This window comes from Dasypus novemcinctus, chromosome 20, assembly GCF_030445035.2.
Source record: "Dasypus novemcinctus isolate mDasNov1 chromosome 20, mDasNov1.1.hap2, whole genome shotgun sequence".
Lineage (NCBI taxonomy): Eukaryota > Metazoa > Chordata > Mammalia > Cingulata > Dasypodidae > Dasypus > Dasypus novemcinctus.
Window position 1 is genome coordinate 20,509,480 of NC_080692.1, and position 133,077 is coordinate 20,642,556.

Consider the following 133,077-nt stretch of genomic DNA (forward strand, 5'->3'; position numbering starts at 1 on the left):
CCTTGGTCAAATCACAGCCAATCCTTCCCCAGCTGGGGAAGGCTTCCTGGAGGAGGCAGGCTTTGGATAAGTTCAGGGTTCTTGTGTTCAGAAGGGGGGGGAGGAGGGGATGTGGGAGTGGGGTGGGGCAGGGGGTCTTATTACCTTCAGGACAGTTTGCTGGGGCAGCACCTGCGGCTGGAATAAGGGAAGCCCCTGGGGAGCGGGGCAGAATTGATGCCCAGACGCACCCAGAGCCACTGCCAGCAGCCGAAATACCCGTCAGCGGGCTGGCCACGGCGAGCCCCATCCCCAGCAGCTCCCGGGCACCCTCGCAGCATCCCCCATCCTTCCCCCAGAGCTTTGGGGGCTTCTCAGCTTGTGAGAACAAGGGCCTTGGCACAGGGGACAAGCAGGCGGTCAGAGCCCTGGACTCCTGCCTGCCTCTGGGCTGTTCTGTGCACCTGTGGCTCACTCTTCTTGGACTGGTTAGTGGGGAGAAGGGAGACCTGAGAGAAAGGGATGGAGAGAAACTGCTTCGACCAGATCGCCGTCCTTTGTGAGATAGGGGTGTCCCCCCAGAAAGGGAGGAGGCGGCAGGCGTGCTCTCTGCTGCCCCCCGGTGGCAGATGGCAGGAGCGTCGCATTCCCTGACCCGGGGCCCTCCGACTTCCTGAGCCCACAGACAAGCTGGCGGGAGGCGCCCTCGCCCCTGCCCTTGCCAGCGGGGTGGACAGGCGGAGCTGGGAAGTGTGTGACCTACTCTCCCCCCGCCCGCATTTAAGCGCTTGTCCTCTGGACGTCAGTTTTTCTTTCATCCTTCCCCCACCGCCCTGAGGGCTGGGGTGGGGTGGGGGACTCGAGCAGAGTCTATGCTCCCTGCCGCTTCTCCCTGGCGCGCCGTGCCCTGTAAGCCGTGGGACTCTCAACCCAGCCCATCTGCCCGCGGGTGAGCGCCAGCTCCCTCCAGCTCCCGGGCCCCGCCTCTCACTGCCTCTCATGCTCTCTCCCATCTTCCCACCTCCCACCTAGGTTCACCTGGTCCTCTTAGCTGCCCCAGGCGTCCTGCCTTTAAAGTCCCAGCACGACTACGAGGCTCTGCTGTGGCCCAGGGGACTGTTAGAGGCAGGGGCTCTGCAGCAGTTCCTCCCTCTAATGCTCTCTCCACTCACGGACTCAGAACCTCTGTGGGTGGGAGTCCAGAGGGAGGAGGCTGGGGCAGGTTGGGGCTGGAGGGAACAAGGCATAAGGGAAACGGACTCGAGGCCAAATCCCAGATCCTGGGATCCCACTCCCATTGGGTCCACAATAAAGGCAAGGAGCAACAACGTGCCCAGAGCACAAAACAGGTGTGCGTGCGTGTGTGTGTGTGTTCCCGTGCCCCTGTGCGTAAGGAGCAGGTGGGGGAGGAGTTGATTTGGTCTGTTTTCCTCTCCTCTGCTAGGCTGTTCGAGTTCCACACCGGTGGCCAGGGGCCTAATCTTGGCGGATATGATTTGTTTGGCCAGTAAAGTATTTTTTTTTTTTTTAATTTAAGTGAATGCCTTTAGACATTCGCCAGCTTGCCCCAGGCCCCACTCATAAATGACCTTTTCAAACATTCCTGTTTGAAGGCATTTGACTTCCTATCCTGTGCCCTAGGGGAAGAGGTGAGACTTCTGGGGCAGGGCGGGGAGCCCAGGAACATGAATTTTTGTTTGAGCAGAAGAACAGCCGGCTCAGGAGTCCCAGGGCCTCAGAACCCGGGGTGGTCTTAGGACAGCCGCTAACTCTGGCTGTTCACATGCACTTTCCCTCTTTGTAGGCCCTCTGATGCTATTTATTAATCACGCATCAATTCCCCCTCCCTTTCCTTTCCCAAAGAAGGGTGGTGGCGAAGTTTAATTTCAAAGCTAGAGCTGAAGCATCAGGCCACGGTAGCCCCCAAATGGCAGCATGGACTCTGAAGTCAAGCAGAACGTGGATGGATTTCCTGAGGTTTGGGGTACTCCAGCCTACCCACCCCGCCAGCTCCTCCAGCTTTGCATAGCAATCATACCCCTTCTCCCCTTATTTTAGGCAGAGGCGTGGTTTAAAAAAATTTTTTTGGATGAAGTGTATCATTCATACGTGAACACGCATAAACAATAAGTGCATGATAAAGATTGTGAACTTACAAAATAAACATACATAACATCACACAGGGGTCTCATACATCACCCCTCCACCAACACTTTGCATTGTTGTGAAACATTTGTTACAAACTATGCAAGAGCATCCTCAAAATATTACTACCAACTACAGTCCTTATCTTACATTTGGTGTATTTTTCCCCCAACCCACACTATTTTTTTAAAGTGTATTTTTGTTACAGATGTGAACTTGCAAAACAACCATACAATGTGTAGATTTCCCATACAACACCACACCATGGTGGAACATTTGTTACAGATTATGAGATAATGTCATCAGACTATTACCACCAACCATGGTCCATAGCGTACATTTGGCACACTTTTTCCATACACCTCCATTATCAACACAGTACAACTTTGGCATTGATACAAGAATATTATAGTATTGCTGTTAACCACAGCCTATAGGTCACACCAACTGTAGTTTTCCCCTGCTTCTCCATATTCCCATCACCCTGCAATAGTGATGTACATCTGCTCTAGGTCGCAGAAGGATTCTCTTGCATTTGTACCCTTAACCACAATTCTCAACCACCTCTGGGTTCACTGTGTTATTCAGTCCCTAGATTATTCTTTAGCTTTCTTTCTATTGACATTTACTTCCCCAGACTACCTTTTTCAGCCACAATCCCATTTGTAAACCAGTTGCTACTCACTATAATGTGTTATCATCAACTCTATCCATTTTCACTCTTTTACAGTCAAGTTAGTTAAAACTACTACATACATTAAGCATCATAGTTCTTCTCAATCCTCCTCTTATCTCCTAATAAGCTATATTCTAGGTTTTAATTCCATGTTTTTATTATTTGTATTTAGTTTCATATTAATGAGACCATGCAATATTTGTCCTTTTGTTTCTTGCTCACTTCGCCTAGTATAATGTCTTCAAGACTCATCCATGTTATCACATATGTCCCAATTTCATTTCTTCTTACTGCAGCATAGTATTCCATTGTATGTATATACCACATTTTGTTTATCCAGTCATTGGTGGATGGACACTTGGGTTGTTTCCATCTTTTGGCAATTGTGAATAACGCCACTATGAGCATCGGTGTGCAGATGTCTGTTCATGTCATAGTTTTTCGTTCTTCTGGATATATTTCAAGTAGAGGAATTCCTGGATCATATGCAGTTCCATATTTAGCTTCCTGAGGGACCGCCAGACTGTCTTAAACAGAGGTTGCACCATTTTATGCTCCCACCAACAGTGAAGGAGAGTTCTTATTTCTCCACATCCTGTCCAGCACTTGTTGTTGTTGTTGTTGTTGTTTTAATAATGGCCATTCTATGTGGTGTTAGATGATATCTCGTTGTTGTTTTAATTTGCATTTCCCTAATAGCTAGGGATATGGAACATTTTTTTCATGTGCTTTTTGGCCATTTGTATTTCCTCTTTGGAGAAATGTCTAGTTAAATCTTTTGCCCATTTTTAAATTGGATTGCTTGTTCTTTTATTGTTGAGTTGTATTATCTCTATATAGAATGGAAATCAAACCCTTATTGGATAAATGGTTTCCAAATATTTTCTCGTATTGACTGGGCTGCCTTTTCACCTTCTTGATGAAGTCCTTTGAATCACAGAAATGTTTAAATTTGAGGAGGTCCCATTTATCCATGTTTTCTTTTGTTGCTCATGCTTTTGGCATAAGGTTTAAGAATCCATCACCTACTACCAGGTCTTGAAGATGTCTCCCTACATTTTCTTCTAGGAGCTTTATTATACTTCCTTTTATATTTAGGTCTTTGATCCATTTTGAGTTAATTTTTGTATAAGGTGTGAGATAGTGGTTTTCTTTCTTTCTTTTGGCTATGGATATCTAGTACTCCCAACACCATTTGTTGAATAAACTGTTCTGCTCCAACTGAGTGGGCTTGACAGGCTTGTCAAAAATCACTTGGCCATAGATGTGAGGGTCTCTTTCTGAACCATCAACTTGGATCCATTGGTCTAGGTCTGTCTATATGCCAATACTATGCTGTTTTTACCACTGTAGCTAGGTAATATGATTTAAAGCCTGGAAGAAAGAATCCTCCAACTTCAGTTTTCCTTTTTAAGATGTTTCTGGATATTATGGGCCTCTTATCCTTCCAGATAAATTTGATAATTGTGTTTTCCATTTTCTTAAAAAATGCTGGTGGAATTTTTATTGGGGTTGAATTGGATCTGTATGTCAATTTGGGTAGAATTGATATCTTAATGATATTTAGTCTTCCAATCCATGAGCATGGAATGTTCTTCCAATGATTTAGGTTTTTAAAAATTTCTTTTAACAATGCATTATAGTTTTCTGAATACAAGTGCTTTGCATCCTTGATTAAATTTATTCCTAAATATTTGATTCTTTTAGTTGCTATTGTAAATGGAATTTTTTCTTGACTTCCTTCTCAGACTGCACATTATTAGTGTACAGAAATACCACTGATTTTTGCATATTGATCTTCTATCCTGACACTCTACTGAAATCATTTATTAGCTCTAGCAGCTTTGTTGTAGATTTTTCAGGACTTTCTACATATATAATCATATGAACTGCGAATAGTGAAAGTTTTAATTCTTCCTTTCCAATTTGGATGCCTTTTATTTCTTTTTCTTGCCTGATTGCTCTAGCTAGGAGCTCTAGCATTATATTGAACAACAGCAGTGACAGTTGGCATCCTTGTCTTGTCCCTGATCTCAATGGAAAAGCTTCCAGTCTTTCACCATTGAGTACAATGTTAGCTGTGGGTTTTTCATATATGGCCTTTATCATGTTGAGAAAGTTTCCTTCAGTTCCTACTTTTGTAGCATTTTTATCAAGAAGGGATGTTGTATTTTGTTAAATGCCTTTTCTGCATCAATTGATGAGATCGTGTGAGTTTCCTTCTTTGATTTATTAATGTGGTATATTGTGCTGATTAATTTTCTTGTGTTGAACTAGCCTTGCATGCCTGGTATAAAACCCACTTAGTCACGATGGATAATTCTTTTAATGTGTTATTGGATTTGATTAGCAAGTATTTTATTGAGGATGTTTGCATCTGTATTCATTAGAGAAATGAGTCTGGAATTTTTTTTTTTTTTTTGTAATATCTTTATCTAGCTTTGGTATTAGGGTGATATTGGCTTCATAGAATGAGTTTGGTAGCATTCCTTCTTGTTCAATTTTTTGGAAGAGCTTGAGTAAGATTGGTATTAAATCTTTGAATGCTTGGTATAACTCACCTGTGAAACCATCTAGTCCTGGGTTTTTCATTTTGGGGAGCTGTTTGATGACTGTTTCAATCTCTTTACTTGTGATTGGTTTGTTAAGGTCTTTATTTCTTCTAGCATCAGTGTAGGTTGTTTGTACATTCCTAGGAATTTTTCCATTTCATCTACATTTATCTAGTTTTTTAGCATCAAGTTGTTCATAGTCTCCTCTAATGATCTCTCTTTATTTCTGTGGGGTCAGTAGTAATGTTTCCCTTTTCATTTTTTATTTCATTAATTTGCATCTTCTGTCTTTTTTTCTCAGTCTAGCTAGGGGCTTGTCGATTTTGTTAATCTTCTCAAAGAAGCAACTTTTGGTTTTGTTGATTCTCTCTGTTGTTCTTGTTCTCAATTTTATTTATTTCTCCTCTGATCTTTGTTATTTCATTCTGTCTACTTGCTTTGGGATTAGTTTGCTGTTCTTTCTCTAGTTCCTCCGGCTGTGTAATTAGGTCATTGATTTTAGCTCTTCGTTTTTAATGCAAACCTTGAGGGCTATAAATTTTCCTTGCAACACAGGCAGAGGAGTTTCTATCCGACTGTGGCACCCTTCTCTGTGAGGCCAAGAACCGTCCCTTTCCCTTGGGGGTCCCCTCCATCCCAGGCCAGCTTCCCCTCAGCACTGGCTCTCCAGCTGCTGGTGCCTCTGGAGTTGCTGTTCCCCCACTGCTCGCCTTGGTTCTCCCTGAGCCACCCCGCTGAGAACCCCCCATCCCAGCCCCAGCTCCCAGAACCCTGGCTAAGGCCAGTAGTCCCCTCGTCCTGAGCCCTGGCCTCACCGGGCCCTCGCTGAGCTGCACCTGGACGCCTGGAGTTTGTTCTCCCTCACCTTCTCATCCAGGGTCCGTCCTGGTCTGGTCTCATCACTTCCGGATACAGTAAAGGGGCATTTAAGAAGGTGATGAGGACCTGACCCCCTCCGAGGAGGAGGAGGGGAAGGGGGAGGAGGGGGAAGAGAGGGAGAAGGGGGGGAGAAGGGGGAGGAGGAGGAGGGGAGGAAGGGGAGGAGGAGGGAGAAAAGAAGAGGGAGGAGAGAGTGCGAGAGAGCATGAGCTGCCAGCTACCTGTCAGTAAGCCCTCAGCCGCCAAGGTGAGGAAACAAGGTTATGGGATTGGATCTTGTGTAAGGAGAAAGGAATAGAATTCAATGGGGGGCCAGAGGGATGGAGACTAGATGTCCTGGAGGAGTATGGGGTTTTGGAGGAAGGACTCTGGAAGGGGTTTTATGGGCCATATCCTAACCATAGGGCTAGAACTCAGCTCTCTGGAAAGGAGAGGGCTAAGGGCAGAGGGTAAACCCTAGGATAGGGTTTATTTTATGAAGGTTTTCAAAATTATTGCCATAAAGTTTCTTGTTTATTTAAAGCTTATTGATGGGAAGTGGGTATGTCTCAACCAGTTGGGCACTTGCCTACCACACGGGAAGTCCCGGGTTTAGGTCCCCGGTGCCTCCTAAAGAAGACGAGCTAGATGCTACACTTGCGGCAATGAGCTAGATGCGGCACCTGCCACAAGGAGCAGATGCCTAAATGAGCAGATGGCACAAGCAGCAGACGCCACAGCCTGCAGGGAGTGGATGTAGCTCAAGCCGTTGGGCACCTGCCTCTCATGTGGGAGGTCCTGGATTCGGCTCCCGGTGCCTCCTGGAGAAGGCGAACAAACAATGAGCAGACGGATGAGAGAACCAACTGGGGAAAGGGGGCATAAATTTAAAAAAATAATGAACATAATGATGATATTCTTTCTCTTTTAAAATCTTAGCAGTATTGGTAGTTATGTCCTCCTCGTTCCTCCTCAAATTACTTATTCGTGGTAACTCTTCTTCATGATCAACGTTATCAGAGGTTTGCCGTTTTAGTCATTTCTTAGTTTGCCATTTTAGTCACTTCTTAGAACTAACTTTTGGCTTTCTTACTGTCTCCATCACATATTTATTTTCTCTTTCATTAACTCTGCTCATGTCTTTATTGCCTTCCTCCTTCTGCTTTGGGGTTATTCTGTCATTCTTTCTCCAGGTTCATAAGTTAACTAGTCCCCTTAGCTGTAAAAGGAAGCAGTTGGCCGAAGGAGTCGGTAAGTGCTTCCGGGTCAGACGTTCTGGGATGCTGGGATTCCCCGGTGGGGGTTAGGATAGTTCCTGGCCCAGATGTCTTGGAAGGAAAGATTGGGGTGCTCTTGGTGAGGGGAGCAGAGGGCAGGGCAGGTCTAGGGAACTGAGCACGGGGCCCGGAGCCAGGTCTCCCGGTGGTTTCCGCCCGCCCTGTGGCCGGTTCCCACAGCTTTCCCGAGCCAGCTCTGGGCGTTCAGTCCTGAGTCGTGGGAGCAGGAAGGCTGAGGTGTGGCTAGGGGTTAGGTCGCCTGGTTCCCTAGTGAAAGGGCCACCGAGACCGCAGGGGACGTGAGAGAACGGCTTTCACCCTCCCCGCAGCTGAGCCTGGCTCCCGCCCCCTCCAGCCCCATCCTGAATGGAATTTTCCTGGGGGGACCGGTCTGGTTGACCCTGCCTGCCTGTCTCCTGGCCCAGTCTCCCGGACTTCCAGCTAGGCCTGTCCCCGGCTGCCTTCCCGAGAGGCAGATGAGGGGAGCCCCTAACTCTGGGCCATGGGCCTCTCCTGCAGGGCCGCCTCCCGGTGCCCTCCGAAAGGGCTGCGCGGGGACACGCCTCTCCCCCAAGCAGCAGTGGGGGCTGTGGAGTCACTCTGCGCCCTGGGACAGAGTCCCCTGGGCTACGGCTGGGACCCTCTGCCAGCTTTTACCTCAGTGGCTCGCTCTGAGGGAGGTAGTGGGGGTGACTGGAGGGGGGAAGGGACACAGTGGACAGGGAAGTTGCCAGGTCGCCAGAGGAGTGTGGGGTCCCTGCAAGAAGGCAGCCTGGGGCCATCGGCGGGCAGGGCGTTGGTGAGCTGAGGAAGGAAGTGGGGACCCCAGAGCCAGTTTCCATCTGAGCCTCTGAGGACGTGCATGCTGGGTGAACACCCCCTGCTGTGGGTGCCTCATGGCCTGTCCTCCCCACCCCTGGCGTCCAAGAGTCCACCCCTTCAGCCTGCTGCCGCCTGCTCTGAATCTGTCTCCCATCAGAAACGCCTTCCCTCAGTTGGCTCCGTGAGGAGACCATGGGGCCAGCGGCAAGGTAATTTCTTCCTGGGTATCAGCATGCGTTGATTGATGGTGATTCCTGGAAAGCGATGATCGATTGGCCATGTCTGTCAAGGCCAGGGAGGAGGAGGCGCAGTGCCAAGGCCACAGCAGCGTTTTGCCCACTCTACCGTGGGAGAGATCAATCTTACTGTAGAAATTCACGCTGAGGTGTGAAAGGCTGTCAGCCCCAGGACCAGGTAAACAGGCCCTGGAGTCCATCACATGGTTTTTTAAAACTGGCAGACCCGAGCCAGCTTGGTTCAGGGTGACAGGGGAAGAGGGGGACAGAGAGCAAGCTGTCTGCAGGCTGACCCAGTCTGGGTGGGCTTCCCGCTCCCCCACCCCCGAGCAATTGGAATCACATGAAAACGCCAATGCCCTTGGCAGCAGCTGCCTCAGTGCCAGGCACCTTGGCCTCGCTGCTGCTGGTGTTTCTTTTCTGGGGTCTACCTGGACCACCTGTGTCTTCCTGCTCTGGCTGCCTGCCCACTTTTACCGCCACCCTTGCCTATTCTGCCTTTGGGGTCAGGGCCTTTCTGGAGCCACCTGCCTGCCTACTTTCAACCTACGTCTCTTCCTGATCTGAGATTACACATCTGTGCTGGATTTTTTGGGAGAAGCTCAGTTTTATTATTTTCTCAATGAAGGTTTTAAGAAATGCATTTTAATACTTCAGTAAGATTTCTTATGTAAATAAATTCGTATATCAGAAAATAGTCCTTGTCGAAAAGTTTGGGTAACGGCTGGATTGCGAACATAATTCATACCACTGAACTGTATACTTGGAAGTGGTTAAAATGGGAAATTTTAGGTTGTATAGGTGTGTGTTAGTTTTCTAGGCTGCTATGACAAACACCACACAGTGGGTTGGCATTAAACAACAGAATGTGCGTCACAGCTTGGGAGACTGGAAGCTTTGCTTCCTTCCAGCAGTGTTCTGGCTGCCGGCAATCTTTCGACACGTGGCAGCTTCCTCTCTCTTCTCTTCTGAGTTCCCACTGACTCTGGGCTTCCAGCTGCTTCCAGTGACCTTCTCTTTCTAAGGCTTCTAGTAAACTGATTAAGACCAACCCTGATTCAGTTGGCTGCACTGTAACTGAAAATAACATCTTCCATGGTCCAGTGTACTCAAAGGGACACAAATCCAGTTAAGAACACGTCTAATCTGGGATACACAATTCAACTTACCACAATAAAAAGTAAAAAAAAAAAAAAGAAAGGGAAAAGCGTGGTCACTCCCTGCCACGGCCTCCGTAGATGGTCTTTGAGCTGTTGAGTTAGCTTCAGGTCTGACCAGCCCGGGCCCAGCCCTGCTGAATTTGCCTCCTTGGAGGGGCCTAGCTTGCATCCTCACTCTAGACTTGCCCCTCCCATCAGCTTCACTGCATCACCATCCTCAATGTGGAGACAGCTGGTCCCTTTAGCTGTTTATTTTTGACCCCTCCATCCAATGTCATCCTCTCAAGAGCAGCGGCTGGGCTCGTCCCCTGCCGTACCCCCACACCTGGCCCAGCGCCCGGCTGCGTGCAAGCAGCACCTGTGCTGACCGCTGGCACCGGTACCTTGTTCTGGAAACCCGCAAATCCAAGGGGCCGTGACTGGAGACATTTTAAGTCAGCAACAGGTAAGCCTCCCCCCGTCTGTGAAGGGTCATTACGAAGGGAGATGCAGCTGACCACAGCTCCCATCCCGGTGGTGGATGGACCCGGAGGGGCCCTGTTGGGGCTGGAGGGACAGAAGCTCCTTCTAGCTGACTTCAGGGGCCAGAAGGCTTGGAGACCGGGAGCTGCCAACCCATGTCCCGGCACACACAGCAAGGGGGCCTTGTTGACCCCAGGCTCTCTCCCAGGCCTGGGCTGAGCTGGGTGCCCTTCGGGGGTGCTCTCAGCTTCCTGGGTCAGAGAATTCCCAGGATGGGACAGGTCAGAGCGGGCTGCAGGCTTCTCCTGGAATTTCCCGTTTCCGGGGAAGAGGCTGAGGTCACGCTCCCTTTCGGGCCTGTAGGGGATGGGGGTCCCGGGCTGGGGAGGGCCCTGGAGCTGCCCAGGCTTCTCGGCGGCCACAGCCTGGTTACCGGGAGAACTGGATATCCTCTGCAGGTGTGCCAGGACCCGCCACCCCGGCCAGCCGTGTTCCCCTCGGGGCCTGCCGGGCCTCGGCTTTGCTGCAAGGCCGGCCCCTGTCCCCTGGCAGGAGAACTCGCACCCTCTCCAGTCCCCTCTGCGTGGAGCCGGACCCAGGCTCTCCAGGGAGCTGCAAACACCCGCCTGTGCTCCTCATGTTTGTGGACTCGTGCTCTGTGGCTGCTGGCACTTCCTGTGCCCCTCAGAACCCCCACCTGGCAGGTGCCTCGGCTCCTTTCACCTGAGCCTGCCCGCCCCCTCCATTTCAGGAAGAGGAGATCCTGGGGGCTTGTCAGACCTGACCTTGAGATTCGGAGGTCAGGTTCTGGGAGCTGGCATCTGGTGAAAATCACCTAAGGCTCACGCTCCAACAGGGGCAGTGGGCCCGCCTCCCCCACCCCCAGCATACCCTGGCCCTGCCCTGGGGAGAGGAGCCCCTCACCCCACGGTCCTGCCTGGAGGTGCAGGGGCCGTGGTGGGGCTGCATGCCCCCAGACGCCCTGCTCTCCATCAGGACCTGCTCTCAACTGGCTCCAGGCTCGGGGCACACGCGTGTGTGCGCATGTGCACGTGTGCCGGCGGGCACGACAGGCCTGTGCACATGGGGTCAACTTCCCGGCTTTGCACCCCCAACCCTGCCCACCCCTCCAATGACTGCACCTTCCCTTCCTGGCACCCAGGGCCTCCCGGCCATCATGGGCATGTGAGCGGGCTGCCCTGGGGTCAAGGGCAGGGTGCTGTGCCCCCCTGCCCCGGGGCAGCACCAGGATCTCCTCTGTCCTCGGACTCCTCCCCTGCACACTCTGCTCTAAGGCGGACCCTCCGTCTTGGAGAACAAAAGAAGCTGAGCGGACACGGTTTGTTCAAGTGACATATTTCAATATAATCTCTAAAACTCTATGAATTGAACAGATAAAATACCTCTGGGCTATTTTGTTACAAAATATTTGCCATTTGGATTAGTTGCTGGGTGCAGCCACCTGCTCTCCCTGGAGGGGATTCTCTCCCATGGGTGGAAAGGTGTTGGGGGCGGGGTGCATCAAGAAGGTATGTACATCAGGACTCAGAGAGGGACAGACAGATGACCATCAAGGAACGCTACTGGGTACAAAGAGACATTGTGGCAGGCTCCAGGGAACAGGGGGTGGGAGGTCAAGGGCCTCAGGGGTCAGGGGCCCAGGGCTGGTCAGTGTGTGCATGAGCCAAGAGGTCTTTGCAGACAGACGGGCTTCCAGGACAGACTGCCCGGGAAGGGTCTTGCTTCAGCTGTGGAGGTGGGATTTGCCCAAGATTGGACGGGAGAGAAAGCCTCGCCGCCCCCACTCCTGACTGGGGGTTGGGACTGATGGATAACGTTGGGGGAGGGGCCCAGGTCCCCAAAGCAAGGCAGAGTTGACGGCGTGGGCCACCTTGGGCTAAGTGGGCTTGGGTCTCGGGGGCTGGGCCTGGTGGCTCAGGCGTCCTCCGCCCCCCTCTCCATCTTGGGGGAGCAGGAGGACCCTAGAGCATCTCCAGCCGGGTTCTCGGGGAGGCCCTGAGTTGCTGGCTGCGGTGGGAGGGGCTGGGGGCATTTCCCAGGGCTCAGGGGGCTCAGGCAGGGGCGGGCAGGCAGAGGTGGGGTCTGCCCTTAGCCGCTGGCCGCTCGGGGAGGGCGGCCGCAGGGGCTGGGAACTCTTTCTCTCCGGGAAGAGAGGGCCAAGCAGTGGCCTGTCCCCGGCTGTGAGGGTTAAGTGCCCCTTGCAGCTCAGGACTGGCGCCGGCTGCTGCAGACCTTCCGAGGGCGGGACCCCCAGGGCTGCCCGTGTGGCAAGGCAGGGCCAAGCCTCTACCCTGCAGAAGGGGCACTGGGGTGCCGAGTCCGGCTCCTCAGAGGGGGCGCTCCACATCCGTGTCGCCCTGATCCCCCTCCCAGTCGCCAATCCGGAAAATCGCGACTTGGGCAGAGGGGAGGGGGAGGGGCTAGGCAGCCCAGCAGAGAAGCTGCGCCCATCGACACCAAAGGTGGGCGCTCTGTAAACTGTGGAGTGCTGCGGACAGGAGAGCTCAGCAGGCAGAAGGGGCTGCCCGGGACTGCCCCTTCCTCGGCGGCACCAGGCTCCACAGTCCCTGTCCCCTAACTATGTTTAGCTACGTGCACGGCACATCTTCCTTTATAACTTGCACCCCCGCCTTCCCTTACAATTTTCACTCACCCCATTCCCTCCTTCGAGATTCACCTACTCCCATCCCCAACCCCAGGTCCTCCCGGGTCCCTGACACCTGCTGCCCAGGCCTCCACTCCCGTAGCCAAGAGGGTCAGAGGTGGCTGGATGTGGAGCCCCACCGCCAGCTGCTGCTGAGGGGACCACGGCGTTCCTGTGACCGAGAAGGCAGAGGTGGGTGCAGGCAATGTGGACAGGGCAGAGCAGCTGGGGGCACAATGGGGGGGGGAGGTGGCCAATCAGCGGCAAGTTACAGAAACTGGGCTGGGAATAAACTCGCTGGGTGACATTATCATGACATCTGCGTGACCACACACAAACACACAAAACTAGGTCACCGGGAACCTCAGTGGGCAAGGCTGCCTCCAGCTGGCCCCCTGCAGGCCGGGGCGTGGGGAGGAGCTGATTCCCTTGACTTGGCCGAGCACCACTTGCACTTCTCAGGCCACTTTGACTTTGGGCTCCAAATGGGAGGGGGCTTCTTACAAAGGGGAGCAAGGAGCCGTTGGCCCGACGACTGGTGACTCCCAGCTGGCACGGGGCAGCTACTCCCCAAGGACCAGGACTGGAGCAGGTCCCGGCACTGGCCCTGCAGTTTGATCTCCAGTTCTGCTCGGCCCTAGGGGGACAAAGAGCGTTCAGAAGCTCCTGCTTGGCTCTCCTGGCAAATTTGAAGGTTCAAGGCCTCTTCCAAGCCCCATGCTGGAGGCAGGTCTGGTGCCTTCCAGGAGGGAAGATTTAAAGCCCGAGAGGCTCCTTTGGGAAGGCAGCAGGGGAAAGGCGAGCACCCCTGGAGTGCCTGCTCTTCTCACCCACCTCTGCACCCCAATTCTCCCCTGGGGGCCACAGAAGCAAGGCGCAGCCCTGGCCCAGGTCACATCCTCCCTCTGCGGGCAAATCCCCGCCCCTCCTCCCTGCCTCTGCTTTTGCAGCGGAAGGTGTTAGCCTGCTTCTCACACGTGGGCAGTCTGTGGGCAGGCTGGACAGCTGGTACAAAGGACCTCAGAAACCCTCAGAGGGCCACTTGGCAGCTGTGTGACCCCAGCGTTCTGTGAATTGGCCACGAGGATGCGGAGAGGGCCCCCCCTTCTCTCCTCCCGGGCTCGCAGCTTTCCTGGAGCCCGGGGACGTTGGGTCTGGGCAGGCAGAGCCCCAGCCCCTGAGAAACAGCCCCTTGCGGTGAGGGCGAGGTCCCTGCAGGCGGGGGGGCCTCCTGAGCCTGCCAGTCTTGGGGTGGAGGGCAGCAGAGAGAGCAGTCCCTCCTCTACCTCCAGCCCCCCAGGCCCCTCCAGGGAGCAGGTGCAGACCTTCTCCACCCGATGGCCATGGGGGCCCCCCCTCATCCTGGGGGGTGAGCCCCGCCCAGCCCCTGGCCCCGCCCACCTTGACACAAACAGCCTAAAGGGCCCGAGGTCAGGACCTCAGCTCCTGCTTCCTCTCATCTGCTGTCCGACTGGGGGGCTGGTGGCTGGGCAGGCAAGTTGGGGTGGTGACTGGCTAGGGGGTGGGGGGGTGCCCAAGTGAGGAAGGAAGCACGGCTGGGAGAGGCGAGCCCAGGCGCCAGGAACTGGGGTTCTCGGTCCCAAACGACAGTGCTCAGAGACCAGGAAGGCATTGCGTCAAGGGGCGGGGTGGGGGCAGCGAGAGGGCAGGCCGGGCTGCTGGGTGCAGGCAGGGCCCTCCGGGGACAGGGGGGCCGAGACAGCCTACACCAGGCTCCTGGAGCCGCTGGAGTGGCGGCGCCGGGGCAGCAGGGGCCCCGGCGGGCAGTACTGGTGCGGGTGGTTGTAGGGGGGCGGGGGTGGGGGCAGTGGGGGCTGGTGGATGACCTTGACCGGGGAGCCGGGGCCACCCAGGGGGGTGGAACCACAGGAATCAGAGGAGGACGAGGCGTAGCAGGAGAGCGCCTGGCTCAGCAGGGGCTCCATGCGTGCCAGGCAGGGCTTGTCCAGGACGATGACCTTGACAATCTGCTGGCACTGGACCAGGGTCCCCGGGGGCGTGGGTGGCGGCGGCAGCGGCAGGGGCTGCTCCCGCGGGGGGCTAGACTGCAGCTCTGCCGGCGCTCCCTTCTCGGCCCCCAGCCCGGAGCTGTGCGGGGACGTTTGAAGCCTGTTGTGAATTGACACCTAGTTTAGAAACAGCCAGAGAAGCATGGAATGTTACAAGACTAATGCCCAGCTGCTGGGACTGGCTCCCCTGAATCCCCGCCCGCCCTGACGCCCCTGCTCTCCCGCTCTCCTGCCACCCGTCAGGGGCTCTCGACCCTCGCCCTGACCTTCTCTCCATCTCTATACCTGGAAGAAAACTGGCCAGGACCAATCTCACCTGTCTGGGCCTCAGTTTCCTCATCTGTGAGGTGGACAGTGGGACCAGTAGACAGCGGCTTTCTGCCCTGCACTGGGTCTGACACGCTGACCTACTGGGTGGCTCGGACTTTGGACCAACGTCTCTCCGCCTGCCTGCTCGCCAGCCCCCACGCTGGGCAAGCAGGGCTACCGGCGCTGCCCCTCGCCGCTCCCAGGGGGGCGTGAGGACAAAGCGCACTAGAGACGACAGCAGTCAAGCACCTCGGGCCTGGCCACTCCCTCTCCTCCCCGCATCTGTGTTAGAGCCAAAGCCCCCTGGTCACCGCTGATGTCAGGAAGGCACCCAACCCAGAATGCCAGCGGCCCTGCACGGGGGGTCTGGGACCCCCGAAATCCACAGCCCACATTCGAGAGCTGTCCACATAGCTCAGGGCAGCGTCTCAGGCCTGGGTGCCCTTTGGCTCAAACTGCAGGAGGGGGTTACCCAGAAAAGTCTCCAGTGCACCCCTGGGGTGGGCAGGAGGAGGTGACGCAGAGGGTGCTCGTGATGTCCCTGCTCAGATCACGGGGGTCCCAGTGACCCAGCCTGGCCTCCTGGTAGCGAGGGGCGTGGAAATGGCATGTCACAGCCCCTGCAAATCCCCTGGGGGGCGCCTGAGACCCTTCTCCTCTCTGCTGATGCTTCCTCCCGAGCCCCCAACTGTCCTCGGGGACCACTGCCCAGCACTGGCTGCTCCCCGCACAGGGGGGGAAACTGAGGCTGCAGGGGAGGGGTCCTCATCCCTGGACCTAGGAAGGCCCAGCTGAAAACCAGGGCGAAGCCCTAAGCTGGCAGCTCCTAACCCCGTTTATTGGCAAATGGTGTGATTTCGGGGGCCCTTTCCCGGGTCTGAGCACTCCCAGCAGGCTGCTTCGCTCGCCAAGCCCGGCATTTATGAGCCCCCCACCACCGAGCTGAGCAGGGTCAGGGCGTTGTTCTTTACTCTCACCCGCCCACCTCGGTTTCACCCTCCAGGCCTGAGAACGGAGGGGTTCCCAGAGCCCCTCACAGCCCCGCTGGGGAGGCAGGGAGAAGCAGGGGGCCCACTTTCTCTTGGGGAGCCCTTGGCAGTCCCCATTCGTGCAGGAGGCCTTTGCCACCACCGCTGCCGGAGGGGACAGGCTCCTTCCCTACCTGCCTGCATTCTGGACTATTCCCCAGGAGAGAAGTGGCTGAAGGCAGCCAGGGCGGTCTTGCTCCCCCTGTGCTCCCCCCCTGCACTGACAGTTGCCCCTCCCCATGCCGATGCCGCCCCCAAGTCCAGGCCCACTGAGCCTTCTCCTTATCTTATTCCCCACTGGAGGTCCCACCTCTTCACCGCCCTGCCTGACCCCCACCTCTGCATCTCTCCGCCCCCCATTTGGCCCCTTTTTCTTTAACGGTTAGTAAGCGAAAAGCAGGAGGTGACAATAAAACATCTTCGCATTCTGACCCCTTTCTCACCTCCCCACCGATGAGAGAGAGAGAGAGAGCGAGAGAGGCAGTCAGGGTGGAACATGAGTAGCAGGTCAGAAGAGCTCAGAGGAGATGGAGAAGCGCCTGCCAGAGGGGCTGGGCCAGGCAATGATGGACAGAGGGCAGAGGACAAGAGCTGGGGCCAGCTGAGAGGCCATGGGTGGCGAGGCTGCCCTGCTCAGGGGCGCAGAGGCCGGCTGGACCCTGGGCTAGCCAAGGGGCGGCAGCCTTGCAGAAAGCCACAGCCCAGTGGGCAGGGGAGGGGGGAAGAGCGGGGCATCTGATTGCTTGCCCTCCCCGGGCAGGGCAGGCGGAGGCGCGGGCAGGCCGGCAGGACAAACACCAGGGCTGGTAACTCAGTGTGCTTATCTGCAAGGCTAGAGAATGGGCGGCTGCGGGGAAATGGGGAGGGGCGGGGGCGGGGGATGGAATACCCACCCTGGGGGCTGCTCAGCTGCTGGGGCGGGGAGCTCCTCCAGGTAAAGGTGCCTCCTCCAGACACAGGTGTGGGGGGGAGTGGGGGACCACGGGGTGGAGGGAAGAAACAGCGCTCTGCTGGGGTATCCTGGGCTCCTCCCTCTGACATCTAAGTGGGGGTCCCTGAAGAGCGTCAGAGCAGGGGCCCCTCCAGCTTGGGGTGGGGGTTGGGAATGGAGGTGACTGAGCAGCCAGTGGCCCCTGGAGGCCGAGCAGAGGTGCCCCCCGCCTCCCCGCCAGGTAACACTGCAGGTGCCAGCTGCTGCTGCTACTTCCCCTCTCCTCTCCCACCCATCGGCCCAGGAAGCCGTGGTTTGAGGGTGGGCATCCTGACCCCCCGGAATGGACGGTCTTTGGCTTTATCTCAGCCCTTCACCCAGGAGCAGCTCTGATGACCCCAGCCCTCCTCGGCCTCGTGTTCTCCGGCACACACCCCTACCCCGTGGCCAGCCTGCCAGGGGGGGCCGGCTGTGGCTGTGAGAAGCCCCACCTTCCCAGCGGCCCCCACTCTCAGTTCTCCAGCTCCCTCCAGGGGTCCCCCCACGGGGGGGGGGGCAGTCATCCTCGGGGCACCTGACTTAAGGGGTGATTCCCGGGAGGGAGCCCAGGCCCCCTCCCCTGCAGGGTGAAGGAGGTGGGGCTGGGGATACCGGATTCTCTGACACAGCGCGTATTTGGGGATCTGTGAGCAAGAAGCGGGTCGCTGGGGAAGGGGATCTGAGGGGCGCAGGGGCGGGCTCGCCCCGGGGAGGGCTGCGGGCTGGGTCTCCGGGGGGCTCGGCCTGGGAGGGCGGGCGGCTGGGGCAGGCCGGGCGGGCGCGGGCGGGGAGGGCGGGCGACTCAGCTGGGCACGGGAACAGTGGCATTACCCATGCTAGCAGTAACTTTTAATTGTATCTCTTGAAATTGGTAAAATGGTGAGTCGGGCTGGGGAGGCATTGATTAATACCTGAGAAGAGAAACAAGAGACGGTGAGAAGGACAGGCAGGGGCACGGGGTCACTCACCTCGGACGCCAGGCCTCCACTTACCTCCACCGTGCTCTCCGCCGCCTTCTCCCCCAGCGCCGCCTCCCTTTTGGCTTCGAATGCAAAGAACACGGGGGCTCAATCTCTACCAGCCCCAGTGCCAATGCCCCCTGCACCGCTTTCCCCCGGCACCTCCAACTAGACAGAGCAGGCAGGAAGTAGGGTGGAGTGGGTGCCATTCCCACCCCTGACCGAGAGGCAGCCTGAGGCTCCCGATGGCAAGTTCTCAGTTCTGTCACTTAGTAGCTGGGTGACCTGGGGCAACATGCTACACCTCTCTGGGCCTCTGCAGACTGGAAGAGCTCTCAAGTTCCATCTGACATTGACAGGGTTGAGTCTAACTTACCCACAGTCAAGCCTTCCCAATATGGCCTGCACTGGCTTACGAAGATGGGTGAGGGGGCTTTGCTCCCAGAAACAAGAGGACTCCCCATGGGGGCTCAATGGGACTTGGTCTTCTTTGGCCACAGGCTTTTTTTTTTTTTTAACTCTGTTCTCACTTCCTATTTGGAAATAAGATCTTTTTTTAATTTTTTAATTTGGCCACAGGCTTTTTGAAAGAAGGGTCAGGTCTCCTTGTTCTTACCCCTGCTCCTAAGTGAACCTCAGAAGAGGCCGACGGTGGCTCTGTGAGGACGGCCGGGATGACGTGGCTGGCCGGCACAGGACCAGGGGTCCCGTTCACCCCAGGGCCGGTAGGGATGGCCCTTTCCGCCTCAGTTGCCCCTGGCAGGCATCTCAGGGCCCTGCAGCTGGATCGTGCCTGAAGGCTCAGCCCCCTTCCCTCACCAGGCGCGTTCCTCTGCTCTCTCTAGCACAAGAGGGAGCCGTGCAGCTGTTTGGGAATGAGAAACACCCCCTGCGGAGGCCGAGGCCGCGGGGACATGCACAGGCCTGACGAGGGCCTGCAGCTTCCAGGGGAGCCTGGCAGGGGTGCAGCGTGTGCGTGGGGAGTCAGGGGGGGAAATCACAGCAGAGACATGGCGCTGGGACTTACACAGCTGTGGAAACCAGCAGTGGCCCAGGCCCTACGCCCTTAGAGCAAAGAAGAGGCCCACTGAAAGGCAGGCAGGAGGGGATGCTGATGGCGAGCAGGCGGGTCAAACCCGCCAAGGGAAGAGGATTTCACACTGAGGCCCTTGGGGGAGCAGAAAGAGCCCCACGTCTGGCTTGGAGAAGGCACTGCCTCTCCTAGTGCTGTGGCACATCTCTATGAATGCATCTATCCAAAACGTGTCATCAAGGCCAACCAAGGGTGACACAGCAGCCTGATGTCCACCGGCGCTTTTCAGCTCAAGCTCGTGTCTTGCTCTCCTCTCCAGGGCCCAGCACAGGGCACAGTGCAGGCACGCGAGACACGTTTGTTGACCAGAAGGATAAATGGCGGAGCGGGTTCATTAGCGAAGGGCCCTGGAGGGTGCACTGGGGGTTTACTGGGATGGGACTTAATTCTCGTGCCATGTCTCCTTGTACTGCCTTTTTTTTTTTTTAAGATTTATTTATTTATTTCCCCCCCCCCCCGCCCCGCCACCAGCTGTCTGTTCCCTGCGTCTATTTGCCACGTCTTGTTTCTTTGTCTGCTTCTGTTGTTGTCAGTGGCACCGGGAATCTGTGTCTCTCTTTGTTGCGTCATCTTGCTGTGTCAGCTCTCCGTGTGGGCAGCGCCACTCCTGGGCAGGCCTCATTTTTTTTGCACTGGGTGGCTGTCCATGTGGGGTGCACTCCTTGCGTATGGGCCTCCCCTATGTGGCAGGGCACTACTTGTGCACATCAGCACCACGTGTGGGCCAGCTCACCACATGTGTCAGGAGGCCCTGGGTTTGAACCCTGGACCTCCCATGTGGTAGGTGATGCTCTAACCGTTGAGCCATGTCCGCTTCCCTGTACTGCTTTTTGACGTGGGACTGGCGGAGAGGAGGTGCTCCCTGCAGGTGGGGTGAGGTTAGGGGCGGGGGTGGAGAGGCAGGGGGCAGTGAGGGGAAGCATGCAGGTCTTGAGCCTGGGCCAAAGATGAGGTGAAACCCACCGCTGAGTTGGCTTGTCTGGACTGAATGATGCCATTCGAAGGAACCAGGCGGGAACTCAATTGGGGGCTTGCCTGGATTTTGGGTGGGCTGACTGCACCTGGGATGAGGGAAGGCTTGCGGCATTAATGAAAGGACTTGAAGGGCCAAAGCAAGGGTTCCACACCCTTCTGGCTGTGTTTTCTTCCCTGCTCTGGACTCTGGGCCTCCAGGGCTGTTTGTAAAATGGACACGTTTCTCTCCGTCCTCCTCGCCTCTCCCACTACCGCGGACGTGAAATGCAGTAAGCAGGCCTGCAGCTCCTCGGCAGGAAGTACCGGCCACGGAAACGAGCTCTTCCCCCACCCGAGCACCCAGGTCCCCGCGGCAAGGGCCACAAGTGGCCTGCGCGTGGGCTCAGGGCCAGCCACCCCAGCCCCGGGGTGGGGCTGCGGCTCACCCGTCGGCGATCCCTGCTTCGCCTGAGGGTCCACCTGGCCTCCACTCGTCTTGAAGGACAGGGTCTTTGTCCCCTGCTGCTTCTCCAGCTCCCCTGGGGAACGAAAAGGCCATGAACAGAGGGCAGCCCTGGCCTCGACACGGAGAGCTGAGACGAACGAGGGCAGCGAGCAAGAAGAGGAAGAAGAGAAGGGGTCTCCCCAGTCTGTGCCGCAAGAACCCAGACTTCAGTCTGACCCGGGGGGCTTGGACTCCTGGCCTCGAGCCTCAGAGTGCATCTTCATCAGCACTTGGGGACGAGAACATCTACTCGAAGGTCCCAACAGAGCCAGAGAAGAGGTAAGGAGGGAAGCAGCATGCCTGGCTTTGAATCCCGGATCTGCCACTTCCTAGCTGTGGGGCTTTAGGCAAGTTACTTAACCTCTCACTGCCTCACCTGAGGGGACGGCGGTGCCCACTTCGTGTTGGTAGGAGGGCTGCGTGAGAAATGCCATTTCAAGCATTTTGAACAGGGCCTGGCTCCTGGCACGTGCTCAATCAGTATCAGCTTTTATCACAGCGCATGAGGAGCGCCTGGCATGCAGCCCACCGTGGCGCCGTGAGTGCCATTTGCTCTGCCCACCCAGTGCCCAGCAGGACCGAGCGCTCCCCAGCTGGGGAGTCCCGCAGGGTCTTCTAAGCCCCCGCAAGGAGGAAATCCTACATGCTGGACAGCCCACTCGGCCAGGACCTGTGTCTCCACCCCTTTAATTGGACCGTAAGCCTGTTCGTCTGTCTCGTCCTTCCCTCAGTGGCGCTGAGAACCCGCCGTCTCCCCCTCCCTGGAGACCTGACAGATGATGACAGCGCTCTCCTCCAGCCTCTCTTTTCCAGGAGACATGATTCAAGTTCCTTTTATTAAAGCGACTCTCCTGGGTCCCATTTTCGGTCTCTCTGGTCGTCTGTAATCCAGGGACACTGAACTGCAAACCCCTCAAACCAAAACAATCAGTCCTGACGGCCTGAATCACACAACCCATCAGCACCACGGATTTTTACTGAACTGTGCCTTCTTCCCCAGGGCGTTGGAGACACTAGCAGAGTTGAAGACACCTGGTTACAAAGCTTGTCTTACTGCCGGATGTGTGAGCTTGGGCAGCTTCCTTGAGCTCCGTGAGCCTCAGTTTCCTCATCTGTAAAATGGGGGTGATACTGCTGACCTCACGGAAAGCTGCTGGGAGAATTAAATATAACAGAGACTGCAGTCAGCCCGGTGTCTGGCAGGTAATGCCCAATAAACACCAGCTGTCCCTGTGGTTCATGTGCTTTTTTTCTGACTTCCCTTCCTGTCTCCTTCATGTCCCCTCAGCACTCCCTCTCCTTTCTCTCCATCTGAATAAAAGCCAAATGTAAGACTTGCCCCGTTCCCCGCCCTCACGGCAGCAGGAGGGATATTCACCTGCCCCGCAGATGCTGCCCACAGCGTCTCCTCCGTACGCAGGGCCAGGGTGCTGGCGGGGAAAGGGGCTCTGCCGGCAGCACCCACCATGGCTCCCCAGAGCCATGCGGGGTCCTCTGTGACATTGTGGCAACGAGAGAAGTGAAGCCAAGTCGGGGTGCATCCTTGAGAACATTCCGGAACAACAGCTGAGGTAGCCTCCTGGGCACCCAGTCAGCCTTTGAAAAGAGTCTGTTGGTTGCTGCTGAACCCAAGGATGCCACTAGATTGAGAAGAGGGAATGTCCCCTCTGCCCCCTTCCCAAGCAGTTACCGGAGTTAGACAGTCTGCCTTGGTGGTCTTTGGCTTCGACCTAATTTGGATTATTTTCTTGTTGGAAACAGCAGCTCCTCTCTCACTCTTGGAGGGGAAAGTGCACGAGGCTTCTAGACGGCTCTTCCACCAGCAGCTTGCATGACCTGGGGTCCATTACTGACCTTCACTGAGCCTTGTCTATAAAGTGGGGCAACTCACCCCCTTTGCAGGGTCACCGTGAGCACTCGCAGAACAGAGATGCCCCGCACAGAGCAGGTGCTCAAAAACGGTGATTAAAAAGTGCCACCTGTCACACTGGCCCCTGGGCACCAGCTTCCTCTGCCATCCCTATTGCCTAATAGGTTTATGTTAATTTAGAAACACCTTTCAACTACGTGACCATGTAAGGTAGGCCTGGAGTCCATTTTTATTTTCTGTTTTATCTCTGAATCTACTCTTATTTCCTTCAGGGCTCTCAGAAGCCCACTGCAAAAGCCTGCAGATGGGCACAGGCTGCGGGCCACGTCTGCTTTTTTACTTTCTTAACTCAAAATGCAAACAGCAAACCACCCGGCTGTAGGGGAGAGACCCTTGCCTTTTCTCAAAAGCCTGCACTGGAACTATCCAGGTATTCCTGAGAGGACCAAAAGGACAAACCTAAAACGAGGCTTAGGCTATCACCGTCTTTTCAAAGGGACATCACGGAAATCGCTATGTAGGGGGAACTTGTCTAGGTTTAAAGAGATTAAAGACGTGGAACTTCCAGATGTGACACGTGACCTTGACGGGACCCCGGGGAAAAGGCCAGAGAAGCCATTTGGTGGGAAGCGAAGGGCCCGCGCCCCACGGCGTCCCCGCCTGGTTGAGCGCACCTGGCTACCCTGGTGAACGCAGCAGAGTGCCCTGTGCCAAGGTGCTCCACGCCACCCGGCGCCCCTGGCTAGACACGCAAGTGCCGTAGACCGCGAAGAGCAGGGCACCCACCGGGCCCGCTGGACCCGCAGCCCACGACGGGGCAGCGAGGCCGGGAGGGAGGTGGGTGCTGGGCCGGGCGCCCGGCGGAGCGGGGTCTGCTCCCGAGGGCCAGAGCCGTGCTGCGCACACGCTGACCCCAGCCCTGGCCGCGCAGGTGCCGCCTGCCCCTGCCCACCCTGCGGCTCGGGGAGCCGGGCACTGGCCCTCCTTACACTCGATCCGGATCTGCTCCAGCTCCGTCACCTCCGCGATGGACTCCTTCAGGTCCTCAACAAACTTGTGCATTTCGTCCGAGCCCAGGGCACAGAAATGCAGCAGCTGCTTCTTCTCAGAGCCCGAGAGGGGGGTCGCCAGCGTGATGCCGTGGGAGTAATCTGGAAACCAGAGCCCGGCCCCCAACGGCGCGTGAGCAGCGGCTGGAGGCAGGCACGGGCCCCGGCGACACTGCCCTCTCCTTCCTACCGTCCGGCCCTGGCCCCTCAGTGTCCCTCGGCCTGGCTCAGACTCACACTCGTTCTCGAAGAGGTGGAACTGCATGCCCAGCAGGCCGACCGACTTGCAGAAGGTGTATGTGGAGGAGCTCTTCTTCTTTGGGCAGAGCTTGAGAATCTGTCCGAGAGGCGGAGAAAGGCACGCAGTGAGAGGCGGGCGCTCCTGTCGACGTGCATGTGCACGCAGGGTCACCCAGGGACACCGGGCAAGGTCTCGAGAGCACACGAGTAGACACACACGATACAAGCACACCCATGCACACTTACACACTTGGGATGCATCCATGCACACATGCATTATATCAAAACATGTTTCTCCACTGCATAAAACCTTCAGAGGCAGTTCCCACTGCATGTCGATGCCAATCCACATTTCCTGCCATGGCCCGTAAGCCCTACTCTCTCTGCTCCCTGCCTCGTTCTCTGGCTTTACACTCAAGCCACACTACCCCGTTGCTGTAGCTTGAACAGGTCCAACTCAGTCCTGCCACAGGCCCTTTGCACTTGCTGTTCCCATTTCCACAACTCTCCCGCTCTCTGCATGGCTGGATTGTTCTCATTACTGAGGTCTTAACTCAAGTGTTATCTCCTTAGAGAGACTTTCCCTGACCATGCCGTCAAAACAAAATAAGGACAAACAAAAAATTCCACCCTAACCTCAGTCACTCTCTATCCTACCACCCTGCTTTGTTGTCGTGGCACCTTCCTCCCACTTCCCCCACTGCATCTGATATCATCTCGTTTGTTTTCTCCCTCCCCTTCTGCCAGTTGTTCAATAGGCCAATATGTATTCAGCACTTTCTATGAACTGGGCTCTGGGAATACAGGACACAGGCAGAGAGCCCCTGCCCTCAAGGAAGGGACAAGGACAGTCAAGGTACAAATCACTCAACCAACCCATCAATGGACCGAGCAAGCAAGCACAACAAACAAACAGAAAGCACCAAGTAAAGAAATGGATAAGTAAATTACTTTCAGAAACTTGGAAGTGTTTTCAAGAAAATGAAAGAGGATAAGGACGAGAGGGTGAGGGGCAGGCTACTTTGACAGGTTGTCAGGGAGGGCCTCACGGAGGAAGTGACATTTGAATTGAGACCTGAATGATGAGAGGGAGGCAGCCCTCCAAAGGCCCGGGCCATCTTTTCAAGCAGAAGCAGCAGCAAGAAGGAAGGGCTGAGAGGGGAGCAAGCAGGGGCCCAGGGGAGGCAGCGCGGGGGCAGAAGCAGCTGGCACCGCGTAGCTCCAGGAGCACAGCAGTGGGTGCTGGGGTAAGACAGGGCAAGGGCAGTCCTGGGGGCCCGGGGACCAGGCAGGGTCTGAACCTCCTTCTACTTTTATGGGGGAGGGGGCTCCTGACACACAAGTACACGTCCTCATCTGTGCTCTAGCAAGATCAGGAGGCTGCTGGCCACCAAGGGCCCAGAGCAGGGCAGGGGACACAGGGTGGAGGCTGAGGCTGGAAACCATGTGGGCGTGTGTGTGGGGGGTGCTGCTACAGAGAGCAGAGGCGGAGGGAGCGACAGGCTGTTAGACGTGGGGGATTTTAGAGGGAGTGCCACGGGACCCACTGATGGCGGCCAAGGGGTGCAAGTGAGGGAGACAGGGAAACCTCCTGTTCAGCCGCTTCCCCCAGCCCTTAGCACAATGCCGGGCACACGGCTGACACGAGCTAAGTATTCGTTGAGGGGACACCTGTTTCCCCAACGAAGACCAAGGCCGCAGAGATGTGCACGTGCACGCACACTGATGTGCACGTGCACGCACACTCCCGTGCACGCCCGCGCCGCCCACGCGCACGCGCACGACCTCCGCCCAGGCCTCGGGTCCCGAGCCCGCGCCGCGCCCCTCCCCGGGCTGCTTGGGGGGGGGGGGGGGCGGGTTGGCAGGAGGCCTGGAGCCGGGCGCGGGACCCCGCGGGCGCTCACCACCAGCAGGTCGTTGAAGAGGAACACCTCCCTCTGGTGCGCGGCCTGCTTCTGCAGCTTGTTCACGTCGGTCACCTCGAAGAGCCGGCTGCAGCAGACCAGGCGGCGGTGGGGCACCGACAGCACCTGCAACCGCCGGCGCTCAGCGGGGGCACCCAGCGGGCCCCCTCGGCTGGAGGAGGAGACCCGGGCCCAGAGAGGGGAGGGGGCTCGGGGTCTACCGCGGGGCCTGCGCCGGACCCCGAGCTCCCTGCCTTCTCATCCGGGGCTGTTTCCCACTCACCACACCTCGTGGGGAGCCAGGTTGTAAATGAGTAGAGGAAGGGGTGGGGGAAGGAAATTGCAAAGAGTTTGCAGATGGTTCTGTCTGGTCACTGTCAACCTTTTGCCCAGGCTGGGACCTGCAAGTGTGACACCTCTGCCCCTTTCTCTACCACATATCCAAAGGCAAGTGGGCAAGTCAGGGGTTACAGGGACCCCTCGAATCTACTCCAGTGTAAGACCAGCCGGCCGTTGGCAAACCTGATGGAAGCTAAGACCTCAGTAGCAAAGGCTCTGAAAGGGAAAGGAGCCTCCCGGCGGAGCGAGCCCGGAGCAGGGCTCTGGAGGAGGCACCGGGCTCTCCCAGCCTGCACCCTAAGCCAGCAGCTTAGGGAGGAGAACCCGGAGGGGCAGAGAGCCTGCTGGAGCAGCCCCTGCCGCCGAGTGGTGTCACAGGCTACAGAGAATGCCCGCTTTAAAAGTCACGGCAGGAAAAAATGAAAATTAAAAAAAATAAAAGTCACAGCAGGGCGAGCCAAGGACCAAGGATCGCCACAGTCTTGGGGAGGGGAAAGCATCGCCTTGACGATGCCTTGATTTAGACTTTCTCTTAGCCTCAAATAAATTTCCATTGTTTAACAAGCCCCACCCCCCAAAAAAGTCATTGCAAAAGTGGAACAGATCGCCCGTGACGAAGGTCACAACGTGTGGGCCCCCCCCCCGACGGGCTGAGGCACCAGAGTAGCTCTACCTGAGCCTGGTTTCCTGTCTCCTGTCTCGGTAGGACCATCCAGCAATGTCGAGTATCCAGCCCATGCTAGGAGAAAAATCTCCCCGTCATGGCTGTCCACCCACTTAATCCTAGACCACTGGAAGTCTTTCTTGACATCTCACCTCAGTCCCTTCTGCTCTGGTATCTGGGAGCCAGAGGCAGTGAGGAAATCAGGCAAAGGGAAAAAGGATGCAGTGCGAGGCTCAGAGAAGGCGATCAATAACTGTTTTTTAAAAATATTTTAATAAAGGAGAGGTGAATTTGAAAGAAGATCAGGATGAGACGTCAGGGAGAAAGAAAGGAAACGGGGGGTGGGGATGGCTTGGAAGCCTCGGAAGGAAGCTGGCTCTGCAGGGGACACTTACGGTCTTCATGCCCACGATAGACTTCTCCACCTTGGTGACGTACGTGACGTGGTCCTCATTGGACTTGAGCTCCTTCTGCTGTATCCTTTCATAGATGCCCACCACCAGCTCCCTGGGGATGTCGGCGCCATCGTCCACACCTGCCAACAAGGGTGGGAAGGGGAGGCAGGGGTGGGGTGGGCGTCAGAGTCCAGAGAGAGGAGCCCCTCATCAGAACGATGCTCCGAAAGGGTGGTTTTGCTTTCACCACGTCCCAGTTCCAAAGTTCTCAGTGGCTGACTCCGTGCACGCATCATATTAAGAACAAATTCCTTAGCCCAGCGGCGAAGCCACTATAACATGGCCCCACACACTTCCAGCCTCATCTCCCGCCACTCCATATGCTGCTTCCCAGAACTCTCTCCTGTCTCCAAGCACAGCCTCCATGTACCTGCTAAGTGCCTTGCATCTGCAAGTCTCTCCCCAGAATGTCCTTCCTGTTCCAGAATGCCATAAACCCCTCCTGTCCCCGCTTAAAGTCAGCTGTCCTGTCTTGTTCTCTTTTAGATCTCCCCCTGCTTGAGCCCTCCCCCTCCCCAAGCAGGGAGCACAGCACTCAGTGATTCGTTATTAAATGAGTGACAAGATTCTCCCCTGACCGTGTGTGTGTGTGTGTGTGTGGTGTTAGACATCAGGTGGAGAGGAGCAGGGCAGACCCCTGTGGTGATACAGGTAATGAGACTCCCGTCCCATCTCCTACCTCAAAGTAATGACAAAGCTCTGGCAAGGAAAAAACACTAGCAGAAAATACTCCAACATGATATAAAACATAACAAACTTATTTTAAAAGTAAGAAAAAAGGTAAGAAAAGATAGAAACATTAAAAGAGTTTTTCTTTTGGAAGTAGAAACAGAGGCGATTTAAAACACTTTTCCTTCTACTGCCAAATCTTTTTTTTTTTTTTAATAAGCATATGCTTCTTTCATAAGAGGGAGACAATTATAAATAGAACAACTTGGGCAAATGTCCCCAAATTTTCCCATTCACTGAGATGATATTACACTTTCTATGAGAAACCCCTTTCTTGACCCTACGACTTTCACATCTGATCTTGAGTTTTAAAATTGGGCAAAGGAGCCATGCAGCAGTGCTGGGGGCCTGTAAGAAATCAGGCTGAAGGCAAGAAAAAAGGAACAAATAAAGAACGCTCCCAGTTAAACATGGCAGATTGTGCACCTCTTCCCAGGAAATACTGATAAAAGGGCTGAGACTATTTTAAAGGTCTAAGCACATAAAGACCAAGAGAACAGGGGGAGAGGCAATGGCACCCTGGGACCTGGAAAGTAGATGGGTGAGTGGATGAATTCACAAACCCAAGAAAGCTGAAACCTAAGCTGGCAGAGGGGTTAGAAGCCACCCCCCTACACCTCAGTACCACCAAATGGGTTCCTGAATTGGGAGCAACAAGAACTCCTGAAATTGGAGGGGAAGGTGGTTGGAAACAGGAAAATAGGCTGATAATCAGTTTAAAAAGCAGTGAGACTTCTTCATTCCCCCCTCCACCACTGCAGAAAACTCTGGAAAGGCTAAACCAGGAGCTTTGGGCTGGGGACGCTAAGCCCAGCTAAGGGTAGGAGTCCATGGTGAAAACTGGGGGAGGAAACAGACATCTGTACGCGAAGAGCCCCTTCTACTGCATTTCCCACAAAGATCTCACAACACTGACAGATTCTTTCTTTCAGCAACAGATTGGACATTTCTTCTCTGGGGAAATCAATCAGCATAAGAGAAAATATTTAAAGATACTGCAATAGTGGTCCCCCAGTAAAACAACCCAATAAATCCCTTCTACCAGAAATTCCACACACACAGAATGTTTTTTGGGTTTTTTTTTTTTTTTTTTTTTTTGAGGTACCAGGACTAGGAATTGAACCCAGGACCTTGTATGTGGGAAGCCAGTGCTCAAACCACTGCGCCACATCAGCTCTCCATACACATAGAATTTTTAATCAGCTTTCTAATGGCTCACTCTTCAATATGAATGGACAACTAAATTTCCCTAGCTTTATATGGAAAGATCTATAACATTAAAGAACCCAAAAGAAATAGAGGCAGTGGGGAGAAGGAAACTGAAATAAATAAAACATATCAATAATATCTTCAGAGAGAAACAAGAAATGATTGCATTCATGAAACAAAAAGAGAATGCTATAAAGGAGTAACATTCAGAGAACAAAAAGCTCTTTAAAATGAAAAAATATGACAGCATGAATTAAAAACTTAAAAGACCTGAAAGATAAAGTTGAGTCCATCTTCCACAAAGTCAAACAAGAAGACAAAGATGACATATAGAAAAGCCATGAAAATTAGAAGATCCAGCCAGAAGATCCAATATCGAAATAATAGGAGTTTCAAAAAGAAAGTACAGGGAAAATGGAGGCAAAAAATGACAAAATGCAAGATTTTACACACCAGCGTTTTGGCATTATTCACAAAGATGGAAGCAACCCAAGTGTCCATCAACTGGTGAATGGATAAATATTTGTGATATACAAAATAGAATGGTATTCAGTGATAAAAAAGAAATGAATTTCTGATACATGCAACAACATGGATGAACCTGGAAAACATCATGCTGAGTGAAATAAGCCAGACATAAAAAGAACAAATATTGTATGATCTCATCGATTTTAAATAAATAGAATAAGCCAACTCATAGAGTCACCAGGAGATGGGTGGGAACAGGGAATGGGAAGCGAGGGCTTACAATGTACAGGGTTCCTGTTTGGAATGATGGAAATTTTTTGGTAATGGATGGTGGTGATGGTAGTACAACATTGTGCATGCAGTTCACAGCACTGAAATATGTATCTGAATGTGATTAAAGGGGGAAATGTTAGATTTTATATATGGTAAAAGAATAAAAATTTCAAAAATCATGGTACTACACTATCCAAACAGTGAACCCTAAGTTAAACTATGGCTATAGTTAATGGTGTAATTATAAAAATATGCTGTCATCAATCGTAACAAATGTTCCACACCAATGCCAGATGTTAATAATAGGGTGGGATATGGAAAACCTGTTTTTTATGCATGATTTTTCTGTAAACCACATCTTCTCTAATAAAGAAAAAAAACACAATATATAAGAAAGCTTCCCACAGTTAAAGGATATATATTTCTAGGCTGAAAGGACCAACTCAGTGTCCAGCACAATGAATGAAAAATGACCCATCAGAAGGCACATCATCATGAAATGTCAGAGCACAAAGGACAGAGAACCTACACGTTTTCAGAGAGGGAGAAAATGAAGTAACCTACACAAGGCCAGGAATTGGAAAGGCAGAGCAGCACTTGTCAACTGAAAGACAATGGAGCAATATCTTCAACATTTTGAATGGAAATGTTTCCAATCTGGAATTCTATTCCTAGCCAAACTCCCAAACAAGAGGGAAGTTAAAAATATATATATTGAGATGTGTAAGTTCTCAAAGTTTGTCTCCAATGTACCTTGTTTCTGGAAGTAAATTAAAAACGAGGAAGCTGGGAGACCCAGGAGACCAGGATCCAACACAGGAGCAAAAGAGAGTTGCTCCCTAGGTGCCGTGGAGGAGGTGCTGGGAGGACAGCCGAGCAGCTGGCCCAACCGCCCGTCCAGGCGGAAGCAGCGCTGGAGGAGCCGGGGGAGGCACTCCGAGACAATGGGACCCCAGAATACTTCCTGGACCTACATGTATTGTTGAGAGGCCCAGGAAGTATTCTGGGGGTTCCATCGTCTTGGAATGCCTGGGGAGGAATTAGTAGACGTTTCATAGAGAGCTAAGCAAACGGGAAAAGAAGCAATTAGTAATGCCAAGTGAAACAGAAATAGAAAGGAATTGTCATTGTAACTTCACGACTCAGCTTTGGATTGTGTTTTCCTAAGCTTAATAACAACACCAATCTAACAAAAATGATGCTAAAACTATACTGAGAGCCTAGGAGTGCTGTGTAGGTGTTTTGGTGGTGAGAGGGATGAAAGAGGGCACGGGAGCTAAATCTTTATAGTCTATCATGGCAAATGAACAGATAATGCTGAAAAGCAAAAAAGTCAACAAGTATATATATATAATGCATAATCCCATTCTTGAGGTTTAAGAACCAACAAAAGTAATCAGTGGTGGAAGAAGTCAGAAGAGTTGTCACTCTTGGGCAGGGGTACTGACTAGGAAGGGATATGAGAGAATGTTCTGGCATAATGGAAATGATCCGACTCTAGATCTGGGTGTAACTTCACAGGTGTATATAAATGTAAATATACTTCAAGCTCCAGATTTATATACCTTACAGAATGTATTTTATACCAGTGGAAAAGGCAATTGAAAAAAGAAGCAGCTGTGTAAGCATGTTATTTAGAGATACAGAGGAAATGCAAACTCTAGAGTTTAAAAAGTTGGAAGTGGTTGTCTCTAGGGAAGGAGAATGGTGAGAGGAAGAGGGACTCATTTTTTCTATAGCAAGCCTAGTAAGAATTATTTGACTTTATTAAAATACGTGCATGTCTAACTTTGGTTTTTTAAACGCAAAAACAAAACAAAACTGCGCACACATCACACTCTTTCTCCTGCCAGGTGGTGCACCACATCTATTAGAAAAGGACTTGGCTGGTAGATGCCATAGTTATCTGCAAGGCTGACTTCTGAAAACCCGAAAGCCCTGTTCCTGACTCTGCCCTCTACGTCGTGGAGTGGGAAGGGCTAGTACCACCCAGGCACCCACTAGGGTGCCAGGGGCCTAGAGCTCAACATCCCGCGAGGGTAAAGGCGCATCACCCGAGGGCAGAGCCAGTGGCTCCCGGGGACTCCCCAGATGGCAGGCAAGCGGGGACTTTCCCAGCCTGCTGGGCATGGCCGGGCCCCGCGCGCAGGGTCCGCCGCCCTGGGCCGCTGAGGGGGCTGAGACCCCCGGGCTCTCCTCTGCAATGAACCCCCCCCAGCAGCCAGCGGCCTGAGCCCGGCCCCGCCCCGCGCCCCGCCCCGCGCCCCGCCCTCACCGCGCAGGTTCCGGATGAAGTCCTCCAGCATCATCTTCCGGTCCGGCTTGATGTTGGGGCTGTACATGTCGGTGTTGAGGAGGATGATGGCGAAGGCGAGGATGAAGATGGTGTCGGGGTTGTGGAACTGCTGCACCACCTCGGGGTTGCACATGCAGTAGCGCTGGCTGCGTGCGACAAGGAGGGCGACGCTGAGCCCCTCCCTCACCCTGCCCCGGCTCCCGCTCTGGGGGGGCGGGGCCTGTGGCTTTAGGCCCCGGGGGTCCTGCCATGCCCTGTTGATGACCGTGTGCCCCAACCCCTGTCTGCTTCCCCGCTGAGAGCGCAGGTGCTGTCGCTGCACCCAGGAGCGCCCCAGGGCACCAACCTTGCAGAGAAGACGCTCGCTCATGGGGAGGGGAGAAGGGTGCCAGCCTGGGGACTCCAGTGTAGCGTCCAGCTTAGGGAGCTCAAGGGCTGCTGTCCTTTCCTTTCCTGCCCGCTTTTCTCCCTAGCCCACCCCTCCTGCCGGCACCCTAAGGCGCTCATCCCAGCCCCCTGGTGGACCTCCCAGCATCTCGCAGCCCCCAGGCTCACAGCAGCTCTGCTTCCCACCCCCACCTCCTCCCCCTTGGCCCAGGTGGGTGGGGGAGGGGATTGCAGCTGGGGGGGCGCGGGGACCCTACCTGAAGGCCTCTATGAGCCGCTCCACCTTCTGGGCCTCCCCCTGCACGCGGATGTGCGCCTGGAACTTGCGCAGGGCCTCGTCCAGCTCCATGCTGGCGAAGTCCATCTCGTCCACCACGCAGCTGAGGGCCGGCAGGGGGGAGGCGGTGAGGGAGCCCGGCTGCCGGCACCCTCCGGCACCCAGGAGAGCCACGCGGTAAGGCGCCCCACCCTGGAGGGACCAGCCGGGAGAGGACGGGGCAGGCCGGTGCAATCCTGCCTCCCGGGGGCCCCGCTGCAAGTAACCCAAGAGGGGCCTCCTGTCGCCTAAGGCAGCGGCCAGGCAGGCGCTCCACTTCACCCTAAAACCTGAGGCCCGGAGGGGTCAGCTGACCAAGGCCACACGGCCAGGGAGGGGCCGGGCTGAGTTCAGACTCCAGATTCCAAGTTCTTTCCTCTCACCCTCTGAGGATCTCCGCACCAGACAACGGTTGAAAATTCCAACAAATGCAGTTTACTCCTGCTCTTCCAAAAGACTTGGAAGGAGCCTGCCCTTCTCCCCGATGGCAGCTCAGTTTCCCGTTTGGGCTATCGGTGGCTGAACTTTCCTTCTGCTGCCCCCTCCCACTTCAGGTAAAACGGTGACAAGCCAAGACCAGCCCCATTCTGAGCCAGTAGCTCCCAGGAAGGCTCTGGAAGATCCTAGTCTGTAGAGTAAGTGGCGGGAAGCAGATGTTGGCTCAACCACTGGGGTGCCTGCCTACCACATGGGAGGTCCCGGGTTCGGGCGCCGGTGCCTCCTAAAGAAACGAGCAGACACTGCACCTGCCGCAATGAGAGTGAGACGCCACACCCCCTCACAACCTGCTGCACCCCCTCGCAACCTGTTGCAATGAGAGCTAGATGCCACATCCGGCACAATGAGCAGAAGCCTAAACGAGCAGATGCCACAAGCCAGCAGACGCCGCAGCCCGCGGGGAGCGGATGTGACTCAGGCCATTGGGCACTCGCCTCCCATGTGGGAGGTCCCAGGTTTGGCTCCTGGTGCCTCGTGGAGAAGGCGAGCAAACAATGAGCAGACAGACGAGAGAACCATCTGGGGGAGGGGAACATCAATGTAGAAAATAAAGCAAAAAAGAAATCTTAAAAAAAAAGGAAGTGGCAAGTTCAGCTCGATGTGGGAGGGCTACAGCGACACACAGGGTGAAGGACCTGGAGACCCGGCCTCTGAACCTGGCCCGGCCACTAGCCTTCTCCTGACCTCGGCCCACAGTCTCACCTCTCGGACCCTCAGTTTCCTCTTCTGAGAAGGGAGGAGGTCAGAGTTCCTGCTCCCCGGGGACCCTGCCCCCTGGGAATGCTCTGTTTCCACCCGAGGGGGAACAGGGGCCAAAGTCACCCAACTAACCCTGTCCTGGCCTGCTTCTGGGGCCCCTCCCAGCGCCCCCCCCAGCCTCCCTTGGGGCGCTCTGCCCCCAGGGCTGTGCACAGGGAGGGGGGAATCTGGCCCGGCCTGCAGCAGACCTAGTGTCTTCCATAGAGGCTGGTCCCACGGTCAGGGGAGCCTCGGGGCGCCAGCAGCTCGGGGGAGGGTCCTCCCCTCTCGGCCGCTCCCAGGGCCGCCCTCCTGGTCCTCCAGCAGCGGGTCCTCCCTGCCCACTAAGTGGTGGCCCGGGCTGCCTCTCCGCCGCCCCCCAGCGTGACAGCCTGAGCTGCGCAGGCTTGCGCCCTGCCGCCTCCCCTCCCCAAGGCGGGGCAGGGGCCGGCGGCCTTGGGGGTCCCCACTCTGGTTCTGCCTTCCGCTCTCCGGGGAGGGCAAGGGGCGGCTCCCGCTGGGCTGGGCTTGGAGGGTGGGGTCGGCCTCCCCGATTCCTCCAGGGAGAACAAGGAGCATCACCCAGCCTCAGTTTGCTCAAACCCAGCCTTCGCTCAAACTTGTCTCCAGGGTGGTGAGTGGTGGGAGGGTGGGGCTGGGAGGGGGTGGCGGCAAGAATTTTGCTCAAGGGTGAGAACCGGTGACCTCAGGGTCTGGGCATTTGGAAGGGACAGGTGGGCCCAGAGGCCTCCAGCCCGGGCACAGCGAGAGGTCACTCCGATCTCTCGCCCTGCATCTTGCCCCTACCGCGTCCCCCCAGCTGGAACGGGAGCCCCAAGGTTAGGGCCCCCCCCCGTTGTGCCTCCGCAGGGCTCAGCCCCCGTGACAGGCGTGGATCGAGGGGGACGGAGCCATGCAGGAGGTGGCACGTGGGACGGTGCCCGAGAGGGGGCAGGCCAGGGGGACAGAGGATGAGTACTGGGGAAGGCAGCAGGGACCAAGGGACAGAGAAAGAGAGAAAGGCAGACAGAGAGAAAAAGGGAGAGAGAGACACACAGAGATAGTGAGAGATGCAGGGCATGAAAGAGAGGAGGAAAGAGACGAGAGAGAAAGAGGAGCAAGGAGGAAAAGAGAAAGAAAGATTAGCAAAAGGAGAGAAATGGGAGAGAGAATGAGAGCAAGAGAGAATCGAGACAGGGAGAGAAAAACCAAGAGAGAGCCAAAAAAATACAGGGAGGAAGAGGGAGAGAGGAAAGGCGAGAAAACCAGGGCAGCCTGGGCAGGAGGGGCTGGGCGTGCAGAGGAGACCACGCAGGCAGGGGTCCCAGCCTGGCCACCCTCGACGGAAGCCTGGCTCCCTGGAGGGCCCCTGGAGGGCTCTTGGTCCCTCTGGCCTGGCTCCCCAGGACGAGTCCTGTCGGTCTGTCTGCCCCAGCCCCGGCCCCAGCCCCTGCCCTCCCCTCCCGCCCGTGGAGAGGGGGTGCTGCTGTCAGCCAGGGGCGCTGTGCCGCGAGGCGCAGGAGGCGGCGGGAGCAGTGGAAAGGGGTGGGATCTGCTTGGCCAAGCACGATGGCCTCATTTCCAGAACCTTCACTCAGGTGACTTGCAGTCTGCTCGCTGGGGCTGAAAGCTCGGCAGTGAGCCATGGACCAGGCCGGGAAGAGCAGTCAGGTGGATGCGCCAGCGCGGGGATAGATCCATCAGGATAAACCCTCGGGGTGGGGAGGGCCTAGCGGGAGGGGTCTCCACATCAAACACCTGCCAGTGTCTGTGTCCCAGGGACCCCACGTGAGACACCAGGGTGCTGTGAAAACACAGATCCCTGGGCCCCAACCCAGATCTGCTGAATTAGAATAGTTGGAGGCAGAGCCTGGGAATTGGCATTCTTAACCAGCTCTCCAGGTGCTCCTTAACATTTGAAAAGCAGGGGCTGAGCTGAGTGCAAGGCGGGAGGGCTCCTGGCCCACGCGGGGGGCTTTTCAAATGTGGGTCCAGCAACTCACCGCCACCAGGGCACCGTCCCACAGGGCAGCGCGTCCCTGCCCAGCCACGTGGGGCTGATGCTGGGCGCGGGCGGGAGGCAGGGAGGGAGGGGGCACACACAGATGGGGCCACCTGCCTTCCCCCTCAGGGCCACCACGGGGCTCCGCTGGTAGGTGGGAGGGGTACTCAGCATTTTCTCCTGGCAAAAGCCGGGGGAGGAAAGCAGCCTGCTGGGTGGGAGAGAGGCTCTTCCCGTCTCAGAGGAGGGGCCGGGTGGCCCCCACGCACTCTCCAACAGGTACACAGAGCAGAGAGCCGCGCCCCACGCCGCTGGCTTTCTTCCATCTTCTGGCCACTGGGGCCTTCTCCCCACCCCACCCCTGCCTTCCAGGTGGGCCTGGTCCTCTCAGGGGAGGGGGCCGGGGTCGAGGCCACCCCCTCTACCAACAAGCCTGCTCCAGCGGGCCCCCACCTCGGGGGGCTCCATCCCTCCAGGCTGCCATGCGCCCCTCGCTCTGGGGCCCAAGTTCACCCCGGAGTCACCCACCATCCCTGCCCTCGCTCACCGCAGGGTTCTTTGTCCAGCCTGCACCTGCACTCCGACACCCTTCCTAGCTTCCCTCCCTCCTCTCACCATTTTTCCCACTGCTCTCATTTTGCATCTCCCAGCACCTACAGCCCACGCCCCCATCCTCCCCCGCCTGCCTGGAGTCCGGCAGGGAGCACTTTGTTGCAGGTTTACCAAATGCGTCCTGCTGCCCGGGAAGCCAGCGTCATCCTGCACGGTGCCCATCGCCCCTCTCCCGGCCACATTTAAGGTGAGAGACCTCCCACGTTTCCAGTGCATTTCCTGCTGTGTAATCTCCCCATCTCACAGAGGGCAAAACTGAGGTCAAGGGGCCTGTCCCACCACCCACAGTGAGGAAGAGCCGGCTTTCAGCTTCCTGGTCTTGGGAGGTCTCTTCCCCCAGTGGAGCCTGCGCTCCTGACCTTGACCCTGTGTGTGTGGGGTGCTCCCTCTGAGCTCTCGTTTACTGAGTATCGTTCTCAGGCTTCAGTGGCTGTGCAGTGACCCCATCTTCTCCATCCCGTGTGATGTTAGCCATCAACGCTTGATTTTTACTGCACAGGAGGACACCCAAGCGCCCACCCCGAGCCGGCCCTGCAGGGGACTACACGCATTGCGTTTCCTGCTGGAATCTTGTGGGCCAGGCGCCCTCTCCTGCTAAGGACTCTCTCCCTGGGGGCTGCTCTCTTACTCAGATACCTGGGAGGGGCCGAGGGGAACAAACGACACAACCAGGGCACAGCGACGGTGGTGCGAGAAGCCCCTTCCCTGCCAGCATCCAGCACAGGCCCAGAGCGGCTGGGCACACGGCAGCTTGACAGGGCACCCTATCCCTGGCCTCTTGCCCTTCCCTTTCGCAGGACTTTTCTAACCCCTGGTCGTGGCCGGCTGCCTTTCCTTCTTTCTTTCCACAAACATGCCCTGAGTACTTCCTATGCGCAAGGTCCTGTGGTCTGGACTTGGTGTAAGTGGCAAACAACATAAACATAGTCCTTGTCCTGGCAGGAGAGATAGACATTGAACATGGAGTTGAAAATAATCGTAACTGTGACAATTCCTGCACAGGGGAAGAATAAGTTTACACAAGAGGACAAAGCAGGTGTATTTCATATCAAGGGACTTGACCCTTGAACTAAGTAAAGATGAGTAGAAGTTGATCAAGGGGAAGGTGGAGAGCTTTCAGGCACTAGGAAACGCATGTGCAAAGGCCCCGTGGTAGGAAAGAGTTTCAGAGACCTAGAAGAGGTCAATGAGGATGAGATGCGGAGAGTAAGGGGGAGAATGGAGAATGGTGGGTTGTGGGGTTAGGGGGAGGTGGGCAGGGGCTTGATCAGCAGAGTGGGGGGATCCTGAGAAGGATCTGGGGATTCTGAAGGCAGCCAAGCCATAGAAGGGTGCAATCAGAGGAATGATCTGATTCAATTTGTTTTACGAAGATCCCTCTGTCTGCTGGGGACAATGAATGGGAAGGTAGGACGGGGACAAATGTGCACCGTGGGTCCCATTCGGAACTGACTGCAGAGATCCAAGCGAGAGATGACAGGGCTTGGGCTGAGGAAGAAGCAGTGGAGACAAACCGAGTGGATGCTTTGCCATACATTTTGGAGGAACACCAGGTGGGTCCGGGTAACAGAGGGAGTGCGGGATGTGAGGACAGGAGGAGCCAACTTGGTGTTATTCCTTGAGATGGACATGGCGGGGTGGACGCATGTGCTGGAGGAATGACCGGCATTCTGTTTGGACACGCTAAGTCTGAGATGTTTTTTCATATATTGTCAGTTTTCCCCTCTCTCTACAAAATCATTCTCAGCGCACAAATTCGTGATTTTCTGTTTGACAAAAGCCTGCCTTGGCTCTTCATTGCCCTCTAGCCACTACCCCTTTTCTCCGTTCCTTCCGGGCCACACTCCTAGAAGACTTCCCCACATGTGCTGTCTGCGCTTGCTCGTGCCACCCACCACACCGTTAAACATTCTCTGACCAAGGCCACCAAAGGCCTCCCCGGGACCAAGTTCAATGGGCTGTCATCCATCATCTCACCAGCCTCTCGCAGCGTCAACATGTGATTGACGCGTGGTCAACGCACTCCCTTCTGGAGACACCTCTCTAGCGCTCTGCTCGCACCACCCTCCCCCTGGCTGACTCCTCTCTGGGGGCTCCCCTCCTCCACCTGGCCTCCAACTTAGGGATGGGCCTTGGACCCCTTCTCCCTCTTACCCAGGGGTTCTTAACCTCTTTTGTTCCACGGACCCCTCTGCCTGTCAGGTGAAAACCACAGACCCCTTACTAAGTCCACCCTGCACTGTGTATCATTGAACAAATAGATCACACCCGCACCAACGCGACAACAGTCCCCACAAGAAGGTTTCTTTGAAATTCAGTTAACTCGTTGTTAAGAAACCCTCCTCTTACCACTCGCCCTCCAGGTGCCCGCGCCCGTTCCAGGGGCTCCAAATGCCGTCTGCAGGCCGACAGCGCCTAAGCGTTTACCTCTTGAGGCAGGTTTGCTCTTACTATTTCTGATTCTTACTTTAAGTCCAACCAGCTCCTTTTCTTTGGGGTTGATCCAGGATATTTATAAAGGTTCACGCTAAGCACCAGGACCCCGCCCTTGGCTGGAACTCGACCAGCACGCTTCTGGGCCCCCGCTGGCTGACTTCACCTGCCATGCTCCGGCGTGTCAGCCAGTGGGGACTAGTCACCAGAGCAGAGGGAGTGGCAGCATCTCCTGCGGGGAAGCCAGGCTGCAGGTATCTCCTGTTCCTCCTGGTATGCGACAGTTTAACTTGCCTGGGTAAACATCTGACAAAGTCCAGCTTGCTGAATTCTTCAGATGAAATCTCCCCAAATCCAGCACCAACGTCCTCACCCTTTCCCCCAAATGAAAATGCATGCACATGTATTTTGTGTAAGCTCCTCTAGCAGGCTGGAAGCACAAACATATTCCTATGCAGAGACCGAGTGTTCTGAATTCACAGCAGCCCAGGAGGCTGTTACCGTGACCAGCCAAGGCTGCTCCCCCCACACCAGGCCCCAGGCGCTGGGTGCTGCTGCTTCTCAGTGGCTCTAGGCTCTTCCTGCTTCTCCCCTCCCTGGGGCCAGCACTAAGGCTGAGAGCCTCAGTTCTCCCCAGGACTGCTATTGCACCAGCCTCCGCACCAGCCTCCTCACCAGCCTCCCTGCTTCCAAACCCCTTTCCACCCTGATCCAGCACTCTCCTTTAGGGCACTGCTTACACTTCTTCAAGGGCTTCCCATCATCCCTGGTATGAAACCCAAGTTCCTTAGCAATGCAAGCAAGCCCGTTAGCTCCCCAGCTTCTCCTGTCCCTCCGCCACGAGCCTCCCGCAGTCTCTCTTCCCTGTCTCCATGCTTCTGCACATGCTGCTCTTTCTTCCTGCTGCCCAGCATCAGCTCCAGCCTTGCAGGTCTCTGTCTATCCATCAGCCGGGAGCCAGGCATCCTCCTTGACCTCCACGGATGTACGTTCCATCTACCACTGCTTTACCTCCCCGTGTCCTGACCAGGCTGAAAGCTCCTCTGGGAAAGGGGCTGTTCTTTTAAGCTCTACAGCTCCCAGGGCTGGATGAACTCCATTAACTTCTGTAGGGTGGGAATGGACTTGGCCCAGTGGTTAGAGCGTCTGCCTCCCACATGGGAGGTCCGCGGTTCAAACCCTGGGCCTCCTTGACCCATGTGGAGCTGGCCCATGCGCAGTGCTGATGCGTGCAAGGAGTGCCCTGCCACGCAGGGGTGTCCCCCGCGTAGGGGAGCCCCACGCGCAAGGAGTGTGCCCCGTAAGGAGAGCTGCCCAGTGCGAAAGAAAGTGCAGCCTGCCCAGGAATGGTGCCACACACACGGAGAGCTGACACAAGATGACACAACAAAAAGAAACACAGATTCCCAGTGCCACTAATAAGGATAGAAGCGGTCACGGAAGAACACGCAGCAAATGGACACAGAGAGCAGACAACTGCGGGGAGGGGGGGAAGGGGAGAGAAATAAATTAAAAAACAAAATAAAACAAAAAAACTTCTGTAGGGTGAACGAATGGGTGAGAGACTGGTCGAGGGAGCGGATGGGGCCCTGAACCTGTTGTCAGCAGGGGAAGGAGTCCCAGGGGCATGCACCTTCGGGAGCTCTGCCCAGTGGCCGGGGATTGCTCAGCCTGTTTGCCGAGATCGGCTGGAGCTGACCTTGAGACCTGGACACGGCTGCCAGGGAATTGGCCCCGGGGACCGCAGACCGCGGGCGGCCAGGCGGCCCGACGTGCACACGCTTCCCTCTGCCCTCAGCTGTCTGGGCGAGACGGTGAGTGAAGAGAGCCAGGGTGAGCTGGCGCTCGCTAGGCTGCCCCCAAACACACGTGTCTGGGCCGCTGCCAGGAGGAAAGGCTGATTGGCGAGCAAGTCTGAGCGGGCCAGGCTGGGCTCAGGCCGCCCTCTCCTTCCTGTGGGTTTCTGCTGGGGCTGCAAATACCCCCCAAGAGCCGGGGAAACCAAAGCACAGGTGCTCCCTGCATCTGCGTGAACGCGGATGCTCTTGCATAAAATTGCTTGTTAACACTGTTCCCTGCGTGGAATCAGTTTGCGTGGCTGGTAAATGAAGTGTTGATCAAAATGAATTTCGTTGACTTTCTTTTTAATGACAGCAAGACAGTGTCTGGCAGACAAAGGAACTGGTGGAAAGCTGAAAATAGGTAAGGAGAGCAGCAGGGAGTTTTCAAGGGCTGGAAGAGAGAGCCAAGATCCGGAAGGTGAGGCGGGAGCGGAGGCCGGGAAGGGTGTGAGCTGCAGACATGGGACTTGTGCTCCAGGTTGCAGGACAACGAATCCCCCAGGGCCCCAGGAGGGAGGGCTTTATTCCCACACTCCCGGGCTTACACAGTTCACTTCAAAACATCCCGATCTGCCAGAGAGTTATTTCTGTTAGTCGGTACCCATGCTCCAGAAAGGTCGAGGTTTTTTGGAAAAGTGCGATGTGGCTAAGAAAATGACACAGCAGAAGATGATGCTGGAGAGCCTGTCTGTGATCCCAGTGACGACTGTCACAGCAAAGAACCTGGGCATGACTGGGCCTGGGAACAAAGAGAGGATCTCTGGAGGGGGCCTCAGAAGGGGTGGCTGCCAGTCGCACCTTGCGGACAGAGGAACCAAAGAACTAGGCTTGAGCAACCCAAATTGGAAGCCAGTGAGGCTGGCTGAGTTGATTTTTCTTTTCTTAGACTTGGCAGCATCCCTTTTGCCTGTGCTTCTCCAACTGGAGCGGGTGTTAGAATCACCTGGAGGGTTTGTTAAGACACAGGTTGTGGGGCCCTAACGCCAGAATTGCTGATTCAGCCCACATGGGGGAGCCTGAGAATCTGCATTTCTAACACGTTCCCAGATGATGCTGGGATGCAGTGAGAACCACTGCTCTATGCTGGTAGCAGCGGGCAGGGTGGGAAGAGGGCAGGCCTTTGACACGGGTTTGAATCTACTTTCCACCATTTTAACTGTCTGATCAAGTCACTTGGCCTCTCTGTGCCTCGGTCTCCCCTCAGTAGAAAGGTGCTAACACCCATACCACCCACTCGGCAGGGTTCTTGAGTGTTTTAAAAGAGATGTGGGGAAGCAGATGTGACTCAGCTGATAGAGCGTCCACCTACCATATAGGAGGTCCAGGGTTCAAACCCAGGGCCTCCTGGCCCATGTGGTGAGCTGGCCCATGTGCAGTGCTGCCGTGGGCAAGGAGTGCTGTGCCATGCAGGGGTGTCCCCCGCGTAGGGGAGCCCCATGCACAAGGAGTGCACCCTGCAAGGAGCACCATCCCACGTGAAAAAAGCACAGCCCACCCAGGAGTGGTACCGCACACACGGGAGCTGACACAGCAAGATGACGCAACAAAAAAGAGACACAGATTCCCAGTGCTGCTGAGAATGCAAGCAGACACAGAAGAACACACAGCGACTGGACACAGAGAGCAGACAAGGCAGGGGGAGGGGAAAGGAGAGAAAGAAATAAAAATAAACCTTAAAAAAAGAGAGATGTGTATGAAGTTCCTGGTATATAGCAGGGCTTGATCAATGATCGTTTCTGTTAAGTACCTGGAGACCAAGGCTAAGAACACACCTGAGCAAGTGGACTGCAGACCACTGCAGCTCAGGCATGAGAAAGACCCCTTCCTTCATCACCAATGAACTGTGCCTCAAGCTCCATCATTAGACATTCATCCAAAGTCCCTGTGAAATATAAATATACCAGAGAGGGAAGCTGAAGCTCGCTCAGACTTCTTATATTTTTGAATCGGTTTTTCAGCTCTGCTTTCTTCCCAGACGAGAGGGTCAGAGCATAGCTAATAAAGACGTCAGGGGATGGGATGGTACCTGACTCAGCTAACTCTCTCTGCCACTGGCCAGGGGAGAGTTATTTTTCCTCTCCAGGCCCTGGCTTTTGCCTGTGCAGAATGAGAGGGCTGGGCCAGCTGACCACGGGGTCCTGACAAGGACCCTGAAAGCATTCAAGCCACACTGTCCTTGGGATGAAGCACGAGGCAGGATGGGGTGGGGAGGAGGGCACAGGTTATGGGACCAGGCTGCCAGGGCCAGCCATGGCCAGCTCTGTGACCGTGAACGACCCACTTGCTCTCTCTCTGTTCCTTGGCTCCTTCCTCTGTAAAACAGTACAGATGAGTAGCCGGGACCTCAGAGGGTTGCCGTGGAGATGGAATGAACTTTTGCGTAGAAGGGTCTTAGGTCAGAGCCAGCTGGCTCACGGTAAATGCTCAACAATTGTGCGCTGTCACCATGTCATCTCACGGCTGCTCACGCGCGGCAGCCGCCCAACCAAGTCCAGCAAAGCAGGACTCCCAGGGAGCCCTCTGTAGACACCCCCCCTCGGAGCGGCCAGGTGCAGTCACACCTGAGCATCACACATGGCCTGAGAGAGACCCTTCCAGAGCTGGGGCCTAGGTGAGCAGAAAGAAATTAGGGATAAGACAGGCTCATTTTTAGGTAAAATCCCAATTTATACGCTAATCTGATGGAGCCAAAGTGAGTCTCAACCCTCGGCTTGTCCATCCCACACCTGGGTCCTGAGAGCCCCACATGTCTGAGTGAAGTGGGAGTTAAATCCCGTGCCTGTTAAAGAGAATCTCTTGTTTATCGGTAGCAGTGGGGGTGAGGGCAGTGGGTAAAGGGCAGGGTCAAGGCCATAAACCAAAAAGACGCCACTTTTAGAAGAGATCCTCGGGGGTGAGTGGAAACTATTCAAAGCAGTGGAAATGGCCCCAAAGCTTGTCCGTAGCTGCCCTGGACCCCTCCCGCCCTCCTCCAGACCTCAAGGGTCTGCCTGGGCCTGGGGCCGCTCTCCCCTTCCTCAGGGGAATTCCTCTGGAATAAGGCGACTGTTCTGAGATGACACACGGCATGATGGACAGGACATTCTCGAATAATTTCTTCCTAGCAATGAAAAGGCCAGAGCTTTCCAGTCTGCTGAGTTTGACAGACAATCTGTCTTCATTTCTAAATGTCCCCTAAGAAGAACAAATCTGGCCATCACATTTCCACGGGAATGAAATAATGAAACCTGACCCAAACGTCAAAGTCATACGTCGCGGAATTTGGTGAACGATGGAGGAGATGCAGCGGAGGGGTCGAACACCCAGGAAACTCTCCTAGCAGCCCACCCAGAAGCTGCCCTTCCTGCAGCTTCACGGAAATGCCACTGGTGTCCTCCGTGTGCGTGCTTCACGTGGAAAAAAGCACCGAGGCCAGAAGAGGCACTGCTCCCAGCCATCACGGAATCCCGCCCCAGCCGCTGGCCTGCAAATCTGCTGAAGCGAACATTTCAGAAAGGAAGTAGAGCAGAGCCAAATTTCCCAGCCACGTGAAAACCGAGAGGGACAGGTTTCCAGCCCCAAAGGATCCCAACTCTGGCTGCTGCCTGGCTCCCGGAGGACTTCCTGAGAGAAGGGGCTCCCTCCCCTCTCCGCATCAAGTTCTCCAAGGTCTCACTGTGAAAAATCTAAAGCCAGACCTGAGACGTTTAAGGTGTCCTGGGGGATGGGGGCGGGGATTAAAGCCCTCCTGCTTTCAAGTGGGAGAGACAATAACTAATGGAAATTGCTAGATTATAGAGAACTTCCTGTGTCAGGCACCCAGTTAAGTATTTCATGTGCATTTTTAAAAATTGATTCCTACGGGGTAGGTGTTATTATCACCACCTTACAAGGCTGATTTCTCCTCAAAAACAAACAAAAACTGCTCTCCTTCTTTGATCAAGCTTGGTTCATCCTCTTCTGTGGAAAAGAGGACACAAAAGATGGAGACTTCTAAGAGCAACGAGGGCCGGACTGCCAGCAAACGTGGCGGCATCCCATAATGCTCGGGCACTGTGCGGCAGCCAGGCAGGTGCTGCTCGGAGGCTCCAGGTCCTTCCCCCACGGGCCCGTGAGTGGAGGGACAGGATGGCGCTCCTTCCCCCGTCCAGGCTTTCCTCCTCCACTCTTTCGAGTCCGGCAGCTCCTGGGAGGGTGCTGTGGCTCCAGCTGTCCCTGTCCCCAAGGGGATGGGTGATCTCTGTCATTTTCTTCAGCTCACAGCCTCGTCCTGAATGAACGATGCCACTTGCTGAGTGTTACTGGGTGGGGGCAGGGCAGCCACGTGGAATCCCAGTGACGCCTCCCAGTCCTGAGCAAATGGCACCAGGAGACTTTGTCCGTGTCCTCTGGTGGGAGTCAGGAAGTGGAGGCAGGTTCTGGAAGGTTCCAGGATGATTGACCTAGGGAAAGGCTGAACACCCATGCCAGCCGGCTCCCCTGCTGGCTTCTGCCTGTTCCTGCTTCTCCATCTCCTCCTGCCACTCTGCGGGAGAAGGGACTCTGCACCCAGACACAAACTAGGCAGGTGGCAAGCCGCGAACTTGGGGAAGCAGAGCTTCTGGGGAGCTACGGCAGTGTGCAGAGGCTGTGTGTGCCAGCCCTCAGGGCCCCAGGCCTGCCAGGTTGCAGAATAAAGCTGGAGAGGCCAAGGCATTCACTGGGGCCGAGCCAGGGCTCGGCTCTGCACTCTAGCCTCCTCGACCTGGGAGGCCAGCTAGTGGCTCTTGGCCTCCTCCTCTCTTCCCATGCTCCTCCTCACCACCTCTCTGCCTTGACGCCTGGTCTGAGAACTCCCTGAGGCCCTGAGCCTTGCCTATTCCGCTCCTCCCCGCACACAGGGTGCCCAGTCCAGCCCCATTCCAAACACACGTTAGGCACTTGATGTTTGTTGAATGACTGATGGATGTTCATCGTATTCTTCCACAAACTCTGGTACCCAGCGCTGTCCTGGAGCCTGAGGGCAGTGTCACTCTGTCCCGAAGCATGGCCCCGACACTTAGGACAGCTGACTCTGGAGAACAACGGCACTACTGTGCGCTAAGGAAGTGGAGGCACGTGGCCACCACACAGCCCCAACCTCTCCTTGATGGATGAGGAGACTGAACCCTAGTGCAGTGTTAGGAGCAGAGATGGGGTGAGACTCGGGCCTTTCCCGCCAGGTAAACCTACTTCTCCTGCCTGGCCAAGCTGCTGCCTCTTCCCGGGAGAGCTCGCCACAGGGTGGGGCCGGCCTCGCCCACCCCGAGCCCGGGCGGGCGGAGTGATGGCTGCCTCCCCTCCGCTGCTGGCGCGGCCAGCCCAGCACAGGCCTCCGGGACAGATGTGAGCCTCCAGCCCACACGTCAGCCCCCGGGAGGGTGGTAATTAGTTCCCCTGAGCACGGCCAGGGCTGCGGAAGGACCCAGTGTTGCGGGCACTCACAGACCCATGTGGGCAGCTTAGAATCCCAGGGTCTGGGTCACTCGGGGACCCAGCTAGCAGAAGAGAACAGACGGACGAACAGACAGCCAGGGCCCATGCGCAACACAGGACACCTTGAGGGCAGAGTCATCCGTGCTCAGAGCACTGACACAGAGTTGGGTTTGGGGGGCATCGGGAAGACTGGGGTGAGGAGCACGCGGCCCCCACTCACCCTCGGGAAGCGGGGAGGAAGCCGAGGAGGGGACAGGGGAAGAGCAGAGCCCGTTGGAGGGAAAGCAGGCCTTCCCAGAGCCCTCCACGCAGCCGGGGCAGTGGTGGGGGGGGGGGGGGGGGCGGGAAACACTGTGTATTTCTCAGTTTACTTTCCCTCCTGAGACCCTCGGAGCATCTCAACCAGAGCGCGGAAGCAGGAGCTGGGATCTGCAATGCTGGGCAGCCCGGGGGCTTCAGGGTCCCTCGGGCAGCTCCAGCCCTCGTTCTTCTGACCATACTGAGTCAGACACCCACCCCAAACAGCCAAGCAAGGAACGTGAGAGGCCGAAGTGGTTTCAGAGAACAGCTGGTCTAGCTCTCCTCCGCCAACGCCCTCACTCGAGAGACAGCATCGCAGGCCCAGGGAGCAGTGGCTTAGCCGAACACAGCACCAAGGCTGCCCCAGACACACATGCCAGGTCTCTGAGCACCCACCGCAGGGACCCAGATGACCTTGCCAGTCAGGCGGGTGACTCCCCAAACTTCCCACCCTCTTTCGCAGACCCTTGCTGCTCCAGGGCAAGGTCAAAAGGGACCCTTGGAGAACACATCCCACTTGCTGTACCCACAGAGAAAGAGGAGAGCAAAATGGGGGAGCCCCATTACAAGGTGGTGACGTTCAAGACAGAAATGAACTGGAGGGGGCCTAGTGGAAGAGAGAAAGAACATCGGGGTTGTAGCAGGGACTGGGGAAGGGGGTCTCTGTGGAGCCCAGGGGAGGAGTGGCTCCAAGGCCTCTGGCTCCAGAGCTCAGCCCAGAGAAATGCCACCCCTGCCAGGAGCTCCAGAGAGGGAGAGCAAGAGATCTGTGCCCTGCTGCCAGCACCTGTCCACACCAACACAGCCGAGCACTGGCACCAGCGGTGCCCACACCCCTCCCTCCCGCCCATCTATTTGGTATCAGAAAAATTTTCACTGTGATTTTGGTGCCCGATTGATCTTAATGGACCCATGGTTTCATCTAAAAAGCCTTGGTCCACTCCTTTCTTTATTCTGCCTCATGTTTTGCGTGGCCAGGATGGGAACAAGCCCATGTGGGAGTCAGATTTGCCTGCGGGGGTGTGGGGCTGGCCAGGCGTCAGGCAGAGGGCGGGTTGAGGGGCTGTCCACCAGGCAGAGGCAGGACGGCCACCCACTCAGCCCTTCGCTTTCCCAGGCTCCTTCTCTTCCCTACAGGAAAACACGCAGGGGGTCCTTGCGGTCTCCTTTGATCGCTTCTGTATCCCTGGTGCCTCACCTGGTGCCTGGCACTCAATGACTACTTGAATGACTTTCAAGGAGGGGCACAGGTTGACCGAGATGGGTGATTGGCTAAAGACCACGTGATTCAGGCTCCTGCGGCCAATCAGGAACCCGCTAGGGATGACGCAAGGATTTCTGGGAAACGCTGACGTGTTCAGCGGTCCTGGGCCGCAGCGCTTGAGTTCTTCTTCCCCGGCTGAGGTCCCAGGACTCCTCCCGGACCCTGGGAAGGCGATGGAGGGAGCAGGAGGGGCGCCCTGAGGGCGAGGTACTCACTCCAGCACATCGCGGTTGAACTGCTTCTTGCTGTTGCCCAGGAACTCTCCGATCATCTGCCGGCTGAGGCCCTTGCGCTGCAGGAGGAAGTGGGCCACGCCGATGGGGGTGTCGGGGATGAAGCCGCGCGAGATCAGGAACTGGATGCCCTTGTCCGGGTTTCTAGGAGTGGGGAATCAGTGAGCCGAGGCCATCCTCGATTTCTTTCCGGCCTTTCTCCCAGCCCACGAAAGCCATAAAAGTGCTTGGAGACCCTGGGAAAGAGTTCCCAGGGAGTGCCGGGATTCCTTCCACCGCAGAGGCATCCCGGAAGCATCTCTCATCAGAGCCTCACCCCCCTGACCCTCCCACAGCGGGGAAGGGAGAGGGCAGGCCAAGCCAAGCAGGCCCCAGAGCAGGTGGAGGAGGCACCTCTTCTTTCTCCCTGCCTCACTCCCAGTGGGTCTTACCCTGACGCCCCCCAGGCCTGCCACGGAGGCCCTTCTTCCCTGCCTATATTCTCTTGTCGGTACCCAGGTCACAGGTGCCTACTCTGGAAGCAGCAGACAGGGTGAGGGAAATAGAGGTGAGCGCCCCTCCTACATCCCTTCCCCTGGTGGACACAAGAATCCGGTTCTCCAGCCTTGACTTTCTCAGGCTTGAGTCTGTGTGGGAGGTAGGGGGCGGTGCAGGGACTTTAGGCATATGCATTCTGTGTGCCAGCTGCGGATCCATGCTGACCCCTGAGCGGTTTCTTACTGGTCCAGAAGATCTGTACAGAACTAGAGGGGAAGTGTTCAGAACTTTGTGTAGCACTTGGATATTTTCAGGACTACCAAGCACGTGATTTTTTTCTACCGATTCATTTTGACTGTATTTTGCAAAAGTATCAGTCCACACTGTATGGGGGTGGTAGTGAAGCCAACTGGACCTGCACTTCAGGTAGTTTGGGAATCACTGCCTTGAGGAATCTGAGTGCCCGCTGTGTGAGCATTTGTGTGCACGTGGACATGTGAGGGGAGGGGTCGGTTCCCCAGGATGGCAGCCCCATGGAGAAGAAGGCTGAGAATCTGCAGGCTTTATCTAACTCTGCCGCTCACTAGCTGCTCAACAGCACGCGGCCCACCTTACTTGTGTGAGCCTGTTTCCTCTTCTGTAAAATGGCACAATAATACCTATCTCTGGATATTGTTGGGGAAGACGGCAGATGCTACCTGTAAGGTGAGCTCTAAATGGTAGCTGTTCCCTCTAGAACATAAGCAAGCATCTTGAGACCTGGGGATGTGTCTAACTCCTCTTGGTGGTCCCAGTGCCTGGCACTCAATAAATGTCTGTCAAATGAATAAATGAACATAAAAGTAAGCGGGAGGGATGCTGTGTTTCTTGGCTCAGGGCTCTCCAGGGGTGGGTGGAAGTGGAGATGAGTGCCTCCTGTATTTTATGTTTCTATGGGAGGGGACTATGTGCTTCCCCTGCCTGGCACCGGCTGTATACATTCTGGTCACAGACAGTGGTCTAGTCAGGGTTCTGAGTATTGGGGCATTTCTGAACCCCCCCCCCTTGGGCCATGGTAATATTCATTTATCTCCTTCTATTCCCTAGTCTCTTTCTACTCCCCCTCTGCTTGCCTCACACTCTTATCCTTGTCTCCCCCTGGCTATTTGGCCCTTCCCTGTGGTTCCCCAAGTTCATATCCTACTGGCATGATTTCTGCTAATCCTACTACCTGTACTATTTATTTACTTAATACTGTTGTTTTTAAAATGCTCTCACTTTTCAAACCTCAGATTCATCTGAAGCAGTAATAGCTGTGAAAGCATGGTTTTGATGTCTTATATTTCCCCTAATGCTTCTAAAAATGAAATCATAATAATTAAGAGTAAAAGGCGTCCTTCCTCAACATTGTCTCAGGGACCAGGTGTGGCCACAAGGCCACCCGGGAGGACGCTGGGGTGATGTTACAAACGACCCTGCTTTGGCGTGGGGCCAAGGCCCCCCCCCCCCCGCCGTGGGCCTGGCGCGCGCTCACATGTTGAAGAGGTTGAGGCCGATGCGGTAGAGCCGCTTGCGCAGCGTGTCGGTGGAGAGCGTGGGCGACTTGCAGCCGGCGGGGTTCTCGCAGTGGTAGCGCGGCAGGCTCAGGATCATGGCCTGCAGGGCCTCCTTGGAGGCGGAGGCCGAGACCTCCGAGCCCGACTTGGCCGACTTGGTGGATGTGCTGCTGCTGCTCAGCTGCTCGGAGTTGTCTCCAGCCTCGGCCCCTTTGCCCGCCTCCCCGGCTGCCTCCTCCTCCTCCTCGGCCTCAGGGGTGGCCTCCACCTCCTCCACCATCGCCTCCACGGCCCCCAGCCCGTTGGTGCTCACGGCGCCACCGGACCCCGCCTCTGCGCCCATGTCCTCAGGGAGCTCGTCCGCCTGCCCCGGAGCGGGACCCTCCGGGTCCCCCTGCTCGCGCAGCTCTCCCGCCGTGGCCGGCGCCGCCTGCGCACTCAGGCAATTGGCCACCGACAGAGCCGTGGAGGAGACGGAGATGTTCTGGCTGGCGATCTGCACCGTGACGTCCCGGAAAGCCATCATGAGGGTGCCGCTGGGACCCTGGGGCAGGCCGGCGGCCTCGGCGGCCTCGTCCCCGGGCCCCGGGCCGCCGCCCTGGGGCTCCCGCAGCTCGGCCTCCAGGCCTGGCGGCCCGGCGCCCGCGTGCAGGGCCTGGTGGAGCTGGTAGGCGCCGCCCTCCTGCAGGGAGCACATGGTCTTGAGGCTCCAGGTGCTCAGGGCGTCGTCGATGGACTTGGCCAGGGACTGCACCTGCTCAGTGAAGGAGTCCTCCAGCTCGGTGAGCGTGCCCGCGAAGGTGGGCGGCAGCGAGGGCGCGCGCACCAGCGGTAGCCCCACAAGGCCGTAGCCCTCCACCAGCGCCTTCTCGGCCGCCAGGCTCTCGGCTGTGGGCGCCCGCACCTTGCGCAGGGAAATCCGCCGCGGCAGGCGGCTCTCTAGCAGCGAGTTGCGGATCTTCTCGAAGTTCTTGCTGAGCTGATACTGGCGGAAGGCGGTTTGAATGGTGCAAGCGGCGCGCCGGGACACCAGGTGGCCCCCGTACTTGTGTTCTAGCATTTCAATCTGTAACGAGATGGACAGAGAGGAGGAAAGAGCTCAGTGGACCGAGGGGTGTCGCGACCCTTCTGGAAGGATGCGGCTGGTGAATATCAATCAGTTCAGAGAGTCCCGCCACCAGACTTGGGCAGGACCCAGAATGCACAACTGGGGGGCCCTAACGGGCTCGAGTCTGAAAACTCCTAGCATGTCAAAAAGTCAAGTTCCTGAGACACCAGGAACTTGGCAAGACTCCTAGAGGTGTGGGTTGTAGGACTAGCCATTCCAAGGGTTGGTGATTTCCCAGGGGGCAGGGAAAGAGGTGTTGCTGATGGTAATTAACTCTTTATTAAAAAATAGAGATGCACACTGAAGGATTTATGGGTGAAAAACACCATATCTTGAATGTGTATTAAAGTGCTCCATCAAAAAAAGTGGAAGGTTTAGATGAAACAGGGTTATTAATATGAATAAAAATATCAATAATATTAAAAATATTAATAAAATTGCTGGAGCTGGGAGATGGCTCGATGTGCTTATTATGCTATTCTTTTGACTTTTGTGTACACTTGAAAATAATAAAAAATTAAAAATTAAACAGAATGCTAGAAAAAAAATTGCAACTCTCCCAGCTCACCTGCTTTCCCTCTCAGCCTTCGTGTCCCTGCAGTGGGGTTGTTTTCTGTCCCTGGGAGCACCGTGAGGGTTGGAATTGGGCTTTGATCATTGCATATTTCCAGGACCCAGTGCAGGAGCTGACACACTGGAGATGCTCAATAAAGCGAATTGAATAGAAAAATCCATCTCAAGAATCGATTTCCCTCCAGGCCACAATTCAAGAAGCTCCTGTCCAATCAGGGAAGGGCTCGGGGAGGCTGACTGGTGGGGGGATCTACTTCCCCTAGCAGATCTCCCCCCAGGAAACCTCTCACAGGGGCCAGTTTATGTTGAGGGCTCTTCCTCACCTCCTCTCAGCCCCACCCCCCATGGGCTTTTGTCCTCCTGGGTTTGGCTAGGTTCTCACTTTTCCTCCCATCTCAAAACTGCTGCTGCTACTGCCACAACTAGTACTACTATTACTACTGCTACTATACTACTGCTACAACTAGTACAACTGCTGCTGCTACAGCTGTTACTATTGCTACAACTAATTCTATCACAACTACTACAGCAGCAACAATTACTACAACTACTGCTGCTGCTATTACTAAAACTATTATAGCTATTGCTACTACTACAACTAGTACTATTGCAACTATTACTGATAGTACTACTGCTACAACTAGTACTACTGCTACAACTAGTACTATTGCAGCTACTTCTGCTGCTATAGCTAGTACTACTATAGCTAGTACTACTGCTGCGGCTGCTACAGCTTCTCCTCCTCCTGCCATGTCTGAAGGTGGTGGTTCCAGTGCCACCTTGCCGTGGCCCTCATCTGCTCATTTGGGAGGGCAGCGCCATTATGCCATGCTGTCCTTGAGCCTCACGGCAGGAAAGTGACTTGTTCCAGGTAGTACCGCTGGTAAGCATCGCCACCAACGCTCAACAACCCAAGTTCTGTTGCTTCAGAGGTCACTTATTCATTCATTCACATGTTCTTGGAGCACCTGACCAGGATGGCTGGACGCGAAAGGCCAGGTTCTCAAGGGCTTGGCGAGGATGTGGAAAAACTGGAGCCCCCGTAACTGCTGGCGGGGATGGAGAATGGAGCTGCCACTTTGGAAAACAGCTTAGCAGTTTCTTAAAAAGTTAAACACAAATTTGCCATGGGGCCCAACCATTCTACTCTTCTTAGTGTCTCCCCTAAAGAAATGCAAACGTACGTCCACCCACAAGGCTCGCACACTGACATTCGGGGCAGGGTGTTCAGAACAATCCCAGAGTGGAAACACCCTTAGCTGTAGCCACACCGTGGAACGCTGCTGAGCAGTGCAAGGAACGAAACAGCCACGCCTGCGGCCACGCGCACAGACCCGGAGACCGCCACGCCGAGCGAGCGAAGCCAGATGTGAGCGACCGCGCGTTGTGTGGGTCCATTATGTGAACTGCCAGAAAAGGCAAATCTGTAGATGGGTGTAGATCAGGGTTGCCTGGGGCTGGGCATGGAAACGGGGCTTAGCTGGAAATGAGGTCGTGGGATCTTATTGGGGTGATGAAGAGGACCTAAAACTGGTTATGGTGATGGCTTCTCAACTCAGCAAATGTTAGTAAAAATCACTAAGCTGTCATCTTAACATGGAAAGGAAACGATTTAAAATTTTTAAAAAGCACTTAGGAAAGGACCCAAAAGACCTTCACCCTGAGGCAGGAGTGACTGAGGTCACACTTAAGCGTGCCCCTTCCCGGAGGGTCTGCTCAGGCCTCTGTGACGGGAACGGGCTTAGCGGTGGCACTGGGGGCTCCGATGGGTCCCTGGAGAAGTTTGGGAAGCGGGAAAGCATTCCTGGGCCCGGAACACACACCCCGTGCGCAGGCATCCTGTCTGCATACACACGGCGCCATTGCTGAGCTAAGAACCGGGGAGGATGGGCTGAGGTGAACAACTCCAGGCGAAGGCGGCAGCGTTGCTCCCACGTTCCCGGGGACAGCGGGTGGGAGGGCTTCGGCTCCAAGGCCAAGCTGTAACTCTTCACCTCCCTTCCTGCTGCCCTCTGCCCGCCACGGCCTGCTGCTGGGCTGACCCTGGGCCCTCCAACCCAGCAATCCCAGTTACCTCCCTGCAAAGCAGGATGGGTGCCCCACAGCCGGACGGGGGCAACTGTTTAGCCCAGGCGATCCCAAGGGTCCAACCCAAGGTCCAGGGGACAATCCCAGGTAAAAGGGGACATGCTCAACACGCTTCTTCAGCACATCCAGCCTCGGTGCCCATCCCCAAACCTGGCGAGCCCATGCCATCTCCCCTGACTCTGTGGAGACAGCCGGGAAACTCACTTATAGGAATGTTTAAATAACCCGTTAGGTTTTCTATATGATTGTTTCAGAAATATTTGCACTTGGCAAGGGACAAGGTCTTCAGCAGAGGCAGGAAACCACTGATGTTGCCATGGTCCTCGGATTGTAGGGGCCTTCAAGACATCCTCACAAATCACACCAAGTGTTCTTGGTGGAATTCAGTGTCTTACGCTTCCCGGACTGAGCCCAGCTGTCCCCTGCCACGTGGCCCTCTCCACAACTTGGTCGTTTGCTCCTCCAAGGCCAACGGGAGAGCATCTCACTGAGGCTTCCCCTTCTTTTAAAGTGCTCGCCTGATTAGGTCAGCCCCGCCCAAGGTGATTTCTCCCCTCCCCCCTCTCTTGAAGAACTCAAAGTTGCCTGATTGGTCACCTAGTCATAGGAGTGATGTGGCACCTATTTGCTGGTCATATGGGCTAGTCTCACCCACACTCAAAGGGAGAAGATGACACGGGACATGCACACCAGAGCTGGGGATCTTGGGGGCCATCATAGACTTCTGCCTCCCGTTCCAAGGGCACAGCTGCCTCCTTGCTCTTTACCTAGATCTGACCACAAGCGTCTGTGAGTTCCAGAAAACATGGGTGTCTTGAAACATGTTCCAAAATGCTCAGAGGCCTTTTGCAGAAACCAGGCCAGAAGGGAGAGAACATTGTAGCTCAGCCTGTGCTCCCCCTTGCACCCTGACGGGTCTCCTGAGGTCTAGAGTGGAGGCGTGGCCTTGGCACTGCAGGAAGCATAGAGAGAGGGTGGGACTGGTTCCTCAGCTGCCATCTTGTCCCTTCAATTTCCCTTTTCCCCCTCCCAAGCCCCATGAGAACCCAACACCCACATCACCATTCTTTCCCACTGGGCCTGTTTGTACTTCTAGGGAAACACCAGGCCAAGAACATTCTTTTCAGGTCATGAGATGCTACTGGCAACCAAAGGAAGGCATGAAATCCTGTTGCCTGAGTTGTTTCCAAAATGGTAAAGGGGTCCATCCCCTTGACATGCTTTTGTCTTGCTCGGAGGGTGAGCAAACGCCATGGGGCTCCTCTCCTGACTACTGTCCACACTTTAAGCACGTGGAGGAAAAAAGCAGATTCTAAATTCTTGAATTCACCCCACCAAGCCCTCCACTAGACCATAAGCCCCATGAAGGCAGAGACTGTGCCAGCCATGCTCACTGCAGTATCCCCAGCTCTTAAACAGTGCCCAGCACTTAGTAGGTCTTCAATGAAAAAGTTAATGATTCATTAATTTTAATTAACAATTAATAAAGCATTCTTTCCAAGTTCACCTTTGTGACTCTCAAAACCCTTGCCTTTGACCTTGTTTCCTCCTTTACCCCTACCTCTGCATTCATCAGCAGCCAAGGGCTGCACTGGGCTCCCCTCTCCCTAACACCTTTTGCAATCGTCCTGACCTTTCTACCAGACTGTCCCCACATGGGTTTCTCTAGGTCTCCCCACTTGGGCCACTTTGGTAGCCTCCTGTGCCCTGCTTCCTTCTCACCCAACCATCCCTGTTAGACTATATCACTTGAATTAATTCTCTCCAAGTTCAGATGTAAACTCAGTCTTCTCTTGCCATCCCTGTTAGACTATATCACTTGAATTAATTCTCTCCAAGTTCAGATGTAAACTCAGTCTTCTCTTGCTTGGGAACCATTGCCCAAAATAATCACAAATGCCTCCTCCCGGCACCCCTGCCCTGAACAATCTGGTCATGGCTGTGTCCTCCACGTCTCCTACTACACTAAGTCCAGGTGACAAACCAGCTCTGCTGCCTGCCATTTCCCCAGCCCGCACTCGGCTTTCCTGCTCTGAGAAATTGCTCAGCCTTTTCCCTCCACCAGCAATGCTCTCCCCGTCCTCAACTCCCACTCTCATCCCCTTTCCTCCAGGGACAAATTCTCCTCACTCTTCAAGACCTATCTCAAAGGCTGCCTCCTCCAGGAAGCCTCCTCAGTCCCCCAACCAGACAGGGGTGAAGCTTCTGCAAACACCCCCAGAGAACGTCGTTGCAGACTTCTCTTTGGACCTGGTTTTCTCCACTCCTTTTGTGGTGTTTTATAACCCATCCTCCCTCCGCCGTCCCCCAGAGCCTAGACAAGCACAAGTTACCGGAGGCATCACATACGGCTTTAGCCACCCTTGGTCCACGTACAGCACCCAGCCCAGTGTCTGGCATGGAGCAACTGCTCCCTGAACGGTGTTTGAATTCAGTGATTGACTCTTCACCATTTGTTCCAGGCAGTTTAGCACGACCAGCTCCCACTTCCTCCATGCCCCGGCCTGCAGTGCCCCCCGCTACTTCCTTCCCATCGGTCGCAGCCCACCCTCAGTGCCCCAGCCATCTCCCTGCTCCCAGCTCTCTCGGCAGGCACAGACCCAGCCTCACAGGCACGGTGTTCTCATCTGCGGCGGCAGCCCTTCTGCTCAGCTCCGTGCCAGATCCACGTTTGGGAGTTAATAAACGTTCGTGGACATGAACTGAACTGAGCGCACTCCCATGTCCCAGGCTCCCTGCAGATTCTAGGCTCCAAGCCAATGTTTCCTCTTCTCCCCACCCCTAGAGTCTCAAGGCACTTGGGGGCACGGGAGAACCCCGGGTCAGCTCCCTCTACCCTAGGCAGACCCTCTCCTTCTCCCTGGCCCTGGTGAAGGACCGAGAGCTGAGAGACTTGGCTGTGGGAGGCAAGGACAGCCCCAGGGAAGGGCTCCCTGGACCCCGCAGTCAAGGAGCAGCTCTGCTCACGTCTCTCTAAGCCCCAAGACTCACGGGTAATCGTGGCCTCGCCTCCTCCCTGGAGAACAATCTGTCAGCTTCTGCCAGGAGAAGCGGCGGAGGGGGCTCGGGGGGGCCCTGCCTCCCTAATGAGCCTCTCAGTGTTAATTAGAACATGCTCCCTCTTTCCAGGTGGCTGCAGCGGAGGAGCCTGATGAAGGCTGATGAGACCTGGCAGCCAGGTCAGGGCGTGGGGCGGAGGAGCTGGTACGGGGACGGCAGCCAGGGCGGGGGGCAGGGGGCCTGGGGAGCTAGGCCTGGGGCGGGGAAGGGGCTTTCAGATGTGAGCGAGGATTGCCTCTGATCCAAGATTTCCCAGTTGAGAACATTAAAGCGTGGCCCTTTCAGAGCCTCCAGAACTTGGCAAAGCGAGCCCCGATGTGGGGTGAGGAGGCTGAGGAGGGGAGTGTGGGGAGGGGAAGGGAGGCCTGTGGGCAGGACCCTGGGAGGCTGGGGGTGGCTGTCCTCGGGGCACCCACCTCCCAGCCCATTGTCTGAAATACAGTCAGCGCCCAGTGCGGCAGGGCGCTGAGGACCGCCTGGGGGCGGGGAACCTCTCCTGGCTGGGTGGAGGCGGGGAGTCCTGGGGCTCACCACCTGCAGGTCACAGGTAGACCCTCAGGTAGAGCTGCTCCTGGAAGCCTGCTGCGCTCCCCCACCCCAGGTTGGGCCCCTTGCCCTGGTCACGAGCCCTAGCAGCCTGTGCACCACTTCCGTGGAACGGCTCCCCTGCCCGGCGATGGCAGGAGGTAAGAGAAGTTACCTCATAATTGTACCTGCCTCCCAGGCCAACCCAGAGTGCTCAGTCAGTACTAGCTAGTCCTGGTTATCTGTCAGCATCCACCACTGGCCTGGGAGCAACTTGAGAATTGAGACGGTGTCTTGGGGACCACGGTGTCCCCAGGCCCAGCACGGGGCCCAGGACAGAGCTGCTTTGTGATTACATTCACTGAAACGAAGGAAGTGGGACCGAGGACAGCCCCTGGCGCGCCTTGCCTTCATCACCGTCCTCTGCAGGCTGCCCGCAGCGGGGATCTCACCATGGGAGACAGAAGGCGCCTTACAGACACTCTGGGACAACCCCTCTTTTCACAAATGAGGAAACTGAGGCCCCGAGAGAGAGAGTGACTTGGAAATGTAGCCAGTGCCTCTCCCCGGGGCGGCGTGCGTGGTGAGGCTGGACCCGGGGCTGGGCTGCGGGAGCTCTAGCTGCTGGCGGAGGGGGCAGCTCTCCAGGGGAACGTGGCTTCCGGCCAGGACCCTGCCTTGGGGCGCTGCTGACCCAGGAGCCCTCTGCTCCCTGGCTGTGGACAGCATGGAGAGCTACGCCATTTGGGCAGCCCAATGTGCCCCAGCTGTCAGCTCATCAACAGCGGCAGAGGCAGGAGGCAAACGCCCTAGAGAGCTCGGGTGAACCTGAAATTGCACCTGGGCCCTCTATGTCCTTGCCTCAAGGGCCCCTCAAAGGGGGGAGATGCTCCCTCCTCACCCTCCTTGGTTTTGCCCCAGGGGTCACTGCAAGAGCGGAGGGCTGAGGGGTTCTGGGGAGGGGGCCAGTCAGGTGGCGAGGTCCAGAGACGCTCAGGGCCTTGCCATTCATTGGTTTTTGTTCATTCATTCACGTATTCATTCAATATCGAGCATTTCCTGGGCACCAGGCATGGAGCTGGGTGCAGAAAGCACCGTGGGCAAGAGCAGGGCAGCGCCTAGAGCATGTCGGGGGGTGGCTTGCTCTTCACAGGCTATGAAACGAACGGCAGCCCTGGAAGGGTTCAGCGGACAATCGGGCTCGGCGGTCTGTGAGAGTCCCAGGACAGCTACCGGGCGGCACAGCGTGAGCTGGGGAAGCACTTGTAAAAGCACAAAACCCAGACGGAGGACGCCGGAGCTGATATCTGCAGTGCAAGTGGGAACCATCCGGGGCAGCGTGACAGGCGGGAGGTCTCCCCAGCAAAAGAAATAAAATACGTGAAGGCTCTGAAGCAAGGGCTGGCTTGGAGATTCAGGGAACCGCATATAGGACAGAAGGCTGGGCCCCCGAGTGGCCCCGAGTGGGGCTGAGGGGCTGCTGCCGGGTCTGGTAGCAGGTGGGGGGCTGCAGAGGCCTTTGTCCTTTGGACAATGGGGAGCCATTGGAGGTTTTCGCTCAGGGAAACAATATGATCAGATCTGCACTTTATAAAGATGACTCAGCTGCACTGCAGGAATTAGGTTTGCGGGAAGAGGTCTCCCCGGGGATGCAGGCAAGAGAGGAGGGTGGCTTGGCCTAGCCTGGGGCAGAGGGAGTGGAATTTGAAAAACAGTGCACAGTAGCATCCATGGGCCAGCGATGGAGTGGACGTGGGGGTCAGGGAGGAGCCAAGGGGCACACGCCTGAGTTTCTGGACTGGAAGGCAGCTTGGGGAGACGATTGTCCGTGCTCCTTCCAGGCTGTAGGAGTCTAGGCAATGAACAGGGACCACAGGATCTTAGAACCATAAATCCTGAAGCTAAAAGACCCCTAAAGGTAGAGGCAGGTCCTGGCCCCAGGCTTAATGTCCATCTCCACCCCCTCCCCACTGTGGCTGGCCCTGGAGGTATAATGACGAGTAAGTCACAGACCTGCTTTCAAGCTAGAGTCAGCTCAATAGGTCCTGGTGCTACAGGGCTGAAGAGCTGTGATGGGGAATGCCCAGGTGCTGCGGCATCATTGAGAAAGGGCACCCTACGCAGCCTTGAGAGTGCAAGGAAAGCTTCCAGAAGAGGAAGAGGAGTAATCGAGGTGCAAGTGGAGGAGCGGTGAGGGACGTAGGACGTTAGAAGGAGAGGCAAAAGGAACAACATGTACAAAGCCCCAAAGAGTTATTTGAGGCTTCTGAGGCCCAGAGAAGTTAAGCAACTTGTCCATGGTCACACAGATCACTGGCAGAAGAGAGAGTGGAGCTCGGTCTCTAGTATATTGTGCCCTGTTTTCAATAACCTTGCTCTAGCACCCTCTTCTTCCCACCCACAGCCTAGGTGTGGCCTGAAGAGATCCAGGAGCCAGGGGAGCTAAACTACTTCCCAAGGATGGGTTCACTCAGCAAGAGTTCCTAGTGGCCCGGAGTGCAAAACCACCTGTTAAAATTATGCCCACTATATAAGAAAAACAAAAACAAAAAGAAAACCAGTCCACAGCATCAACCAGAATCCTGCTCACTCTGCATATCCCACCCAACCATTCAGAATTAAACTCAGCCTCAAGCCACAGCAAGAGTTTTCTTTGATGTTCTTGGCTGGATACTCAATTGAACTGTAATCTCTTTGGGGCATGTTTTCCTTCTTGGTACCTTACTCCCTTGTTGCTCTGCACAGCATAGCTACTCAAAACAGATTCACTCAGTGAGCCCTTACTATGTCCAAGACACTCTGCTAGATGCTAGGGAAGGGTACCAAGATGAATAAGAGATGGTCTCTGTTCTCAAGGAGCAGAGAGCTGTGTGGAATGGAGAGGATATCTCATCTGGGCCAACTTGGACCCCCTTGTCGCATCCTGACCAAATGTCATCCAGCCCCTGCCTTGGGGTTCCAGTAACAGACACCTTACAATCTCACAAGCAGGACATTCTATATTTTTAACTGCTCTGATTATTAAAGCTTTCATCTGGTTTCACCTGGAATGATAGAATATACATTTAGTCCTTTTTTTACATGCCAGCCCCTCCCTCATATTTTAAAACTTGCTTTCATTCTACACGACTCCAACCCATGAAGTTCCTCTTCTTCAGGAACCTCAGGATTCTCATTTTTCATCTCACATGCACCCCCAGAACTTAGCCCAGGGTCCAGACGGGCTTTGACCATCCACTGGTGTGGGGCCAATGGGCGGCTGTTCCCTAGTTAGGGCTTTTCACCCTTCTGTGAAGGTCGCTGAAGGCTGAACTCACTGTTCTCCCAGCTGCTTCACCCACTGAAGCGCTGAGCCCTTTCTCCCAGGACCAAACCTGCCCCTTCTTATACCAGCGCCCTGGACTTTTCAAAGCTAAGGGCAAAACATTAGTTACCTCTCCCCACCCCCATTTTATTAGTGTGGCTTTTTTTTTTTTTTCTCATTAAACTGTCTTTCTGGCCTGATGAGATTTTTTTTAAAAATCTTGGACTCTCTATCATCAAGGTATTAACTGTCACTTTTTAGCTTTGTGTCATCAGAAAGTTTGGTAAATTCAACACTGCCTTGTCAGAAGGGCTGAACTGGACAGGACCAAGGACAGCGCCCGCCCAACTCCCCTGGAATTGGCATGGATAGAAAATTAAACACATTTTGAGAACTCTGAGAACATCCACCTGACTATCCTGTCTCCCAATTCATATATTCCCATCTTGTCCACCCAGATACCATGGAAGAGCTTGTCAGATACTTTCTGTTGAAAACCAGATGCACCATCTACAGCTGGGCACTGACCAAGGATGATAGCTTGGCATCCATACCAAAAGAAAGAAAGAAGGGTGGTTTGGCTTGCCTAAGTCTTAGCGGCCTTCCTGTTTGCTTCCCTTCCCAAAGTTCGCCTTGTCTATTGGGTTAAAGAATGAGTGTTCCTCCCCACTCACTTCCCCCCCAATGGAAAGTTTTGTGTTTTTTTAAAGAGAAGTTGTGGGTTTACAGAACAATATGCATAAAATACAGTATTCCCATATAGCACTCTATTATTAACTCCTTGCAGTGGCGTGGTACATTTGTTACAATCGATGAAAGCACATTTTTATAACTGTACTATTAACTGTAGTCCATGATTTAACTTAGGGGTCACTGTGTTGTGCAGTTACATGAATTTTAAAAAATTATTCTAGTCACATGTAAACAACCTAAAATTTCCCCCTTTTAACTACGTTCAGATATCTTATTCAGTGTTGTTAATTACATCCACAATGTTGTGCTACCATCACCACCATCCATTACCAAAAATGTCCCATTGTCTCAAGTAGAAACTGTACATTTTAAGCCCTAACTCCCTATTCCCTACCCTCACCCCATCCCCTGGGTAAACTGTATTCTAGATTCTGACTCTACGAGTTTTATTATTCTAATTATTTCGTGTCAGTGAAATCATACAATATTTGTCTTTTTGTGTCTGGCTTATTTCACTCAACACGATGTCTTCAAGGTTCATCCATGTTGTTGCATGTATCGGGACTTCATTCTTTTTATGGCTGAGTAATATTCCATGGTACGTCTATTCCACAATTTGTTTACTTATTCATTGGTTGATGGACCAGTTGGTTACTTCCAACTTTCGGCAATTGTGAATAATGCTGCCAAAACATCAGTGTGAAAATATCTGTTTGAGTTCCTGCTTTCAGTTTGTCTGGTATAAACCTACAAGTGGGATTGCCAGTTCATATGGCAGTTCTATACTTAGCTTTCTGAGGAACTGTCTTCCACAACCACTGCACCATTTTACACTCCCACCAGGAATAAATGAGCATTCCTGCTTCTCCACGTCCTCTCCAACACTTGTAATCTCCCATTCTCTGAATAGTAGCCATTGTGGTGGGCGTGAAATGATATCTTATTAGGTTTTGATCTGTGTTTTCCTAATGGTTAATGTTGAGCATCTTTTCCTGTACTTTTTGGCCATTGGTATATCCTGTTTGTAGAAATATCTATTCGAGTCTTTTGCCCATTTTTAAATTGGGTTGTCTTTTTGCTATCGAGTTGAAAGGTTTTAAAGAAATATATTCTGGATAGTTAACCCCTTATCTGATATGTGTTAAGAATGGTTCTTTACAATATACACATTTTAGAGCCAGATGGGACCTCGGAGGCAATTTAAGATCTAATTCTCAATTTTTCTGATTAGGAAACCAATGCCCAGAGTGCTTAACTGGTATTCCCAAAGTCACAGAGTTAATTAAAGGAAGAAAAGGATTGGACCCCGTGCCTATGTCGCTAAGTTCAAAGCTCTTTCTCAACAGTGTCTCATCTTTCTCTGCATGCATATGTACACAAACACACTCACACACACAGGCATTCTTTTCAGTTTCTTAAGTATGCACCAAGCCAAACCCTGGTGCTGTCTTTTCTTTTGGGTTCAGTGGGGACCCCGTGACTGACCACTTTCCCTTCCTGCTTCACAGAATGGAAGATGGGGGCCTAAGGTCCCTCGGTGAATTTGGTCCCCAAGAGAAGAGCCTTAGATTTCCCCAATCAGGATTAATTTTGGGAATTCTAAGTCTGCTGAGAGAAACCACTGTCCTTGCCGCTCAGTGGAGCCCCCTTGACATGGGGCCCCCACCTGGAATGGGCATATGACCTGGGCTGTCCCTTCTTAGCTGCAATTAGAGCTGGGACTTCCCCAGAGACAAATGGGCCACTGGCCTAGCCGCTGTGGACCAGTTTAGGCTTCCTGCACGTTCCGAGAAAAGCAGAGCTGCGGGAAGCACTACCCAGGGGCCTGGCATCGCAAGAGCTGCGGGAAAGGCTCCGAATGGGAATTAGGGAGTGGCCTGTCCTTGTGGGAGGGACTGGGCTACAAGGGGTCCAGCTGGGAGAACTAGTGGCAAAAGAGGTGTGGCCGCAGTGGGGCGGGCCCGGATGGGGCGATCCCTGGTACCTCGGAGGGCTCCCAAAGGCAGGGCCCCTTCGCCACCCTCCCCGCCCCCCTCGGAGGCCCTGGGTACCTGTTTATTCTTTAGGTCAAGGGAGAGCTCGTAATCGGCGGCGGCAGGGGCGTGGGAGCAGAGCGCCGTCGCCAGGGCAGGCTGCTGCGGGCCCGGGGAGGCCGCGCGGCGGGGGCCGGCCCTGGGGGAGGCAGCCCCCGCCCCCGGCCGCTCCTCCTCCTGCTGCAGCTCCGGGGCTTGAGCCTTCGGGGCATGGGCACTGGGTCTGCCGGCTGCCGCCGCCGCTGCCACCGCGGAGTCCTCCATGCCCCCACCGGCCTGGGCGCAGGAGCCGTCACTGTGAACAAAAGGCAACGGTGCTCGGTTGGGGGAGAGGGGGATGGGGTGCATGTGGGTGCGGGGGTTGGGGGGGAGGTGGGGACACTCTGGCTCGGCTTTCGGGCGATGGGCCCCTCTGGTGGGGTGGCTCCTGCTGTCGCCTCCAGAGAGGAGCTATCGGGGCAGAGGAGAGACCCAGGCAAGGGCGTGGGGCACGAAGGAGACTCTGAGCTGGGAGTGGGGTATCCCAGGCGAGGGTAGGAGCAGCTGTGGCCAGAACTCATGGACCTCTGGGCTCTGAGCAGTAGAGCCGAGTGGTTAAGGGAAGCCAGCCTGGGACCAAGTCCAGACTCTGCCTCTCGTTAGCTGTGGGGCTCTGAACAGGCCACTTCATCTCACGGCACCTCAAGTTTCCCATCTGTAAAATGGGCATAATCGTAGTACCTACCTCAGAGGATATCGGGAGGCTTAAAGTAGTTAAAATTCTCGAAACAGTGCCTGGCTCATGGTCGTGGCTGTTGGTGGGTTAACTCCTGATTATCAGCCGGCTGGCTCCCGGGCCCTTGGCTTAGGTAGCTGGTCCACCTTCAGGCTGGCCAAATGGGTCTCGGGGAGGCAGCGACGCTAATGCCCCCCCAGGGTGGGTGGGCACCCGCTTCTTGGGGCTGGGTCTGCAGAGAGGAGGGTTCCCGCTAGGCTGGGTCAGGGAAGCAGCTCTTCCTCCCCGGCTCTGCGGAGCCCTGCCTACTCCAAGAGGAAAGCTTGCTGGCTGGAGCTGCCACTCTCCAGGCTGCCTCGGTCACTCAGGGTGCACTCTCCCCAGCCAGCCTCTAAGCCACCTCCTCCACGAAGCCTTCCTGAACCACTCCAGCTTTCCCTGCTCTATCTCCTAGAGCACTGAGTGCTGTCCTTAGAGAGCAGCCTTCTGTCTCACCAGTTTCTTCTCCAGGCTGTCCTTGGCACTGATGCCCAGGGCCTCCTTACCCAAATGATTGTCAACACTCTGTAGTGAACCCATGGCTACTTAGACAAACAAGACTCCTTGAGTAATAGCCCTTTGCTTTCTTTGATCCTAGAGTGAGCTTGGAAAGAGTGCTGGGGAGTTGACACCCCTCCATAGCAGCACTCAGCCAATGATGACAGGGGCTAGTGGGTAAATACTCCAAGTTCCCCATCGCTAGAGTGAGGCCAATCCGAGGCGCTTCTTTCTAAACCATCTCCCAAAAGTCCCCAGTGGGACTGAGTCCCAGTTTCGCAGAGCAGCGACCTTTTCATCAATGGGCCCCATATTACCTTTCTTCTCGGCTATGTTTCACTGCCCCACTTCCCTATAGGCTCTTCTTGGGATATCTTGTCCCAAATAAACGACTTGCATTAAACCAAAACAAATAAAATAAAGCCTTATCTTGTGGACCACCACTCTGGAGGAAGACAGAGGCTCCAAGTCTTTCTCACCTGAACTCATTTAACAGGAGCCAGGAATTAGGAGACATCCCCACCACTTTCCCCAACACACACACACACACACACACACACACACAATGTTTCTAACCTCTGTGGCTTTGGGCAATTCACATCCTTCGGCTCGGCCCCAGTTTCCTCACCTGTGCATCCTGGGAGTTTGGATTCCTGTGCAGGGAGGCCAGTCCACCAAGGCCCAGTAGCCCCAAGGTCCCAAGCTCTCTGGCTCATGGAACCAACTTCCTGTGTCCACCTATGTGTCCAGGGACCTGAGACGGTGGAAGGAGGACCCTGTTCTTGCCTTCTTTCCCTAGACTTCCCTACAGATGTGCGTGGCAGAAGGTTGCCGTGGAAACTCAGGACTGTTCTCACCAATTGTAAAGTTTAAGGCCTTACAGTGGAAGGCAGAGAGCATGGGCTTTGGTGTCAGGGGGACCCGGATTAGAATCCTGGCTCGGCCACTTACTGTGTGACCTTGGAAAAGCCACCCATCTGCTTTGTGGCTGTTTTTCTTCCTCTCACCTTTAAATGGACATCCTGAAAGCTACTTTGCAAGGTTGCTGTGAAGAATAAATAAATCTGCAAAGCCCCTCACATGAGACCTTGCACAAAGTAGCCCTTGATAAATGGCGATGGTGGCGGTGGTTGCTTTCTGAGCTGGAGACCTGCAGCAGAAAGTTGTAAAGGGAATTCCCAGAAAAATGACATGGAGAATTCCAAAGTGGAATTCAACATCTAGCCTTCTGGTCAGCCTTCACAAACCAGAAACAATGGGGCCTTTCCCAGTCTGTCAGACTGACTCTCCAGATGTCTAGGGAGAGGAATGAAGATGGACTTGCTACCTCAGTGCTTCCACCCCTGCTCTCCATCCAACAAGGCAGTGTACTCTTGGTGGTCACCAAGTCATGGGATCCATAATCTCGGATGAACCTGCACTTACAGGCAGGCCCCATGGTTTTTCCCAGCACAGTGTGGGGCCTTCTCTGCATGTGCATGTGTCCAGTGCCTGTGGTATGGATTTATGCTTTGGGCATCTTGCCAGGGAGCAGTGGAATCCTGAGTGCTCAGAACCTCTGCTCGGTGGCTGAGTCCCAACAGAATGTTCGGCCTCCATTGCCCTCTCTGCACTCCATCTATTAAAATGGTCCAAGGAAAGAGGCTAGAATCTTCATCACAGGATATCACAGCCAGAAGGACCATCTACTTCACTGTAGAGACCACTGACGTCAATTCATTTTCTCTTATGGAGCTGGAAGCCCAAGAACATCGTGCCTCCTAGGACACAGGCTGTGTCCATTCAGCTTCCAGAGTTTGCTGGGTTGACCCCACATTATGAAGCTGCCATCCTTAGTGGGACAGATGTCTGGCAGCCTGACATTTGGACAGGAATGATGTAGGTGGGATTCACTTGCTAGTAGGAGCCTCCCCTGAGCTCCTGGAGGGGGATCTTGGTGATCTTAGCTTTCTTGGGCTCCATATCCAACTGCAGGAACAGTTTCCTTGGCTGGCAGCCAAATGGCCTGGAGAAACCTAGCGTCACTGCTGGTATATAGGAGATGCTGGCCACAAGGCTTGGTTGGCGCACCCAGTTAAGAAGGCAAAAAATAGAGCATAGGTGACACAAAAAGGAGGGGGTTCTTAGGAGGTTTTGATTGTGTGCACTTGACATTAGGCTGATACACATACATTAGTGTGATACACAGGGGCCCAGGTCATCAGTGGAGGTTATTAATGAATGGGAATACAAGATTTGAATATGCTAGAAAAGACTTTGAGAAATTGGGGGAATGAGCAGTTGCTCAGAGGAACACCAATACCAAAATGACCCACATGATGGAAATGAACATCACATCCGAGGAGGACCACCCACGTGGGAAGCTGGCTTGTGCTCAGCGGGATGCATGCCTGGAGGGTACCTGGTCCTGGCACATATGTGACTCCTCTGAGGTTCCAGTGACCACTCCAGACTGTCTATTATCTCCTCCCTCAGAGCCGACTTCCTTAAAATGCTCAAAGACCATCAGTGACTCCCCAGTACAGGTGGGATAAAGCCCGACCCATGTGGCATTGCAGACCATGCACAATCTTACCCCAACCTTCCTTTCCAGCCTCATCCCCACCCAGTGACCTTTCACTCTGTCCACACTAAAACTCTCCCCAAATCTGCCACATGCCCTCAGCCACCATGCCTCTGCACCATGCCTTCTGCCTGAAACGCCTTCTCTCCACGGCTCCTACCCTTCCACCTACTCTTCACTCTGTCTTGTCACTCACTGTCCCCAGGAAGAGTCAAGCCCGCCCTCCTATGTGCTTGGATGATTCTTGGCACTTGCCTCTATTTTGGCAGTGACCACTTTGTTCTCTAATTGTTGATCCATCTGTCCCTCACCAGATTGTGTCATGTACACCTTTTGATCACAGGTGCTTATCACAGTGGCTTGGCTCATGGGACATGTTTAATAAATGTTAGAAGGGCAGATGAATGGGTAGCATTTAATCACCACTACTTTCCCAAGGGCAGAGATCTGACTCACCGCCCAGGTCCTCCTTCAAGGAAGGACTTCTTGTCCAGCCGCTGGGAGTGATTTTGGACACTGCCCTCAGCTCTCAGCCCCATCAGCCCCATCAAGGATTATCTCCACTGCAAAGAGCTATGTGGGCAAGGGCACACTCTTCCCAGAGTTGCCCACATCCATTGACTGAGTTGGAAATATAAAACTCTAGCCACTTCCACACAACATGGGGCAATTTGGATTGGTCATTCTCGCTCCAGAGCTCACTGAGGGACTGGCGAGACTGCTCATCACAGTTCCACATCTCTCTGGGTCCCATGTGGCTTCCCTGGCCTCACTTCCACAAATATTAATCCCAAGGACACTCCCTAGAAAACACCGGCACACTGAACTTAACGTTTGCTTCCTGGAGAACCCAGAGTGCAATGGATCCCAACCTTCTTTTTCTTTCCTATTTCTTGATAGTGAGGGTTACCATGGTCTCCCTGTCCCCAGACCTAAGGACCTTTTCTGGGGTTCCAGACACCTTTGATAAGAGCTCTGGGCTCTTTCTAGGAAAATGTGCATTATTTTATACATGCCAAATATTACCCTTACATTTGGGGGTTTTACAGGCTCCCTGGGTGCCAGGCCAAGAACACCCTGATAGATAGCCATTGAGTATCTTCATTGACAAAGAATTTGCTAAGGGCTGTGGACAGCTCTGGGCACACAAAGAAAATGGTTGGGTACCATACAGCACAGAACTTTCCAGAGACTGGTCACCACTATCCTTAACACTCATGGAATCCTTTTCAAATGTAAGAGAGCTGGAGTGGAGTGAGGACCCTGGTTCTGCACCTTCCCAGGTGGGCAATCTTGAGCAAGTCTCCCAGCTTTTCTGCACCTCAGCTTTCTCATCTGCAAAACGGGGATTCAAATATCTCCTGTACAGGAGAGCGATGAAGCTGAAAGCACCTCACAGATTGGCGTGGCCGTGGCAATGGGAAAGACGGCCTTTCTACTGGCAGGATGGCTGCCAGGGAGCTGGCTCAGGACAGACCCTGGCAGGTGATGCTGCCCACTGCCGGGAGCTTGAAGGGACGGGACCAACTGAGGAGAGCCTGGCAAGAGCCTGGGGTGGCGCTTGGTGAGAGGAGGACCCCAGAAAGGGGAGGTGCTGCTCTCCTACCAGAGACTGGCTTGGGTGGCAGCCGTTGGCCCGAAAGTGGGAGAAAGGAACGAGGATGACTTAGAGGCACGGCCCCGAGGTGACAGCAGCTGCGGACGGTGGCGGAGGTCTTATGCAATGGAAACCTTGTGCCCTAGAAACCTTGCTGGGAGTCCTTGCAAGGTCAAAGGTTCAGGCTGGAAGGTTCCTCCAGAGAGCCTGTGCAGGTGCCCGAGCTAGACCCTCCCAGAGCCCCCGGACTTCTCAGCCGTTCTTCTTCTTTAAAGCCCATCTCCCTTCCTCTTCTATACTCACTCCCCATCCACCGTTTGTTCTGGGTCAGTCATGCTTAAAGCGGCCCTGGACTAGGCGTTTTCCCGACGAGAACCTCAACGCTGTGCCTCACATCCCCTCAAGATTTCTCAGCGTTTATTACAACACTTCTTTCTCCCCCTTCACTGAATCAAGCCAGCCATCTCAGTCGTCATAACGTGTCACTGAGCAAGGAAACCAGGCTTCTTCCCGGGGTCCCCAGAGAGCTCCGGGGAAGGGTCGAGGAGAAAGGGAGGCCAGGATTAGCGCAAGAGACAGATTCCCGCCACACTGCTTCAGAGAACAGGCTAGGAAAACCCGGCCCGGGGGTGGAGAGGGCCCCGGACAAGACCGGGCAGGACTGCTCTCTGGACCTTGTTTCCTCCTCATGAAATAGGAAGTTTGGATGCGAGGCTTTGGCCTTGGGGAGGCAGGCGAGGCCCGGCCTCCTGTCTCCCCTCGGCCTTGAGTGGCCCCCAGGCCCACATGGCACCATCCTGGCTCATGCCCCCAGGCCAGCGGCCCCCGGCCCCCAACACCTGACAGCACAGCAGCAGCCCCTCCCTGCCTTTCTTATGTCATTTAATCCAAACAAGCCTCTCCCCCACCCCTGTCCACCGCTCCTTGACCTCCATCACCCAAGCCGGAAGCCGGTCTCAGAATAGAAGCCCCTGGAGGAGGGCAGATGTGGCTGCCAGGCGCGGCCACTTCCCCACGCCGCCCAGACTTCACAGGCTGTGACAGGCGCTCTCCCTCCCTCTCCCACTGGCCCTGAGCAGGTAAGTTATTTTCTCTCCTTGTCGGCTCCTCGGAGACTCCAGGCTTTGGCCTCACAGCTCATCTGAAAGGTGCCGGTCTGTGGGGTTGGCCTCTAGGGGCCTCCTGTCAAAGGAGCCACCGCCACTTCTCCGGGCCGGGCCCTGCCCACCCCCGCAGGACCTGGGGGCCCCGGTGCCAGGCGGGTCACGGAAGCAAGACATTCAGACTCTCTCCTGACCTCGAAGGTGGACGCCCACACCCCCGGCCGGCACCTGACGACCCCCAGGAGGCCGCGCCTGGCCCTGTGCGTTAGCCTCCTCAGGACGCTGCCCCCACAGGCCCACGCGCGGGGCCACCCTCGCTAATGCCATCCCGGTGCCTAATGTTTTTTGTGTGTGAGGATTTTATTTTCTCATAAATAGGCGCGGAGCCGGTACCACCATCACCTCCTGAGAGCGTCCTCCCTGGCTGGCCCCCGACTCACAGCACGCAATTCCACAAATACAAGGAGCTCGCCGTGCACCTGGCACAGCTTGGCTTCCTCCCCACAGGTCTGCCCGCCCTGTCACCCCTGCCAGACGGTCCTTCCTCCACCCCCCTCGCACCCAGCTCCTCCACCCCGAGCACACGACCTGGAGTCTTCTCAGCTGTACTGGCAGCACTTCCCACGCACAGGCTAGTGAGTCCTGGCTTCCACTTAATGCTTTTCTTTTACTAGAACTATTTTATATGTGTAAAAATATATATTACATATATGTGAGGTTCAAAGAAAAATATCCACGTATATCCAGCTCGAGCAACGGCTCGTCAGAAACCTGGCAGAGCCACGTGCTCTCTCCCTCCTCCTCCGCGTCCCCGTCCTGAATTCGTGTTGATTGCTCCCTCGCTGTCCACGACGGAGGAGTTTCTTCCTTGTCTCTACACAGCCAATCGAGGCCGCCTCTCAAGAGCACCATTTGCATAACACGCCTCACGGGGGAGGCTCAGAAACATTCGGGGGTCTTGGAAGGAGTCAGGGAACCGTCTCCCGGGCCGGATGGTCCTTGTAACTCTGTGCTGCCAGGACTGGGGGACAGCAAGGACCTGGCCATGGCCGGGCTGTGCCTCAGCGGCTGGGACCCCCTGGTACAGCAAGGAAGAAAGCTAGAGAAGAACACGGGGTTCGCCCTCAAGGCTGTGCTGGATGGAATTGCGGCCCCCGTCTGGACACGATTTTGGTCCTGGTTCTGGTGGGCATGGACCTGGTGGAGAAGAGCTCTTGGAGACGTGACTTCGGTTAAGTGTGGCCCCGCTGCATCAGGCGGGGCTTTAACCCGGGCTGGGGGAGCCCTGCATAGGCAGAGGGAAGGCTGGTGGCTGGGAGAGGCCACCGTGGCGCGGCCATGGCCCAGAAAAGCCAAGCACCAAGGCTCGCCGGCAGCCGGCCCCAGAATGCCACCGACTTCTGGGAGAAAGATCGCCTTGCTGATGCCTCGATGTCGGACTTCTCCCAGCCTCAAGACTGTGAGCCGATGAATTCCGATTGTTTAAGCCAACCCACTGCAGGGTATTTGTTTTAGCAGCGGGGAAGTTAAAGCAGAGCTCCCACCCCAACCCCCGGGCCGCTTGTAGCCTAATGTGTGACCGCTTCCGAGGGCGACATCATGACCGTCAGGAGGAACAACGAGGAGGCATCTGGTGGGGCCGGGAGGTGCTCACGAAGTGCCAGATGGTGCTGAGCTGGGGGCACCCCAAGTGTCAGCTGTGAACCAGCTGGGCGCCGGCCCGGAATATGAGTGCCTTTGGGGAGCCCGAGAAGAGGAAGAAAATGAGGTGCAGGCAGCATCAGCCAATGAGCAATGAGAGGCAGGATTAGAGCAGGTACAGCCTCAGCTCCTAACGGCACACACCTGAATACCAGCTCTGCCACTTACTCGCTGGGGTCCCTGGGCAACTCGCTTCAGCCCCTTGTGCCTCACTTTCCTCTCTACAAAATGAGTTGCTATGAGAATTAAGGGTGTAATATTTGTAAAATGCCCAGTAAGTCCTACATAAGAAGTGTGTGTATATATATGTATGTATGCATGCATGTATGTATTTAGGATTTCTAGTATTTTATTTTGTTGAATATGAAAATAAAAAACAAAACAACCATTAACTTTTCCTATAGTTAATTAAAAGAATATGGAAAAATAGGAAGGCATTTCAGAATAAAAAGCAATTCTTTCACTTAAACTGTGATTTTTTAATGTTCTTGGTGTTTTGTGCTAGTGTTTTTTAAATGGAGAAGTCCTGGACTTCTCAGGATGGTGAGGCTCCGGGTTAGAGATGCCAAGAGAAGCTTAAGGACTGGGAGGGAGCAGAGTGTAACAAGTGTGAGGTTTAGAACTAGACTGACCGACCGTGATTAAAATCCCACCGCTCACTAGCTGTGCAGCCTTGGGCTAGTTCCTTAATTTCTCTGAGCCTGATTCCTCATGTGTAAAGTAGGAATACCTACTACATGACTGCGCTGGGGAGTTAATGAGATAATGTATTAATACATTAATACAGATAATGTAGTAATCTATGAATTAATACATAGGTAATACCTAAAGCCTCTGGCATCTGCTTGCTGCTTCCGTCCCTTGACCTGGACCTCTCAGGCTTCCCAGCTCCTCACTCACAGCTGATTGCTCCCTGGAGCACAGGGCCCTGGCCTTGTCCTGCTTGGGTGTCCCTGCAGAGCCCTCTCACGGTGCCTGCACAAACCGGCCCAGCCTGGAGGCAGGGCGTGCGCCCCCGCAGCACATGAGCCCACGCTCTTGGCTGTAAAGTCATTTCATCTTCCTCCTGTGTCAGCCCAGGTCAGCCCTCCCCCCACCCCGGCAGAGCAGACCTTTCTTCAGTCCTCAGCCATTTCCCGGGAGGAACAACGTCCCAGCCCTGCACAGGCTCAGTTTCACCACGTGCCAAAGGGGAAAGGACTCTGAAGGCGACAGATGCCTGCGGGGGCCAGGTGCGTGCTCGCGGAGCACAGGAGTCCTGTGACCCAAGAGGTGGCCTGGGAGGACACCTGTAGGGTGGCTCTGGACATCTCTCCTGTTACTATGGAGCCAGCTTCTCTAGAGTCACCTTTCTCATCTCCAGCTTTCCTCCTGGAAGTCCTGAGAAGGACGCTGAGTGAGCGTCTAGCTTCACTCTTCCCTGCCCGGCTGCCGAAGAAGCCACTCCGAAGCTTGCTGTGCCAGCATGGCCATGCGGCCCCCCACATGCCTTGGGAGAGGCACGGGGCATCTCTGAAAGCATCAAGGGAGATGCTGCAGTGATCATGACGAGGGAACATCTGCTCAGACCTGGGCGAGGGTGGGCCTGGGCTCCACAGACCCATCGCCCGTGGGAAGCAGCTTTCGAGGTGCCGACTCGGGGAGCTCCCACCCAGGCGGGAGCTCTCCCCGCTGGAGTTCAGCCGTCTCCTCCTCTCAGGAGAGCAGGTAGAACCACTGTCCGCTGGCAAGAAGATTTTCCCAATAAAATGCCTCTGCTCTTAATCCCCTTCCAGCTCGTGCAGTGACAACCTGGTGCCGGATGAAATCATTTCCTCTTCTAGAAAATCCCTGGCGCCTGCTGGGCTTGCCTGACTGATATTCAGTGGGGCCTTGGGCTTCTCTGAGCGCTTCCCCAAATTGGTCCCTCGGTTCTCAGGACCTCTGTCTGTTTGGCATATTGGGTTCTTTCCCGACAACACTCGGGATGTCACAGGCTGAGCTTGAGCGGAAACCTCTGAAGTGCTTCCTCCTCCTCCACGCCCTTCACCGGCCGCCCAAAGGAGGGGCTGGGCCCCCTCTCCATTGACCAGGGGTTCAATGACTCGACAACAGGCAAGGCGGTGTGTCCCCTCCCGCTGGCCATGCCAGGGTCCTCCCACCGGGACCCCAACTCCTGAAGCAGTCCGCCCATCCTCCGTAGACATTTCCCACTGAACCTGAGTTTCTAGACCTCTCCTGATTGCTCCCACGCCGCTCCTGAAAATGCTGCTTTAAAAATACCTAACTCTTCTCGAGGGCTTGCTCCATACCAGACCCCTTTCCATGCATCAGCTCATGGGATCCTCCCAGCCGCCCGAAGAGGTAGGTGCTCCTGCTGTTCCCATTTTACAGCTGAGTAAACTGAGGATTAGAAAGCTTAAGTAATACAACCAGGGCCACAGAGTTTGTAAGCAGCCAACCCAGGCATGAACCTGGATCTGAATTTTCTTGTCTATGCCGGTAACTGCTCTACATTTTAGCGCTTCCTTGAAGCTTCCCTGAATTCATCTTCTAGCCCAGCACACTCCTTTGCCACCTCTTCACCACTGTCTCTCTTTCCAACCTAGAAGTCTACAAAAATTATTGGGTTCTTGTCCCTCCACTCCTGAAAAAAGGGACTCTCATATTTTAAGTTCTTTAGTGATCAGCAAACACAAGTATCCTTTTACCAGCGCTGCTTCCCATTGTGAATTAGCAAAGTGGTGTCTGCTGTAATACATCAGGCTCTTCTGGATTTGTTTCTGGTGAGTCAGTTCCCCTGCACTCTGAGGACGTCAGGTTAGGTAGCCTAATAAATGGCTCTCCAGGCCTGCAAAGCTGCAGCCTAGACTAAGTGCATGATGATCATGCTAAGACCCTGCCAGCCTGTGGGGGATGGTCTCTGGGCATGACCAAAGCTGCATCTTCCAACAGCAGCACAGGGGACGCAGCAGCCCTGCTCAGTTGCTCCTCCTCTCTCCGAATGGGCTCTAGTCCTACCTCCGCCAGTTTCTACCTTTACGGACTTGACCCACCTTCTCTGAGGCTATTTCCTTAGCTGTAAAATGGGCACAATAACGCTTGCCTTTCAGACTCCAGCAGAGGCAGGTGAGGATTAAATGAGTGGAAGAATGGAAGGGAGTTGTGTAAGCTTCTCCCCGTAACCCTTCTCATTCCCCATCCCTTCCGGCCTTGGGGTGAAGAAAACTGCATCCAAGGAGAGGTCAGATCCTGAGACCTGCCAGCATGGAGGAAGGACGGTGGGCGCCCTGCCCTTCCCGCGGCTTCCCAGGAGCCCCATCCCAGCATCCAGGAAACAGGGAAAACAAAAGCCATCAGTCAGCGCCTGGCTGAGGGCTTATGGGTAAGGTGGGGCTTTCTTCCCTTTCAAAATTTCCTTTCATGCCCTAAAAGTACTGTTTTACCAACAAGTGGCGTGTAGAAAGGAAAAAGCCACTGCATTGTCCCATCCAGCGCGTCCCTTTCCTTCCACGGGCTCAGTCTCATTTGGAACGCTGCACTTTCCATCAGCTTCCCGGGTCCCCAGTGGACCTCATACACTTGCCCTTGTTTTGCTCTGTGGGTGCTTCTGCCCTTGTGCAGGTCCCGTCCCTGTCCTTCTTGTCGAATCACTGCTACGAGGAACCTTGGGGACGAAGCAGACAGCCAGAGGAGGGCAGAGCCGGGCGAGGTCTGGCTGGCGGGGAAGCAGCAGCTTGGTTGGGAGCCTGCTTCTACCTGCTTCTGCGTGTAAGCGGCCGGGAGAGCTGGGGCCCCGCCTCCTCTCTGGTCCTCGGTCTCCTACCTGGAGAACAAAGGGCAAGCTCACCCCTTGGCCTGGCGCCCTGTGGGTCTGAGTCCACCGACCCTTCCTCTGCACTGCCCACAACACTGGGGGAAGTGGAGTCAGTGAGCAGCCGGGAAGGTGTGCGGGCGGGGCCGCCTGACCAGCCTGGCCTCTAAAGAGCCCCTTCCCGGCAGGGGCGCTGGCTCTCCCATCCGGGTCCCTGGTCCATGCCGTTCCTAGGCCTCTGCCATCCCCCTCTGCACCCTCCTCTGGCCCCACCGCTCCGGGGCTTTCAGACGCTGCCCCCTCCCCCAGCCACAGCTTCCAGATCTGAACCACAGTGTCCCAGCTTCCAGCTCCACCAGGAGACCCACAGCCCCGCGCACGAAGGCTCCCCCAGCGGAGCTCATCTTCCTCCATCGCCCCCCTCTCCACCCCACGTCCCTCGCTCCTCCTCCAAGTTGCCATCTCTCGGAGGCCCCTCCGTGACCCTGTCACCCCCACTGGAAACCTCCCTGCCCCCTTCAATTCTGCTTTCTCTCCAGAATGCACGGGGAAGGCGGCAGCCCCCTTACCCCACCCCTCTCCTGTCACCGATCACAACCCTGCTCAGGCCCTCGGGCCCCCCAAGCTGTGCCCACCGCCACAACCCACCCCAGGCCTGGGAGCCCCGATGACGATGACGCGTGCCGTGCCCCCCTTACACCCCCATCTCCTCCGCCTGGCTCTCCCTCTCTTCACACCTCTGTGCCACTTCCTCACTTCCTCCCACTCCCTCCTGTGCCCCTCTGCTCCCCGGCCCTCTCTGCTCTCTCGCCCGCCCTCCTCTCTCACTCACTCTGTCTCCCTCCTTCCCTCCTCCTCCCTGGCCAGTCGGTCCTCACCCGGTGGTTCTCCTGGGAAAGCACATGCAGCAGAGCCCACGGGCGCAGGCCCGCGAGTGGCCCCGACGCTGTCGCCCTCTTGTACTTTGTGCTCAAAGCACGTGGCCCCCCATGGTCCCACCCCCGCCATGCTCGTTCCCAACACTGTCGCCCTCTTAGGCATCACGCCCGAGGCACGTGGCCCCCCGTGGTCCCACCCCCGCCATGCTCGTTCCCTCCTCTGGGGCTGGCACTGGGCATCCCCTCTGCCTGGGGACCCGGGACCTGGCTGACCCTCTCGCAGTGCCTCGGGCATCTCCCCACCGCTGCAGCCCCCTCGGCGGGTTAGAGATGCTCGTGTCTCTTCCCCACGGCACAGCACGGCGTGGCGCGCACCTCCGAGGCAGGGGCTGTCGTTGCAGGCCCCGTGCCGGGCACAGGCCGGGCTGGCACATGCTTGTGAATGAATGAGTGGGCCCAGGGCTCCCTGGCTGCCCCGGCTCCCCACTTTAGCCTTCAGGGTCCCTTCCCGGGGGCTTCGGCCTGGGGGGTGCAGGCCCGGCGCAGGCCGGCTGGCGAAGGCGCAGCATAAGGGCAATGAGGATGGGGGGAGGGTGCTCGGGCCCCTGGACCTGAGAACCGAGGACCGCCATCCTTCTCTGTCTTCCGTCCCACGTCCGTGTGTCTTTCCCACGGTGGCGGATCTGACACTTACGGCCACGCGGGACTTTCCACGGCACCTCGTGGGCCTAAGCGCAGGGTGGGAGGCTGCGCCATGAAGCCTCAGCCCCTTGGGGGTCTTGAGTGCTGGGGCTTGGGGAAGGGACCCAGGCTGGAGAGTGAGGAAAGGGAGGGCAGGGCCCCAGGGCGACCCCCCACCGGCTGCCCCCTGCGCCCTCCCTCCGCAGTCCTGCCTCCCTTTCTCGGACCAACTCATTTAACTCCCGCCAGCGCTCGGATGGCACAGAGGGAGGGGCCGCTTCTCCCCGCCAAGGGGCCCCGCAGGCGCAGACGACAGGGCGGAACTGTGGGAGCAAGACCTCTAAGCAACGAGCCCCTCCCTGCTGCAGGCAGCAGGCCCCGCTTGTTTTTTAAATCATCACAAAAGAAAGCCATTTGAAGACCTTTCAAAAGCAGTAAAGTCTTTAAGACTCTTAATCTTGATTATGATTATTTCCATTTTTCTTTTTTAATTCGATTTTGATGAAACGGATTAAAAACCCTCTTGGTCATATGTCAGATACCCTCATTGAATCGATCCATTGTTATCATGCTCGTGCTAGTGGTCAACAGATAAATGAATGGGCCAAGCTGACCTCTCAGAGGAGAAAAAAATAAAAGCACGGGAAATAGTAGGTTTCGAAAAATCTCTGGGCCTGCAAAGAGAGCTCACTCTTGCTGGGAAGGGGAAAAGAAGAATATCCAAAAGATTCAAACGAGCAGTTTTTGGTAAATGAAACAAGTGCTTGCTTCCCAGAAAACTGGGCAAAACTCTGCATTAAAGAACAACAACTGAACAGAAAAAACTAGAGATTCCTTGTGGGATCTTTCGTTTTGTTGTCCTGGAAGTACTGTTTTTAGTTACATTTATTTCTAATAAAGCCTAGTGTTGGTTCCCTCCTCTCCTCCTCACCCCCCAAATAATCTCCTCGGCAAACAGGCCCCCTGAGCAGGGCGAGAGGCAAAGGCAGGCGCAGCCTTCTCAGCCCCTGACCACACGCCAGGCTCTCTGGGGAGAGATAGCCCTAAGCAGCCCGCCTCCTGCGGCTGGGGAGGTGGGACCCGGCTCTTCCCCCGCGCCCACCTTCACTTTATGTACTTGGAAACACCTCCCTTCTTTTGCCATCTGACTCCTGAGGTTAAAGGCTGCAGCAGACTGACCCATTCCAGTCCCAGCTCTGCTCTTTTCCAGCCACGTGGCTCTTCACCAAGGGATTCATGGGCCCTGATCCTCAGTTTTCTCATCCATAAAATGGGAATAATAATAGTACATGAGCCTGTAGTGAAGACTGAATCAGATGATCCTGGCCGACCACGTCACAAACGCTCCGCACGTGAGAGCTAGTTTTCTCTTTCCGGGCTCCGGGGTGGGGGCACTCAGGTATATGGATGTAACGCAGAACACGGGAGGGGGAACTCTCCTCGTGTCAGCTCCAAGCGCGCTGCTGGCAGGCAGTCTGTCTTACCTAGCAGCCCCTTGCAGGTAGCCCCGTGGTGGCCTCACTCACCCTGCCACGGACAGGTGAGTTTCCTACGTAACCTCCAGGGACAATCAGAGTCACACACACAGTCTGAGAGGATGATTTAACCAGCCCTGGAGCTGGGCCTGGGCAGATTCTCCACTCCAAACATGAGTTTCACGTCCCCGCCCCGGGCACAGCAAGGGGACTACGTGGCACAAGTCACAGCAAAACCAGACTCTCTCCGGAAATGTGGAGTGCTCCCCAGCCCGGAACGTGTCAAAGGACATCGCTCCTTGTGCCTCCTGGATCCCAGGCAAGCTGGAGTCTGTTGTGAATCCACGGAGACCCCGCTGAGCCGACCTGCCGAGCAGCCCCTGCCCTCCCTGGCTGCCCTTTCTGTCCTTGCAGGGCTAGCCCCGCCCCACGCCAGACAGGGGCTCCCACCCCCAGGAATCCCACCCAACAAGACGCTCCCCTCTGCAGCTGAGCATCGCGGGACTTTCCCTGGCCTCCGGGGCGAGGTCCCACCACCCCCCACCCCTGCAGAGGGTAATAATCTTTGCAGACTCAGTTACTGGCTGGTCCTCCCAGTTTTATTCCCCAGAGCTCCCAAAGACGCGGGATCCCAAAGGAGACAAGAAAACTTCCCCTGGGCCTCGCCATTTCACCTGCCTCCATGGCTCCAGCAAGGCCAGCCGCGAGGACTGTCCGTGGGGCCGTGGTGTCCTTCTCAGTGCCTTGGCGTCCCACCCAGTCGCCCTGTGCCCCCGGTGGGCAGGCCAGCTCCCCCGGGTTCTGAGCCCCAGGGGCGACCACGCACGGGCCGCCGGTGCTCCCCAGCCCAGCTGTTTGAAGACTAAACTGTATCGATTGAGAATTTAATTGCTCTGTAATCGCTGGGTAAACACGGGCTGGTCTATTGATCAAGGCTCCGGATCACAGCCAGCTGGAGAGAGGCGAGGAGAGGCCCCGCAGATGCTCTGGCGATCTTGATGCAGGGCTGTCCCCGCCAGCCGGTCTTGGGGGGAGTCCCCGCCTCAAGCTATCAAGGGTGGCAGCTTCCAGCAGACCTCCAGCCCTCCTGCTGCCCACCTGCTGCCCACCTGCTGCAGGTGAGGGATGGGAGATGGGGAGTCACCGGGGCGGGGGCAGGGGACAGGTGAGGGCAGGTGGCTCTCTAAATAGGTGCAGTACACGAAGCGGGAACTACAGGTGGCATAATCCTTTTTTAAAAAACGGGGAGGGGAGAAATGTAAAGCCCAGTGCACAGAATAAAACCCTAGAAGGTTGCACAGCAAAATATGAACAGTAGTTCATTCCATAGGGCCAGGTCAGATTTTAATTTTCTTCTTTGGATTTTTGTACTTTCCACATTTCCAACCATGAGTGAGTACCACTTATCATGAGGGGGAAAAAAGAGGCTATTTAAGATCAAACGAAATGGCTGGTGGGATTCTCTGGAGCTGTTTTTTTAAAAAATTCCCAGCAGTGGCTCAGTGGACAAAGGTTGAGTTCTGGGTTTAGACCTGGGCTCACCTTCTAGCTTCAGGGCTGATTAGCCGTGGTCCCTCTTGCAAGGCACCTGAACTCTTCCCAACCCAGGTCCCTTATCTGTGAATGGGAATAACATCTATGGGGCAGAATTAAGGGAAATAAAATATCGGGAGTTAAATGCAAATCAAAGTTAAAAAAAAATATCAGGAGTGCTTAACGCAGTGCCCTGGCGCATTCAGTAAATAGTACGTTCAATACTTAAGAGTGTCTCTTCCCCCCTCGAGTGGGGGGGTGGGGGGGCGAGGAGGGAGGACCACGTAGGGGAGGGAGTCAGGTCAGTGTGCGGAGCCAAGAGCCCTTCCCCCACCCCCAGAGCCCCTGGCCCTCCTCCTCCCCTGGGGTTGGGGTCCTCTGCTCCCTCCCAGTTCGAGCCTCCCCCCCACGCCTCCGCTCATCACTCTCATAGAAGCCGATCTGCCTCGTCCTGGCCCCGCTGCCACCCACGGAGACAAACAGACTGCCATTCTGCTCGAGGCTGGGAGGCGGCTGGCCAGCTCCCGGGTCATTGTTCCGAATGTCACCGAGAGCCTGGGAGGGTGGGAGCCGAGAGGGATGGAAAGTAGGGCTGCAATTACCAGCCTATTCAGCTGCCCAGAATAAAGCCCTGTCATTAGCAGGCAGCGGGGAGCAGGTGGGGAGGGGGTCCACCCGCAGCTCTGGGTGGGGGGGATGGCCTGGAGAGTAGGGATGGCCCAGCCTGGCTGTGGGGGCCCGCCCCCCCCCAGCTCCCACTCAGGGCCTCTGAGAGCCTAATTACCCTAATGCACTTAAGGGGTATGGGGGGGACCAAGGCACAATGGTGAGGACTCTACCTGGCCGTGCAGCCCCATAACTGCTCCTCCGTGCCCCAGCTCCTGGCCCCCCTGCCTCCTCACAGCCACCCAGCTTCCAGATGCTCTCAGTGTGTCCCCCCCACCCCCCTCCATGTTACTGTCCCTCCCTGGCAGGCATCAGGGCCCCAGGTAAAGTTTCCCCGACCACCCGCTCCCCGGGCCGGGCAGTGAGGTCCCAGCCCCCAGTGGGGCTGAGGCTTTCCTGCTTCTGGGGGGGTTACCCCAACCCCCCCCCCCATGGCGGCCTTCCTCAGCAGAGCAGGGGCTTGTCTGGGGCTGGGGACTTGTCCCAGGCTGAAGCAGCCCCCTCCACCTGTGGGTAATCGGCTTATCTAATAAACTGCCCCCGCAGCCCCCAGGGGACGAGCCCGGAGCTCAAGGAAAGGGATTTTGCTCAGCCTCACAGCTCTGGGGCAGGGACCCGCACACCTGGCGCTGGGCCACCTGGCCTCGGCTGGGGTCCAGAGGAAGGCGAGGGGACTCTGGTGGCTGGCTCAGCGGCCACAAAGCCTGAGCCCTGGAACCCCTCAGAGGAGGCCAGGACTTGGGGGACCCCTGCAGAGCTGGTGGGAGGCCAGGCTGGCCAGGGGGGCAGCATCCCACCTCCCAGGTGGGAGCCCCTGGGGGCCCGCAGCGGGGCTTTGGGACCCACCCACCCGGTGCCAGCCATCAGCCCAGCCCCCAACCTTGGCACTGTCTGCTGGAGACACTCGGAGGGAGTTGGGGCCCCTCCTCTCTGGAGGGGGGCCCTGGTTTGGGGAAGGGCTGAGGGGCTGGGAAGGTCTTCAGTGAGGGGAGGGGAGTGATGATGGGAGCTCGATGGGAGAAGGATGGGCGTCCCCCAAGGAGCCAAGAGCAGACAGACAGACTGACACACACGCTGCTGGGCTGTCCAGACAATGTCCAGAGAGCCTCCTCCCAGAGAAGCTGAGAAACTGACATCAGACAGACAGACAGACGGAAACACGATCTGGGAAACGACGAGTCAGACAGACAGGACAGTTGGAATAACTGGGGTTCAGGGAATAACTGGGGTTGGAATAACTGGGGTTCAGAGTCCCTCTCCCCCGCTAGGGGGCTTGCGCCTTCGCACTGCAGGCCCCGCCCCCGCCCCGCACCTGCCCGCCAAGGGGAACGCAAACAGCCAACCCTGTGGAAACTAAGACCACGGATTGCCTCCCGGCCCACCCCGAATCTTGGAAAAGAACACACTTTCCTTGGAACCGAGGCCCCCACGAGGGGCAGCCGCCCCAGACACACACGTACTCACGTTCTCAGACGCTGTCCTCGCGGCTCTCGCTCCCCCCTTCCCTCCAAGAGCAGGGGCTGCCCCCGGGGGGCTGGGCAGGCAGCCAGAGGGGTGCTGGCCCGAAAAAGCAGGAGGGGGCCGTGAGAGTGGAAGGAGCAGGGAAAGGCCCGGGGTGTGGGCGCCGTCCCCTCCACCCTCACCTGTGCTTGGTGACACCACCACGGTTCTCACCAAATCTAGCGGGACCCGCAGGGAGCGAGGCGGCTAGATGGTTTGTCTCTGGCCTCCTCACCTACCAGGGAAGGAACCGCTTAGGAAGGAGGTTCTGGAGAATGTCTGGATGGTAAGCCTCTCCAGCGCTCCTCCCAGAGCACCCCCACCCTGCGCCGCTGTCCCTTTCTCTCTTACTGTCTCCTCTTTTCCAGGGGAGCCACTTTCAGTGTGGGGGCATGGAAAGGATGTGGATGGGGAGCAGCTCCAGGCTCCGAGGGGCCTTTTGACAGGGCCTGAGTGCAAAGCCTGGCACCCGGAGACCCCTCGGCGCTTGTCCTGCCCTGGTGCCTCCCACCCTCCAGCGGGGCCCGTGCCGTGGGTTGAACCGTGCTCCCCACAAAGACATGCCGCACCTGACCCCCAGCCCTGCCAATGTGGCCTTACGTGCAAGTAGGGCCATTGAAGATGCAATTAAAATTAATCCTGGGATAGGGGGCCCTTCGTCCAATCTGGCTAGTGTCCTTATAAGAAGACGAGAGGACGGGGACCCCACATAGGGTGACGGCCATGTGACAACGGGGGCAGAGCCTGGCGTGCCGCGGTCGCGCGCCAGGGGATGCCCAGGGTGGGCCGCAGCACCCAGAAGCTCCACGAGGTGAGGCAGGTTCTCTCCCATCTCTCCCGCAGGCCTCAGCGGGAGCCGGGCCCTCCCAGCACCTCGACCTTGGACTTCTGGCCTCCAGAACTGAGACAATAAACTTCTCTTGTGGTAAGCCCCCCAGCGTGCGGGGCTCAGCGTTGGAAGCCCTAGAAAACTATCAGGGGTCACCCGGTTCTGCCCCCGCACTGATGGAAGGCTCCTGAAGGCGTGCCCCCTCTCTGGGGCCCCACACCCAAGTCCCCTCCGCGGAGCCCTGCCTGCTCCCCAGCTTCCCGTCTCAGAGTCTGACCTCCGCTGACTCCCCTTAAGGGAAAACAAATAGCCTCTTTGAGGAGGTGGCCTCTGCACCCCAAGGCCAGCAGCCACCCTCCCTGGTACTGCCTCGTCATGTCTAAGGGAGTCCCGGGGGAAAAGATGGTGGAGTCATCGAATCCTACCTGGAAATGTGGGTGCTAGGAGTCAGAAGTCAAGGCTTTAGTACCCACTGTGGGGGGCTGCGCACAAGTCCCCCAAGTGCCCTGACCCTTCCTTTCCGCTCACATGAGCACGGATAATAACAGCTGCCTGGCACGAGGGGCCCCTTTGGCTGTCACGCAAATGTCTCTTTCTAGAGGGACCAACGCCTCCATTACACAGACAAGCAAACCGAGGCCCGGAGAGTCACCTAACTTCCAGAGGAGACTGAAGTGGGGCAACTGTCACCCCAGAACCCAAGAAACCTGACACCCAGCGAATAAAGTACGAGTCAAGAAAAGAGAAACGGGCAGAACTCAGACAGAAAAATGGGCAGAAAAAGAGTCGAGAACAAATTGTAATAAAAGTCAGAGGCCGGTAATGCACACAGGTCAAGGAAAGAGAGAGGAAACTGAGGCTGGAGAGGAAGAGGAGGGATGGACAAACGGAAGGGCAGGGAGACAGAGATGGGTGTGGAGAGAGGACCGTGAAAACGCAGTGGAGAGAGGCTAGAGCAAGGAGGCAGGGAGCGCGCGAGCGTGAGTCACGCAGAAGAGAAGTGAAGACAGCCTGGGACGGCGGCGCCACGCCTGCGCTTTGCCAGGCCCCTTCCTGCCCTGGCTGTGAGAACTCAGCCAGTGTTGAGAAAGCCTCAAGATTAAAGCCAGCCGCCTTGGATCCTCTCTGGAAGGAGAGGGATTAGAAAGGAAAAATAGAACTCTCGGCTATAGGAGGAAGGACGGGCACCGCCACTGGCTGAGAGCCCACTAAGCGCCAGGCATGTGCTTTGCACATACGATCAAACGAAATTTTCCTTGAATTTTAAACCATGTCTATTTTAGGTAGTCTGTGTAAGAAAGGAGCACAGGTTTGGGATTTGAACAACAGGGAACAAAGGACCTCAAAAGTTGGAAACGGCTTGTCTGGGGTCCAGGAGAAGGAAAGAGAAATGGAAGTACGAGGAAGGAGGCAGAACATAGACATAAACGGGAGCAGGACTCGGGAGCAGGGGGCCGCAGAGCAGGGAGGTGCGTGTTTTGCTCCGAGGGGGGGATGCGGGGGCCGGGGAGGGCGGCGCGGGCGCGGGCCCACCTGTGGGCGGCCAGGTCGGAGCAGGCGGGCCTCTGCTCGGCGTCGGCGGCTGGGCAGCAGAACTGGTGCAGCACGGTCTCATTCCTGCGGACGGAACAGAGGGGAGGTCAGCGCGCGCCCTGGAGCCTGGCTGCCCCCTTCCCCGCCTTCTGAGCCCCGAAACTGGCCGCTGTGCAGCCCTGAGGGCGCCCGGAGAAGGAGGCGCAGCGCCGATTCGCTCTTCATCAAAGTCTTTTCCACCACCCTTCAGGCCCAGTTCAAATACCGCCCCTGCATGAAGCCTCGCTGACCTCCGGGGCCAGCTAGCTCTGGCCCCACCTGCACCCCCGTCCCCACGGCAGGCTCCTCGGCGTGCGCTCATCCTTACTCCACTCTACCTCTTATCATAGTTAGCTCTTTCTTCAAAAGCAGTTTTATTGAGATATAGGCATACTCCCTACAATCCATCCAAATTGCACAGTCAGTTGGTCTCAGGCTGATCAGAGTTGTGCATTCCTCACCACCATCAATTTTAAAACATATTCATTACTCCTAGGAAGTGGATGTGACTCAAGAGATTGAGCTTCTGCCTCCCACATGAGAGGTCCCAGGTTTGGTTCCTGGTGGCTCTTAAAGAAGGTGAACAAGATAGCAAGCTGATGCGACGGGCTGTTGCAGCAAGCTGATGCAACAAGATGATGCAAGAAGAGACAAAAGGAGGAAAACATAATGAAAGACCCAACAAAGCAGGGAGCAGAAGGTGACTCAAGAGATTAAGCACCTCCCTCCCACATGGGAGGCCCCTGGTTCAGTTCCCGGGGCCTCCTAAGAAAGGAAAACAAGCACACAATAAGCAGACACAGCAAATGCAAACAATGAAGGGGTGGGAAGAAATAAATAAAAATAAATCTTGAAAAAAAATTACATATATATAAAAAACAAACATATTCATTACTCTAAAAAAAAAACCCTGTACACCATAAACACCCGTAATGTTGACCCTTAAAGTTGGTGGGTTCCTTTGCTACAACTGATGAAGGAATATTGAAACATTTCTGTTAACTCTAGTCCAAAGTTTCCATTGGGTGTGTTCTCCCATCAACACCCCATAATAGTGACACACATTTGCTATGGTTCACGAACATACTTAGTTCTTTATGACCCTGTTTCCCACTAAAGTCCAACAAGGCAGTACGAGGTCTATTCGTCCACGATGCACAGAATTACCATGCAGTAAACACACACAAAGGTACAAAGTATTCACACAGACATGAGTGTTGCAAACTGAAAGCCCAAAGTATGATGCTGCCCGCCTGAGATGGGGGATTTGGTTGACTCAGACAAGGCGCCAGCGTATGAGGGAGGAGAGCTGGGTTCTAGACTCAGCTCTGCCGCTAGCCAACTGTGTGCTATGCAGCTCACCCTTTCTGGCTCTCAGTTTATCTACTAAAGAAATCAGAGGGGTGAGTTAGAGCAATGGTTTTCAACCCTGGCTATATTTTAGAATCGCCAGGGACATTTTTAAAAATACTGATGCCTGGACCCCACCGTCAGAAAAGCTGACGTGCATGGTCCGGCATGGGCGCAGGGCACCAGTGCTTTTTACAAGCTCTGGAGTGATTCTGAAGGCAGCCAGGATTGAGAGCCTCTAGACAAGATGATTTCCAGGTCCCTTCCAGCTCTAATAGGCTGCTATTCTAATATCCACTTTGAGCCAATTTGGATTTGATATTGAAATTACTCTTGGATAAAGTTATGCTGACCGTTGCCTTCTTTCCCTTAACAAGTAATTGCTGTACTGGGCATTATGGAGTCAGGCAATGTCAGAATTTCAGGGGCAGCAGAGATCCCTGGAAGGGATGCAGACTAGCGCCAGGGTTGATTCCTGACCTCCTAGCTCCAATTTTAGTGCCCACCCCCCTCCCCCCTGGCCCCTCTTGGAAGCCTCTAGGCTCCAAAGCATAAACTGGAAACTGCTGAGTTTGGCTGTTCTCATGGAAGAAAATAACATTTGAGCCTACCTTAATTTGGCAACAATTAATTTCGGAGAGATTACACATTTAAATGAAAACTAAATAAACGAGAAAAATTTAGAAGGAAACTTATGAATATAGCCTTTTGTGTCGGGGAGACTTTTAAAACAAAACAGGAAACTGAAAAGCCCTTAAGTGCAGGATAAACATCTGATTACATATAAATGAAAACATCTTGTATCAAAAAAAGATACCCTAATAAGTCAAAAGACAAGTGATAGACTCAGAAAATATATTTGCATCACAGATGGCAGAAGGCAAATTCATAATGCAAAGACAAACCCAGTAGAAAAAAATGAGCAAAAGATATAAGCAGGCAGTTGATAGACGAGGAATTTCAATAAACATATGGAAAAATGCTCCATCTTACTAGGAAAAAGGAAGATGTAAATGAAAGTAACATTGAGATGCCATTTCCCATCCTTTAGACTGACAAACATTAAAAAGACTGGCAACCCGGGTATGGTTCTTCTGAGGGCTACAGAGACCCACAGGTTCTATGGTCATGGCAGATGGCGTTCAGTGCCATGTCAGTTGGCCCTACTTTGGAGTTTGTGTTTCTGTGTGATGGAGCTGGACTCAGATGTGATCTTTGTTCACAAGCCTCTCCTGTTACTTTTACCGGAACTGTAGTTGGTGCTGGGGTTTAATATATAGCCAGGGGACCTGAATCTCTGGACTGACCATATGATAGCCAGGCCCTGAGCCTCAACAGACTTCAGCTCCTACACTCTGGTTTATTGGACTTACCCCACCCAGCTAACATGGAGGTGAAGAAGGTCAACCACCACACCATGGAGCCTAGAGTGCCTGCAACTGAAAGCAGGAGGATCGCATCCAGCATCCATGTGGAATCTAAGCCCCCTCTTGATATAGATGTGGAGTGGACACAACCATTCCAAGGTCCACAGGATGAAGGAATAGAGTATGGATTAGAGTGGACTTACTGATATTCTATTCATGAACTATTGTGATTAGTAATCGAAGAAAATGTGGCATTGGTGTGGAGAAAGTGGCCATGGTGGCTGCTGGGGGTGGGGAGTGGGAGGAAGAGATGTGATGTGGGGGTGTTTTTGGGACTTGGAGTTGTCCTGGGTGGTGCTGCAGGGACAGTTACTGGACATTGTGTGTCCTCCCATGGCCCACTGGGTGGACTGTGGGAGAGTGTGGGCTATGATGTGGACCACTGACCATGAGGCGCAGCGGTGCTCAGAGATGTATTCACCAAGTGCAATGAATGTCTCATGATGATGAAGGAGATTGTTGTTATGGGGGGAGGAGTGGGGTGAGGGGGGTGGGGGGTATATGGGGACCTCATATTTTTTTAATGTAATATTAAAAAAATAAATAAAGACAAAAGAAAAAAAGACTGGTAACTATATAGACTGGTGAGAATGTGGGGAGAGAGTGTCCTTATCCATTACCTGTTCCGGTGTGCATTGCTACAGCTTCTTAGGAAATTATCAAGAGTACACGTCTTTGACCCAGCAATCCCACCTCTGGGGTTTTCTATCATAGAAACGCAAGTACCCATTCATAAAGGTATTTGCACAAAATGTTTATGGCAGCAGTGCTTCAGTGGGGAAGGAGGCTGGAAATAACCTGATTCCCCATCATTCAGGGAATAGCTGAATAATTTGTGAAAGCCTCAACCATATCATGGAATAATGAAAAATTTTTAAAAAGCATCAGCTAGTACTCTCTTGGCCTGGATGAATTTCTTCAATATAGTGCTAAATGACAAAAGCAAGTTGCAGAGAAATGTATATAACACGATCCCAGTTTTGTGAAATAAACAATGACCCTCTCCCCTTAAATGCAAATTCTCTATACATGTACTATATTTATATGTGAATAAGTACAACTAAGGTGCTAATACTGGCTACTCGATCAAGAAGAGAGTGGGAAAAAAAGAGGGCAGAGGAAAGAAGAATAAAAAAAAGGACACGCTTGGTATAATGTTACCTGAAAATATGAATTCCTATTTTTGATGATAAATAAAATCTGGCTGGCCCAACAGAGTCGCCCATGCTAAGCTCCACATCAGCAAAACCTAAGCTAATGTTTATATCCTGTAAATGCCCTGCTTGCCCAGAAAACTAAATTTAAATATAGCCGATCAGTTATCACCAGCTAACTCCCTCATTCCTAAGCAATGGCCTTCTCCCCACTTTGTAGGACCCCCTAAGTAAATGGAAACAATGTCAGCCAATCAGAACATCTCCTCACCTGTCCCCGCATTTGTCCTGTCTGAGTCCCCCGATTTCACCCTCTCAGGGGAGCTTCCACCTGTGCTCTGAAAGGTGCACTGCTCTTTAAAGCTGTGAGATCCTGAATTGCATGAAACGTTTTTCTTTTATCGATGATATTGATGTAAATACAGTAAAATTGAATGCACCTGGACAACGACTAGCACGTGTCAGAAACTGATACAAATATTGATGTCTTTTCAGATCGGCTCATGGGCAATTTTTAATTTGGATTTGTATTAATTTAGTAAAATGTCTATAATAAAGATTTTTTGAGGGAAATAAAATAATTGCATGTGACTCCTCATTTTACAGATGAGAAAATGGATGCTCGGTGGAGGGAAGTGCCTTGCCTAGAGCTGTGCCCTGGCCAAATTCCCAGGCCAGTCTTCCGGCTGCCCCCAAGCTCCTGTGGCAATCAGAGCCTCTGGAGAATTGTCTGGGTCACAAAGGACCCATGACAGCACCCAGGGCCTGCCTGACTCTAGGAGAAGAGAGGAAGGAGGAAGACACTTCTTACGTATGACAACTCTTCATGGTACACGTTGGAGTGCCCTTGTTAGCTACGAGAAAACGGAGGCTCCAGGGAGGTGGTGTGCAGGACGGAGCAGAGCCTACACCCCTGGCAGGCTGTTCTCAAGGCTTGTGCCCATCCCTCTACTTCATAGGGTTTGTGGCCAGCGGGCATTGGTGTCTTCATTCACCAAGTCCTGGGCTGGGAGTCCCCAACACCTCAGTGCCTGCCACACAGTTGGTGCTCAATGCATGCATCTGCTAAGAAGCATTCTGTGCAATCCCAGCCCTCAGAGAGCCCACCAGCTAGGAGACCATCCTCAGGAGCAGATGGTGGAGCTCCTGTGTAGCCGAAGCCGTAGAGGAAGCCGTGATGAGAATGTGGGCAAAGCGTTCAACGTCTCATTTGTCCTTTACTGCCCAAGTCTGAGGCCCCTCCTGCCCCTGCCCTTGATCCTAGCCTTTGGGCCATAGCCCTGCCTCTCTCTCTGACCCCTGTCCTTCTGACTTTTCTGGGAGCACATGGACTACTGGGTTCCAGAGGCTGGGAAGGAGTGCTGGGGACAGGAGAGAAGAGACAGGGCCCTTGGGGTGGCACCAAGCCAAGGCTGATGCCAGAGTGTCCCAACACAGCGTGTGCCCATGGGAGGCAAGGGCGGAGGGTACGCCCGAGGTCTTTCCACGCACCCCACCCTATCCAAGGTTTTTGGTCTATGCCAGGGGCACTGGTTCTACACAAGTGGCTCACAACTCCTGTGTACGTTCATTCAGGCCCCTTCATCTCAAAGCTTCTGTTTTCTTATGAGTGAAGCTATACTAATTACGGCAACTTGCAGGGATTTTAGGGGATTGGATACAAGAAATGAATGCAAAAGCACAATGTCAAGGTCAAAGGCTTTTTATTTCATTCATTCACTCTCCCAACCCAACCCATTTTCATTTCATCAATTCAACTGGCAGAAAGGAAGAATTCTACCTTTCACCAGTGACTCTTCCTGCATCTGAAGTCAACCAGTGCTGCCGTTGTGAGTAACATGAGAAAGAAAATGCCCCCCCAAAACACCCAAAACAGCAAGAACCAGCTGCTCTCAGCAGCTGCTTCCTGGAGGTCTCTGCCCCAGGGTAGAGGGTGGCATGCAACATCTTTGCACCCCCATTTCACTGTGGTGGAAACTGAGGCCGGTTCGGAGGAAGACAGGGTCCCAGCGGGTCGAGCAAATCTCGAAGGGGCTGGGCGTTTAGGCAGAGTACCTACGACCCGGCTTCAGCTGCTTTCACTGCTGCTGGAGAAGCAAAGAAAGTCGAGGGGTCCCGTCGACCGGTGTGTGCAATCCCACACTTGCCAGGCGCATCAGGGACACAGCCACGCCTTGGAATCATTAAGCCCCCCAGGCCGAAGGGCTTTCCCAGCATCACTCCACAGCTGTGGTTGCCAGCCCGAGGCTGGGGCTCTAGCTCAGGAGCCAGCTGGGGTGGGGGACCCTAAGAAAACTGGCAAGGGAAGGGACCCCTCTGAAAAAGGAACATAGTCCATTCTCAGTCCTTGGCTCTGGAAACTCCGAATGAGGGAAGCGTGTGGTTTCCGGGACAGAGGCGTATTCTTGGGTTGTTCATCCCTGGGCACTCTCTCGGCACAAGTCCATCCTCTCTGCCTTTAGCAACCCCAAGGCCCCCAAATTGAAGAGTATTGACGGGGCAGCTGGGTTGAGGATGGATGTGGTAAAACCTCAAGGTGGGGCAGTCCATGGACACTGAGCAAGGATTTTAACCTGCTGTTTACCCCATCAGACAGCAAGGCTGGGTCTAGAGGGAGCCTGGGGTTCTCAGGGACAGAGAGGAGCGCAGCAGGAGGCTGTGCGCCTCGGCCAGAGAGGAGCGGCTGGCTTGGGCCATTCCAGGTCATAACCCAAGGAAAACAGAGGCTAAGGGTCTGCAAGGAAGACCGTGTGGGTCAGAAGGAAGAGGGGAAGCTGGGCTCAGTTAGAAAAGGACCTTGTCTCTTGAAGAACTGGGGAGCTAGAGAGAGCTGTGGAGCTAGCAGAGAGCTGTGGAGCTAGCAGAAGGAAAGAACAGAGACCGAGGGCCCAGCTGGCAGGCTGCAAGGGGCTCATTAAGGCTTTAGCAGGGCCAGGCTCTTGAAATGATGGAAGACTTGCATCTATAACTTTCCATATATATATACTTAGTTTAAGGCTCAGAATTCCACTGCCTGGCCATAAAGACAGGTGGTTTAGACAGAATGGTTTAGAAGAACTGGTGACGTGTACAGGCCCAAAACAGGCAAAAGGGACAGTGGCTGGAAAGGGGGGCCTCCCCAGCAGGAGAATGAAGGAGGAAAAGCCAGGAATCCTAGAGGGCGACCTGGAAGAAGGAACCACCCCCAGCCCTTCACCAAGCTGAAAACAGATATGCACGTGCGCACACGCGCGTGCACACACACACACACACACACACACCAGTCTTTGGAAGGAAACAACCAGGGAACCTTCCTAAAGGAGTTGCCTCAAGCATCAGAAGGGTGAACTCATGAAATCACTTCCAGTCATCTCCCCCACCCCTCCCATCCTAGTACCCCCATCACTAGCTCTGGTAGAGGATGAAGACTGGGTGCCTTCTTTTTCTGCTTTCTTTTAATTCTCTCCAGTCCCCCAGGAATTCTTTTCTACCTAACCATGATGAATAGGAGAAAATGCACTCTCATTCTACCAAGTCACTCGTATTCCTGGCAGGGGAGAGGGGCCAAGAAGAATGAAAACAACTCTGGAAAACAAGGTCAAGTTGTAAGACTTAAACCATGTGCTTTTGAGACTTAACATAAAGCTACTGTCACTAAGAGTGTGCTGTTGGCAGAAGGATAGACATGCAGATTGATGGAACCAAAGAGAGAGGCTAGAAATAGACATGCATATATCATCAATTGATCTTTGGTAAAAGTATCAAGACAATTCAATGGGGAAATGATAATCTTTTCAACAGATGGTGTTGGAACAATTGGATATTCATATGCAGAAAAAAAACCCTTCAATCCATATTTTGCACCATATAAAAAAATTAACACCAAATAGAATATGAACCAAAAATAACAGATAAAACAATAAAACTCCTCAAAGGAAACGTAAGAGAAAATCTCGTGACCTTAGAGTAGAAAAAAATTTCTTAGAGAGGACATAAAAAACACAAAGCATAAAAGAGAAAATTGATCAATTAAACTTCATCAAAATAAAAACATTTTCTCTTCAAAAGACACTGTTAAGAAAAATGAATTCTTACAGCTCAATAATAAAAGACAAACTGATAGAAAAATGGACAAAATTTAAGTAGACACTTCACCAAAGAAGATATACTAATGACAAAGAAGCACAAGAAGATGTTCAATATCATTAGTCATCAGAGAAATGCAAATTGAGGCCAGTAGAAAGAATAACATTTTAAAATCTGACGACACCAGGCGCTGGTGAAAGTGTAGAGCAACTGGAATTCTCATGCACCATTGATGGGAATGGACAATGGTGCAAGCCCTTCGGAAGACCATCTGGAAGTTTCTCGTAAAGTTAAACATATACTTACCATATGAGCCAACAGTTGCACTCCTGGGTAACTACCTAAGATAGATGACAACACAGGTAACACAAAGAACTGTGCGTGAATGTGCGTAGCAGCGACAACCCAAATGCCGGTTAACTGGTAAATGAACAAAGTGTCATATATCCATATAATGGAATATTATTTAGCAATAAAAAGGAAAAAATTGCTGGCATGTGCGCCAGGAAGGATGAATTTCAAAAGCATTACACTAAATGAAAGAAGCCAGACACACTGTAGGATTCCATTTAGCGACATCCTAGAAAAGGCAAATAGATAGTGACAGAGAGCAGATCAGTTCCAGGGATGTGGGAGGGAAGGCACTGACAGCAAAAGGCAACTAGGGAACATTTGGGGGAATGAAAATGTTCTATATCTTGATAGAGATGGCGGTTACGTGACTGTTAAAACTCATGACACTCTGTATGTGAAATGGGTTATATGGAATTTTATTACACGTGAAGTGTACCTTAATAAAGCTGATTTTTAAACAAAACCAACGCCAATGTCTTTCTCTACCTTCTCATTTCGCTACTTCACCAAGAGGCGTTAGAAGCACATCTAATCCTTCTCCATTTCCCCCAGATCATCTGGTTACTCCCCTTCCAAGAAGCAGAAAAAGGCACTGCATTTTTCCTTCCTTTCAACCGCAAGTTGGCTTTTCAGAGACCAGATGGCTGCACACTGAGCCAGAGCAGTCCAGGGGGCCAAAAACCGGGACAATGAGAAAATGGGGGGGAGGGGTTGAATAGGGGACACTCAGGATGTGGACCTGGAGGGCTAGGAGCCCCTGGGAAGCACTTGGTGCTGACTGGGGAGGGAGACCCCGCCGCCCTCCACTGTGAGCTGCCGTGGGCAGGTCCTACTAAACGGAGCTCCGGTAAATGCCCTGCTGATTGGATGAGGCTTTGAATGTGAAACTGCCTTGGGAGAACCATAATAAATCCTGCACAGAGGCAAAATCTTAGAGTGGCTATTATTGATATTATTAGTCTCTGACACCGAGGAATTATGTAAGCAGAAACCTACCAGGAAGTCCTCTTCCTGTTCCCTGGTCCCCCGCCCCCATATCAGCCTGGGGGGGCTGCGCTGGGAGGGGTAGATTGCCTGCGCTTGTTGGTGCAATCTGCCACTGCACAGTCTTCCACCGGAAATGTGGAAAGCGCTTAATAAGGCAGGTGGTTACAGCCTGTCCCAGCAGCCTGGGGCCACAAGACCGTAGAGAATACTGCCCTAGGGGTATCCAGGTTAGGGTCTGCCCCAAGTCTGACAAAGGCGCCCCAGATCCCCAACATGCATCTCCCGCTCACCAGGGACTCTTCGGCTCACTTTCCTCTGGGAAAGCTCTAGAGGTCTCCCAGCTTCCAAGGACAAGAAGGATGACAGAGTCCCAAGGGAAAAGTTGCCTGCTCCCCTTTCAGGGGGACCTCCCTCTCACAGTGACACGGCGGTTTCCTCCTGTAGGGCCACTTTGGGGTCACGAGGACAGTGGAAGGGGGAGCGCACAGGACCTTTGTCTCTAACCATGCGTCTGTGATTTGATATGTATTGGGAATTCCCATTAGTTTCTATTTGGGAACAAATAAAAGCCCCTTGTTTTAAAAAATAGTTGAGAGGAGTGGAGTGAGGAGGGTGGGGGTATATGGGACCTCATATTTTTTTAATATAACATTTTAAAAAAAAATAAAGAGAGAGAGAAAAAAAGTTGGGAAACATTCCTGTAACCTGAAGCCCTCTGGGAGTTGTAGGGGGGAGTGGGTCGCCGCAGTCCTGGCCCTTCTTAGACCTCCTTCCCTCACCGCCTGGAGGGAACTTCCTAAGCAATCCTCCCCAGCTCCCCCCTCCAAGCATCGCCTCGTTTCCTCCTCTGTAAAATGGCGCTAATACTGGAACCTCCTCCAAGCGTTGCTGCGGGATGAAATGAGGGAAAACACTAAACCCCTGACAACAGAACTTGGCCCCAGGTGAGTGTGTAGGAACTGCAGGCTGTCAGGGCCTGCCCTGCCCTCCTCGCCACCGCCTGCAGTCTCAGGGCAGCCATGTTCCCTCCTTTCCAGGCTCTGTCCAGTCTCTGTAACTCTTCACCCCCTCTTCTCCCCTGCTGGGGTTCAAGTGGTTATTTTCATAGGCCCTTCCTCCTCAGCACATGAACAAGCTCCAATCTCATTCTAGAAGCATCCTCCCCCCCCCCCCCCCCCCCCGGCTTCGGCCTTCACTGCCCTTCCTCGCAAGGCCAGCCTTCCCGAAGCGGCGTCTGCTTGCCCGGGCTTCCTTTCGCAGCAGTCTGGGTTCCTCCCCCACAGCCTGATCACCAGTGACCTCCTGCTCAGTTCCCAATCAACATGACTTTTCTGCGGTATTTGTTGGCAAATCCTTTTTTCTTTTCCCCAGGTATGGAGATCGAACCCAGGACCTCATACATGGGAAGCAGATGCTCAACCACTGACAGCTCTGCCCTCCTTCCTGAAATGCCCTTGAATTCCAGGAAAGCAGTCTGTCCTGGTTTTCCACCTCCGTTTTAGTCTGCTAAAAGCTGCTTGGAAGCAATATTTCAGAAATGGCTTTTATAATGGGAATTTATTAGGTTAAAAGTTTACAGGACCGAGGCCACGAAAGTGTCCAAATGAAGGCACCATCAAGGAAGGCTGTCTCACCCATGTGGGCGGTCAGGCACATGGCAGCGTCATCTGAGGATGCTGTCTCTGAGCTCAGCCGGGAGATCAGGCCCGTGGCAGGGCACGATGCCAGCCTCCTGTTCTCTCCCCTCTCCTCTGGGCCTCATTGCTTCGAGCTTTTCTGTGTGCAGCTTTTGTCTCTCTCGGGTTCCTTTATGACCTCCTAGGTTCCTGCTCTCTGTCTCCGAGGCTCTCTGTGCATGTCCACTTATAAAGGACTCCAGTAGGAGGAATAAGACCCACCCTGGGGAATGGACTTTGGCCCAGTGGTTAGGGCGTCCGTCTACCACATGGGAGGTCCGCGGTTCAAGCCCCGGGCCTCCTTGACCCGTGTGGAGCTGGCCCATGCGCAGTGCTGATGCGCGCAAGGAGTGCCGTGCCACACAGGGGTGTCCCCAGCGTAGGGGAGCCGCACGCGCAAGGAGTGCGCCCATAAGGAGAGCCGCCCAGCGCGAAGGAGGGAGCAGCCTGCCGAGGAATGGCGCCGCCCACACTTCCCGTGCCGCTGACGACAACAGAAGCGGACAGAGAAACAAGACGCAGCAAAAAGACACAGAAAACAGACAACCGGGGGAGGGGAGGGGAATTAAATAAATAAAAATAAATCTTTAAAAAAAAAAAAAAAGACCCACCCTGGGTCACGGCCCACTGAAGGGATCCAATCAAAGGTCCCATCTACAATAGGTTTACGTGTGTGGGGATGAGTTCGCTCTAAGGACATGACCTTCTGGCATCCACCCAGCTTCAAACTGCCACAACCTCCTACCAAAGCTGGTAAGTAAGATAGGGAATCAATAGACCAATCTGGAATCTGGCAAGAAGTCCACATGGATGTCGATACCCCCAAGATGGCTGCTGGAAAACCCTCCCCAAGATTCTGCCATTCGAAACAAGATTTCCTCCGGAAGCCAGGAGAAGCCCCGGATATTCCCAAGGACTTTATCATTGGGCCTTCCTAGGGGACTGATGGGAGGGGTAATCAATCAAAGCAGTAAACAGCCGGGACTCCTCCTAGGCCACTAGCAAAGGGGTGTGATAATTAGCAGCTCAAAAAGCAGGTTTACGGAAGCAGACTTGGCCCAGTGGTTAGGGCGTCCGTCTACCACATGGGAGGTCCACGGTTCAAACCCCGGGCCTCCTTGACCCGTGTGGAGCTGGCCTATGCGCAGTGCTGATGTGCACAAGGAGTGCCGTGCCACACAGGGGTGTCCCCCGCATAGGGGAGCCCCATGCGCAAGGAGTGCGCCCCGTAAGGAGAGCCGCCCAGTGTGAAAGAAAGTGCAGCCTGCCCAGGAATGGCGCCGCCCACACGGAGAGCTGACACAAGATGATGCAACAAAATGAGACACAGATTCCCCGGCCACTGACAACAGCAGAAGCAGACAAAGAACATGCAGCAAACAGACACAGAGAACAGTCAACTGGGGCGGGCGGGCGGGGCAGGGGGGAGAAGAAGGGGAGAGAAATAAAGAAAGAAAGAAATCTTAAAAAAAAAAAAGCAGGTTCAAGGCCTGACGTACTCTCTCACCTTTGGACCCTTGTTCCTGCCTTCTGCACCTGCTCTCACCATTTTTTGCCCTGCCATAGTCACCATGCAAGTAAAACCTGGGCATGTATAATCTATAGTGGGGAATTGCAGTCTTTAAATCAGCCCGCTTTGTCAATTTTCAGCCCCTTCCTCTCCATCTGGAACCCATGATCTGTCACTTTCTCCCATTTCTCTTCCCTCCCTAGCTGAATAAATTACCCCACGGTCTAACTCACCCAATGTGCTCTTGAAATTCATTTCTGCAGCATAGTCAAGAACCTAGACAGAATCCGGCAACACTATCTTTTTTCATGTTCCACTTGGACCCCAGCCACCTTGCTGGGAGGAAGCCCGTGGCAGTCCATGGAGAGGCCCATGTGGCATGGAACCAGCAGCCAACACCCAACCTGCCAGCCATTCCACGGCTCTCCTGAAAGCGAAGCTTTCAGTCTAATGGAAACTCTCCAGCTGATGCCACGTGGAGTAGAGAAGAGCTGCCCTTATCAAGCCCTGCCCCAAACGCAGATTTGGGAGCAGAATAAATGCATAGTGTTGTTTTAAGTTTCGCGAGGCTGGTTACACACTGTCATTGTGTATTGTGGTTGTTTTCCTGTGTCTCCTCACTAGACTGTAAACTGCTTCTAGTGTCAACTGGCTTAATCCAGCACTCCCACATCTATAAACCCTGCGAGGTGAGTATCATTGCCTCTATTTACATTTTACAGAGAGAAGTGAAGTGACTACACGTGCAGTTTTCAATTCAATTTTACATGTGTGAGTTTTCAATTCAATTCAAACTATATCCCATGGACGGCCCTCCCCTATTTACATTTCACAGAGAAGGAAATTGAGACTGAGAGAAGGGAAGGGACTACACATACAGATTTCAGTTCAATTTTGCATGTGTTAGTTTTCAATTCAATTCATATTACATCCAATGGACCCCATCCCCCTTTTTACATTTCCCAAATAAGGCATCAGGGTTTAGCAGAAATAATCAAGTCTCCTCTTTCCCTGGTTTCTCCCCAACAGAGCTCAGCAGACAATGAATCCCCCATAACTGCTCCCTTGCCCTTTATTTAGTGAGCACTTACTGCCTGCGAGAATATACAATCCCTACACTGCAATCGAGTGGAGAAATGGAAATTATCCCCATTTCACAGGAAAGGAAACTGAGGAGTAGAAAAATTAGGTAACGTGGTCAAAGTGACACAGCTAGGGAGAGGCTGAGGTAGGGCTCGAGCCCACATCTGCCTGGTCTCAGCACACGTGTTCTTTTACGTCCCTGGAAGAGGCTGGGGTGTACAGTGGAAAGAGCACGGACCAAAGCAGGAGGCCTGGGTTCAAATTCCAGGCACAGGCAAGCTGTGTGTTTTGGGGCAAGTCACTTGAGCTCTGAGCCCGCTCTCTAATCTTTGAAATCTCACCCATGTCATAAGAGGTACTGTTCCAGAAAACTCTTAGGAGATGACACAGAATGGAGTTGTTCCTGCAATGGCCTCTGATTGCACCTGCTGCCCCCAGCCTCCCCCACCTCCCAGCCCTGCTCCCACACCACCACCACACCCTTCTGAAACCGGGGTTTCATTTTGCAGAGATGGCAGGCACTAGAGAAAGAGCTAGGCTTGCAATCAGGCAGATAGGAATGGACACAGCAACTTTGCCATTTCCCAGCTGTGTGACTTTGGGAAAGTCTCATGACCACTCCGAGCTCCTCCTCTTATCTCTAAAATGGAGATAATAATAGTACTAGCTCATTGGATGGTGGGGAGAATTAAATGAGAAAATACGCCTTAGGAGTTTAGCCCGGAGCACACAGTAGGTGTATAATAAATGGGTTAGTTGCTGTATTTCCCAGACAGCAAATTCCACATCCTCTGTGTCTCCATATCCCCACATACCCAGGCTTACCGGGTCTTGTACCTCCCTGATCACATTTGCCACAGTGCTGGGCATGCCACGCCTCTGTCCCTTCCTTTAATTACAGCGTTTCACAGTTTAGACAGGTTTACCCCAGGTCTCACTGCTGGTAAGGGGTGGTCCTGGGAGGGCACCCACGTGGAGCCACCACAAGCCGCAAATCCTGCAGGGAAGGAATTTCACTGTGCCCCCCTCTACAGGAGGTAGCCTGGTTCAGGGGCGAGCCAGCTGGCCTTGGACTTGGGAACAACCGCTTTCCATCCTTGCCTCCCTGCCAGGATGGTTGTGGAGCTGCCGGCAGATCATCCAGCCTTCTTCAGGCTCAGTGTCCTCCATTGTAAAGATGAAGTCATAGAAGAAACAACCCCACAGGGTTGGCGTGAGAGCCAAATAAGAGAGCCCACGTCGTGCTCAGCACAGAGGGTCACAGATGCAGGAGCTGAGTCCCAGGGCACCAGCCCAGGCACGGGGACCCAGAGTTCAAAGCCCGGCTCGGCCACTTTCTGTTAACCTCGGGCTCCGTGAGCCTCAGTTCCCTTACATGTAAGAGAGGCTCCTGGCAGCATCTGTGTCAAAGGGTTATTGTGAGGGTTAAATGAGCACATATCTAAAGTGCTCAGGACTCGCTGGGCCAGCTGGGACGCCCCTGCTGCTCCTAGACCTGAATCTTCCATCCCTTGGCCCTGGAGCTGCACACTCAAGAGCCTGGCCACGACACGGTGGGGCGGCTCGATCGGTGTCCCTATCCAGCCCCACCCCCAGCGATTAAGAAACAGGCTAAAGCTCAGGGACCCGGGGCTGTTCCCTTCTCCGCGTGGCCTGGGTCCACCAGCTCCTCAGGGCCCAGCGCCAACAGCATTTCTCCTGTGAAGCCTTCCCTGGCCCGTTCTTGGGCGCCCTCCTCCTGCATCACCCCATCCCCCTGCTGCTCCTTGCTTCTGCCCCTCCCCAAGCAGGAAGTGGTCACTAGCCCCTTGAACTTCCCCCGCAGCCGCCCCGTGACCTTACAGGGCTGCAGCCTGAGTTCTCTCCAGTGATAACTCGGGTCTCTATGCCCATCCTACCTCCCTATACTAGAGTGACGCCCCCCAGGACCCACCACGTCTGTGCCCAGCTCATAGCCCGGCACGCGGCATGCGGGAGAGAGCATTCGTTAGCTGAATGCGCGGATGAGGGTGCTGGGGAGAAACGGGGAATTAAACACGCATCACACGTGCGAGAGTGTGCAAGCCCTTTCCATCCATCACCTCATTTCAATCCTCATCTTACAGATGAGAAGGCTCAGCGAGACGGAGATGCCTGCTCAATATCACACAGCCTTGGCGTATCAAGCTGGCAGTCTTGGGGAAGCGTAACTAAGTCCAGGGAACTCAGCCTGTAACTTGAGGGCACCAGGAGGCTCCAGCCTCCTCCTCCCCCTTCCACGTGGATCACCCAGCCAGCCAGGGGCTCCTCTGCACTTCATGCTGCCCGTTCTCCAGCCTGCCCAGCTGCGCGGCACGGCCAGTGACCCCAGAGCCATTGGGCTGCCCATCCAAGGCCCAGGTGTCTCAGCTCCAGCTGCCTTTGCAGAAGCCAAGATGGGCTCCCAGAGCCTGTGTAGGAGGCTCAGCAGGAGCTTCAGAGCCGGGTGTCTGGCTGTATCGTGCCAACTTCCTTCCCAAGGGATCTCTCCATTACTTGGAAGGTGGATGCCTGGCTGCTGCGTGAAGCTGGCTTGAGAGGACGATCAAGGCCATGGGGCTCTGCCAGACTGAGGCTGCTTCACACAGAGTCCTGCTCCCAGAGCCAGAGGAGCAGGGGCCCGCGGTACCGACCCCTCACCTGTCAAGGGTAGGCATGCGCTATTTCTCCAGGAAAGGTGAAGGCAAGCCCTGATCAGTAAGAACAACTGCATTTGTGCAGTAGTTCTGGTTTACAAAATACTTCTGAATGCCCTAAGAATCATCCTGCGGATAATAACACCATCACAGTAGTTATCATTATTACTGCCATCTGACAGATGAAGAACCCAAGGTTCAGAGAGGTTTGATGACCTCCCCTAGAACACAGCTAAGACCCCAGCCCACGCCCCTTTCTCTGCTGCACACTGCCTGTAGCATCCGCTTTAACTTGATCTTGACCTCCATGGCATTGTCAGACTCTTGAAGTTGGAAATAGATATAAAACCCCATCCAGCTAATGCCATAGCTTCAATGGGCCTCCTACTCAGTCAGGCCTGCTCAAATATACCCATCCAACTGCGCACAGCTCACTCCATGCACACATTCAGAGTCTTCCATAAAACGCACGTAGGTCCTAAATATACCCCCCAGTCTCATGCTTAATTGGAAGCCCCCACCCCCAACCTATTCATGCACGATGTACCTGCATGCACACACACTCAGGGGTGCAAATGCATCTATGCACATAGACACATTGTCACACACAACCCTGCTTGTACACACACAACAAATGGGGAGAGTTCACAGGGTCATAGAGTTGTAACCAAGGATGTTTCCCTACGTGAATCCTGCTAACCATACGGGCCATGGAGGGATGCGATGTCCCACACAGACCAGCAGACCCTCCACTGTGGCTGCACACAGCTGGCATTCTGCCAGTACTCTCACCCAGTCTTGCTTGGATGCCAAAGATAAGTGGGCCAAGGGCCAGTTGCGGCCACATGAACGGCTGCCACATGGGCACAGTGCCACCAGCCTTTTGCCCCTGAACCTGGGTCCACGTCCTAGATCAGGCCCTGTCCAGAGGAAGAGCTTGCCACACCACAGGGGACACCCCTTACAGTGGGAACAGCTCAGGCAGAGTGTAAAGGCTGGCACTTGCATGTGAATCCTGAAGACACCACTGCAGCTATGTGAGCCAGGGGGGCTCACCTTGACCTCTGTGAAAGAGGGGTAATAACTTCCCAACAGGACTGTGTGGATAAAATGAGACAACAGAGATACGGAAATGCCTAGCATACAGCAGAAATTAACTACATGGCTGTTGAAAGAAAGGCTGAATAAATGAATAAATACCCAATGATTGTGAATTGCACTCCAGGAATGGCGAAGGCAAGTCCTGATCAACAGAATAATCTTTGTCAAGCCGCTCTCCTTCTCCTGCCCTGTGACCCCACTTGAGTCTGCTTTGCAGGAGTCAGATCTCATCACTCAACCTGCAAACTCCTTCCCATGGCCCATTCCTCCTGCTCTCTTTCTCCTGCTCCCCTCGGGCCACCCTGCCCTTTTTCTGTTCTTTGAAGACACCCCATTTCTCCCAGCCTCAGGACCTTTGCCTGGTTTTCCGTCCCCTCTTCTCGTGGCTCCATCCCTCTTTTTTTAAATTTAGTCTCTGCTCAAATGTCACCTCCTATGTGAAGTCTTGGCTGTCAGACCTATGCCCCTGCCAGTCACCCCCTTGTTTTTCTTCACAGCCCTTATGAGTTTGTATTACGAATTTATACTGCACATGTGTTAATTTCCTTATTTATCTGAATTCCCTCTTGAATGTGAGCTCCATGAGGGCAGGGTCTTTGGCTTGTTCATTGTGATTCTCCCGCAACTACAGCAGCACCTGCCATGCCAAAGCTGCTTGATAAATACTTGTTTAAGGAACATGTCATGCTGACTGATGGCCTTGAGAAACCTAAATAAAAATGTCCTTCCCTAAGTAATAAAAAACACTCATGCCCTCCCTCTCTGTTCCTTTCACCTCACCTTCAGCACAGCACACCATCTTATAATTTTCCCCCAACCCCAGCTAGCTTCATTATTCACAACACTCGAGTATTTGTGTGTAAGTGTTGAAAAATGAGTGTGTTCCGGCTGATCTAGTCTAAGGGTGCTCAAGCAGGGAGCTGTATGGCAATCCTAAGAGCTTTATCTGAAGGATATTTGGCTGTCCCTTTCCCCTGACAGCAGTCTCTGTGGCTGAGGCCTGGGCAAGTGCATTCTGGAAAGGCTTCCCTTGAAAATCTAGATGTGCCTTCCTGCAGCCGTCTGCAGGGAGGCAGTGGGGTAGAGGTTAAGAGCATGGAGTGCCATGGGAAGCAGACTTGGCCCAGTGGTTAGGGCGTCCGCCTACCACATGGGAGGTCCAAGGTTCGAACCCCGGGCCTCCTTGACCCATGTGCAGCTGGCCAACATGCAGTGCTGATGCGCGCAAGGAGTGCCCTGCCACGCAGGGGTGTCCCCCACATAGGGGAGCCCCACACGCAAGAAGTGTGCCCCATTAGGAGAGCCGCCCAGCGCGAAAGAAAGTGCAGCCTGCCCAGGAATGGCGCCGCACACAAGGAGAGCTGACACAACAAGATGACGCAACAAAAAGAAACCCAGATTCCTGTGCTGCTGACAACAACAGAAGTGGACAAAGAAGAACACACATCAAATAGACACAGAGAACAGACAACTGGGGCGGGGGGAAAGGGTAGAGAAATAAATAAAATAAATAAATCTTAAAAAAAAAAAAAAAGAGCATGGAGTGCCGGAATCATACATCCTGAGTTGGAATCTGGACATGACTTTGGGTTGATTGTTTGCCTCCACTGTGGGATGGAGTGGAGTTCATGGAGCTGTTACCAGCACATATTGAGATAATGCTTGTAAGGCACTTTAAGCTAGTGCCTGGCCCATAGGAAGTACACGATAAATGTTAGCGTTCATTAAATTATTACTTTCCTCCAGTTAGGGACCTAGTCTGTCTCAATTTTCCTGCGGTACTTGACCTAGGGCCCTTCCTGCAGTGGGTGATCAGTATGGGTTGTCAGCTGACCTTCTGACCGAAACAAGCATTCTATTATTTCTGGCATCTTAAAGAACAATCTTCTGGCTTGCACCCACCTTCCCCTTCAGCCACCACCCCATTTCTTTACTCATCTCTTTATAACAAAACTCCTCAAAGAGTTTTCTATACTCACTTTAGGTCCTCTGTTACACTTTTTGTTAGGGGATTTTTTTTTTTTCATCATCACGGCACATTTCATCGCATTTGGTGAATACACTTTGGAGCACTGCTGCACCACATGGATAATGGTTTACATTGTAGTTTACACTCTCCCCCAGTCCATTCAGTGGGTTACGGCAGGACACACAATGTTTAGCATCTGTCCCTGCAGTACCACCCAGGACAACTCCAAGTCCTGAAAATGTCCCCACATCGTATCTCTTCTTCCCTCTCCCTACCCTCAGCAGCTACCATGGATACTTTCTCCACATCAATGCTACAATTTCTTCCATTACTAATTAAAATAGTTCCATAGTAGAATATCAAAAAATCCACTCTAATCCATACTCTATTCCTCCAACCTATGGACCCTGGGATGGTGATGTCCACTCCACCTCTATATCGAGAGGGGGCTTAGATTCCACATTTTAAACATACACAAAAGCAGAGAACAATTTAGTGAATCCCCACGTACCCACCATCCAAACACCAATGTTTTCTGTCACTCTTCTACCCCACCCCCAACCTTCTTGCTTTAAAACAAACCTCAAAAAAAAACAAAAACAAAAACAAAAAAACAAACCTCAGAAATCATATTATTTCTTCTAGAATTTTTCTCCAACAGATAAGAAATTTTAAAAGATATATAGTAACAGTATAATGATCACACCTAGCAAAATTAACAGTAATTCCTTAATATCAGCTAATCCCTCATCTCTGTGCAAAGTTCCCTGATTGCCTCAAAAATGTCTTTTTCCAGTTTGAAGCAGGATTTAATCAAGGGCCTCACACACATTTTGTTGATTTGTCTCTTTCCTCTTTTCTTCATCTCTCTTAAACCCTCTTTAATCAAGCTTCCACCCCCAATGCTCTACCAAAACCATGGTTTTCAAGATCACCAATAACCTCAGTGCCGCTAAAGCCAGTGGCCAAGTCTCATTCCTGATCCTACCTCTTGTCAGCAGCGTCTGACTCTTCCGCGCATGCCCTCCTTGGGGAAGTGTCTCTCCCCTTCGTGGTTCCCCTGATTTTTCTCCTCGGCTCCCATCCCCACCTCTTAATACAGGGGTGCTCCAGGACGCCCTCCTCCCTCCTCTTTAGTCTTCTTTTCTTATTTCTTGGTGATGCATCCGTTCTCACGGATTTAAAAGCCATGCCAAGTTTATATCTCCTGTCCATTCCAAAAGCCTACTCAACATCTCCACCTGAATAGCTAATAGACATGTCAAACGCAACACGTCTAAAACGCAAGCCTTCACCTTGTGCACACAGACTTCCCCATCTCAGCTAATGGCAGCTCCATTCTTCCAGTAACTTCGGCCCCAAACCTTGGACTCAGTCTCAGCAACTTTCTCTCAATGGCCACCCACATTTATCCCTCAAGTACCGTTTGCCTGACTACTTCTCACCACCCTCACTCTTACTACCTCTGCTCCGTGCCACCACCATCTCTTATCTGGACTTTGCAACCATCTCCTGCCTGATCTCCCTGCTTCTCTCTTCCTTCCCCTTCAGTCTATTCTCAATCCAAACTCAACCCAGCAGCCAACGTTCTTTTTAAGCATCTTATATTCAAAACCATCCAATGGATCCCAGTTTTCTTGACGTAGAAGCCATCTTCACATGGACTCCAAGGTCCAACTGGTGCTTCTCAACAGGGGAGCTGTTGGCATTTTGGGCTGGAAAATTCTTCATTGTATGGGACTGCCCTGGGCATTACAGGATGTCTGATATGATCTTTGATCACTAAATGCCAGTAGAGCATCCCCATAACTCCACCAGTCGGTGAGTCAGTGGGTCCTTGTAACAACTAAAAGGTCCCTTTAGGCCCCTTAGTGTTTCTAAATGCCACCTGGTGGTTGCTACTATCTAGCTGAGAAGCTCTTACAAGATCTGTTGCTCCCTTGCACCCTCCCCAGCTCCCCACACCCCAGCAGCCCCTCAGATTTCATCTCATACTGCTCTCCCTGTGCTTCCTCTCCTGTAATTTACTTGAACTACCAGCCAAGCTCCCCACTCCAGCCTTCAGGAGCTCTCAGTTTTTCTGCCAGGAATGCTCAACGCCCAGATAACCCCAGGGCTCCTGTTTTCTCCCCTCTGCCACTGTCGGAGATTTGCTGAGATGTTTTCTTCTCCTCCCAGGGCCCCTTGTTTGAAATTGCAAATCCTTTCCTCTTGGGCCTCCTCTGCTTTACTTGTCTTCAGAGCACTTACCTCATCAGAGGTACTATATGTTTTAATTATTTATCTTTGTTTTTTGTCTGTAAGCTTCATGAAGGAATTCGTTCTTTTTTATTCACTGTTTACTCTAGTGAATGGAACAATGCCTGGCACAGAGTAGACACTCAATAAATATTTGCTAAATCAATGAATATAGATTCCATGAGCATATACTTATGTAAAGAATAAATCAAACTCTCCAAGCCACAGGAATAAGGAATTCATTGCATTCTAAGCAAGGATTGTGCTGTGCCCAGCCTGGCCTGGAACATAGGGGGATAGGCTATGAAAAATTCAGCTCATTTCTCAGATCAGTCCAGGAAGACTTCCTGAAAGAAGTAGAAATTTAGGGCCCATCTTCAGTTCCTGACAGCTCCTCCACTCTTGAGACAACAGAGGGAGCCCCAGAGAACAAAAATGAGACAAACCAGAGAGTCTTGAGGCCCGTTAGCACACTTCCAGGATCTTACTTCTACTGCAATTTACCAACATCTGTAGGTGGCTAGAGCAGCAAGCCAGGCCCTGGAAGGACAATTCAAATGGAGCCCCTCCACTACTGTCTGCTACCCACACTCTGGGCTTCAGTAAAGCCCACCCCAAATGATTACCTGGCGGGGGGGGGGGGCAGGCTACCCAGAGCTTGCCTTCCAGAACGCTCAGCCCACAGGAAGAAAGGACCTAGATTCACAGCAGTACAATGGAATACTTTGCAGCTATTAAAAAGAATGAGGCAGCTCTTTTTATACTGAATATGGAAAGATCTCCGAGATACATTGTTAGGGGAATAAAAGATAGGTGCAGCGCGGGGTATAATATACTATCATCTGTGAGGAAAGGAAGGAAGGAAGAAGGGGGGGGGGGCAGACAGGGAAGGATCTAAGGGAGCACATCGACCTATATGTATTTGCTTGAACACACATTGACTATCCGTGGAAGAACACACGAGAAACTGCTTTCAGGAGTTGCAGGAGGGTGGGGAGTAAAGGGGCAGGCAACAGGGAAGGGGAGACACTTCTCGATGTAAATTCTTCCATCTTTTAGAATTTGTTCTCCATCAATGTATTACCTATTCAAAAAGCATGAAAAAAAAATTTTTTTTTAAAAACACAACCAGATTGACAAAATGAAAACAACAACAACAACAGGGCCATGTGAAAAGTCCAGAATTTTGGTTTTAAAGGAAAACCCACCTGCATAAATACAGGTGACTGGAAGCTTGAGGACAGAGTCCTTTACATACATATTAAGGGAAAGAGCCCTGGGGCTTTAGCTGACCTCCTGCCACAGGGGCAAGTGAATCTGTGACCCGGGCTAAGAGCCTGGGATCCTGGGGATAGTTCAAGGCCAGGTAGGGCCCAGGACCTGCAGCTGGGGCGAAGGAGGAAGCAGGGAACTTGGTGCCCTAGCTGCTCTGGCCACACCTGCCCGGGCTGCAGAGCTCATTCTAGGCCACTGCCTTCCAGGGGGACCAGCCACTGAGGTGAGGCAGAGGGACACAAAGCCACCTGCCGCAGGAAGTGGTAGGATTAGGTGTGTGGGCAGGAAAGCAGGGCCAGGGAGAGATGGCTGTCCTCAAATATTGAGGGGCTGTTAAACGGAGGAAGGAAGGAGGAGCCCTGTTCTGGGCTCTGGAAGATACGGGGAGGAGGGGAAGAGCTGTTCACCTTCAAAAAGCACCTTCTGGCCCACTTTTTGCCACTGGAAGGGTCCCCTAAAAATAGCAACGACCAAACGTAGAGCTCCGTCACTGCGTGCCAGGTACTTGGCTTGCTCAGCACTTCGTGCGCTTTGCCTCTTGATTTCCACTGCAATCCCATGAGGTTAGTGCTCTTCCTACCCCATTTTGCGGATGAGAAAACCGAGGCTGTCGCCGCTCAAGGTCACACAGCTGGTAAATCATCGAGTGGGGATTCAAACCCAGCGGCCTGCTCTTAACTATGAGGATCCAACTTCGGCTGAGCGAAAGATCTACAGACCTTGCAGTTCCAAGACTTTGATATTATACAAAATACAAACACGGGAAGGCTAGGACACGGTGGGGTTCTTTTGCAAGGTGTCTTGGGTACGAGGAAGCTGTGGCAAGGTGGACGCTGAGACGTTGGCCCTGGGTGAGGTCATCCTGATCCCTGACTCGAGCCGCCTTAATTTCCCCTTCTTCTCCCAAGGGAAGCCCCTGGGTAAGGGCCCCCGGAGGCGGGGAGTTGGGGGGGGGGGGCGCACATCCAGCATCGCTGCAGGCCCTGGGAGCGGCGCGGGCGGGGGTGGCAGGTCGTGGTCTGCAGCAGGGGTGCCCCGCGGTGCCCGGGGCTGGGACGCGGCAGCAGGGCCGGCAGTAGCCGGGTCGTGACGCAGCGCGGGAGCCCCTCCCCCTCCCCCTCGGGTCGCGGGAAAGCGCGGGACCAGGCGGCGGCGCCGGGGAGGGGGGAGCGGAAGTGGGGGGAGGGAGGCCTCCCAGACGTCGTGGGCAGGCGGCCGGGGGCCCGCTGGGTCGAGGCGGGGAGGGCCGCGGGGGCGGGCAGGGCGCCAGGCGGGAGGCAGGCGCGGGGCAGGCGCGCGGCGCGGGGCAGGCCGCTGCGGGGAGGGCGCGCCGAGCGCGAGACGCGCCGGGGGGCCTCGGCGGTCGGGGCGGGGGGCGTGGCGCGTCCCTCCCAGCCCCCGTCGGCCGCCGCGGGAGCCTGAGCGCCCAGGTGCGGGGCGCGGGCGCGCGCCGGAGGCCGAGCGGCCCGAGCCGGTGACTCAGCACCGGCCTCGCCGCGTGGGCGCGCGTGGGCGCGGGCGCGGCGGTTTCCCCGCCCTGGGGGGCCCCCGCCGCCGCCGCCGCAGGGAAGCGCCGCGCGCCGGGCGCGGGGGCCGGGAGACTCCGTCCCGCTCGCCAGCAGCCCGCCCACGCCGCCCGCAGCCCCACGCCGCCTTCCCTCCCCGCCGAGAAGCCCCCGGGGGGCGTCGGAGCGGGAAGGGCTTCCCCCGGGCTCTCCGAGCGAGTCTGGGGCGGAGGACGGGCGGGGGGCGTGAGCGCCCCATCTTCACCCACCTGGGTCCAGGGCGAGCCCCGTGGACATCCCTGCGGCGCCTAGAGCTGGAAGGCCCTGCAGGGCGCCCCTCGTTCCCCGGCTTCTGCAGCTTCTGCAGGTCAGGGCCCCCTACCTGGGCCCGCACAGGTCTGCCACCTGTGTTTTCCTTGGGGCAAATTCAAGTCCCTCAGCCCTCAGCCCCTCCCCCCCTCCCACCCCCACCCCCACCGGTCCGGGGCTTCCTTCCCACGGCTTTTGTCGTGTGGAAGCGTTTTCCATCTAAGCTGGGTCCTTCCTGCTGCAGCAGCCTCCTCGCAGCTCTGCTTTGCCCCAGACTTGAGCTGGAGGTGAGGAGGGACTGAGGGCAAAGCATGTCCCCGTTCAGCAGAAGGGGAAACCGAGGCCCAGAGGAGGGAAGGCGTTTGGTGGAGTCTGAGGGAGGTCGCCACCCTCAGGACTCGGGCCCTGTCTTCTGGCTCACAGGCCTGCTGCGTGAAGATACTGCGCGGTAGCGCTGCGCCAACGCGGCCCCTTCATCTGTCTCCGAAAGTCCCTCTCCGCCCCCCCCCCCCCATGGGCTCTGAGTGTGAATCCAATAGCTCCGAGATTCCAAGACGCCCGGCGAGCCAGTTTGGAAGAGTCCAGGGCATCCGTTTGTAAAGACAGGCAATGCGCAGGAAACATGGAAAGAAGCGCAAGCGAGAAATTCCCAACTGCTTTGCACAGTTGTTTTTAAATAATCATTGTGTCGAATTGATGCATCGAATGAAAATTGTGGTGGATTGGAATCATTTGTCAAGGAAGAAATTGTGGAATTCCCTTGCCTTTCTGCCTGGGCTGTGCGTTCCTGTTTGGAGACAGGGGCGTCACTGGTTTGACCCTGCATGGCTGAAGCCCTGGGAGGTCGTGTGGCTCTGGGACCGGTCCCCAGGGAGGCTGCAGGGAGCACCCGGCTGTAGCTTTCTGTGCACCTCGCTGTCTGTGCCTGAGCTTCCAGGCACCTTCCCTCAAGAAAGGGTCCCAGACGCACCGCCCCTGCACCACCCACCTGCCAGCTTGCCTGCTTCCCAGGAGCTCCCCTTCTCAGGGGACCTGGTTTCTGTCACACTCGAGACACAGTGAGGGATAGAAGGAGAGTGTGGAGGATGCACACGCCCCGTTTTACAGAGGGCTGAAACCAGAGCTGCAGAGGAGGAGGGGCCGGGCAGGCCAGCACGACGCGCACGCTCTTGGGAGACCCTAAGAAGGCGCATGCCGTGAGGCCTGCCTGCTTTCTGTGATCCTTCTCCCCCAGCCCACGTCCATAACGTCCCACAAACACACGCCCACCCTTGGGCACACCCCCACACCCGCCAGCGGTGTCCTCGCGCTTCCCTGAAGAGAGCTGATGCAGCCAGGTCTCGGAGGGAGAGCCCTGGTTCCTGTCCCTGTTGCTTCTCCCAGGCCGGGTGGGGACCCCGGGAACCCAGCTCTTGCGCTCTCTACCCAGAGGGGACGTTCAGACCTCCGTCCCCTCCCTCCTCACAGACCCGTGGCCCATTTCCAGCTGGACCTGCTGACCAGGCCTGGGGTGGGAGAGGACTCTGAGGAGAGACACTCCCTCGAAGCCTCTCCTCCTGCCTTGTTCTTCGTGTAGCTTGCCAGGCTGAGGGCCGGACGGTCAGAGGCTAAGGCAGAGGGTGGGGGGGCAGTCCCCATGTTCCCCTCCCTCCCCAACTGGCCTGAAGAGCTGAGTCTCTGAATCCAGCTTTCCACACATTCTCAGAGCAGGAATGGGGACCTGGGCTGGGCCCTGGGGCCCAGCAACCTTCCACCCCCCACTCTGCTCTCCCTCCACTCAGCGGCCCCTGGGCGGGTGGGGCCCTGTGCACTCAGAGCTTACACCCTCAGCCTATGTGTCGAGCACCCCCTCGGTGGTGAGTTCAGCTCTCACCTCTCACCCTCTTCAGGCTCAGGCAACACCCACCTCTGCGGCCTACCAGCTCTTTCTGCCCACGTCTTCCCACCCCAGAGCAAACCCCAATAGTGTGGCATGAGCATTCACCTCCGCCCAAACTGTTTTAAGATCCTAGAAAGGAGCAGAAGAGCTTGTCAAGCACCCTGCTGCTCTGTAAAACCCTTGCCTTTTTACTGCTACACACGCAAGTGTCACTTCTATGGTTCAAAGCCAAGTCAGTGTGGAAGTGCCCTGTGCCCTTCCCCTTTCCTTACCGGGGCCAGCAAAGGCCTTTCCAATTCCCTGCGGATTTACAGTGGGGAATAAAGAAACATGGAGGGGCAGAAGTAGCTCAAGTGGTTGAGCGCCTGCTTCCCACATCCGAGGTCCTGGGTACAATCCCGGTACCTCCTAAAAAGAAAAAAAGAAAGAAACATGGAGGCACCAAATGCCTCCTTATAAGCCCTTCACTTCCTTATGAGCCACCTGCCCTGGCCCTTAGGCAGGCAGCTCGGTCATGGAAGGCCCCTAAATCGTGAAACCCCGCTCTCCCCAAATTGCTCATTTAGCTCTTAATATAGCCACATGTATTGCTTTTCTCCTATCCTTGGAGAATTTGCATTTTAACAAGGAGGAAGCCCTTGAAGCTCCCAAAGGAATCTCTTTATGGGATCGTTGGCACTGGTGAGATATTCTGGAAGGCAGAGGTATCTCCCTGGGTCTCCTAAACCCCAGGAAATAGCTGTGAACTCGCACACCGCGGAGCAGTCCTGACCTGTCCTCTCGGCCCCTCTGACATTCATTGAACGCTCCGGAGGGGCAGGGAGCCAAGGTCCGGCTCCTAAAGCCCCGTGGCCTCGGCAAGTAGAGGGAATGGCCTGACGCCAGCATGGAGCGGGGGCCCCTTCTCTGGGCGGGGACTTGGACGGCAGGTCTACGCACCTCTGCCGCCCACCAGGGAGCAAGGGTACCACTCGGCACACACACCAGCCTTGCGGAGTTACATAACCTCCCGATGGCCCAAACAGAGAGTGCCAGCAAAACAGCCCCTACGCCAACCCTGCCCAGGGCCCGACACACACACACACACACACACACACACACACACACACTCTGTAGTCATCCACTATGGTGGCCTCACCGCCACAACCTGGAAGAGAAGTTGAGGAGCCCACCATCTTTTCCTTTTCATTTGTTTTGTTTCTCCTAGAAGCTGTCTTATAAGAAAAGTCTTAAGGGAAGGAACTCTTTAACCCTCAGGACCCGAGAAGGCAGAGTCCTTCCCCACTCCATCCCCTTTCCCCCAGGAAAACAGCACTTGCGGCCTCTTGCTCTCTCCCTCCCTCCCTGCCGGCCTCCAGCTTTCTGCCCGAAGAGCCCTACACAGTGTAGGTCTACCCTTCCAGCCCCAGGATTGGGAGGAATGGATTCGACTTTCATTCCAAGGAGATGGGGGGCAGACTTCTGGGTTGGCTGGGTTCAGATTCCATTCTCCCCACCCCCCACCTTTGTCCTTGACAAGCCAGTGTACCTTTTCCAAGACTGAGATTGCAGTTTGCTCATTTAGAAAATGGGGGAGGTGATTCTTACCATGAGATGACTTTGGGGGATAACTCGGGTCCCTTTGGGTCCTTAAGAGAAACGCAAATAATCTTAAAATGCAACCGAAGAGATTTAAATTGGGTTTAAGGCAGCATTTCCCAGCTATTAAGCTGTGAGACCTCATCACCGATCACTAAGGGATGGAGGAATTGTCCTGCTTGGCTGCCTTTCAAGGTAAGCTCCACAGTCAGGGTCTGGAATGGCTTTGGGTGCAAATTGTCTGGGGGTAGAGGAGTGGGTGAGGAAAAGGCACGACTGGAAAGGTGGTCTGGCTGAGCAGACAAGACCCTGAACCTGGCTTCTGGTGTTCCTCTGTCGTCTGACTTTGAGTGAGCCTCTTACCATTCTGGGCCCTGCTTCTTCACCTGTGGAAATACTATCCTATATTAAGCACACTTGCTATGTGCCAGGAACAGTAAGCAAATGCAACTACAGTCTTATTTTTAAACTTTGCAACAACCCTTTAAAGAAGAGATCGCTCCTCATTTTATAGATGGAAGTGGAGGTGCTGGGAAGGTTCAGGATTAATGTAAGGTCTCACAGCTGGTGGAAGGTAGAGTGGAGATTCATACCCAGGTCTGTCTGCCTCCAAACTCATTGTCCTCACCCACGTGAACTTAAGTTTCCTTAAGTTCCTTTCAGCCTGAAAAAAAAACACACCTAACTTCTCCCGCAGCCTCCTTCTGATCCCCTCTCTGTTTATCATGGTCCTCAGTGCCTGATGCGGAGACCACTGCCCTCTCCCCTGGAAGCAAGAAACCCTTTGTAGCTTGTGAGGGAACCTGCACTTTGTGCTTTTCCCAGAAGCAGAGGAGGAAGGAGCTGCAGTGGCCCGAGCTTCAGAAACCCAGCCAGATGGCCTTGCATGTTGGGGATCTGCCAGATGCAATGAGAGTGTCCCCAGAACCTCTTAGTAAGAAACCCCTTGCTAATCTGCTGCCCGCTGCTTAGGGCACTGAGAGTATGTTTGGGCCCCAGTGGAAAAAATGTCCAAGCTTCCCCATCAGGACTGGCAGTGGAAATCTTTATCTGGGATTTAAATTCACGACCTACATCTTGTTCCAGATCGCGGGCCCAGCTATTTGTCCCAGCTCTCTCCTTTTTCATATCACCCTCTCTACCTGGCCCTGACCCCACTGGCCTTTTATCATAAGTGACCTTTGACTCTGAGGCTGATATTTACTGAATCAGCAGGAGCAAGCGCTGCTCCTCTTGTTTGGTTGTGGGCCAATGGGAAAATGTGCCTGGATTCCTTTGTGAGGCCCAATGGCATTAACCGTGAGGGTTTAGGAAGGACTTGGGAGTTAGAAGAAGAGCTGGGGTGGGGCAGAGTGGAGGGGGCTGGTGAGGAATTTCTCCATAACCAGCACGTGACTTGTTTCTCTTGAATTTTGTTTTGTTTTGGGGTGTTTTCTTTGGCGGGGGGTGGGAAATGAAGGGGTCCTTGGAAAGGCAGGCAACAGCAAATCTTTGCAAGTGTCCAGTCCGTGCCACCTTCCAGGGGTGAGCAAACAGACCACACTCCCTCCTCTCAGGGAGGCTTTATCTGGTTTCATCTTCCAGCGTTCTGGCCAGTAGACATCTCTGGGCCAGGGCAGGAGAAGAGGAGGAGGACAGGCAGGTGTGTGAGCCCTGGGCACGATGATGCTCCCTCAGGAGCAAGGCCTTCTGGGCATGAGGTGGGCAGGGACCCTGAGCACCGAGGTTCACCCCACCCTGTGGCCCGGGCTTAGCCTGGTGCAGAGGGGCAGGGGAACGGAGCCATCAGAGGACAGCACGGGATGCACGTGTGTTCTGGACATCTCCATGCTTGGGACCTTCAGGGCTCTGCCTCCTCTCCAGCCCTCCTTGGCTGTTGCTAATCCCTGGCATAAACCTTTGACTCCAACCAGAAAAACCCTCTCTCTGGGCTCTGAGCGTGACTCGTAGGCTTACCCTTTTCATACTGCTCCAGGTAAGCTGCAATGTGCTGGCGTTTGCTTAGCTGTTTCTAGATAAATGTCCCATGTACGTCGAGCAGAGATTGTTTGCTTCTTTTCTGTCTCTCCGCAGCACAGAGTACAGGGTTTTAAATAGGTTGGGCACTTGCTACATAGGATTGACTTAACGAAAGAACGTCACACGATCTTAAGAGCTCCCAGGGTGGGCCTGTCCTGAGCTACCACCTCCTAGCATGTAGCCCTCATTGCACAAGGGCAGAGAAACTTGGTCCAATCATCTTAAGCAATTTGGGCTGAAAAGCACCTCTGACCATTCACTAGCCTCCAGTCAGTATGAGATCCTGGAGCTCAAGAGATGACTCAAGATCAATTTCATTCTTAGAGGATGGGGGTAGAAAGGAAGGAGATGTCCCTATGCAGCTTAAGTGGAGGCAGAGGATAGAAAGAAAAGAAAAGAGAAAGTGAAGGAGAGGAAAGAAGGGGGAAGGGAGAGTAAGGAAAAGGAGAAGAGAGTAGAGCAGAATGGTGAGGAAGAGTGTAAGAGGAAGGCAAGGGAGGAAGGATGACGGGAGAGGAGCTACTGAGCCATTCAGATTTCGTAGCCACTTGGAGGCAGGGAGCTTGGGGTAGGAACTGAATTCGAGTTACACTGCAAGAATCCTACCTAGCGTCCAGTGATCCCCTAGCATGGGTTTGGAGACCTGGGCAATCCCTGGGATACACAGGTTCTAAATCCATGGTAGGGTAGATGGCCATGCATGTGCTCAAACAGAGAAGCTGCGGGCACTCTGGAGCCAGTAGCTTCAGGTAGAGACGTGTGCTTCTGTGGCAAGGAGGGGGCTTTGCCAGGTCACGCTGGGGCTCTGGCTCCAAACAGGAAAGGGATAATAAACTCTGTAGATGCTGTGAGCCCTGGTTGAAAAAATTAAGAGGAGGAAGCTACGTTTGCTGCTTTCATTAAGAGGCAAAAGCAGTGGGGGCTGAAGCTTAGTAAGAGCCAGAAAGCATGCAGAGAAAGAATCTTAACCCCTTGGGTGTCTTTCTTCCACAATATCTCTGCTCTGGCCAAAACCCCTGCCTCATTGCTTCCTTGACCTGACCTCCTGGGCCACCACCTTTGTGTGTCCCTCAGCTAAGGAGGCAGAGAGGCCGGGCTGCATCTTCATGCAGACCAGTTGGCAACGAAATGAGCCATTGTTTCCCAGTCTCAGGCTCCCCAGGGCCCCTGCCTCTCCTGGAATTAAGCAAGGGGAGTTCTGGGGATGAGACAAACTGGTGAGATAATGCATCGAACACAGTGTCTGACCATTTCACCCACCCCTTGGCAACCTCACTGGGGCTGCATCCCCAAGATTGTGAGGCCAGGGAGGGGAAAGTAAGGAATGAGAACAGATTTACAGTAAAATGATCAGAAGACTCCCTTCTTCCACCTCTTTCTCCTACTTCAGCATACCCAGCAGAGAACTGATTCAGCAGGGAGCTCCCTGGGGGAAACGCAGAGAGAGGGCTGATGACTTTGGCCTTCTCTTCCTCACCTCATCCTATTCATGGAGATTACCCAGCCTGCTGGCTCCATTTAGTCCTGCACCATGGAGAGGTATGGGCAGAGGAAGACAAGCAGACAAAATGGGGGTGATGGGCAGAGAGAGAGGTGGGGCCAAACTCGGGTTGAAGTTACAGAAAACAGTGGGGAAAGATATGGGTGGTCCAAAAGGTATTCAATCAGCCAAGATGCCCATGATTTCACCTTCAAGGAGAAAGGGAGGTAAGCCATGCATGTCCATGCCTGTGAAGTCTCTGAGTGTCTGGGGGGAAAGCTGGAGGATCTGGAGGAAGGAAGGAACTACTGATGCTTTTAACCCCTTAGTACCTGGCACAGCTTCCTGAGCAAAACATTTCTAACAATTTCCATGCTCTTCCACCTGCTAAATATCTCTTGTTTTTGTTCTGCTCCCTTGAGAAGCAAAAGCTGGAAGGAAGGGACCTGAGAGAAGGGATGTGGACCTCACAGCTCCTCTTTGGTATTGACATGTGAGGCTGGAGAGGAATCCAGGTGATTCCTAAGTCTCTGGATTTCCAGCAGGAAGGGTTTGGGCCACAACCAAGTCCTTGCCCAAGAGCAATTATCTTTGCTCCACGTTGCCTGACCACAGGGTTCCCTGAAGCAACACAGAGAGGATGAGGATATGGTGGGAAAGAGGGGAGGCACCAGACGGCATGAGGATCGTAATTACCAGGAGGCTGTGGCTGCCTCCAGAGAAATGAAATTGTTCTTTCCCCCCTATTTTGGAAACAGGCCACAGAGTGACTTGGAAGAATGTTGCCTTTTGCTGCGCCATGGACTCTGAGGAAAACTGACTTTCTGCACTTTATGCTAAATGAAGAAACTAAACTGTGGAGCTGAGAGATGAGCAAATGGTTCACTGAAGGTACTGGTGAAGGAAATTGAATCTTCTTGGTGCTTGAGATCTGCTAAGCCAGACCATTCTAGCTCTTTGCCCCTAAGATCCCAAGGTTACCCGCAAATCTACCCTGTGGGGCCACATCCTCTGACCTAACTTCTCTACCTCTATTGAAGTGAAGAAGAAATGAGTATTTAAGAACATGCCAGATCTTTACAAGTACCCCCAGACCTGAAACACATGAGATTCTTGGCTCCCTTCCCACTCCACCTCCCACTCCTCCAGCATCACCACTGCCAAGGCCGGGTGCTGACCAGGTGCTGATTTCCCCCTGAGCTGTCCTTCCTTGCCTGTAGCATATCAGAGAAGAAGATGACGTGGTCACGGCCTTCCTGTTACGGAGGAGAGAATATTTATTCCATCTCCCTTCCATCTCTTCTTCCATGTTCCTGTTCATAGCTCTTATGAGTGAAAAAGAACTTGAGGTCCTAGAGTCCCTCACTGGGAGTTAATGAGCATGTTTTTCTCATGACTCTACATGAAATGCCAGTTGTCGCTGGATAACCAAAGGGAAGCAAGGTTCATAGTTACCAGTCATAACAGATTCAAACAGGCATTATATCCAAGTACCAGTTCGCTTGCCAACCATCTCCCTCATCATTGTTCCCTTTCCACAACTGCCAACCATCCTGCACAGATATGCCCCTTGAGTCAGAGGAATAAGATGTAACCAGACCCAAGTCTTCCATTACTTGATGGATTGTTCCCTTGCACCCTTTGGTTTTTGGAATATCTTTTTTCTTTTTTTTTTTGAGGTATGAGGACTGGGAATTGAACCCTGGATCTCATATGTGGGAAGCCAATACTCAACCACCGAGCTACCCTGGCTCCCACCCTTTTGGTTTTGTGGGGTTCAGAAACAAGGTGCCCATTCAGGTCAGAGAGGAGGAAGTGTCCCCAAATGAGCCCCTCCTGGCCTGGACTTCCAGGGCATTGATTAAAGAGCCAGCTTGTTCCTCTGAGAAGTGATTTATCTCACCCTTCATCTTCCTGTCTCCAGCTTCCCTTCCTTCGCACATCACTCCAGCTTTTTGGCTTTATCCTCTAGCTTGCGAATTCCCCTCATGCCCCAATCCTACTTTCCCTGGACCCCAACCCTTTTAAAGTTCTTAACTTGCTTCTTTGCCAAGCCTCCTCTCTTTTCCAGATCTCACTCTCCTTTCAAATAATTTTACTACCCGAACTCCCTTCCAAATTTTTTCTAACTTAAAAATTCCTTCAACTGTTCCCGTTTCTTCAGTTTAATCTCCACCCCAATCTTGTTCCCTTTAAACCTGCCAGTTCGCAATATCCCAAATCACTTCAAACCCATTTATTTTCTCTTTCACCCTGCTGATGCTCTGGATATCCCCTTTTGCTCCAATACCCCTGAACCTTCTCAAACGCTCTTTTCTTCCCAATTCCCTTGACACGCTTCTACCCCCAAACATCTTTTCACTCCTTCACTTCACGTTTATCCTAGTCCTTCAGACTGTTAGGGACAGCTAAATTCCACCTTGTGTCCCCCTCACACCCACTTACTTCCCTCTCTCCCACCTCAGCAATCCCCATCCTTTCCTCCCCACTCACTCGGGTCTCCGGCTCAGGACGCCCTTGCCGAGGGCGGCGGGGGATTTGTGCTGAAGGAGGGCTCCGGCGGCAGCGCAACAACTCGGGGGACGCTCCTTCTCCCGGTCTGCGGCAGCCCCGGGTGCCACCGGGTGCTGGTGGGGCGACTGGGGCGCGTGAGCCCTGCTGCTGGGACTCGGCTGGGGCTGCGCTAGGAGCTGTCCGTGGTGCTGAAGCGGCGGCTGCTCCGGGGCGGGCTGTGGCGCGGCGGGGGAGAGCTGTCCGTGGTTCTGGAGCGGCTCCTGGGCCGCGGCGGCCGCGGCGGCGGCCGGGGGAGCCGGCAGCGGGGCCAGCGACGGGGGGACGAGCCCGGGCGGAGGCTGCGCTTGCAGCAGCTGCTGGTGCTCCCACAGGCTGCGGTTCTCGGCGCTGAGCTCGTCCAGCCGCCGCTCCAGCTCGTCGATGCGCTGGCGCTGGGTGTGGATGAGGCTCTGCTGGTTCTGCACGATGGCCGTGAGCTCCTTGAGGTAGAGCACGGCGCGCACCGGGTTCTCCAGCAGGCTCTCCATGCCGCCCGCCGCCGCCTGCGCCCTGCCTGCGCCTCGGCGGGCGGCGGGGAGCGCGAGGGCGCGCAGGAGCCGAGCAGCCCCAGCAATCGGCTTGCCTCCCTCGCCGCCGCCGGCGCCGCGTCACCGCCACACGGACTTTCACACACGCACCGAGGGGCGGGACCGCGGCACGGGGGCCCACCCCCACCCACCCTCCCACCTCTCGGCTTCGTGAGGAGGCTCGGCTTCCTGCAGGGCAGAGAGAAGAGGAGGGAGGCGAGGGAGAGCGTGTGGGGCCGGGGGGCGTGGGTGGGAGAGCAGTGTGAACGACGGGGACCCGAGATGGACGAGAGAAAGCTGAGTGGCGAGGAAGAGAAAGCGGGCGAAAACGGAATCAGCGGTTTTGGGACAGTGCGGTGGCACCCGTAGGAGAAGAGAAGCCTGTACGGAAAGAGGAAAAGAAGGGGAGAGGCTAGGAGAACGAAGAAGCAGAAAAAGAGAGAGGAGGGAAGGTAAAGGGAGAGAGAGAGATGTATAAGGGAGAGGAAGCCATGGATTCTGAAGGGTGACGAATTATTTTCCTGTATCTGGCCATTCCTGAGGCCGGCGGTCCATCTTAAAGACCTTCTGAGAAGGCGACGCCACACTTAGCTCTTCTTACTGTTATCTATTCCGCTGGGGAATTCCTAGAACACAAGGATTGTGGAAATATAAAAGACCCCAGGGAAAACCTGTGCCTGCTCCCTCGTTCACCCATGAGGAAACAGGGTGGGAAAGCTGTTGCAGCTGGATTTTCTCTGGGATTGAGACTCAGCACAGTTTTGGCTACTCTAATAGGAACACAAACTAAATAAATCAAGCCCTCTGTGACTTCGGCTAGTGATTCCAGAAACTTCTAAAGGGATCTTTCTGTTTAACAAACATTTATGAAATGCTTACTATTAGCAATCACTGGGTGGGAAGATAAGAATGACTAGGATGAAATCCTTGGCTTCTTGAAACTTATGGTTAGGTGAGTGAAACAGGTACAAAACAATTAATTTTTATCTATTATGGTAAGTGATAAGATTGAGGTATAACTGTCTTAAGATAGAGTCCAACGGCTTGGGGATTCTGGGAAGGTACCTTGCAGGAAGTAACTTGAGGTGAGGGTTTTCCAGGAAGGGGGAACAGCATGAGCAGAAGCCCCATGACATGAATCAGCAGGGACCTAATCATTCATTCATTTCTATTATAAATGTATGTAAAACACCCACTGAGTGAAAAGCAATGTACGAGGATGCAGACTATACCTAACATAGATAAGCTATAGTTTCTATATTCAAGGAGATCACAATGTAGTAGAGTAGATATGGCATACACATAAATAACTGAAATACAGATCAAGATTTCTGTAAGAGCTCTTCAAGCCAAGTGCCACAGGAATTCAGGGGTGAAAGCAGGTGCATTTGACTATTGTGCTCGGGGAAGTTCTCTTTGTTATTCAAGCAAAGCCCTGAGAAATGGGAAAGATTTCAACAGGTGGACAAAACCGGGGGGAGGGGGGAGAGTAGAATAAGGGGAAGCTGTGTCAGGTGGCAGGAAAAGACTAAGGAGTGAAAATAGAGCATTGTGGTCTAATTTGATTTGTCAAGGAAATAACCCTTTCCTCTACCAGAGAAGTGGGTGGGAAGGAGGCTGGGCTCTGGGTGCTAGCATTCCCATGTCTGTTATTGTGCTGTTCCATTCTCCACATAGGGTGGGCATATTTGTGGATACCATGTGTCCAGTGAACTGAGCCATCCAAGCCCTTCTGGTACCAGACTTGAATGACTTCATGGAAAAGAATTTGTGCTCTGCAAATACATTGGTTTCTCTGCATTTGTTATGTGTTTTTATTTTGCTTTTACTCCATTTCTCTTCCTTGCACATTTGTTTTTGTAAAAGATAAAGGCAGGAAGTTTATCCACTGCCGAGCCAACATTTGGGATAACAGAGCACCTAAAAAGATGCCCTTGGAAGTGACCAGTGTTCCAGCAAGAATGGAGGTTGGAGGATAGAACAAGGGCACACAGAAACTCAAATCTTTTCTTTTCTTTTCTTTTTTGGAACTGTTTTTGTCTAGTAGATTGTTTTCCCAATAGTTGGGTGTTCATAGAGGCCAATGTTATTTCTATAAGAGAATCTGCAGTATAATTATCCTTAGGTTTGTTTAAAATGCATATTACTGGAGTCTATATTAATTTACCATATTGGAAACTCTAGGAATGGGCCCAAAGATTTTAATTTTTAAATGCTTTTTTTCTTTTATTTTAAAAATGCACCCATTTTAAAGCACATCATTCAATGATTTTTTAAAAATTTATTTTAAAAATTTATTTCTCCCCATCCCTTTACTGATTTGCACTTGCTGTGTCTGTCTTCCTTGTTTCTTTGTTGTTTTTTAAAGGTTTATTTTATCTATTTATATTCCCCTCTCCCCTTGCTGCTTGTGCTTGATGTCTGTCTGCTCTCTATGTCCATTCACTGTGCATTCTTCTGTGTCTGCTTGTCATAAGAAACCAATCCTGGGACCTTCCAGTGTGGGAGAGAGGCACTCAATCACTTGAGCCACCTCAGCTCCCTGGTTTGTTGTCTCTCTCATTGTCTTTCCTCTCTTCCTCTTTTTCTGTTGCATCATCTTGTGTCACCAGTTCTCCCCACGGACCAGCTCGCCTTCACCAGGAGGCCCTAGGAATCAAACCTGAGACCTCCCATATGGTAGATGGAAGCCCAATTGCTTGAACCACATCCTCTTCCCTTCCTTGTTTCTTTAGGAGGCACAGAGAACCAAACCTAGGACCTCCCTTGTGGGAGGGAGGTGCCTAATCACTTGAACCATCTTCATTCCCTGTTTGTTGAGTCTCTCATTATGTTTTTCTTCTTGTGTCTCTTGTTCCATCAGCTTGCTGTGCCTGCCCATTGCACCAGCTCGCTGTCCTCTTTAGGAAGTACCAGAAACTGCCAGGAGCCTCCCATATGTTAGGTAGGAGCTCAGTCGCTTGAGCCACATCTGCTTCCCGCGACGGTTTTTCACAAATATGTACACCCATGTAATTATCACTGCAATGAAGATTTCCATAACTGTTAAAGTAACCTTTTGTAGTCAATTCCTTTCATCCTTAGCCCCAGTCAATCACCAATCCTCCTTCTGTCCATATAGATTAATTTAACCTATTACAGAATTTCATATAAATAAAAAATATACAGTATATACTATTTTGTCTTTATTTTTGCTCAGCGTAGTGTTTTTTGAGGTTCATCTGTTCTATTATAGGTATTGCTAGTTTGATGCCTTTTTTTTTGAGGTACCAGGGAAGCCAGCACTCACCCACTGAGCCACATTGGCTCCCTCAAGTTGGTGCTTTCATTAGCTTGCTTGTGGTTTCTTGCCTTTTTTTTTTTTTTAGGAGACACGGGGGACCAAACCTGGTACCTCCCATGTGAGAAGCAGGCACTTAATTGCTTGAACAATATCTGCTCCCCTGTTCCTTTCTATTGCTTAGTAAAAGCCCATTGTCTGAATATACCATAATTTGTTTATCTCTCCCCCTATTGAGGGACATTTTGGTTGTTTCCAGATTTTGGTTCTTTTTAATAAAGTTGTTATGTTCATTAATTTGCAAGTCTTTGTGTGGACATATATTTACATCTAAAGGAGTAAAATCTAGAATTGGAATTGCTGGGTCCTATATATATTTATTTAACTTAAGAAGAAAACTGCCAAACTGTTTTGCACAGTGGTTGTGCTATTCTACAGTCTCTCCAACACCTCATGAGAGATTCAGGTGCTTCACATTCTTGCTAACATCTGGTATTTTCAGCCTTTAAAAATTTTTAGCCTTTTGAGTGGGTGAGTAGTAGTATATTGATGTGGTTTTAATACAGGGTTCTTAAACCTTTTTTGTTCAATGGACCCCTTTGCCATTCAGGTCAAAACCATAGACCCCTTCTCAGAAGGTACTGGCAGATAGTTTTATGACACTCAACATTGGTGGTCAGAGAAAATAAAGATAAGTTTTTTTTTTTTTTTCAATTGAAGCTCATGGACCCCCTGAAATCTTTCCATGGACCCTTATTTTAATATGTACTTCCTTGATGACTAATGATGTTGCACATCTTCTCATCTGCTTATTGGCCATCTATAAATCTTCTTTGCCACTTCTGTTGTATTTTTCTTATTATTGAATTGTAATCGTTCTTTACTCTGAAAGAAGTTTCTATCAGATATATGTATTGCATTTATTTTCTCCCATTCAATGGCTGACTTTCATTTTCTTAACATTGTCCTTTGAAGAGCAAACGTTTTTATTTTGATGGGAGAAACATCAATTTTTCTTTTATGATTCATGCTTTTTGTGTCCTGCCTAAATATTGTTGCCTACTTCAAGGTAAAAAACATGTCCTCCTATGTTTCCTTTCTAGAAGTTTTATAATGTTTGCTTTAAGTTTAGGTCTATGATCATTTCAGCTTAGTTTTTGTCTTTAGTTTGAAGAGACAAGGTTCATTTCTTCCTTTAATGTTTGACAAAACTCACTACTGCAGCCATCTCAGCCTGAATGCTTCTTTGTGGGAAGGTTTTAAAGTACAGATTCAATTACTTTAATATAGAGGTTCAGGTGTTCTCTTTCTTTGTGCGTCAGTTTTGGCCGTTTGTGTCTGAGGTAGGCAGAATGACTTCCTAAAGATGCCTGCGTCCTAATACCCCAAAGCTGCGAACATGTTACCTTGCATAGAAAAAGGGACTTCAAATATGCAATTAGGTTAAGGATCTTGAGATGGGAAGATTATCCTGCATTATCCAAGTGGGCCCAATATAATCACAATGGTCCTTATAAGAGGATAGCAGGAAGGACAGAGAGAAGGAAGCGTGATGTTAGAAGCAGAGGTCAGAGTGACACGATTGCTGCCTGAGAGCCAAAACCAAGGATGCAGGCAGCCTGGAAAAGCTGGAAAAAGCAAGGAAACAGATTCTCTCCTAGTGCCTCAAGAAGGAATGCAATCCTGCCGATTCCTTGATTTTAACCCAGTGAGACTCATTTTGTTCTTCTGACCCCTGGAACTGTATGATAATAAATTTGGATTGTTTCAAGCCACAAAGTTGATAGCAGTTTGTTATAGCAGTAATAGGAAATTAATACAGAGTCTCTCAAGAAATGTATCCATTTCATTTGAATTGTCAAATTTGTTGATAAGAAGTTGTTCGTAATACTCCCTTATTAGCCTTTTAATGTCTGTAGGCTATACAATGATGTCTCCTCTTCATTTATGAGATTGGTAATTTGTGTATTTTTTAAAAAATCAGTGTGACTAGAGATCTGTCCATTTGAATGATATTTTCAAGATCCAGGTTTTGGTGTCATTGGTTTTTCTGTATTTGTCCATTTTCTGTTTGTTTCATTGATTTTCACTCTTACCTTTTGTTGTTTCCTTTTTTCTACCTACTTTGGTTTCCATTTGTTTTTCTTTTGTTCACTTTTAAAAGTAGATCTTAGATCATGATTTTAGACCTTTCTTCTTTTCTAATTTAAGCAATTAAAGCTCTAAAGTGTTTCTTTCAGTTCAAACTATTTTGTAATTCGCCCTTGTTATTTAAATTTGTGTTGTTTACTTCCAAATCTTTCTATTATTGATCTCTAATTTATTTCCCTTGTTATCAGAGAATGTATTTTGTATGATTTTAATCCTTTTAATCCTTTTAAATTTATTAAAACTTTTAAGTAGTCCACCTTATGATCTACCTTGATAATGTGTGGCAGGCAGACACAAAACTTCTGGCTTTTTCGGCCGTCAAAAACTTCCACTTCTAATCCCTGGAATCTGTGAATATATTACTTTATTCAACAAAAGGGACTTTGCAAATGTGATTACCCTTAATGACTTTGAGCTTATCCAGACAGGCCCAGTCTGATCACATGATTCCTTAGGGACAGAGAACCTTTCCTGGCTGTGGTTAAAGGGAGACATGACTATGGAAGAACTGTCAGAATGATGCTAAGTATGAAACACTAGACCTTGCATTGCTGGCTTTAAATATAGAGGAAGGAGCCATGAGGAATGTGGGTGCCTTCTAGAAGATGGGAAAGGCAAGGAAATTGATTTTCCTCTAGAGCTTCTGGAAAAGAGCATACTGACATCTTGATTTCAGCCCAGTGAACTCACGTTGGATTTCTAACCTACCAAACTCTAAGCTAATAAGGTTGTGTTGGTTAAGCCATTAAGTTTGTGTTAATTTGTTATGGGAGCCTTTGAAAATGAATATAGAATGTCACATCTTTTTTTTCACCCATTTACCTTTAACCTGTGTCTTTAAATTTAAAGTGGTTCTCTTGTAGATAGCATATAGTTGGGTCTGGCTTTCACATTCAGCCCAATAATCTCAGTCTTTTAATTAAGAGTGTTTAGATCATTTACATTTAATTATCAGTATTGTTGGGTTTAAATCTACTATCTTGCTATTTTTTAAATGGTTTCACTTGTTCTTTCTTCTTTCTTATATTTTCTTGCTTTCTTTTAGTTTATTTTTTATATTCCCTCTCATCTCCACTATTGGCTTATTGTCACTACTTTTTAAAATTTAGTGGTTATTCTAGGATTTACAATTTCTGTCATTGTCATTACCTTGTCATTGTCTACTTTCAAATATTATATATACTTCATGTATAATTTAAAAATCCTGGGAAGCAGATGTGGTCCTGGGGCCTCCTGGTAAAAAAGAAAAAGAGAAAGTGTGCCTGTGTGGTGAGTCAGTGCCACATGGTGAGCACTGAGTGCCTGTGCAAGTGCCTGTGTGGCGAGCCAAGTGCCTGTGCAAGTGCCCATGCAGCAAGCCACGTGCCCGCACGGTGTGCCAGTGCCCACGCAAGTGAATCACGCAGCAAGATGATGATGCAACAAAAGAGAGATGAAGGGGAGAGTCAATATGAAGCACAGCAGAAACCAGGAACTAAAGTGTCACAGGTGACAGGGAACCTCTCTCCATATCAGAGGTCCCCAGGATCGAATCCTGGTGAATCCTAAAGAAGAAAAAGTGAGAAGAGAAGACAAAAAGAGGAATAGATACAGAAGATCACACAGCAAATCAACAGACAGCAAAAACAGCAGTGTGCGGGAAAGGGAGGGTGAGGGGATAAAAAAAATCCTACCACAGTTTATAACCACTCTCCCCACCTGCTGTGCTATTTTGTCATAGATTTTATTAACACATAAATTATGAGTCTTATAATACATTACCATTTTTTCCTTAGAGAGTCAGTTCTATTTTTAAGAAATTTAAATTTTGAAAAAGGTCTTTTATATTTACTCACATATATGCCATTTCCATCATTCTTTTTTATTAAAAGATTTATTTATTTATTAATTTCTCTCCCCTTCACCCCCCCACCCCAGTTGTCTATTCTCTGTGTCTATTTGCTGCATCTTCTTTGTCCACTTCTGTTATTGTCAGCGGCACAGGAATCTGTGTTTCTTTTTGTTGCATCATCTTGTTGTGTCAGTTCCCGTGTGTGCGGCACCATTCCTGGGCAGGCTGCACTTTCTTTTGCGCTGGGCAGCTCTCTTTACGGGGTGCACTCCTTGTGTGTGGGGCTCCCCTATGCGTGGGGCACCCCTGCGTGGCACAGCACTCCTTGTGCGCATCAGCACTGCGCATGGGCCAGCTCCACACGGGTCAAGGAGGCCCGGGGTTTGAACCGCAGACCTCCCATGTGGTAGACGGACACTCTAACCACTGGGCCAAGTCCACCGCCTCCATCATTCTTTATTTCATTTTCGATCCAAGTTTCTATCTGGTATCATTTTCCTTCCACCTGAAAAACTTCCTTTAACATGTATTATTATCATTTCTGTTGATGTCAAATTCTGTCAGTTTCTCTTTGCCTGAAAAATGTATTTATTTCTCCTTCATTGATGACTTTTTTTTCTCTTGGATATAGACTTCTAGGTTGATAAGTGGTTTTCTTTTAGCACTTTAAAGATATTGTTCTAGTCTTCTTGCTTGAATTTTCTTGCAAGAAGTCTGTGATCATTCTTATCATTTTTATGGCCAAAAATGAGGAGAAATATAATCAATAGAAACAAAATATTAGATGACAGAGGTGGAATTAACAGTCAAAAATTTTAAAGCAGATATTATAAATATGTTTGAAGATTTAAAGAAAAACACTAACACAATGAAGAAAGACATGGAAAATGTAAAAAAGAACTGAACAGAACTTTTTTTTTTTAAGATTTATTTTTATTTATTTAATTCCCCTCCCCTCCCCTCCCCTCCCCTCCCCTCCCCTCCCCAGGTTGTCTGTTTTCTGTGTCTTTTTGCTGCGTCTTGTTTCTTTGTCCGCTTCTGTTGTCGTCAGCGGCACGGAAGTGTGGGCGGCACCATTCCTGGGCAGGCTGCACTTTCTTTTGCGCTGGGTGGCTCTTCTTACGGGGCGCACTCCTTGCGCGTGGAGCTCCCCTACGCGGGGGACACCCCTGCGTGGCAGGGCACTCCTTGCACGCATCAGCACTGTGCATGGGCCAGCTCCACACGGGTCAAGGAGGCCCGGGATTTGAACCGCAGACCTCCCATGTGGTAGACGGACGCCCTAACCACTGGGCCAAAGTCCGTTTCCCCTGAACAGAACTTTTAAAGGTAAAAATACAATATCTGAAATGAAATTTTTACTGCATGGGTTTAAAAGCAAATCAAACACTGCAGAAAAAAATGGTAAACTTAAAGATATAGCAAAAAAATTATCTTAAGTGCGTAACATTATCGCCCATCAGTCACTGAATCTCAATTATATCTTCCATATTTCTCCTCATATTTTCTCCTTAATTTTGGTCCCATTTTCCTGCTTCTTTGCATGTCTAGTAATTTTTTAATTCTATGATAGATATTTTGAGTGTGACTTTTTTGAGTACCGAATTTTGTTATTCTCCCTTAAAGATGTTGGGCTGTACTTTAGCAGGTAAAGTTAACTGTGGATCAGCTAGATCCTTGTAGGATTTGTTTTTAAAGCTTCGCTGGAACAAGTCTAGAGTAGTCACTACTCGAGGGCTAATTTATCTCTACTGCTAAGGTGTGAGCATTCTGTCCTCTGAATGCCCATCAAAGTCTCTTGCTCATCAAGGTCTCTTCACTCTGGCTGTTCAGAATTTTAATGTCTTGTGTGAACTCTGGGAATCGTTCAGCTCATGATTCTCCAGCTCAGCTTGTGCAGGTTCCCTCCTGCATATTTGTGGCTTGGTGGTCAGCAACAAACTCAAATATGGGCTCTCTGCAGATTTCTGGAGCTCTTTCTTTATGTAACTCCCTCTTCTGGTATTCTGCCCTGTAATTCCAGCCACTGCAGACCCCCGAAACTCCAATATCTGTGCCCTTTACTCAGACCGTCATACTCTGCTTTAGTTTTCCCCTCTCTGGAGTGTGGTCTTAGAAGCTCCAACAGGCAGAAGGCAAGGAGATTGTAACATTCACCTAGATTTTCTTCCTTTCCTCAAGAATTATAGTCCTGTGCTGCTTGCTGTTCAGTGACCGCAAACTGATTTAAAAATCTTTTTGTGTATATTGGAATATAGCAGGAAGGCAAACGCTCCCAATTTTTGGCTTCTGGTCATTTTTTCTTAAGGCCGGAAACCAAAACTCTACATGTTAACACACTCCCTCAGATGATTCTAATGCACCCTAAATTTTCAGGACTCGAACTAGATACCAATGACAGTAGTGCCTTCCATTTATTTACGAGGCACCTTCCAGTTTATGAGATACATTCATTATCATTTAATCCTCATTTCCACCCTCTGGGGAATGCAGGAAAGGGGTTATTAGCTCTCTTTTAGGACACAAAAATTGAGACCTGAAGAAGTCATGATTTGCCCAGCACAGGGCAGTTGACAGACGGATTGCTGGAGCTGGAACTCCAGTTTTCAGACCCAATTACTCAGACTCATCCCAGAAATACAGTGAGAAATGGGGGGCCATGGGAGAAGCAAAGCCTAAGACTAAGCTTGGCCTTTCCCTTCTCTCGGCCTTACCAAGAATGCTTGCTCCCCGGGTCTCAGGCTGCTTCTCCCCTTCTCTGCCACCGCATTCCAGCCCCTCTTCCAACATTATGTCCCCCGTTCTCCACGTGCACAGTGGGGGCCACCCAAACTGGAGCATTTCCTCCTGCTCGCATCCAGCTACACTTTTCTGGGTTTTCCCCCCAGTATTTCCACTCTTTCCGAGGTGTTCTTCCTCCACTCTGCCTCCCTGCATGTCCAAACCCTGTGCTGCCCCATCAAGGCTCAGCACAGAGGCGGCTTATGCCTTGAGAACCTCCCGTTTTCTCTTCTCTGTTTAGATTCTCATAGCACCTTACCCACACACCTCTCTGAAGCTCACTGCTCTCTTCTTTATGGTACTGTTATCTAGGTACTTGTCTTCTCCTCTGTATTAGTCAGCCAAAAGGGTGCTGATGCAAAATACCAGAAATCTGTTGGTTTGGATAAAGAGTATTTATTTGGGGTAAAAACTTACAGTTACCAGGCTGTAAAGTGTAAGTCACTTCCCTTACCAACTTTTCTTGCCCCGTGTTGGAGCAAGATGGCTGCCGACGTCTGCCAGGGTTCAGCCTTCCTCTTCCTTCTAAGGCTCCGTGGTCCCAGCTTCTTCCAGTATCAGCTGTAGGCTGGGATAAGTCTCATCTCTCTCCCAGGGCTCAGTCCTCTCTGGGCTCAGCTGCTCTGGTCTCTTTACAAGGCCAGCTGTGAACTATCCGGCAAATGGCTCATCTCTCTTCCCCGGGGCCTCTGCTGAGTCTAATGGAGCCTTCTCTCTTTCCTCACCTTCCTGCTTCTCTGTGTATTTACTTCTCAGGGTTCCAGCATTAACAACTCTAACCTTCTCCTCTGCTCTGTTGTCCTACTGATGTGGCCCAATCAAAGCCTTAATCATTATTTAATCAAGTAAAAGTGAAACCTATGAATCTAATATACCCAGAGAAACAGACCAGTTTCCAAACGTAATTCAATATCTATTTTTGGAATTCATAAACAATATTAAATTGTCACATCCTCTTAAGTGGTAAATACTAGTGGACAAAAATCAGTGCCTTATAAATGCCTGTGTCTTCTCCCCACCCAAACCCACAATGAGCTTTGTGTCTCGGGCGCAAACAGTGCCAAATAATGTGCATTGAATGAAGGAGGCGGCCAGGGGGCTGGGAGGGGGAAGACAGAGGACAATGAGCAGTAACGCTTAGTTGTAGGGAGGATTTCAGCCACAGAGCAATGGTACTTTCCCCTTTGGGTTTTAGGTGTCTTACTCAAAATGACATGGTAGGACATCTGGTTAAATTGTGTGTATGTGTAATGTACTTTTTCTGCATGTATATATAATTGACAATAAAATGTTTGAAAATTGAGATAGCAGGACAAGGCCCTTTCTAGGTTTCCTCTTCGCTGTGGAATAGACATTTGTAAAATCATAACTCTAGGGCAATTTGATGAGGGTTTCGGTGCCCAAAGACCCCCTGCAGGAACAGCAAGGCATTTGCTCTCTGTTCTGGGGTCTTCATTCAACACCTCCCTGCTCCCTCCAAGAACAGCAGGTGCTGCCTCACCTGCCCACCAGCTGCCTCGGCCTGGGGGAAAATCATCTCACAGTCAGTGCAGGAGGTCCCCGAGTTTCACACCCAGCTCTGGGGTTGGCCAGCTCTCCAGATGGGCAGGTGGTGCCGGGGAAGAGACAGTGGGAGTGTCTGCTCTTGCCCCAAAGATATGACGGCTCCAAGACAACTACAGTGGGCACCGGGGGTCTTCTCGTCCATACTTCCGCCTCTGGGGAGGCTCAGAGAGGGTGGGTGACTTCCTTGAAGTTACACAGCCAATGAAGGCAGAGCCTGGACAGGCACCCCGTTCTCCTGCTCTAAAATTCTCATCCCTCTGGCCCTGCACCACACATCAGGTTGCTTGATGTGGAGAGTACTTGCGGGGTGGGGTGGGGAGTCAGCAGGGACCCTCAGCTCGTCTGTGTGATTAGTGACCTGCAGCATGCAAAGCTCTTACAAGGTCTGGCACACAGCACATGCCCAATAACTGTTCGCTTTACAGTTTTATTGCTGAGTGGTTAATGCCGCGCTATTTATACTATTTACAAAGTGCTTTCACAGATACGCAATCTCCTTCCGTCCTCACTTTTAAAAAGCCTGTGGAGTATTTTTATTAACTCCATTTTACAGATGAAGGAACAGAGACGCAATGAAATTAAACGACGGACTCGGGGATAGTAAATAACAGAGCCGGAAATCCCACCCAGACCAGGCTTCCCTTAAATGCAGACCAGCGGGCGGCTTTTCCCGAATGTCACAGGGTCAAGGCCAGTTGGGGGCATGCAGTTTGTAGCATGGGTCTCTGAGGTCATCCTGTAGTGGCGTTTGGGGCTAGGGAAGCCCCGTTACCCCTAATATTCTACTCGATGCAGGATTCTGAGCTATTCTGAAATACCCCCTGCCCCCCACCCCTGCTTCCTGGCTTGAGCGGAACCTTCATGCCCCATTTCCCAGAATACCATTGCCCTGGCGCTTCTTTGGATTTAGGAGCGGGATGGAGTCATGAAAAAGAGCGTGGGCTCTGGAAAAGGGAGGCGCGGGTTTGAATCCCCACTCTGCCCCTTCCCAGCTATGTGGCCATGGGAAGCTACTTAGCTTTTCTAAGCCCCAGTTTCCACACCTGTCACCTGTGGGGCTGCTTGTGGTAGTGCAGGACCTGCGATATAGGAAGAGCTCAGTCATGGTCAGCACTTAGTAGGCATGGAGAAGACGCACCCAGATTCAGAGGCTGGGCCGACCCTTCTAGTCCTGCTTCCTGGGGCTGTCACCTGCTCTATCTGAGCTGCCCTGCCCTCACCTGTGAAATGGGTCAGAACTGGGATCCTCTGGGTTCACATCTGTGGCTGTTCTATGTGAACAAGAAAGTAGTAAATGAACTGTTTGTGGAATAATCCGGATGCAAACAGATAAACATGGGAACTCGCCTCCCTCCTTGCTCTCTCCACCTCCAGCCCCAATAACTGGCCTGCCTTGAACTTGGAAAAGGTCAGAAGCCTCCATGCCTATCCAGCACGCTCTCTAGCCAGAATGGCTGGCTTTGATGGGACGCTGCGGGGGCACAGCCTCCTGGAGCTACAGCCCCAGGCGGGAGAGACCTGGCTCTGATTCTAACCTATGTCCTTGGACTCTGAAGCTGCCTGAGCTGGGACCAGGGTCCTTCTCTGGACCCCAGGAGCCCCTAAGTGGGGCTTGGGATCGCCGGGTCGAAGAGGAGGGACTGGGAGCCAGGACGCCGTGGTACCCGATGCGGGCATCCCGCTACGTCGTTCCTCTGCCCCAAATTTCCCAGGACCAACAGTCCTTGCATTGCGAAATGGTTATCCAGTACTAGGATGACAGAGTGGCTGGAAGATTTTTCTCACGTTGAGCTGAGATCTGCCTACTTTCAATTTTCGCCCATTCGTTCTGGTACAGCCCTCTGAAGTCTCATTATACAAATCAGTCCCTAAAACTCCTAAATCTCCTAAAACTGCCTTCCATGGAAGAGGGGAGAAGATAACAAAAAAAGGGGGAAGGACAGGAGGGAGGGAGGGAAGAAGTCAGATTCTGGACTGCCTGGGTTTTGTGATAGAGCATCTCT

General features: G+C 53.3%; 1 protein-coding gene across 5 annotated transcripts; it reads right to left on the reverse strand.

Annotated features, from left to right (window-relative positions):
• Positions 1 to 11,507: 11,507 nt before the first annotated feature.
• IQSEC3 (IQ motif and Sec7 domain ArfGEF 3) lies at positions 11,508 to 119,537 on the reverse strand. 5 transcript variants are annotated; one of them, XM_058282578.2, is made up of 15 exons: positions 118,879 to 119,537; positions 84,734 to 84,817; positions 63,648 to 63,924; positions 50,224 to 51,311; positions 48,216 to 48,377; positions 32,821 to 32,943; positions 32,156 to 32,322; positions 27,142 to 27,281; positions 25,744 to 25,869; positions 23,837 to 23,936; positions 23,540 to 23,701; positions 20,622 to 20,714; positions 18,162 to 18,211; positions 18,001 to 18,080; positions 11,508 to 14,962 (listed from the first exon to the last, which is right to left on the reverse strand). In XM_058282578.2, exons 1-14 carry the CDS (start codon positions 119,424 to 119,426, stop codon positions 18,006 to 18,008), a joined length of 3,195 nt encoding a protein of 1,064 aa, XP_058138561.1. In that variant the 5' UTR covers positions 119,427 to 119,537; the 3' UTR covers positions 11,508 to 14,962; positions 18,001 to 18,005. The 5 variants fall into 5 exon arrangements, with proteins under 5 accessions (XP_058138561.1, XP_058138560.1, XP_058138562.1 ...); XM_058282577.2 differs by having other exon boundaries at positions 11,508 to 14,979; XM_058282579.2 differs by lacking the exon at positions 18,001 to 18,080.
• Between the last annotated feature and the right edge of the window lie 13,540 nt (positions 119,538 to 133,077).

What these genes read in the sequence shown, in the direction of transcription:
- IQSEC3 (XM_058282576.2), bottom strand. Translation starts at nt 119,426, where the DNA reads ATGGAGAGCCTGCTGGAGAACCCGGTGCGCGCCGTGCTCTACCTCAAG. An exon ending in CGGCTCATAGAGGCCTTCAG is followed by an intron (nt 32,323 to 32,820) that starts GTAGGGTCCCCG and finishes TGTCGCACGCAG; the next exon opens with CCAGCGCTACTGCATGTGCA. An exon ending in GAAGCAGGGATCGCCGACGG is followed by an intron (nt 18,212 to 20,621) that starts GTGAGCCGCAGC and finishes TTGCATTCGAAG; the next exon opens with CCAAAAGGGAGGCGGCGCTG.